Source organism: Trachurus trachurus, assembly GCF_905171665.1.
Source record: "Trachurus trachurus genome assembly, chromosome: 13".
NCBI lineage: Eukaryota > Metazoa > Chordata > Actinopteri > Carangiformes > Carangidae > Trachurus > Trachurus trachurus.
In genome coordinates, this window is record NC_139892.1 from 12354172 (window position 1) to 12492103 (window position 137932).

The window sequence follows — 137932 nt, forward strand, 5'->3', positions numbered from 1 at the left end:
AAAATCACACAGTGTAACTAAACACAGACACACATTTCCAAAATACAATAATACACTAACACAACTCACCAAGCAGTAACAGAAACATGTAGTCAGTCACAGCACAGTGTCATAAAAACACGGACAACTGATGGAACAACACAAACTGAATCATCTTACATGCGTCAGCTCTAATGTTTTACAACAGACAGATTATTGTATTGATCATAAATTGATGTTTGTGCTGTAGTTTATTTTGAACCCCTTTTCATTTTTCATTTGTTGGGCATGAATTTTGTTCCTTTTTTTTGTAACACACAGTATAAAAAGTGAACGACCCATCTCAGAGCAGCTTTGCAGAATGTAAAGTTTATGTAAAAGACAGTAGCTAAATTACAGGATTTGCAATAAACACTTTAGTGTATTACAGTATTTGCAAATGAAAATTACTCATCAGCATTTACAGTAGCTGTCTTGCACTATTCACTAAAAAGAAAAAAAAATCAGCTGTGATGATGTATTTGCATGAGCTCAATCAACTGTTTTTCAAAAGCAATGAAACAAAATGCAGGTCATAAATTTGTTTCAGTCTATAATGTGAACTGCTGTTCACTTTGGCCTTTAGGTTTGAAGAGTTTTGAAAAAGTGTTTTAATTAATGAAAAACGTGTCAAAGCGATTGTAAAAACAAACTGTAACACTACCAGAATAAGGGTCGGACCAAGCCCTACGTGACGTCATCTCTCTCTTCGAGCGTCTAGCCCCGCCCCGTGCGTGCACCTGTTTAAAGCACCTGTACGCTGCCCCTCCCGGGATTCGCCCTGTCTGTGCAGGGCAGATGTGACCTCACCTACACTATACTACACCGTCTGTTTGTCTGTCTGTCTGTGTCTGTGTGTCTGTCTGTGTCTGTGTGTGTGTGTTCGCGCCGGACATGCTGGACTTTCTGGGTTACCTCCATGACTCGGAGCTCGTGGCCCGGTTCCAGAGACGATGCGGACTCTTCCTGGTGGAAGTCAAACCACATGGGCAGTTGAGGGGACGATGGGACCACCAGGACAAGAACTCCAAATATGAATACACGGAGAACGGATGTGTAAGTGCAGGGCTCACTGAAGCCTGAGACATGAATTCAGAGGGAGCACGTGCAATGTTTTTCTATTGGACCTCTATTTTGCTTTTACTGTAAGGTACTGGTATTAAACACATAGAGACATATGTAGTAAGGGTTAAACACACAAAGCTGCTGTAAATCAATTCACTTAAACTAAAACCTTTATCGTTTTATTTGGCGTCTGCACAGCAAAGTGTGACTGGCTTTTCCCGTTTGTCCAGGTGTGTAAGTCAGAGACCAGCCCTCTGCATGTGTGTGTAGGTGGGGGATGTTGACATTTTTGAGTCCTTCTTGTCATGGCCAAACAATTTATTTTTGGGCTGTAAAAGCAAAAATGCAGTTGAGTAACTACAGTATTTAGTTTGTGATATTATCAGTGGAACGCCTATAGATGTGATCAGTGAAGGTCAGGAGCTGCAGACCAGCTGCATTGTGGGGGATGTATAGTGTAGTGGGGTTTTGTTTTGAAGCTGTGACCTATATCGGAGAATAACAGACAGGATATCTGTGTCTCTGCTGCAGAGGCTTTAATCTTGAAATTAAATTTGAGATTAAATCAGTCTGCCTCTTGTCTCTTGTGAGTGGACTAACTTTATTGAAGTGCAGCAGCATCGAGCGGCCTCAGCTCAGTGCTCCTTAAAGTGGAGTCAGAAGACGATAGCACTTGTCTCGATGTTTCCAGCTCATTGAATCTAATGTAAAGTATTGCAAAAATCAAAAGGGTGTGAGGTGAGTTCAAATTGAGGACACACGTAATAATCTCTAATCTCAGTCTGGTTTGGTTCCAGGAGCCGTGTCAGAAGCGTCTGGCGGTGTCATCGTTCAGTGACAGGTGTTTATCTTGTGCAGGGCGCGAGCATCCGGCCGCCGTACGAGGTGAGGAACTGGCTGCTGCACTTCCTCTTCCTGTTCTCGTCGGGCCTGGGCCACGAAGCCTCCTACATCACCTGTCTGCCCTGCATCCACTGGAACCTGGACCCGTTCCTGTGCCGCCGCCTCATCAACATGTGGACCGTAAGCTCTGTGTGTGTGTATGGATGTGTCTGTGTGTGTGTTGTGGTTTTCCTTTGTGGTGCCAAAGCCACGTGAGAGGATGAAAGGCAGGGTTTCGTACAAGAACGAGATGTATCTGCGGTGACCCTGAGGTGCAAATCACAACAGCAAATCAGAAAACACAACAACAAAAGAGAAAACACAAGTAGTAATAGTAATAGTATTAATAGTAGTAATTAGTAATTTGTCATTGTGTTTTCTGATTTGCTGTTGTGATTTGCACCTTAGGGCCACCATATGTATCCGTTTCAAAAACAAAAGTTTACCTAAAGCCCCAGTATATGTAACTTATTTGGCTTTTTATTTGCAAATCAAATATTGCTTTCATAAATACGTATTTCACTGAAGTCGAATCCCGCATACAAATGAAAGTTTTCTCGTACCTTAGAATGAGTTGTTACAAGTCGTTACAAATACATAAGGGGGGGCGCACCGAACCGAGGCTACCATGTTGCATCGCCATTTTTTGCGTTCAGTGGCAGCGTGACCGTAGGTAACCACGGAAACTCAGCGGAGCTGTCGGCTCGGGGAGAAAGTTTTCCAGGTCGCGCCTGTGAAAACTGTCACCACTGTGTAGTGTGAGGAAGGACGGAGGCACTGATGTTGCATTCAGGTGCAGTCAGACACCTGAATGACGCCGTCTGCAAACCAACCAGATGTCATTTTACTCTACGAGAGAAAGACGGTAAAACGTGGGTCAGGTAAACAATACGACATCACCATGACAACATATTGTCACGCCTCTATTGTTTTGCCAGAATAATACTGTAATTAGTTAAAAAAAATATATATATATCTGTAATTTTTTAAAACTCAATTACTAGACATTTCAGGCGACCCCATTTGAATTCCAGGCGATCCCACGTGGGGTCCCGACCCCAAGGTTGAAAATCACTGACATAGATCAAATATACAAACTATGAAATAATGAAATTCAATCTAAATCTCAATCTATTTCTACATCTATAAATTATGGCTCCTACAGTGTGTGTGTGTGTGTGTGTTTTCGTCACAATGCCACCTCTCTTCTTTTCTGCCTTTCAACCTCCCTTTCATCCCCCCCACCTCACCCCCTCCTCCCCTCCTCCCCCCGCTGGCCTGTCTCTGACACCACCATGCCCCTCGTATCCCCAGGCTTACAGGGGCCACTCTAGGGCCAGCCTGACCCGCCGCCCCCCGCCCCAACTCCCCTGACGTTGGTTTTTTTGACGCCACACATGAGACGACGACCAGCATCTCCCCTTTTAGATGTTCATCCCGACACATTACGACATGAGACCCCCCCCCCCCCCCCTCCCCCCTCCCGTAACACGTCGGATGAGCTCCCGGGAGCAGAATATGTGACACTTGTGGAGACAGAGACGGAGACAGACACAGACAGCCATACACCCTCACTCCTGCAGAGTGTGTGTGTTGTTGTGCCCTTTGTGTCCCTGCCCCGAGCACTTGGTGGTGGTGGGTGCCCTGTGTCTGAACCCCCTCGTTTGCCCCCCCACCACCACACCCACCCCCACAGGGAAAGAGATCCCATTCTTCTGCCCCCCCCTGCGTGAACTCCTGTCAAACACACATAAACAGCAACACACATGCTCACACTCCACCACCACCTCGCCCCGCTAAACACTCGTTGCCCTCCCTCTAGTTAGACATTACCAGCTTTACTCTGCCCCCAGCCCCCCGCCCCCCTCCTCCCTCTCCCCGCCCCTGCTCCAGCAGCGGCAGAGTGTTTTATTGGCCTCATCATCAGCGCTCGGAGCTTTCTCTCCTCTCTGGACCGACCATTTGGTCTGTCAGCCCTCGGGGCGCGTCACCCCGCACTCCCAACTTCTAACAGCACCCTGCCATTGTGCTGCAGGAGTTATCTAAGGTTCACAGAGGCACTGAGCGCTCACTCTCTCTTCTTCACTCTGTCACTCTCTCTCTCTCAAGTGCATCCATGCAAATTTAGACTTGGGTGCACGAGCAAACACATTACAGGCCCGTGAACGACACATGCACACGCGCACACATTCCCCCCTTTGTGTCCTCTACTACTCTGTGTTGTCTTTATTGCAGGGTGACTTTGGTTGACTTAGAAAACAATGACTGTCATTAACCATATGGTCATGAATTACATAGCAGTGTTGTATGGTATTATTATTATTACTATAGCGTTGTATTATGCAAATCCAACGCCTACTGCTGTTTGGAATATCAAAAAATCCTCAAGTTGTTGTACTTTTACATAATGACACAAAGGGCACGCTCTGAAGCTGTGAAGTCAGGTTTAGAGGGAGGCATGTAGAGCGTCTGCTGCTATAATGTTGTCTTCATTTGTATGCAGGAGTGACGATACAGAGCGAGGGTCACAGTCAATGACAAAAAGTCACTTTATCCCCAGAGGACAAAACTTTTTTCTGCTGCACAGCCTCCGTCGGGCTGGAGCAGCCATCAGCGATGAAGGCCGGGCGGACATCAGAAAGTTGTAGGGATAAAAGGACGTCTACTCTTTGAGTCTATCACCGTCCTGTCACCATCACAAGGAAACTGTGATCACTGGAGTTTCTACCGGCATAATAACCGCTTTTTCTTTTTACTACTTTAACATCAAACAGTGATTGAAGATACAAATAACTAAAAAATGTCTAATTTTCAACAAATTAAGACCTATATAAAAATATCTACATAAAAACATCAACATACTTTTGTCTGGTGGCTCTAAACATGCAGCTCAGTTTGTCCATTACTTTGCTGCTCACTGAAGTCATGTCACAGTCATGTTCTCCAGAGGATGACTTTACTGATCCCCTCGTTTTACCAGCTCATATTTTTTTGTTTTTAGTTTGGTTTAGTTTTCGAGTAAAATGTCTCATGATACAGACATTTGCGCTCCCCAGAGGAGACTTTGCTGATATTTTTTATTTTTAAACTTTACCACTAATTTGATACAGACATTCATGTTCCCCAGAGGATAAATTGGAGTGACTTTGCTGATCTCCCCTCACTTTACTTACTTACTATGTTTATCAATATCTTTAGATTTGTAGGGAAATGTCTCAACATCTATTGGTTTTGGTCTACTGCTACAGAATTTGATACTGACATTCAAGTTCCCCAGAGGATTCATCCAAATAACTTACTACTGATGCTCTGACTTTACTAGCAGGACAATTAGAAGATATACAAGTGTTTGGCAAAAATGTCTCAACATCTATCAGATGGTTTGCCATGGAATTTGATACTGACATTCATGTTCCCCAGAGGATGACTCTAAATTTACTTGTAGCACAATTAGCAGATTGATATTATTAGTTTTAAAGTGAGTAAAATGTCTCAATATTTATCTAATGACTTGCTATGAGATTTGGTACTGACAGTAATGCTCCCCAGAGGATGAATCCAAGTAACATTACCTGTAGCATAAGAAGCAAATTAATAGTTTTTTAGTGAAATATCTCTACATTGATTGGACTGTTTTCCATTTGAGGTCCCCTTTTCCATTTGAGTTGGTATTGATATTCATGTCATATCCAGGTATTGATGTTCATGAATATGGGTGACTTTACTGATTCCCTCACTTTATCTGTAGCACCACCAGAAGATTAACATTTTTTTTGTTTTTGACTGAAATGTCTTTATCTGTTGGATTGTTTGTCATGAAACTCGATACAGACATAAATGTTCCCCAGAGGATAAATCCCTTTAATTGTTGACAGAATACATTATACATGATACTCTAATATTTACAGTGAGCTGTTTTTCCATTTACTTGATGAAGAAACATTTAAGAGGTTCAGCAGCAAAAACAAACAGCATTCTGGGTAAAAATACAAGTTTATAAAAGAAACACCAGAGCATTGTAACTCAGCGAGCAGGTCAGCATAGTCTGAGCTCAGCTTTTAAAAGTGGACCCAGAAGAACAACAGATTCTGCTGCCTCATTAAGGCTGTCTCTATAATTTGCTGTAACCATGCTGTGGGGATTTGGCATATTGGCTCTGCGGTCGTGTTACAGCGGTACTCCTACCTATCTGCAGAAAACACTTCACGGTTTAAGAGCGAGCGTAGCAGCACTGCTCCCAAAATACCAATTGATCAAATCAAGCTTTGTTATTTGCTGCTAAGGAGTTCTCCGGTTTCTAAAGTGAAACTTCTTATGGCTTTTACTGTTAAAATCTTTATTGTACTAAAATGTACTCTTCTCAGGTATGGTAATTTTGTGTGAATATTTTTTTTTTTTTTTTTTTTTTACATCACTGTAGCCTTACATCAGAGGATCAGTGTTAGAAAGCAGCTTTCCTCATTTCACAGTGTGTTAGTTGGTGGTCACTGGGCTGCAGGGACACTCAGCCAAGATATGACCCAGAAACCAAACCAGCTATTAATCATGTCACTGTAGAACAAAACAAACATCTTGTGTGTTTTCTCCTTCATTCAAACAGTGACCTGTGCCAAAGCCACACACACACACACACACACACACACACACACACACACACACACACACACACACACACACACACACACACACACACAGAGCCGCACACACTTCACTCAGTCTGATCCACATGTTGACAGATCAAGGTCCAAAGCTGCCCCTCGCCTCGATCAATACACTCATTCATGAGAAAACACGCACACTCCGAGTGCTACTATCTGTGTGTGTGTGTGAGTGTGTGTCTTGACCTGTCTTTAACTCTTCCCTTAATGTGACCAGACTGTCCCTGGGTCAGTCCTTTGATGGTTCGTACAAAGGCACCAATGAAACAGTGGTTACTGGAGGCAGTTGAATATGATGTTTGTGTTGACGGGGCATGCAGGGGTAGGGATGGATGGATGGTGTGTGTGTCTGTGTCTGTCTGTGGTGGGGTGGGTTGGGGGAGTGTGTAGCATCATATCATTCAAGCTGGTAGGCAGATTCATTGTGTGAAGGCGGGGCGGTCACAGTGGATGATGAACACACTGTACAGCTTGTTGTATGAAAGCACAGTCATGGTGAATGAATGGGATCAGACATGCTAAATGGGTTTACCATTGTCTGTCCTTTGTTTTTTGTCCACTTCATGGTGCAGATTATTGTGTCTGGGCACGTGTGTGTGTGTCTGTGTGTGTGCACATTGTAGGTAGACGCTAATGTCGGGAAAATAACATTTAGTAGGCTACATTAGGCCATAACCAGAGGAGAGAATGAAAATAAAGATATAGCTTTAGGAAAAGAACAACAAAACATTATTATAGTAAGAGTGGTTTGTCTCTTTATCGCCCTTATTTCTGCTCATATTTCAACCTATACTGGCCAAAAGTATGTTGACAATCATACAGCAGAATCCTAAGCATGCTAACATGGGAGCTAACCTTTTTTTTTTAGTTGCGTGTTTTGCTCCCCCCCAAGACTGGGTGACCATCCGGAAAACGATTTAGGGGTCAGGAATGGCTGGAATTCTCCTTTAAAACATTTCTATTTAAACTCATCATCCCAGTTTTTGGTTTTGCACTAATTAGCAAAGTGGAAAATCACAGCTTTGCCAAACTGTTATTTTGTTTGTGTATAGAAAAAACAATAAAGTAGACATAATGCTATTAGCTAGTAGCGTCCCTTTTTGTTTTCTTGTCTTTTTGCAAGCCTCAGCTAAACATCCTTTGACTCTAAGCGCTGCACTTAGCACAGATATGAGTGTGGTATTGAAATTCTCGGTTAGCAAACAGTGAAATATCTGAAGTGAAATATCTATTTCCTTGAGGGAAATCTGAACGCTAACTCAATAGGAAGGTGAAGGTCCCCTTTTCAACTTGATAATAATAACCCTGCACACACAGAGAGCCAGACTGTTGAGAAATGGATTTGTAAAGCATAAAGTTTATATCTTTTCAATTCCACCAACCACCTCTGAGATGACCTATGAATTTCACCCTTTTTATTAACGCTCTTGTGACTGAATGGGAGAAAATCACTGCAGTCACTTCCCATATTCTCGTCCAAATCTCTGCTTCCACTCTGGAGGGAAATCATCCATATGAATTTAAAATTGATTTTTTTGGGGGGCCGTTTTGTTTGTGCATCTCAATTTCCATCTCTGGCTCCCTCCTCTTTACGCTGTTTCTTAAAAGTTTGCAGCACTTGGCAGCTGCGCGGGTCAGTCAGACGACGTACTACTTTTATATCTCATTTGCCATGGTAACAAACATCTTCTGATTACAGTGTCAGTATAGAGATGGTAATAACAACCTCTCTATTCTCCAGCTTAAACACACACATTAGTGTCGCGCTCCCTCCGTGTGCGCTGCCTTCCCTAGCTCCTCGCTAAGACAGCCATTCATTAAATATACAAGGCAGAGCTTTAAATAAACCTGGCGCTGGAGCAGGCTGCCCCTCCGAGGGCCGCTGGGGAGCTCATGAAAGAGAATAGGCTGCACAATTTGGCAGGACACACTCTCTCCTCTCACACACACACACACAGTTATGAGACACACACCACTACCTACACACACCTTGCACTGACTGTGTCATTGTGTCAGAAGCTCTCCATCTCACTCCCCTCCACCTCTCCTCCCCTCGCCTCGCCTCGCCACCTCTCCTCCAGCTGAAGACACTGTGTCAGCTAAAACCCTGCCGTCTTCTTCCTTTCCCAGTTTCTTACAATAGATTTTGTTACCGTAACGACTGCAGCATCTGCACTTTATCCCAAGGTGGGTGGGTGGGTCTCCATCCCCATCCTTTGTACAGTTTCATCCTCCTCACTTTTTTTTTTCCTTTAGAGTCGGGAGGTGATTACTTATTCATGAGAGAGTGGGGTTGGTTTTAGAGCGTAGCCTAATCAGGATTTTACTTCCTCCTCGCTCTCATTATTTTATCATCATCTTCCTCCAGCTCTAATTTATGCTACTGTTGCCAGCTCACTGCAGCACTTTCCTGTCGTCGTCTTCTCTGGTGTTTAACTGTAATTGCACTGTTGAATAAGGTTCACCTGCACTGGGAGGAAACTTTAATGTCTTCTTTTCTTTCTTTCAATGGTCTTTTTATTATTGACAATTAGGCATGTATAAGACAATCACTGCACAGGAAGATAATTTTAGATTTTTTGTCCAACATCCACCCATGATGACACAACATAACCCCTTGTCCAAACAACTGAACATGGACATACGCATACAGCCACTGAGAAAAAAAAAAAAAAAAAATAGAAATAGAAAAAAAATGTGAATACACAGAATAAAAATTGTAAAAACGAGAGAAACTTAGAAAGAAAGGGTAAAAGAAAGAAAAAACAAAACAAAGAGGGGTGAAATACATAGGGAAGAAAAAAATAAAAAATAAAATAATGTCTCCTTTTAAGCATAACTTGGTGTCCTTTTAAGTAAATTCATGCAAATGTCCATGAAAACTTATAGAAAATAAAAAATAATGGAATAAATAAGATATATAATGTGAACCTCCTTCTTAGAGACATGTCCTTATCTCCTCCCTGAGGTGGTGATGTACATCGGCCAGGTGATGAAGGACGTGCTGAAGCTGCCTCGTCCTCCCTCGCCGCCCGTGGTCAAGTTGGAGACGCGCGTCGCCGCCGAGTACGGGCTGCCCTCCACCCACGCCATGGCCGCCACCGCCATCTCCTTCACCTTTCTGCTCAGCGCCCCCTCGAGGATACAGGTGAGCTCCTCTGACAGCTGTCACACCTCATCACACAAAGAACGAATCCAACAGAGTTTTATTCTGCTGCTCTCTACGGAGCCACGTCGCTGCCATGTCGGATAAAAATAAAAAACCTGCATCATGTTGTAATGTGAAAAGTTTATTCTTGTTGCAGTATGTTTTTGTGTTTTTATGACAACACAAACTCATCATGTTATAACAATGTAAAAAAAAAAGAAGAATCTTTTGACATTTATAACACGAAAAACATATTTAAAAAAAAAACCTTTCCACACCTTTCCTTTGTTTTTTTCTGGCATGGCAATAATGCTTCAGTTCATCTCAACCATGATTTTGACATATATGCTCTTGGATGGATTATAGAGAAAGATCATTCATGTTGACATTGACTTTTTATGTAGTCAGTCGTCTGGTCAAAATGTCTCCTTCTTACTTCAATCCAACTTTCAATACCTTTGTTTTACTGTGGATTTTCTGCTAATTAGCATGCTAACACATACTATTATTATTATGTCAACATTCTACCTTCTAAAGCTGGTGATAATAATTAGAGTAGAATCATTTCTTGATCCGTTTCAACGATATTACCTCCATAAATAACTACAAATGATCTACTTCAGCTGACATCAGCACTTAGCTCAAAGCTCCACAGCGCCTATAATATAGATTCATAATGTAGAGGTGTTGGCATGTCTGCAGACTTCCTCCAAAATATACATTAGTCACATGATAAGTTGTTTTTTTCTCCTACTTGTAAAAATCTAATAAATACATTATCTCTCCTGTGAAATAAAATAATTTGATAACTATTATAATTTTACGCGGAAATAACAATCAGATCAGACATGTAGTAACTTCAACAAGCTCCAGTTTCAGTTTGATCTGTAGAGGTGGCAATGATGGTAATTAAAGTGGAGCCATTTTTTGATTGGTAGCTGTGATGTTCTTAACTGAAACTGCACTAGACTCACTGCTCAGCACTATGAAGAACGATATTACCTCCATAAACGAGTGCAAATGATCTACTTCCACCTCATTAGAGCCGGGAAACGGGGGGCTAAGTGGGCGTCGAACGAACTGTGATGATCCCCAGCTCGAGGACGGTATCTCATTATAGCCACGAATATTATGGATTCCTTTAAGATTAACAAGTGTCGGACGAGTCGCCCTCACTGTGTTGAATGAGGTGAAGTCTGTGGAAGTACTGGAGGAGAGGGGAGGGGGCCAGAGGGGCCGCTGGATGGCAGCTCGCCCCCCTCCGCCCGCTGCCACCGCCGCCGCCGCCAGCAGCTGAAGGGAGTGGCCCCGCTGTCCATCAGTGAGTCTGTTGGACAATGGGCAGGGAGGGGCGGGGCCAGCAGTCACCATCAGTCACCATCAGCCACACCCGTCGAGCTGCTGTTTGGTCTCCTGATGGACTCGACTGAGTCAATGACTGTCAGTCCACGTCTCTGACTGACTGACCCCCCCCCCCTTTGCTCCCCGCTTCTCCTCCTCCTCCTCCTCCTCTTCCCACTCCACTGCCAAGTCAATAAAACACTCAGTGGCTCAATCAACGGCCGTCCTTCTGATCGAGCTGTGAGTTTTAATGAAGAACTCTTTCACTAGTTTACGGCCTCCGCAGCTGTCGGACTGATTTGTGGTCAGATCGGGTCCCTCCCTCTCTCCCTCTCTCTCTATCTCAATCTCTTTCGCGCGTTTTCTTAAACCGCCGTTTCTCAAGGTCAGAGAAATCACCCGTGTACAGTAGAGCGCTTAACTGTGGCCTGAAATTCCTCCAGGGTGCCCCCCTAAACCCTCCTCCCTTGTCCTCTCCTCTCCTGAAAGAACAGAGCATCATGCATGGCTATAAATGAGTAGCGGGCTGTTGCAGAGGCTCCTGAATGGCCCACGAGGCCTCGGGGCAGCTCGCCCTGTTCCCAGAGCAGGTCAGAGGTCATGACAGTCAATCACAGAGTGACCCCCTCCTGTCCCCCGGCATCCTTTGTGGCCATTCATAAAAAAAGAAAGAAAAACCTCTCTTCATGAACTACCAGTGAATAGGCTTCCAGCTGCAAAAGACAGGAAAAGAGAGAGAGAGAGAGGGAGGGGGGGCACAGGAGGAGGAGGAGGAGGAGGAGGTGAATGAATACACAAGGCCTCTCTTCTCACTGTTATTGAAATGGAGGGGGGAACAAAACCTGCCGCCGTAGGTAAAGGAGGGGAGGACGGAGACAGTAGAGGAAGAAAGGAGCGAGGAGTGACTGGGTGACGGGCAGAGCGCCGTCGACCACAAAAGACGGAGAGAGGAGCTGCACGTCAACGCCGAGGAGATTGACAAATGGAGGAGTTGATCACAAACTGAGAGAGGAAGAGGTTTAAAAAAACAAAACAAAACAAAAACAAACATGGAGGACGACAACTGCCTCTGTGCCTCCTCGGAGGAATGTGAGGAATTTCAGACGGCATTCTGCTCTCATAGATTTAGATCTTTTATCATTTTGATCAGGAAGTGTCGTCACATAAATGTGTGTGTGTCTGTTTGTTTGTGTGTGTGTGTGTGTGTGATGGTTTAGTGATACAAGTGTGTGTTTGTCGTTCAGTTCCAGTTCGAGGTGGGTCTGCTGATCGCCGTCACGCTGTCGTCCCTGGTGTCTCTGAGTCGGCTCTACACCGGCATGCATTCAGTTTTGGTGAGCTACAACAACCACACACACGCGCGCGCACACACACACATTCCACAGCATAAAACATTCAAGCTCAACTCAGGATTCATTATTCATACACACGTCTGGTTAAACTGTCTGACTGAGGCTTTGATCCAGTGGCAGCTGCTTCATGTTGTCACAGTTTTATTTAAGTACTTTTAACATCTGTACAGGAGGCAGAGGAGAAATGTCTTTCACTGAAAATACCAAACAAATCATGTAGTTTTAAACCAAGTCCAGCAGCAGGTTAGCTTAGCTTAGCATAAAGACTGGAAACGGGGGGAAACTGCTAGCCTGGATCAGACTAAGCTCCTCTAACGCTCATTATTTAACATGTGTGACCTATAAAAGTGAAACAAGAAGAATGTAAACACACAGAGTGTGGTTTTAACAGCATGGCCACAACACATTTGGAGAGTTACTGCACCTACACCTAGTTTTTGTTTATATTATAATCAAGTTATGAAGGCTATAATGAGTTCAGTCGTGTTGCTGTTACTGTTGTTTTCACTTAAAGGGATAGTTCAACATTTTGGCAAATTGGCCCATTGCCATAGTCATAGCAGTAGGTTTGTTACCTTTAATAGTCGTTGCAAGCTATTTTTAGAACGGCAGAGCAGAGCCGTGAGCTGCTCAGAGCTACGCTACGGAGGCTAATGGGATTTCTTGGTTTCCCTCATCAAACTCATCAAATACACAATCCAACAACTCCAAAACGCTCTGGTGGACAAGTTGTGACCTGCACATTCACCACGCTATGAGATAATAACAGAACGTTAAGAGACAGAGTTGTTTTAGAGGTAAATGCAGAGACTGCTTGCTGAAAAACTGCCCCCGACGGGAACGCAATGGGCCAATTTGCCAAAAGTTTTGAACTATCCCTTTAATGCTAAACTAACTGCTGGTGTTAGCCTCATATTTAATGATGGACAGACATTAATCTTCTGACTTGTGTCAAGAAAACAAACTTTTAAACCAGATTAAATCCCAGTTTAAAGCAGATATCAGTGGAATGTTTTTGTTAATATAAGTCCTAAATAGTCCTATTTTCCGTCAGCAATCACTTACATTAAGTATTTCAGCCTAAACACGAGTCTCTCCGTCACTCTGCTCTGCTGTAACCCGAGGAGAAAATTTTCCTTGTGGGATACAAGTGTTATCCAATGAGGAGAGAGAACGGCATGAAGGGCTGTGTGTGCAGCCAAGGGATGCGCGTGAATGTGGTGACGTAGCACGAGGACCAATTGATGCCTGACAAGGGCGGGGGCTGCTAACTCATGGTGCGTTCAAAGAAACTCGTACTTTGTGTTTTTCCTTCCTGTGAAGTCATACCAGTTCGATCTGGTACGAGTTCACGGGTCGGAAGTTACGAGTGGGCGTTATAGGGAACTTTCACAGACAACAGGATGGTAAAAACACGAGCTACGGGTTACCTGGAACGCTACCAAGTCGTAGTTGTGACTTGAAGCTGTAACTTACGGTTTCAAAAGCCTGCCTTGAACGCAGCATTAGCCGAAACGGCCGTGAAGCTGATATCTGCTTTAAATTGAAATCCTGTTGCACCAATCTAGTTTGAAAATTAGGAGAGAAAGAGATTTTACTTAAAACCACTAGTTTACTTTAACTCAAGGTGATATTTGATTCTGTTGCAGAAAAACATTGAAATCTAAATTGAAACTGTGATCGAGGCTTAATGTTAAACCACCAGTTGAGTAGGATTACCTTTTAGAGTGGCTGAGTGTTTGAGATGAATCAACCAGAACAGAGTTCATCAAAGAAAACCGAGGCTCAACTAAGTTTTATGAAGATTAATTTTTTTCCCCCATGTACTGAGTCAGAGAGGAAACTGTTTTTGGAGCTGAACAGGAGAACTGATTATATAATAGACCTTTTTATGTATTTATTCAGGCAATTCTAATTCTGGTAATCACACTTTTCCCTATCAATTAAACTCAGTATAAATCAATAAACTTGGCTTTACTAAACTAAGTTGCATTTTAAAAGGTACAACAGAGCTTAGTTCAATTTTAAACTGGGATTTACTCACTTTAAGCCTAGTTTAAACTCTAATTCTAATCTTATATTAAATTTAAACTTGTCAGTGCAGTCCAGCCTAAATATTGATTGCTATTTTTCTTCCAGGATGTGATCAGTGGTGTTTTAATCTCCGCCGTCCTCCTCTTCTTCACCTTTCCTTACTGGGAAACCTTCGACCACTTCCAGCTCCACAGTCCCGTCTCCCCCGCGGTGGCGTTGGCGCTGCCCCTCCTCCTCAGCCACACGTACCCAGAGCTGGACCACTACAGCCCCACGCGGGGGGACACCACCGCCATCCTCGCCGTCGGGGCCGGCTGCTCCGTGGGCTACTGGGTCAACCAGCAGCTGGGGCAGACGTTCGAGCCCCGGGGCCCGTTACCCGTGCCTCTGCCCACGCTCACGGCCAACACACTGGCGGTGGGCGTCGTCCGCTTCCTGCTGGGCGCCACAGTGTTGGTGGGAACTCGCCAGATAGTGAAAACGGCGAGTCTGCAGGTGTTATACTCCTGGTACCAGGTGCCAAAAGGTGACACGGGTGCCAGGAAGCGGAGGGAGATCGAGGTGCCGTATAAGTTCGCCACGTACACAGCTGTTGGACTTGTTAACTCAATAGTGGTCAACAGAGTCTTTATCCTACTGGGGCTGTTATGACCTGCTAACGTCAGACTGATGAATAATGAGCTGAATTTTCTACAACAATAACGTAACCCTTATTACGATGTAATAACAGAGCACAGGTAAGTAATAGTCCATGCTAATAGATGGACAGTTGTTGTTGAATACTCAAAAGACACAGGCATCAATGGTTAGAGTTTTTTGTGTGGCCACTTGTTATTATAAACCATTTCATTTCATTAATTTCATTTCATTTATTAAAAGGTACAATATGTAGGAATGACCCCCATCTAGCGGTGCGGTTACATATCAGAACGTATTCTTGATGTTGCATTCACGTGGAATCGGGCAGACGTCAGACAGACAACAGACGCTGCATGTAACAGGATAAACAAGCCTCTATGTAAACAAGTGGTTCGCCAGCACGAGGCAAAACAATACAGGCGTGACAATATGTTGTCATGGTGATGTCATATTGTTTACCTGACCCACGTTTTACCGTCTTTCTCTCGTCCAGTAAAATGCCTGACTGCACCTGAATGCAACATCAGTGCCTCCGTCCTTCCTTACACTACACAGTGGTGACAGTTTTAACAGGCCGAGCCCACAGCTCCGCTGAGTTTCCATGGTTACCTATGGTCACACTGCCACTAGACGTAAAAATGGCGATGCAACATGGCCGCCTCGGTTCGGTGCGTCGCCCACTTATGTATTTGTAACGACTTGTAATAACTCATTCTAAGGTACGAGAAAGCTTTCATAGGTATGCGGGTGTGATTCCACTTTAGCGATATACATATTTTTGAAAGCAATATTTGATTTTTGCTAATAAAAAGCCAAATAAGATACATACTGGGGCTTTAAGGACTGCACAACAAGTCGGCAGAATTTGCTTTCGGCACAGCATAGTGGCACATAGTTCAGTGTGGCACCAAACATCATCAGACTATAGATTTAACATACATAAACAGCATCAACATCAGATATATTACATACAGACTATACATTTAACGCAGACAGAGTTTGGCGATGAGTGGAGTTCAGTAACTTGATGACAGTGGGGAAAAAAGCTGTTTTTGAACCGGGTTGTTTCTGTTGATATGGACCTAAACACCTGCCAGAGGGCAACAGTTGAAACAGGTGGTTGGATCAGAGATGATCTTATGTGCTCTTGTTATTGTACGTTTATGGTAAAGTAAAGTTTATGCTGTGTTTTTTTTTATGTTTTCTCTTTATGTAAAGCACATTGAGTTGCCTTGGTATGAAATGTGCTACAGTATATAAATGCCTTGCCTTGCCTTGAGTCAAGTGATGGGAGGGGGGGTGTTTGTGATTAAAGATGCTTTTTTTTATATGATGCGTTGGAGTTTGCTGCGTGAGAGAGGGTCCAGACTACCGTACCAAACTTTGATGGATGCTGTGAGGATGCTTTCAAGGATGGCTGTGTAGAACTGGAGGAGGAGATTGCGTTTAACTTTGTATTTCTTGAGTTGCCTGAGGTGGAATAGTCTTTGGTTGGCCTTTTTTTTATTATATGGCTTATGTTATTGTCCCATTTGAGTGTGTTTAATGGAAAATAGCAAACTAAAATATTAAAGCCAGCAAAAAAAAAACCTCTGTTCCCAAAGTTAGTGTTGGGGCTCTTTTTTCTTCCGATCCGTGTCAAGTGTATCAGTTTATGTTGTCCTACCACACAGTCCGTGAGGAAGGGGGAATGAAGGAATCCTTCACCACTCTCAAGAGTTCAATGTCAGTAGTTTCGATGCGACTCGCCACCCAGCTCACATGGATCTTGGAATCTGGAAACAATCTCTGGATCTCTGGAAACTTCACACGAACCCAGCCAGAAGCGCTCCAATGGACGATGGGACGTGGCTGGGACCTCATCTAATGATGTCACAGGGAAAAAAAACCCTGACCTATTCACTGATTGGCTATGCTCGTTTTCAATGAATTATATATTTATTTCAAAATAAAATGAATTGCTTTTAGAATTTTTAATGAATTTTTCAATTAATTGTTTTTTTCCTAATTAAAATTAATTATTTTAAAGTGATAGTTTTAACATAAGGATGTCACTTCACAGCCTGGGCTACACCAACGTACCTCATATTTATTTCAGTGTGCATCACATTATGTTTGGTAACACTTATAATAAGTACACACTATTAAGCATTAGTTAAGCATTAAATACTGAATTCATCACTTATAACACATGAATATTCATTATGTAGTTTATAAACACAGTTTAAAATGTTTTACTCATCATTGATCAGCACTAACTGTATTTATAAACTACATACTAATGAGTATTAATGCGTTATAAATGAAGAATTCAGTATTTACCGTATTAATACTTAAAGGGATAGTTTAACATTTTGGCAGATTGACCGAGGCAAATGCAGAGACTGCTTGCCGAAAAACTGCCCCAGACGGTAACGCGCATCAGCAGTTTTGCATGAATTTGCCTCTAAAACAACTCCGTCTCGTAACGTTCTGTTATTATCTCATTTGATGAGTTTGATGAGGGAAACCAAGAAATCCCATTAGCCTCCGTAGCGTAGCTCCGAGCAGCTCGCCGCTCTGCTCCGCCTCCGTCATTCCAAAAATAGCTTGCACCAACAATTAAAGGTAACGAACCTACTGCTATGACTATAGGGATTATTGCAATGGGACAATTTGCCAAAATGTTGAACTATCCCTTTAACTAATGCTTAATAGTGTGTACTTATTATAAAGTGTTACCATATGTTTTTTTTTACTTTTACTTACTTAGACTTCAGATACGAGGGAATGATTCACAGCATCGAGCTCGTGATTGACCTGGGACCTGAGACAAATAAAATGTTTTGCTCACGTCGCAATAAACTTTTTTTTTTTTTTTGACTCAATTCTCAGTTTGATCAGTGTCGAGGCTCAAGTGCAGCAGCGTTTGTGCACTTCAGAGCTTGGACACGTTGCCAGAATAATTTCCACAGCTGAGCTCAGATCAAAATCAGTTCAATCACTGGAACTTGGCAACGACGACGATTCCAAGGACGCCCCGGCTTCGTCTTTTTGTCCTCATGACTTGTTCGGGTTCGAACAGGCGAGCATCTGTTGGCCCCAGCTTTACTGTACGTTTCAGCACTGACTGAGCAGGATTGAAAATGTTAACCTTGATACAGTTTAGTCTGAAGGAATGCCGGAGCACCTGTCAGACTTCATTTGCGTCGAGACGGTGGCTTGTTATCTATCTCGGGAGAGGACCGGGCCGCAGCGACCGGCCTTTTGAAATCGACAGTGACACATCAACAGTGACCTGATAAAAGATTCGAAAAGCAGAAATCAAAAGTAAGAATGGCTTTATTTGATGTTTGAAGGGATGTTTGTACTTGTGTCAAAGGATCAACAACAGTCTTTATAAACGAAGGACCTGAGCGCTGGTTATTGGGTCGTTACACTGGAACAGCTAAATGTGTGTTTTGTTTCTACGACAGCGACTACACCTCTAAAGGTTTGACCAGAAAAACATCAGATGGAGCCACTCTGCGAGTTTTAATCTGTCCGTCCTGGTTCAGATCTTGTTGAACGCCGCCACGTCCACAGACTGGACGTAGTCCTCGAAGGCGGTGATGGCCTCCTCCAGCAGATCCGTTCCCACTTTGTCGTCCTCCACCACGCAGCCGATCTGCAGCTTCTTGATGCCGTAGCCGACCGGCACCAGTTTGGACTGACCCCACAGCAGCCCGTCCATGCCGACGCTGCGGACGCACTCCTCCATCTTGGCCATGTCCGTCTCGTCGTCCCAGGGCTTGACGTCCAGCAGGATGGAGGACTTGGCGACCAGAGCCGGCTTCTTGGACTTCTTGGCGGCGTACTCGGCGAGCCGCTGCTCCTTGATCCGAGCCGCCTCCGCGCTCTCTTCCTCGTCGTCCGAGCCAAACAGGTCGATGTCGTCGTCTTCATCGTCATCTGCGTCGTTTGCGGAGGCGTCAGGAAGGACGAACTGACTCTTGGCGGACGGCAGGTTCGCCCTTTCCCTCTGGAAGGACTGGATGTGCTTGTACCAGCGCAGCAGGTGGCAGAAGGTCGGCGAGGGAGCAGAAGGGATGGCGTCGAACACTGCCGCGTCCGCTTGAGACGCCGCGAAGCCCTCCACGTAGCTTTTATCCGCCAGAAACTCATCGAGCGCTTTGAGACCGGCCGGCGTGCTCACGTCGCCAAACACAGTCTTGGTAGAGGCCGGGCGGCGAGGAGCCTGCGTGGGGAACCTGTGTACGACGACGACCTCCTGCACGGGGACGTCGTGCGTGAGCTGCGTTTCAGCCGTGTGGCCGCTGGAAGAACCAAGGCAACAGGTAATGAGTCACCGAGTGTAATCACCATGCACTAACCCCCCAGGGCACAAGTCAGCTAAATGAAGACCAGGCATGCATGTACAAGCCCACGCACAGCGAACGCCACAAACACAAAGGAGCCTTGTTAATTTTTAATTCTTATGTCTTTAGTAGAAAAAAAAGAAAAGAAACGGCCTCGTTACTGATATATAAAAACACTCTCAGTCCTCACATGCTGCAGCAACACAGATCTGCATCACACCACAGGCAAATTCAAACCTTAGAGGTTATATCATTATTATCATTATTATTATTATTTTTTTTTTATGTTTTTAAAAGTAGATTTAGGTTTAGGGAAAAGTGGAAATCACAGGAAAGGCTCGAGGTCGATCTCCAGGGCGGAGCAGGGCATGGTCAGCTCAAAGCGGGTGATGACGTCCGGGTGGAGGACGCCCAGACGGCCGACACTCTTCCCGTGGACGAAGATCTCAGCGCAGCGGCCGGGAAAGAAGGTCGGATCTAAAACAAGAAGAAGAAAAACAAAGATAAGACTCCTGGCATCGTTTCCACAAACTAATATCAGGCTCATGTTCAAATATGCTTCAGTGTTCTCACTTCTTCCTCAAATTTTTATCACTTCCACATCCTCGTGTGAAATCGGTGTCCTTCTCTCACCTCCACAAACTATTGTGTTACTATCCAACACACCATCTGTCTGATCCGGAGCTTCTTGGAGTTCATTTTTAGTTCTTATATTAGAGAAATCATAACATAAAGAAACACTGAAGTGTTCGGTTTTCTCTTTGCGTCACATGTTGAAGTGTTTTCCTGTAGATTGTGAGTCAGTCGTTGAGTGTGGGAGCGACTCTGAGCCTCCTTCTTCTTCCAATCCATGATTTTCTCTTGGTAATAGTTTGTTCAACCCACATCGCTCGCCAAACAATCAGCTCGGCAACAATTGTTTCCAAAAAACACAACGAAAACAAAACAAAACTCTAAACAAAGGCTTCGCTTCCTGTGATCAGTTCTCAGAGGAGAGCTGGGAATAAATTAAACAAATAAATAAAAAACACTGATGAACTCAATAAACTGAGAGAAAAAGGTAAAAAAAAAAATTAAAAGTTCAGTTCGCAGGTCGTCACTCTGAGGCCTTTTCATCATAATTGGATTTTCCATCTCGGCCACTTTCACACACACAAACACATTTTTCTCCCTCTGATTAAAATCTGATGGCCCAATGTGTGTGCGTGTGTGTGTGTGTGTACGTGTGTTTGAAGAGTAAAGGTCACTTCAATCCAGATGGAAAAAATAAAATAAATAAATAAAAATGACGCCATCATCAACAGTGAAGAGGCGTTTGTTGCACTTTTTCTCAAAACTCTCACACGACAACACAGACAGACAAACTGACTTGTCAGAGATTTAACAAGATACAGCGGTTGCTATGACAACAGCACCACACACACACGAGAGAGAGAGAGAGCGACGTGGCTTTCTCCCATAGTGCACTGCTTCTTCCCACGCTGCCTTGCTAATGGGTTCCAGAGCCCGCTGCTCATCACTATGGATGAAGGCTTACAAAACACATGGACTCTTACTTTGAAAGTGTGTGTGTGTGTTTTACATGTGTGTGTGAGGTGGCAGCGACAGCAGGGGAAACTCTGCCGTTTTTTTTTTTTTGTTTCTCTCCAGCTGCCTGTTCTGTGTCTGTTACTCGTATTAAAAAAATCGCAGGAATTTACTTGCGTCGCTTCACACGTCACCTACTTGCACCATGAGCCCCGATGCCATGGCAACCATATAAATAGCTTCTGGTACGTCGTCTTAAATAACCAGTCAGTCAATGAAAAAATCCTACACTTGAGCCAGGCCACTTTCCGCCCACTGGCCTCCGACTTCGAGAGCAGTCAGAGCCTTTTCAGAGCGGGAGGCGAGAGCTGAGACGCTTGTGTCAGATAATGATAATAATAATAATAATAATAATAATAATAATAATAATAATAATAATAATAATAATAATAATAATAATAATAATAATAATAATAACAACAACAATAAGACTCCGATCACCGGCTGATATTGATTTCTGTTTTGCTGCTGCAGGTTTCTGAGAGTCCACACAGGTTCTGACTGGATCCAAGTGAAGGTAGCACCTGGGCCTGGGGTAAAAGGGGGCAGGTCGTGACATAACAGGGCAATTAGTCTAGACTCCAGTGTTGAAGGATTTAAGATCATAAATTAATCTGCCAATTATTTTCAAGATGATTGGAGAATAAATTAAAAAAATTAAAAAAAAAAGACTTAAAACACACAATGTCATCATAAGATATCTGGTTTTGTTCAGTGATCAATAAAACAATCTAAAGATATCGAGTTTATTATAAGGAGACAAAGAAAAAGTGGCAAATCCTCTCTACTACTACTCTCCTCTCCTACTCTTACTTACTAAAAGATCTGCACTTGCTCCTGCACTCACTTGAAGCTCTTTTATTGTTAAGTCAACGTTTTGGTCTATTGACCTTCATCAGGACCAATATTTTACATCTGTTGTGTGACTTCCTTCTCCCTAAAGGAGAATGTGCATGCCTTCATAAAGTTTTACTCACCAGTAAAGAACTACGCACCAAAGGATGTTAAAGAATAATAAAATAAAAAATGTCCTGAACCAAGCAGGAATCATAGAGTCATAACAGACAGAGTCCAAAACTGTGTGTAGAGATTCTGCTTTTCAAAATAAAAGTCTGACAATAATCTATATTTTTGTAAATGCATCGAATGGAGCAGGTGGATCCACCACGACTGGTCGAGATCATTTACATGTGACATTCCCTCTGCACCAGTTTGTGCAGAAAACCACAACTCATGCAAATCTCGTCTTGCCGAGTCGTTGCATCTGTCGGTGGTGCTCCACATTTGCGTATATTTGACCTAGAAATCATTCAGAGAAACTACACACTTTAATTATTATGTCTTTCTCTTCTCCTTAGATTTGGATCCTGCTCCACTTGTATTTATCACATTTAAAGAATGTGTAGTTTTTTTAAAGACTGAATCACTTCCTAAAGCAGCCGAGCACTCTGGGAGTAAACAGTGTGTTTTAATTATTTACAAGATAAAGATGGGGTTGTATCCCTCTGGCTTAAAAAATAAAACTACAGTGTCCATCTTCACATTCAGTGAAGGTACCGGTGGAGCTCTGATGTGTTATTAATAGTTTTTGGACCAGAGAAGAGCTCAGAGGCATCGAGGGAGCGGATACATCAGACTCTGAGAGCCCACATGATGCATGTTTGTGGGATCTTTTCACTCTAGGTTTTTTTTTTGTTTCAGAAAAGTGGAACATCATCAGATTTATCCTTGGACAATAACAGTTTAGTGAGCCGATCAAAAAACTATGAATCGCTGCTGAAATGTGGGTGATGATGATTCCAGTGCAGGTGAAGGTTGAACAAGGAAGTCGGTCTATCAACTGTTCATAACGGACAGTTTGGCTTGAAATATCACTGATGATTAATGTGTTAAAGGGATAGTTCAACATTTTGGCAAACTAGCCCGATTACCATAATCCCTTTAGTCATAGCAGTAGGTTTGTTACCTTTAACTCATTGAGTGCCAACCACGTAATTTCTCGTTTTTCGTTCCCATGCGTTGAGTGCCGAAAACGTAATTTTACGTTTTTTGCTTTTTTTTTAAATTATGAAAATAGACACTTTAATACACATTATATGTAAATTTGGGGACTCTACGACGAGAAGAACTGAAATAGATGACGATCAAAGTCACATGACAGCTCATGATCTGGAAGTTTTTATCATAACTGGGCTTCTGCAAACGAGTTCTGCATGCAGATGCAGCGCAGCTGCTCTGCTCTCACCCGCGCTGCTGCTCCAGCTGCTGGAGCTGCTCGGAGCTGAACCAGGAAGCTCTCAGCCGACAGTCCGCCCGGTCTTCAGCTGGAGCAACACCGTGTCCTCCCCAAAGTCCTCCCGCGGTAAAATCTGATGGTCTCTGGACCAAAGCAGACCGGCATCACCGACCCGTACCACAGAAGGACCGCGACCACCGGCGGGACCGGTCTTCCCGAGCCGCGGTGGCCGACTGACCCTCACGCTCCGCGGGGAGAAGCTGTGACACGGCACGGTGCGTCTGTGTTATTGTTGTTTAGTGGCGCCCCCCCCGCCCCCGATGGTGGTTTTGTGAATAGAACAACAACTGTTGTATATATTTATCTTATACGAGCCCTTTGATCCAGAAATGCGAGTGTCAGAAGAGCGACAGACACAAACAGCGCACCTTTCATAAAAGACGCTCTATCTCCTTTTCTAGAAAAAAAGGAGGGATTTTGGTGAAACCCAGCCATGTTTAGCTTGACTTTTCTCAGGAACAGAGGCACGTAGAAACAAACGGTTTGTGGCCACTTGAAGCATTAAGGTAAACCTTTCAATTGAGCCACAGTATGTGTTGGTGGCAATAATATAGAATACACTGTGGCTCTACATAAAAAGTCAAAAATGGTCTAAATTGCCGGTACACTTGACTAAAACTTTGGAAAGGAGCGCGGCACTCAATGAGTTAATTGTCAGTGCAAGCTATTTTTAGAACGGCGGAGCAGAGCCGTGAGCTGCTCAGAGCTACGCTACGGAGGCTAATGGGATTTCTTGATTTCCCTCATCAAACTCATCAAATACAAACTCCAAAACGCTCTGGTGGACAAGTTGTGACCTGCACATTCACCACGCTATGAGATAATAACAGAACGTTACGAGACGGAGTTGTTTTAGAGGTAAATTCACGCAAAACCGCTGATGCGCGTTCCTGTCGGGGGCAGTTTTTCAGCAAGCAGTCTCTGCATTTGCCTCGGTTTGTTGCTTCAGTGCAGCGTTGTGGTAAACGCTTGGAAAATAAGTAATAAAAAAAAAAGAAAAGAAAAAAGGTGAAAAACCTCTAATGCGTAATGACACACTTCTTGTTTTCCCAGTGTTGTGTGCGGATCAAAACCTGTAGAAATGAGATAAAACCACAAACTGAATAAACATTATTTTTGTCTAGTTGATCAACCAATGACAGGACGTCGTTTCTACGTTAAACCATATGTTTTATAGTTCACCTGCACAGAAAAAGTCAACACAGACGCTGAAACTGAGACGGCCGACAGAGAGTCAGATCAAATGATTCAATCGGCTGCGTCTGCTCTAATCAGAGTTTTATAATAATAACTTACGATATAAAAAGTGAAAATGTCCTGACGGTGTTAAGGAGGCAGGTTGTAGTGATGAAACCGCAGAGAAATACCCTGTAAATCTGCAGCTGCTCTGGACTTTACAGCTCATTATTTCTGTCGTCTTCTGCTCTTTCCAGCTGTTTACAACTGAAAAATAGACACTATATGAACCCAGTTTCACCCCCTGCTCTTCTCTAAACAGCAGACAACAGAAGCACAAATTAATCATAATAATAAAATAATGTTACTGTTCGCTGCCTACATCATTCAGATCTTCAACCCCCCCCCCTTCTCCCCCTAGTGTTCGCATCAGTTACTGCAGGTTAAAACAAACACACACATCAAAGCTTCAGTCTGTGTGATCACTGCCACTGACCTTCATCACTAACGTCTGAGGCCCAACACTTAAGGTCAATTACAGAGTTTAAAAAAAAAAAAAAAAGACAGACAGCAGCGTCGTCATGTGAACGTGGTTGGTGCTAACGAGCTCTCTCTCGGAGCCCGGAGCTGCATTGGACACAGTTGTTAAGTGAAACACACGCATCTGCCTCTTAAGTGGTTTTTTTCTTCCTCCACGTCTGATCAGCTCCCCCCACCCCCCACTGAGGGGAGGAAACTCAGCTGACATGTTCTCCCTCAGCCCCTGGAGGTGGAGGTGAAGGTTGTGTTGCTTCGCCCTGCTGACGGACACATCCTGACCGTGTGTGTGTCTGTGTGTGTGTGTCAGCAGGTGAGCTCTCAGACTGGGTCGTGACCTTGTAATGGGGTTAAGGACACGCTGACATATGTGGGATGGAGATTAGGTTAATGGTGCAGAGAGGAGAGGAAACAGACTAAGTGTGTGTGTGTGTTAGTGTGTTGCATTAGAGTGCACTCTGTCCATTTCAGCTTCTCCTCTAAGTGTGTGTGTGTGTGTGTGTGTGTGTGTGTGTTGTATGTGGCAGCACTGCAGTGTGTGACGTGCCTCCCCCCCTCTGCAGACTCCACTCTGCTCTCAGACCAGTTTTTCTTGCTTACGCCTCCAGCCGTCGCTCTGTCGCTCTCCTGGCTGTCACCATCCCTCCCTCCTCTTCCTCCTCTTCCTCCCCCCATCCCTCCCTTCTCTTCTCTTCTTTCTGCACTCTCTCCTCATCATCCCTTCTTCCGCTCCTCTGTCTGCCTCCACCTTCTCCTCTCTCTCTCTCTCTCTCTCTCTCTCTCTCTCTCCTCTCTCTTTATCTGATACTTGAAGCCCATTGATTTGCTGCCTGGAGTCGGTGGCGGCGGCGTCCTGCAGTGTGACCTTGGAGCGTGCACGCCAAAAAACTAAAAGAGGAGAAGCTGGATAGGATGGAGCGGAGAGAGAGAGAGAGACGAGAGAGGGAAAGTATGGAAACTCAGAGATGATGTATGTGAGAGTCTCTTTGGGAAAACGCAGCCTGGAATCAAACCTCCCTGATTTTCGACTCTCGCAGGAACGGCCGTCATCAGAAAGACGAAACCCCCCACCTCCCCTCCAGAAAAAAAAAGCAAACTTCACCGACCGACCGATTACCGAGCCAGTCCCATGTCAGCGCTCGTTAGCGTGACCCCGACTGTGAAAAATAAAATTAACCTGCGTGCTCCTCTCCATTAACGAGCCGAGCCTTTCAGAATAAAAGCTCGTCAGGAGCCGCTGACCTCATCGTCGTCTCGGGGAGAGAAACTCTGGCTCGTCATTAGAGACGCGGTGACGTCGTGTCGAAATCTACAGAAACCAGCTGAGCCGAGACGCCGCCGCCGCCTTTCATTTCTATTGATCGCGGCGATGACAGCAACGTTTTCACATCGGCGCTATTAGGTTTCCTCCGTCGTTTGAAGCGGAGAAACAGAGTTATTCCTGCTTTATTAGAAGGAAGAAGAAGAAGAAGGTGATTCAGCTGCCGAGTTTGGCGCCAGAACACGAGTTGCTGTTCAGGAGTGAAAAAAAAATATATATATAAAATTATAAAAGTTTCTTTCAGATGTTTTAAAAGAGTCTGCAAAGTGAAATAACACTTGTTACTGCTCAGCTGCTCGGAGCCAGTTTTCTAATGTGCTTTCCATGTAGAAAAAAAAAAGAAGAAAAAGAAAAAGGGTGGAAAACTAAAATGGATTCACTGTTTACTTTTCTGATTTCCCCTCGGAAATCATCAATTTCTCCATCGTCTACCGTCTGGATTGTAGAAAAAATAATAAAATAAAAGAATCAAACTGATGTTCCCGAGCCGGAGCTGCTCTGTGTTCTCCATCACACGCTCCAGTAGCTTCACCTCACTCCTGAAAACTGAACATCACACGTTCACAGCAGTCGATACTTTTCAACCTTTCAGAGCCTCAACTTCTCCCAAATATTTTCAGTTTGGGTTTTATTCTATAAGTAAAGATGAATAATGTGTAAAATATAAACAATATGTTGTTATTGTACAGGCTGATTTGAGTTTCAGCGTCTGGTGTTGGTCGATAAGAACCGATGTTCAGACTTTTTCTGTGTCCACTTGAGAAAAATAAAGTTTGTGTTGTTTATTCTCATTTCTACAGGTTTGATGCAGTGTGTCATTACTCATTAGAGGATTTTCACCTACTTTATTCACATTTTCCAAGAGTTTACCGCAGAGCTGCACTGAAGACATTTTTCATTATTCAAGTTATTTACTGTTAAACAGTAAAATGTTTAGCCTCCATTACAGATTTGTCACAAAATAGTTTGAACCGTTCAGCTCACTTGGTAGAGCTGCCGCCCCATGTTGAGGCTACAGTCCTCACTGCAGGCGGCCCCAGTTCGATTCCTGCATCGGGCAGTCATTCTAAGGTACAAGAAAGCTTTCATTTGTATGCGGGTGTGATTCGACTTCAGTGAAATACGTATTTATGAAAGCAATATTTGATTTTTGCTAATAAAAAGCCAAATAAGTTACATACTGGGGCTTTAAAAAAAAATAGTTTGAACCATATTTGAGGGATCAATGCAAAAAATACTGCATACAGCTGATGAACCAGGTATTAGACTTTTTTTACACACTAAAATCAGTATCAGCCTCAGAAATCCTTATTTATTGTGGCAGATATTGTGATGAGATTACAAGTCATGATATGAACCGGAGTAGTAATTTTTACATTTTCATTAAAAGAAAATGTAAAAGATGATGTGAATTTTTGTGTTGTTGCTGAGCTTGTACCAAACAAGGACATGATTTGTTGTCTCTGCAGCAACACAACAACAACACACCACAATCCTGTGACACATTTTTCCTGTCATTGTGATATTGCATATTTGATTATTTAGATTCATTCTGCAAACCTTGTCTTGCCAACGAGTGATGCTGTCCCAAGGAAATCTGAGCTTTCACAATTATGTGAGGAGAGGACTATGTTGATTTTTATACCTTTACATTTTTGTACCTTTACAGATTTAGTTTTGATTTGCGGCTCGCCCACTCAGTTCAACCTTCATCAACTTGCTGCAGGAGGAAACGATGACGGACGCAACAGCTGAGAGCAGATGGAGGACGAGTGCTCACGCTACATGGTGTGTTTCATTTAAAGGCCGTCGTAGCTGTAAGTTCAGGTCGTTTATAAAGTTTTGATTAATTGGAAATAAAACCAGAGATGAGGAGGAGAAGATCTGGACGTGTTTTTAGTTTCTACCAGAGCAGGCAGACGAAAAGAGCCCGAACCCTCCACTTCAAATTAAACATTCATTTACCAGCGTTTAGAGCTAAACGTATTTAAACCAATTAGCGATTCCACTCGCTCTTTAATCTGATCAATCCGTCCAACCATTCATTTTCAGCTTCGGCCAGTATCTAATTATAAAAACAACACAAACACTGAACCCATTTGTCTCGACTGCCCACGTCAGAGCTGAGACGACCACGTTTCCTCTCCGGAGATTCAATCACAGCGCTGCAGGTTGGGTTGTTTTTTTTTTTTTAAGTCGAGGGCTGAACTGTGCACGCCACTGCCATGGAAACCGAGCCCCCTCAATTACAACAGGGTACATGACGTCCTGGAAACAAACACAACAATGCTGCTGCTGCTGCTGCTGCTGCTGCTGCTGCTGCTGCTGCTGCTGCTGCACGTCGACACCGGCTGGATTTACATAATCTCAGCTAAATAAATAAATAAAATAAATAAAAATCTGCCTTTTACCCTCACGTGACCCAGATCCATTTGTTCACCAGATCACAGCTGGGATTAACTCCAGTCTTCAGATTAAGATATTTACCACCAAAGCGAAGCTCTTAAGTGCATTCCTATAGTCATGATTATTGGTTTCCATCCTCCCCCCTCCCCAGGAGGACTCTCCTTACCCTCTGCAGCCTGGATGTGGTATCCGTCGCCGCGGGCCGACTTCACCTCCAGCAGCTGCATGGCTCGGTCCAGCAGGCCGTGGATCACCTCGAAGCCCGGGCTCTTGTTGTAGTAGACGGCACAGAAACGCCGGCTGTTCCTCGCCCCGACATCTGGTGGGTGGGTGGAGGGGAGGAGGGGGAGGTGAGAGGGACACTGAGTACAGGCCGATCTATATCTTCTTATCTTTATCAAATGTACATCTGCCAGGAAACGTCACCAGTATAGTGAACCTGAATGTTTGTTTTATATACTGTACCACAGCGGGAAAAATAAGTATTGAACGCATCAACATTTTTCTCAGAAAATATATTTTTAATAGAGCTATTGACATGAAATTTTCACCAGTTGTCGGCAACAACCCAAGTAAAGCACACATACAAAGAAATCCAAATATGTATGTCCATAAATTAAGTAATGTGTAATAAAGTGAAATGAAACAGGGAATAAGTACTGAACACATGAAGAAAAGGAGGTGAGGAAAGGTGAGGAAAGCCAAGAAAGCAGCTGGAGTCTGTCAGTATTTAGAAAGTCATCCTGTCCCCTATCAGTACAAAGTAATATCAGCTGGTTTAGTCCTCATGATGGGTAAAAGCAAAGAGCTTCTCAAGACCTTCAGGAACTGATGTTGGAGAACAAACTGATGGCATCGGTTACAAACGTGTCTGAATGCACCGTTTTATCCGTTAGTGCCGTTATCCTGAACTGAAAAGGACAACATTTTACCATAAACTGGCCACGAACAGGTCCTCACATGATTTCTGACAGAGTCAAAAGAAAACTAAGAGTCATCCAAGAGCCGATGACCACTGACAGAGCTTTAGACAGACCTGCAAATAGCAGGTACAGTATATATATATATATATAAAAAACAATGAGTAATGCATTTAACTGCCATGGCCTCTGTGCATGCTCACCATGCAAGTCTATTGACGTGTTCAATACTTATTTTCCCCACTGTAAAATAGTGATGACTGCACTGGTTGTGTTGTGTGTGATTCATTTGAACCTGAATTGATAAGAATAAGACACAACGGAGAGTTTTAGCATCATAGTATCTAAATATAAACATTTTAACATAAAATCATAATTAATTTGCATTTAAACAGTCATATTGCACTCAGTTTTACAGGTGTGTCAGGCTTAGTTAGTGTGTGTGTGTGTGTGTGTGTGTGTGTGTGTGTGTGTGTGTCCACCTTTGGTCTCATCCTTCAGCACCACGTCAGATATCTCAAACAGTTTGAGGGGAAGAGGCATCTTCCTGTTGGCAGCGATCGTCTTCAGGAGGCCTGGCAGCAGAGTGGTGCGCGCCACCTGGTGGACAAACACACCAATGACATTTTTTCTTTTTCTGTTTTTTCTTTTTAAAAGACTTGTGGTCTATTGAAGAGGAGGAGAGCGCCCCCTACTGAAGAGATAACACCACAACGTACAGGACAGGGAACGTCCATCATTTGGTCTCTTTACAAAGACATCTGTGAGTTTAAGTCACTACCACATGACCTCAGGTCTGCTACAACAGTATCTTCCTTTAAACACATTTTTATTTTTCTGATTCAGTGTTGATGTTTTAATTCTTGTGTGAATGTTATTTACTGCAGGATCAGTTCAACTCCTGTAATCAAAGAACATGCAACATGAACTCTGCTGTTATTTGTCTTCTCCTGCACAACCACACATTCATGTTGGAGCCTCAGTGAGAGCACAGGCCTTCACAATAAGAGCTTTTTTTTATCTTCTCTAAGGAAAATATTTAACTTTAATTGAAAAACCTTTTGGTTCAAAACAAGCTTTTGTTGCACCCACTGTTCTCTCCAAAGAAAAAATGAGTGATTAACTGAAAACTTGACACTAATAACGTTAAGTGAAACTTTAATTTCTTTTTAAGGCTGGAAGATGACTCTAAAAATCTGTTTTCTTTTCTAAAGCAGAGTAAAAGTTTGATTTTATTTCCTCTACACAACCTCTACATGTTTGTCTTTACCTGGAACTCGGTCGTCTTGGGGTTGGAGATGTGAGCAGCCTTGGTTTCTGAGATCTTCTTGCCGAGCTTGTCTGCAATGTCTTCCTGCGAACACTGCAGACACAGAGCAGAGAAATTAATTTAACTGGATTTTTTATTTCACTCACTTAAAACTCAGTGTTTTTGTTTCTGAGTGTCTTTTCTTACCAGAGCAAAGTTGAGCGCCTCCGTGAAGCCGGCGGCCGCCAGGTCCTGTCTCAGCAGCTCCGTCAGTTTGTTCAGGGGAAACTGTGAACACGTGAAGTGAATAAATAAGAACACACAACATGATGTACGACGTGTTACGGTGGTTTTTAGTTTCCTCCAGGTACCTGGTTGGCGACGGTGTAGGTGCGCGGCGTGGTGCGGGGGATGTTGTTGAAGCCGTAGGCGATGGCGGCGTCCTCCATGATGTCACAGGCGTGGATGACGTCCGAGCGCGTGGGCGGGATCTCGACCTCGATCTCGTCGCCGACGCCCGTCGCCTTGGAGAGGAGGCACATCCTGGTCAGGAGCGAAGCGATTTTTTCTGTCGACTCGCTGTCGGAGGAGGAGAAGAAAGGAGAAACACAAAGGTCATAATGCAACGAGTTCCTGAGGACACACTGAACAGTTTGGCGAGTGAAAGTGTTAATAAACTGCAGGATGTGACTAAAAACTGAAGCAAGAGCAAATATTTATAGTTTATTTATTTATTTTTGTGGTATAAACATCAGTATTTAGACGTATAAACAGACCGTTTTGTGTGATTTCTGTCCACACCTCAAAATGTATCCTTTTAAACTACATAAAATCAATTAATAATGATATAATCTATTTTTTTAATGAATCCAATTGCAAAGGAGAGTTTAAGGTTTAATCAATAGGACCTAGTGGATTACATTTTTTATTATTTTTATTATATTATACTAACTGTACTCATGCAAAACTCTTTAATATGAACAGATTCTTTCTCAAGTAGCACGGACATGTGATTGAGAATTTGTGGCATTAAAATGAAAATAAATCAAAATACACAACTAAGGTTATTGTGTGCTTGTTTAATTTTATACTGAAAATACAAAATGACAAGTATACCAAAAAATCTAGAATAAACATGAGGAGCTGTGTGAAAACCTGTGGCTGACTTTAATAACAGAAATGCTGATTCAACATTAATTTTGTTTTAATATAATGTACTCTGACCTGATGCAAAATTTGTTGCAAAAACAAAGTGAAAAGTATTAACTCATTGAGTGCCAACCACGTAATTTCTCGTTTTTCGTTCCCATGCGAGATTTCTCGTTTTTTGCTTTTTTTTTAATTATGAAACTAGACACTTTAACACACCTTATGTGTAAATTTGGGGACTCTACGACGAGTACAACTGAAATAGATGACGATCAAAAACTCATGACAGCTCATGATCTGGAAGTTTTCATCATAACTCAGCTTTTGCAAACGGTGGTGGATTTGTGAATAGAACAACAATTGTTGTATATAGTTATCTTATACGAGCCCTTTGATCCAGAAATGCGAGTGTCAGAAGAGTGACAGGCACAAACAGAGCACCTTTCATAAAAGACGCTGTATCTCCTTTTCTAGAAAAAAAGGAAGGATTTTGGTGAAACCCAGCCATGTTTAGCTTGACTTTTCTCAGGAACAGAGGCACGTAGAAACGGTTTGTGGCCACTTGAAGCATTAAGTTAAACCTTTCAAATGAGCCACAGTATGTGTTGGTGGCTGTTATGTATTTCTGTATTGGAAATAACTGTCCTCCTCCTGTGTGGTGGGGGAGGCGCTGTTTCCCTGGTGCCTTGGTTTTCTTTCCCCATTTTTGCCTTTCAGGTCAGGTCCCATCCAGGTGCACGGGATTGGGTCTGATTGCCTGAGAGGGTATTTAAAGAGGGGATTCCAGGGCCGCCAGTCTCTCCTTCCCTGCCTGCGACAACAACGGCCAACCATTGTTCCTTAGTTGTTTCTTGTTACTTTGCACATTATTCTCTTTAGTTACTTTGTACTTTAGGGCCTTGATTTTAATAAATACACTAAATGGTTTACCTGTGTGGTCTCCCTAATTGTTGTGACCTACCGTGAGCCAGGTGGTCGTAACAAATGGGGGCTCGTCCGGGATATTGGTAAGGTTGTCAGTACCTTACTAATGCCTGGATAGTTCAGTAGTACTTGTGTAGGAGACTCACAGTGTTTGGTTAGTTTGCTTGATTGCTTAATAAGTGGTTGATCTTGGTTTGGTGTAGTATTGGTTATTGATTTGGCCTGTTTGGTTTGCCGTATTAAACCTTGATTTGCTTGGCTTGCAGCAGGGGAGGACTGTGGCCGCTATCCTCCTTTGATTGGTGACCTGGTTACCGGTTATAATCCTCAGCTGGATGGTGAGTAGACGGGGTTACTGTTGTCGCCCACCTTTTGTCTGAAGCGTGTGGTTTAGATACCATGAGCTACGTGAACCCCCGTGGTAGGAGGAGAAGCGCTTAACGCTTGTTTGTTTTTTTTGTTTGTTGTTTTAGTTTGTTGTTTTTGGTGTGCTGTAAGCCGGGGCGCTATTCAGCAGTACCATTAGGGTGCTGTTGGTAGTTAAGCTGCTATGAGTGCACTGAAGACTAGGTTGTGGTTAGTCAGGGATCTTTTGTTGAGTTAGACGCGGGGCAGCTCTTTCGCTTCATTCGCTTGCTAAGTAAAGCTACTCACCGTCCTATGTTGGGGTATTATAGCTGATAACAGGGTCTTTTGTCTATACGTGTTAATATGATAGTGATGGCCTGGTAAATGTTTTGAATTTGGTTTGACGTTGTGGCTTTGGTTGCCTATTGATTACTGGTTATCAGTTACTGGTTGGGCGTTTGTAGCCATAAGAGTTTTGGTGAAATGGATCCTGTGAGGGAATTTTTGGGAGCCCCATCAGTTAAGTTGTTACTGCAGTTAAAGGTTGAGGAGTTGTGGCGAATTATTGAGCATTATGAACTGAGTCTTGATGTTGTGCCTGGTCGGTCGAAGAAGCCGGACGTGGTGGCGGCCATACAGAGAGAGTTGGTGACTCAGGGCATATTGGAAGGCCATGAAAAGTCTCCGCCCATGGTGCCTCTTGGAGGTGCGGTGGGGGGAATCAGTATGGGTACAGGCTTATCATTCGCAGAGCAAAAGGAGCTGTTAGCGATGCAGATACAGCTACAGGAGCTTCAGACGAGAGAGCGCCATGCATGTCTTGAGCTGGAGAGAGTGCGCCAGTCGGGTCCCGCTGTGGATGATGGGTCTGACGGTAGGCGTAGGGACAATTTAGGAGACATGGTTCGACTCTTACCAAAGTTTAATGAAAGAGATCCTGACGTGTTCTTTTCATTATTTGAAAGTCTGGCCGATGAGAGAAGATGGTCCGATGCTGATCGCACAGCACTGATTCAGAGTGTACTGCCACTTAAAGCTCAAGAGGCCTATTTAGCACTTGACCCTGCAGATAGGAAGTCTTATGATAAAGTAAAGGCTGCTATATTTTTGTCTTATGAGCTGTGTGCTGAAGCCTACCGGTTGCGGTTCAGGAACTGGAGGAAAGCTGAGAAGCAGACTTATGTGGAGGTAACAAGAGAGCTGGTAAGTCACTTTAAACGTTGGCGTGAGGCAGCAGGAGTTAAGACTCTGGATGACCTGTGTGAGGTTTTGCTGCTAGAACAGTTTAAGAATATCACTCCTGAACGTATTGTAAATCATCTGAATGAGCGTAAACCTAAAACAGCCCTTGAGGCTGCTAAGTGGGCAGATGAGTTTGTGTTGACTAATAAAGGTCAAGCTAGTGAGGTCCGTGGCCATGGTGGAGGAGGCTATGGCTACAGAACGGAGCAGAGCGGTGGCCTCCAGCCTCCTTACCGTGCTAGGTTCCCCAGTGGGAGTTCTGGATTCTCAGCTCATCGTACAAGGCATGAACATGCTAGTCCAACTAAGGTGGGTTCAGATTCTGCATGCAACTATTGTTTGGGAAAGGGGCATTGGAAGAAAGATTGCCCTGTGCTTAAAGGTAAAAGATATAGTGGTAAGGGGCTATCTACTGTTCGACCTCAAGCCATGTCAGTATATGTCGGTGGGGGACAGGGGGCTGTGGGCCCGGATGACGAGGCGTATAAGGTAAAATCGTCGATGGCGACTGCTCTATCAAATCCTCCTGTGAGCAGTAAACATCCAAGCGCCTCACAGGGCTCTGACTTCCTACATCCAAATAAGGTACCTCCTGATTACAGTCACTTTATCACAACAGGTTTTGTTTCATTGGCGGGTAATCCACAGAAAGTACCTGTGAAGATACTGCGTGACACGGGGGGGTCAGTATCTTTCATTCTTGACTCAGTGTTAAATTTTTCTGAGGGGTCAAGCCTGGGGAGAAGTGTGTTAATCCGAGACATGGGGATGCATACTTGGCCAGTTCCCTTGCACAAGATCGAACTTGACTCTGAATTGGTAAAGGGGGAAGTTGCGGTAGCCCTGAGATCATCCCTGCCAGTGGAGGGTGTATCAGTCATCCTAGGAAATGATCTGGCTGGGGGGAGGGTGTGGGAGGGGGTTCCACCACCACCTCCCATAGTGACGTCTGGGCCGACGGTTTTAGCTGGTCCTGACAGTAGTGAGAAGGAGTTTCCAGAAGTTTTCACTGCTTGTGCGGTGACTCGCTCCATGGGAGGAGCAGGGCCTGAAGAGGGAGGTAAAGAGCCCCCTAAACAGAGTACTGTCCAACTAACTGATCTGCCTCTTTCCCTGTCTAAAAGTGAGTTGGTCGTCGCCCAGCAGGAAGACCCTGAACTGAAGTCCTTGTTCGGTGAGGTCAAGTCCACAGAAGAGATGGAGAGTTTGGCACATGGGTACTTTGTACTGGATGAAGTGCTGGTTCGTAAGTGGCTTCCTTATGATGACTGTTCTGTAAGTGACCCAGTGTTCCAGATAGTCATTCCTACAAAGTTCAGGGACGTGGTTTTGGAGACAGCCCATGGTGATGTAGCAGGACATATGGGGGTTAAGAAGACCTGTGATAGGTTGCTACGGTATTTCTTCTGGCCGGGGTTGAGGAAGGAGGTTACCAGGTTTATTAAGACTTGCCATACCTGCCAGATAACTGGTAAGCCTAACCAGATCATTAAACCTGCACCTCTTTATCCTATTCCCGCAGAGAGCGAGCCATTCCAGCATCTCATCATCGACTGCGTGGGGCCGCTCCCTCCATCTAAGTCGGGGTGCACCTACCTGTTGACGGTAATGTGTCAGACCACTCGTTACCCAGCGGTGTATCCACTACGCTCCATCACCACACGTTGCATTGTGAAAGCTTTGACCCAATTCATATCTATCTTTGGTATTCCCAGGGTCATACAGAGCGACCAGGGGTCCAATTTCACATCGCAGATGTTTGCCCAAGTTCTACGCCAGTTAAGAGTAAAGCACAACAAAGCTAGCGCTTACCATGCTCAGAGCCAGGGAGCTCTTGAAAGATTCCATCAAACTCTTAAGTCGCTGCTGCGTGCTTATTGTACTGAGCTTAAAGGGGACTGGGAGGAGGGGCTACCCTGGCTTATGCTATCCGCTAGAGAAGTGGTGCAGGAGAGCACGGGATTTAGCCCCAGCGAGTTGGTGTTTGGACATAAAGTGAGGGGTCCCCTGGCGGTTTTGCAGGATGGCCTAACGCCTGCAGCGCCACCTGTAAAGCTTATTGATTATGTGAATGGTTTTCACCGTAGGTTACATCTGGCGGTTAAGTTGGCAGGAGAGCATCTGACTGCCGTCCAGAGTAAGATGAAGCGATACTATGACCGCCGAGCAGAGCCTCGAGTGTTCTGTCCTGGAGACCAGGTGCTGGCGTTGCTGCCTATCCCCGCTTCCCCATTCCAGGCCAGGTTCACTGGACCGTACACAGTGGTTCGACAGGTCTCTGAGCAGAACTATCTGATAAGTACTCCTGACCGGAAAAAGTCAACTCAATTGTGTCATGTAAACTTGCTAAAGGCTTACTACGCTCGTGTGTCTAACTCCGGAGCAGGTACAGAACAGGAGGTCAAGCCCGCTATGTTAGTTACCACAGCTCACAAGCTGTCTTCAGCGGTTTCAGTAGCGGCAGAGGAGGAAAAGGAGAAGGAGGATGTGAGTGGGTTTGCAGATGGGGTGCTGCGTCCTCGGCTCAAAAACTCTGAGATGCTAGCTGACCTAGGTGGTCTAGTTGGTCATTTGCCAGAGAACCAAGGCAGGGAGTTGTCAGAGCTCTTAGCTGCTTTCCCCTCCCTGTTTTCTGATACTCCTTCTTGTACCCATTTAGTGCAGCACGATATCGATGTGGGAGAGGCGGAGCCGATTCGCCAGAGGTTCTACCGGGTCCCACTGGAGAAGCGCCGCCGCCTTGATGCTGAGGTTCAGTATATGATTGACAATGGGTTGGCGGTGCCTTCAAACTCCAGCTGGGCCTCTCCATGTGTACTGGTAGGAAAACCAGACAAGACTGACAGATTTTGCACAGATTACCGAAAAGTAAATGCCGTGACCAAACCTGACTCCTTTCCCTTACCTAGGATGGAGGATTGTGTGGATGCAGTGGGATCTGCCAGGTATGTGAGTAAATTTGATCTGCTAAAGGGCTACTGGCAGGTCCCACTAACTCCCCGTGCCCAAGAGATCTCCGCGTTCATCACACCATCCGGCCTTTACTCCTACAAGGTTATGAGTTTTGGGTTACGGAATGCGCCCGCCACTTTTCAGCGCTTGATGAACGGGGTAGTAGCAGGGCTGGAGGGCGTAGCCGTATACCTAGATGATGTCGTGGTTTACAGCGATACTTGGGAGCAGCACATGAATCGTGTACATGCGCTGTTGGTACGACTCCAGGAGGCCAACCTCACGGTTAACTTAGCCAAGTGTGAATTTGCCAGGGCTACAGTAACCTACCTGGGGAAAGTAGTGGGCCAGGGTCAGGTGAAGCCAGTGAGGGCCAAGGTCCAAGCCATCGATCGGTTCCCACCTCCTGTTTCCAAGACTGAGCTTAGACGCTTCTTAGGAATGGTCGGCTATTATAGAAGTTTCTGTCCAAACTTCTCCACGGTGGTTGCCCCACTGACCGGCCTACTGCAGGAGAAGGTTAGGTTTGAGTGGTCTTCTGCCAGCCAGCAGGCTTTTGACCAGGTGAAGATGCTGTTGAGTACAGCTCCTGTCCTGGCAGCGCCTAGACTAGATCAGCCATTCAGGTTACAAGTAGATGCTAGTCAGGTTGGGGCTGGGGGTGTCCTTTTGCAGACTGATGGTGAAGGGGTGGATCGGCCAGTCAGCTATTTTTCAAGGAAGTTTAACCGCCACCAGCTAAACTACTCGACGATAGAGAAGGAAGCGTTAGCGCTGGTGTGGGCTCTGCAGCATTTTGATGTGTATGTGGGAGGGGGAGTCCATCCAGTAGTCGTGTATTCAGACCACAATCCCCTAACCTTCCTTCACTCCTTGCAGAGTCCGAGCCAGCGGCTGATGAGGTGGACGCTCTTTCTACAGCCTTACAACCTGAGCATCCGGCACATACGTGGTGTGGACAACGTCATTGCAGATGCGTTGTCACGTGCGCCAGAGGGGTTGGAGTGAGCCGGTTCCTCCCCTTTCAGTTGCTCCTCACAATGTCCCATCTAACCTTGTCTTTCCTCCTTAAAGATGCTCTCCCGGTACCAGGAGTTGCGGGTGGCTGGGCAGCGGTGGGTGGAGGTGTGTAGGGGTGAATCAGCAGGGAGGAGCCCGACCCCCAATGGCCCATGTGTTCTTGGGTGACATTTATAGTTTTCCTTTTCTAACTTTGTTGTGTACATGGTCGAGCTAGTTGCCACTGGTGCTGGTGGATGGCAATAGTGGGTCATGTTTTTTTTTGTTGGTGTGGGCAGTACCGAGGGCCTTATTTGCAGAGGCCATGGTGTTGGGCCTCTGTTTTAAGGGGGGGGGTGTTATGTATTTCTGTATTGGAAATAACTGTCCTCCTCCTGTGTGGTGGGGGAGGCGCTGTTTCCCTGGTGCCTTGGTTTTCTTTCCCCATTTTTGCCTTTCAGGTCAGGTCCCATCCAGGTGCACGGGATTGGGTCTGATTGCCTGAGAGGGTATTTAAAGAGGGGATTCCAGGGCCGCCAGTCTCTCCTTCCCTGCCTGCGACAACAACGGCCAACCATTGTTCCTTAGTTGTTTCTTGTTACTTTGCACATTATTCTCTTTAGTTACTTTGTACTTTAGGGCCTTGATTTTAATAAATACACTAAATGGTTTACCTGTGTGGTCTCCCTAATTGTTGTGACCTACCGTGAGCCAGGTGGTCGTAACAGTGGCAATAATATAGAATACACTGTGGCTCTACAAAAATCGTCAAAAATGGTCTAAATTGCCGGTACACTTGACTAAAACTTTGGAAAGGACCGCGGCACTCAATGAGTTAATAACTATTTCCAGCAGATATTTTCCAGTATAAATCCAAACTAACTCACTTGATGCCGACTTTGCGGTTGATGAACTCACTGGACAGTTTCTCCTTCCTGTAAGCCAGCTCCTACAGAACAAAGCAGGAAACATCAGCAGAGCCTAAATAAAGCCCAGTAAAATAAATAAGTAAATAAGATGTATTTAAATATGACTGAAGTGAAAACAGTACTGGTAATACGCAGGTCTTCCCATCTGGATACACGACCTCAGCCTCCTCCACCCTGAAAGAGGAGAAACAAGTAAATCTCTTACTATAAAAGACACATGATGAATCCTCCATTTAGATCAATATGTGACAACAAGGTATCATCATTATTTAGAGTTGGACATGTTATGATTATAGAGGGCAGTTTTTCGGCAAGCAGTCTCTGCATTTGCCTCAAAAACAACTCTGTTTCATAACGCTCCATTATTATCTCATAGCGTGGTGAATGTCCAGGTCACAACTTGTCCACCAGAGCGTTTTGGAGTTGTTGGATTGTGTATTTGATGAGTTTGATGAGGGAAATCAAGAAATCCCATGAGCCTCCGTAGCGTAGCTCTGAGCAGCTCGCGGCTCTGCTCTGCCGTTCTAAAAATAGCTTGCACCGACAATTAAAGGTAACGAGCCTACTCCTAAAACTATAGGGATTATGGCAATGGGCCAATTTGCCGAAATGTTGAACTATCCCTTTAAAAAAAAAAGATTTTGATCATCTTCCACCTTGAGGAGCCGACGACACAGACTCCCTGTTAGTGTCTGCAGACAGAGGACTCAGTGTCTGAGAGAGACAGGCGAGTGACTCACGTGAAGGGCTGGGAGCAATACTCGCTGAACATGGTCACCATCATGTCCAGGACGATCTTCGCCTGCAGAGAGAACGAGGTCAAGTTAAGAGTCAGTTTCTCACGACAACGGCGACAAACGGTGATAAAATTGATTTATTTGTAGTGTCCCTCTGTCCTCTGTCTGTACCTTGGTCACATCTGTGGCCGTGCACTCGATGAAGACGTTCTTTGTCTTCAGGGAGATCTTTGAGTGGTCGCCTGCACAAAGCATCTCATTATCTCAACAGTTCATTACCTCCTTTTTTATGTTTTATTTTGGCCAATGTGTCACCTCCTTCTCTAGTTTCATTATCTCTGAATATTATGTCTTTTTTTTATTTCTTATTTCAGCCTTTAAACCAGAACTCTCACCGTTGATGATGGGCGGCATGGACAGGACGACGCCGTTGCTGTCGTAGATGACGGGGTACACCGGCTTGTCTTCGATGATGTGGAGGTAATGCCTCAAGTGGCTGTCTGTCTGTAATCACCACAGCAACAACAAAAACACCGCCAGGTTAAACACTGATCAGAAAGAAAACAACTCCTTGGTCTGTTAAGATAACCAAGACTTTTGTGAGTCTTGAGGCATTACCAGCCTTAATATCTCATTTGTAAATGCTCTATAAGGCATAGATAGTGCCCACTTTAGATGAGCTCACACAAAATACTTAATTAACGAGTAGTAAGTGCTTTGTAACTGCCTGAATTCATGAATTCCTGCATTAATAACTGTTTATAAGTCATCCATTGGAAATGGAATTTGTGAGTTTTTATAAAACATTTACTGACACTCACTAACCATTCATACTGGACGTGTAAGAGCGGCTTGGGAATGCTGAATCCATCATTTATATAGATGAGCTTATTAATGAAGATTATACAACAGTTAGTTCCGACCGGTCCCAACCGAGCAATTTGATTGGACAACGAGACATTCCATAGTGCTGATATACAGTATAACAGCACTGGGACTTTTCACAGACATAATCACTCCGCTGTTCAGCTGGACAGGAGCTAAGTCAGAGCCACACTCCCCATACAGGAGCTGCTCCATCTCTCTGCTGCTGCTGCTGCTGCTGCTGCTGCTACAGTTATAAACGGACCTGAACATTAAAACCTGGACCTGACCTGGTCCGTCTAATTGGAGTTGTGTTGTGTGTTTTGATATTAGCATTAGCTGTTGTTAGCCACGTAGCTCAGCTACTTAGCTTCAACTGTGTTTATATTGATTACATAGATGATAAACAAATGTAATACGGTATCGATAACGTCTCTGTATGTCTTCACGCTGGTCCTGTTGCTGCGGTGCTAATCATACACGGGCTCAGAACCAGAACCAGCACTGGAAGCAGCTCGGTGGAAAAGCTTGTAGCTAGTAGCAAGCTAGTATGAAATGTTTATGTGTTGCCTGGCAACAGCCTTGTCCCTTCCAGTTGCGGAACTATTTCTGTTGGCGGAGCCAAATAAATGATGTGATAAACAAACAAATCATAATCTCTTGTAGTTTATTACTGTTCTAAAAATGCGCTCGTAGCACTGTTGTATAAAAGCAATATCACACTCGAAGTCGTGCTGTTGTACTGTATATCAGCACGGTGTGATTATCTGCGGCACTCGGCCTGCGGCCTCGTGCCTACGACCGAATCACAGCCGTGCTGATATACAGTACAACAGCACTCCCTCTCGTGTGATATTGCTTAAGTAAAACATTTACAACTGTGATTGTAAACCACATACTAATGAGTATTTACGTCAGAAACATGCTTTATAAATGATGAATTCAGTGTTTACTAATCCATAACTACTGTGCTTATCAATGATGAGTAAAACATTTATAACTATGTTTACTAACTACATACTAATGAGTATTCATGTGTTATAAATTATGAATTCAATATTTATTCATGCTTAACTAATGCTTAATAGTGTGTACTCATTATAAAGTTTTACCCATGCTTCAAGTTTATTATAATTTTAAATTTTTCCAAATTGTTTTATTTTTACACACACACACACACACACACACACACACACGCACGCACGCATGCGCACGCACAGAGCTGTGGCGTTTTCTTCCTGCAACTTTATCCATCTCTAAGAAAACTAAAACTAAGTTGGTGTTATCTGACATTCAGTTTTAGTTAGTTTTGCATTGTTCATTGTAGTTATTATTTAGTTATCGTTTTTGAAAAATTTTGGACCGTTTTATTACTAGTGAACTATAATAACCCTGGTCCAGTTAAGCAGCCGTTACCTTGTAGAGGCTCATCAGCTGCGTGGCCGTGTACTCTTTGGTCTGGTTCAGAGGTTTGAAGCTGATTTCTCCTGGAGGTTTGGCCGTGTACATGAAGGGGCCGGAGATGGTGTCCAGGTCGTGGGTCCCGATCGCCACCAGACTCCTCTTCCTACATCAACAACAGATATTACTTCAATACAGTTTTCTTTTTAGTATCTAATAATTTTTCAATACAGATTTGATCAAATTACGGTACAAATTACAGTTTTATTCTTAAATCGCCATCATTGGCTGCTCGGATTTACTGATTCACTCCTTGATCTGACGTTTTTCAATCCTCAATAGTATCAAAACAATTTGGTCCATAAAGGTATCAAAGCTCAATACCCAGCCCTCGTAAATATGATACTGGTGGTTGTCAATATCTCACATAATTACTTTAATTTTACGTCAACCATCCATGGAAACTATGTGACTATAACGATGTGAACTGAAGATATTTGGATATTTGAACAAAAAAAGACATTAAAAGGATGTAAATCCGGACTGTGGGGAAACCTGATGGTCATTTTTCACTGGTTTTATCATCAAACAATTGATTTATTGACTCGAAAAAATCTTCATATCCACACCTATATACTCTTGATATAGAGGCTCCAACATCACTGAGAGGATTTTATATCAAAAGCACTGATTTGTGTGAAAATGAAGAAAGCATAGAAGCACCTGTATAATCATATTTCCTGTAATTACTTTTGAATAACTCTGTCGACAGGGGTCGTTCCAGATGTGCTGCTGTATTTCACCGTGTGGTTTGATCTGATCTCACCTGCAGATGTTTTGGTGGAGTTTCTCCTGCAGCTCGATGAAGCTGTCGTAGCGCTCCTGTGTGAAGCTGATGTTCCTCAGCACCGCGGCCACAGCAAACGGACGCACTGCTGCAGTCTGCACAAAAACAAACAAACAAAAAAAAACGCAAATCAGTGTCATACAACCGCTGTTCAGCCTCTGGGCCACTAACGATGTATTTTGCCATTAAAACCTCAGAGTGAGTCCACCACCCACCTCCTTGGTGATGATGAGTCTCTGAGGCTCCCCGCTGACTGGGCTGACACGTCTGTAGCGAGGCGCCTCCAGCCTGTAACACAAATACATCGCTCTCTAACAACAGTGAAACACGTCTGCAGGCACTACACTACACCCACAGTAGGAAAAAAAAACACATCGTACTCAAGGAAGTCTGACACCAACAAAACAAACCTTCCCCACAACTACTGTATGCAGAACACAGCACAACATTTTACACCTAAACAAACGATCTCCCTTCATTTGGAAAACCTTTAATGATGTTGTCTGCTATTAATATCACCCCCCCGCCTCGCCATGCACGTCACAATCACCCTGAACATCTTAAATAGTAACAAAAACAGCTGGATTTTTGTCCATATTAGGCTGAATAAATATACCGTATATAAAACCTGTTCTACTAAGACCAACATTACTCACTGACTGAAGTATTCAGACAGAAATATAAACTCTTATTTTCACACTTAGACAGGTTGTGTGTTTATCTTCCCACTCACCACATCTTGCACCAAAACATAAGGTTATATCAGTAGATTTTAAGGTGTGAAATAATTATTAATAATAATAAAAGATGAATACATTAAAAATGAATGCATCAATGCACCTTAAAATGTACAACAAAAAGAGGCAGTCTCAGCCACTGCTTTCAGTGTCAGCAGGCAAAACAGACAGTGTGTGTATAATATAGAGAGTCTGCAGGGAGTCCTTTAAAGAAAACTTCATCTTCTCATATCTAATGCAATGCAACCTCTGTGATCCATCTGCTACAGTTGGGAGGAGATGAACTTCCTCTGCATTTCACAGAGAAATAAGGCATTATAGAGCATATTAAATTATAAATAAATTAAGTTAGGGCCTTTGATCAAGATCAAAATTCAAAAAGGAGGTCAAATTTAGAGTCGGGAGATTCACTGTGGGACGTTTGGGGGAATAGTTTCTGCACAGTAGCTGATCTGAATGAAATAAAATGGATATTAATGCAAGACAATTTCAATCTTGTTACAGTAAAGGTCAGTGATGCAGGAAATGCCTCTCTCAGATTTAATGCACAGTATTGCGTCAACACCAAAGGTTTAAATAGTGAAGACAGATGATGACAAAGTGTTAACACATTTGATGTCTTTGTTTTTTGTTGATGTTAGTGACATCCAAGAAGCACCTCGCCAGCACCAGAGCGAGCTCGGTCTACTCACGTATTCTTGAAGACCTGCAGTCCGCGGACCAGCCCCTCCAGACACAGCAGGTCATAGCGGTTCGCAGGTACATCGATCTTGTACAGGATGATGTCAGACGCCCCCGACGCCTTGTTGTCCCCCTGCTCTCGGCTGATGATCTCCTTCTCTGAAGTCTGTGAATTAATGCAAGATAGAAAAGATTGATTTCTGACATGTCACAGTCCAGACATAAATACCTGAGGAGCATTGTGACAAATATAAACAGGGAGCAACAGGTGTAACTGCATTCTTATCATGCCATTCAAAATCTACACCAAAGTCCATTTTAATCACATGTAATTTAACAGAAAACACTGTGGATTGGTTTTATTTACTCACTATTTCATCCAGCTCCAGTCCAAACTCAAAGCACAGCTCATCAAACTCCTCATCGGCTTGAAAAAAAAGAAGAAACAACTGTTAAAAAATGCTGCTGCTGCTGCTGCTGCTGCTGCTCTTGAACAGCGCTTAGTTCAGATTTAAATGACAGGAGTCCTGAGGAAATGATGCAATCACGTTGACATGCGGTTCAAATGTGTCACTATTGCATTTTTTACACAAAATCAGGCAGAAATACGTTGTTATTACATATTGAATTGGCATTTGTGATGAATTCCTATTTAACTTAGTTTTTTCATTCATAAACAGTTAAATTAGCCGCTGCAGCTGCTGCGATGCTAACTCTCATGCAACGAGTTCAGACAGTCCTCTGACTTTATCCGTCTTTTAGGAGACAAAAACACATTTAATAAACACAAAGACGATTTAGTCCATGGTTTAAAGGTGTAGTAAATGTGTCTCACTGTATGTTCTCCCCAGGGCTTTGAAGAGAAGGTCCCTTTTCACTCCGACAGTCGGCATGTTGGCTGCTAATCCTCCTTAGCACAGCGCGAAAGGACCCCGCTAGCCGGTCGCAGCTGTCTAGTCAGTGCCTGATTGAAAAGCATTAGCCATGGATAATTTGTCTAATTACACAAATAAGAATACATTAATCGAATGAAATACAAGTGATTCTATTGTCCCCTAGAGGAAATTAGTTGTGCAGCAGTATAAAAGAACGACATACAAAGATAAGGTGTACAGTTATATAATATTTTTCTAAAGAAGCATTTTATGGAGCTAATTTATTCCCTCTGGGAAAGATGTAGGCTACTGGTGTGGGCGGAGCTGTGTCTTGTTTGTTTTGTGATGTGTTGATTAGAAGATTTTGGTTTAGTGTTTTTTTTATTTGTTTGTTTTTCTAAAATTTTAGTATTGCTTAGCCTGCTTTTATTGATTTGTTGTTTTGTTTTTGTTTTATTCTTGACATGTTCAATAAACTGATAAACAGCATGCGCTCTTTGAAATGTAAATACTTAAGGCCTAATAGCCTACATGAATAGGATTAAAGGCAAGGCATTTGCAAGCTCATTAATTCCAGCCTACTCCTTTTTCAGCATTTGCCATATATGGACTCATAAGTTTGATTGAATATAGTCTGGAAGGAAGATTAATGATGATTGTTTGACTAATTGTTGATTTGTGCATATGACCAACATAAACTACTACCACTAAACTACTACTTCTAACACAACTCATCTTAAAAAGAGAGAGAGATAAGTAATAATCATCAATTTCAACAGATGTCACAATAATGATTAAACAGAAAATCATGTCATTTAAAGTGTTCACACAACCTTCACTAATGAAACCGTTTAGTTTTGAGAATAAAATTGATTGAGAAATAGCTCAGGGGGGGAAAAAGTATAGGTGATATCACATAGTGGAATAAACATGCATTAAAAATTCATTTATGAGCTTAAGGACAACAGCCTCAGTGTTACTGGTAAAGCCAGTTTGTTATTGCAAACCAGCGTGTCTAAAAGTTGCCCCGAAACCAGGGAGAGCACATTTTCAACGATTTTTAGACGAGGGAAAAGATGACGCTCACAAACACAGACACAGAATTGTATGAAAATAATGAAGAGCATAAGAAAGACTGAATGTGTGCTTCAGATAAACTAATGCAGACAGGATCCATGGGCAGTTATTCACATAAACAAGCTTTTATGAATAGCGGCAAAAGGTCTCTGAAAGAACAGATCTGTGCAAAAAGATAACAGGACAACCAAGATTTATTCCATAAAGAGACCAGTTAAAAGACCAACTGATCATCTAATATTTGTACTGTCATTGAAATGTTAAATATTTTCAGTCACGCTCAGATAACTGGGAAATATTTCAGTTATCTCAGCATGAACGAATTACAATATTGTCTTTTAATTTGAAATAATGTGCTTTGAATCATCTGACTCCAGCGTGGTTAAAACTGATTACAGATACATTCCGATCATGATTTGATGAACCGGCCATAATCTCCATATAAATCTGGCGATGATGGAGTGGTGGGAACGGCTAGCAGTGTTATTATGAATCATGTGAGACAGTGGGCAGCAAGCCTCATTTCACCGTTTTCTTTCTTTTTTCAATAATTAGCCTGAGTGTCTGTGGATCTGCCATCTGCCAGTCTCTCTGTAATATATCACACTGACTTGCCTTTGCATGACACTGCAGGAGTGAGTGAGTCATCACGCTGCCACTGGAAACTCACACTTCCACAGCTCCACAGCAGTCAGTGTTATATCATATATAACATCCAGGATGTTATATACATTCAAATCCTGACACTGTCCATGTCCACTTCCTGTAGCATTTCAAAAAGGCATTAGGCGTCATTCACATCTGCATTAAAGCAGATGTGTTATGCACATGGACCAGAGTGTGTAAACAAACTCATAACTGAATTATTTATGAATTGTTTTAACTTTTTTTTTTTTAAAGAGTTGTTACCTGTGGAGCAAGAGAATCACATTATATTGATTCACCATTTGTTTTGATACCGCCTGGATACAGATGACTGTGTGTTCTGTGTGTGTTGTTGCTTTTGTTTTTCCCCTTATGCATATCAAACACAGCAATACATTATACAGTTACAATCAAAGTAAAATAAGAAATGAACTTGAGAAACCTATAGTAAATGCAAAAGCTATATAGAAATAAATAAACAAAACAAAATAGATGAATAATTAGGCTAAATAAAAAACAATAAAGCAAAAACAAACAAGTAAATAGACACAATATTTAAAGACATTAAACGCAGTAAGCTACATGTTTTAACAGCTTTTTTGTTTTGTAGACAGGAGAGAGTTGAGATATAATATTCAAACTCTGATTTAAACACCAAGAAATATGTTTTCCTATTTGAAAATGTCAGTTGTAGCCTACATGTTAAATTTACTATTAGAAAATGTGCATCATTGCTGCGTGTGTTGTTGTGAATGTGTGTGTGTGTGTGTGAGAGAGAGAGAGAGTGGCGTGCGCGTGGCCTCTAGTGGCTCCTCGTGACCGTCAGTAACCCATGCAGTCACCTCGCGCCCTCCTTCCATCTGGCCCGGCCCCTAGCACGCGCCACCTCCACGAGTCCAATCATAACGCAGGGAATGACAACCCCCCCACCAACCCCCCCCCCCTTCTCTCTCTCTCTTCCCAAATCACTTCCGGGCTCCGATGAGCGAGCGCGTTATCGTTGGACAAATGAGGAGCTGATGGATGAACTCATGTAGACGCGCACACACACACACACACGGAGCTGCAACAACACGGTGAATGAAGAGTTATCAAATTATCAATCCTCCCGCCGCCGCTGCTGCTTGTGAACCGGGTTTAAAGTGACTGTCCGGGAGCTGGAAAGGTTCACGCCGGTAAGTTTCTACACGCCGTTCAGGTGGTTCCCGTTTTTGTGATGCGCGTCTGTAGCTATCCAGATGTGGAGGAGGAAGAGGAGGAGGAGGAGGGGATGCTGCGGTCGGGTCAAGCTAACGAAGATAGCTACGCACAGAATAATCTAAAAATGATGCCGTTCATACCTACTCTAAAAAAAAAAGGCTTTATATTAGACCTTTATCGCTCCAATGTTTATTGTAGATTTTATTCCACGCTGTAGCTATAGCCTAGCCTAAGTGAAATTGTTATTAAAGTGACGGTCGCACTATGATGTTTACACTCGTATTTCATGTGTTCTGGTAGTTAAACACCATACTCAGAGCCACAAACATTTTCTTTACTAAATAAAATGACAGTTGCAGTAATCATAATGTAGCCTATATAAGTGTTTTATTTCGAAATCCTTAACCGGAAGTTGGGTCGCCATTGCTGCTACATTGACGAATTTTGGATGTTGCACTGTGAACATCTGTGGCTCACTGCTGAGACCACTGCACTTATAATAACATCTAGTTCATAATATGTGGGCTATAGCCTACGTGTCTTTTTTACTGATTAGGCCTGTTCATCTATAATAATTAGTTATTTATAAGCGTTTTCACGATTCTGCACTTTCATTGACACACTTTTGTTTTTAACATGCTGGTGTAGGCCTACTTTTATAACGTGCATTCATCAGCTGACTTTTCCTTTATTCATTTCTTCTGTTAACCGCATTTATACGATTATAACATATAGACAAAATAGGACATATTTCATAAGATGATGTGTTTTATTAATCAAAGGAACCAGAGCAGAAAATCTGTGTCCAGTCCTTCAGTCATTTTTACAACCTCAAGCTGCTCAGCACTATTTACACAGCTGAAGTGAACCGGCCTGTGGCAATGATTGTCAAATGATGCCGGTCTATCAGAGAGGGCACAACGTGCAAACACACAAAAACACACTCCTCCTCCTTGATTCTCTCTTGATTGTCATGGTGTTATAAAACGTATCTTAAGTAGCCTAAATACTGCAGAATAAATAAGGCGGTTTGTTTTGCTCATTCCACCTTTAACTAAATCAGATGTAAATGACGGGTTTATAGCTGCTATAGCAACAATTTTAAATCCAAATCAGAGACATTAGGAGGAGGAGGAGGAGGAGGAGGAGGAGGAGGAGGAGGAGGAGGAAGACGTTGGTGACTGGCATGTGTGAGTGAATAATTTATGTCGACATACACAACAACACAAAAGCTGAAGGGAAAATCTGCGGTCTGATCCTCATAATCCGGCCAATTAATGTTTTTGTGTTTTCACTCTTGTTGAAATCACCCTTTAAAACCCCTTCAGTTGTTTTGCAAGCTCCCGATTATGTCATTATTTGAGACCGGCAAATACACGACTTCATGTGTGCGAAATTGCTCTGCTGCACCCACACGTACAAACACACCACACATGAGCCTCCTCTTTCTTTCTCCACACAAACTCACACACGCAGTCTGACCCCTTGGGACCGGAGTGTGTGTGTGTGCGTGTGTGTGGGTGTGCGGGTGTGCGGGTGTGTGTTGGTGCGACGTTTCGCCACAATGGCCGTGTTGAAGTTTCTGCAAGACTTCAGCCTGCCTGCTTAGCTGAGTGGGTGAAGGCACGGTGACGTCGGTACACAAAAGACTCCATTCACACAATCTCTTGAGGAAGCAATGATTCCCTCACACACTCACACACACACACACACACACACACACAAACACACAAACACACACACACATGCCTGCTCACCCCACTGCTACGTCGACCATGCCACAATATTACTCAGTTAATCCAGTGAGTGGAGGCTGCCTGCAAAGCGCCTGATTGTTGCATAAAGCCTCCCGTTAAGCAGCTACTAGTTTTTTGTGTCTAAGTGTCTCGAAGGTAAAAGATTAGAGTCGAGTCTGTGTGCGTTTAAATTGGGAACTTCACCTTTGTTGACCTTTTTTAGTGAGACGACACGACGTGTGTGTGTGTGTGTGTGTGTGTGTGTGTGTGTGTGTGTGTGTGTGTGTGTGTGTGTGTGTGTGTGTGTGTGTGTGTGTGTGTGTGTGTGTGTGTGTGTGTGTGTGTGTGTGTGTGTGTGTGTGTGTCTGGACTTGTGTGCATATGAATACAGTGGTTTGGTTTTGCTGTCAGGTGGGTCTTCTGTTTGCCTCCATGTGTTAAACGTCTGTAATGCAAAGTTCAGCAGACGTTCCCTCACAACTCAAACAAGGCCCTGACTCCTCCTCCTCCCCTCTCCCCCCTCTCCTTGACTGCCTCAGCATCTCCTCTTATCTCTCTGCCCTTTGTTGTACTTGGCACTGCACACAACAGCTCTACCTCACTCTCATGTCCTATGTAATCAATGGTGGAGTATTGCTGAAGTGATTAGTTCAATATTTAACAGTGAAGAAGTGATCAACAATTCAGGAGGCGGCTTTTCCAAATGTTCACTCACTGCTTCTCAGATGTGAGAATTTGTTGCTTATTTGAATCATTGTGAGTTTAATATTCAGTTTTGTGACTGCAGCTCACAACGTAAAGACATGTGCAAGTGCATATTGTGTTTGGTAAAATTGCTCTTTTCATTTTATATACAAGAAAATGAAATCTCTGAAAATAATCAGAGGCTTCAAGTAAAGTATGGAAATGCATCAAAATGGCATGACGGTAAAGTTGTTGCAGATGCTGATATCAATACTGCTGAAAATAAGGTCTCAGGTATCTGGGAATTTGCAAGTACACTCACCCATCTGATACCATGTGGTTTATTGATAAACTTTGATAATTTTTTTAAAAATTTTGCAGTGTTAGGACGGTTAGTGTAGGAATTGTCATTTATTCTTTCATGTATTCCTTTTAAATGGCTGACAATCAAATTAGATAATGAAGGTCTGTTTACAGAGAAATTATATTGATGTTTTATAAAGGTTAAATGTCTCACAGCGACAGTACTCGTGACTCATCCAGGGTCAGTAGTAGCCTACACACCTGTTACATTTGTTTTTGATGCTGTGCTCTGTATTGCTTGATATAGAAGTACAGGAATCGGAAAATTTCAAACAATTGGAACTTAATATCTTTATTCTTACATACCATGAACATATTATAGAGCAAATCATCTTGTTACTCCGAGTGTGGAGTTTGAAAGACGTGGGTGTTGAGCAGTGAAGGAGGAAGAATCCCAGTCTCTGAGCTGTTAGACAAGAAAACCTCTTTGTTTTATTTCTTTTAGGCAGGGTTTTTTCTTTCTTTCTTTTTTTATTTTTATGGTTAGCAGAAGATGGTGGAAATTAAAATGGTTGGCTTATTTAAAGCGGTTCCAGCCAAGTCCTTTTTTATGCTAGACCGAAAAGTCTTGTGACAAAACAGCAGTGGAAGAAGTGGAGGTCAGCCAGCTGCAGCAGCAGCAGTAAAGGCTGCAGTAGAAGCAGCAGTAGTAGAAGTAGAAGCTGTGGAAATAGAAGCAACAGTAGAAGTAGAAGTAGAAGCAACAGTAGAAGTAGAAGCAACAGCAGTAGAAGTAGGAAGAAGTGGAGGTCAGCCAGCTGCAGCAGCAGCAGCAGCAGCAGTAAAGGCCACAGTAGAAGCAGCAGTAGAAGTAGAAGCAGTGGAAATAGAAGCAACAGTAGAAGTAGAAGTATAAATAGCAGTAGAAGTAGAAGTAGAAGCAATAGTATAAGTAGAAGCAACAGAAGTAGAAGCAGTAATGGCCGCAGTAGAAGTAGAAGCAACAGTATAAGTAGAAGCAACAGCAGTAGAAGTAGGAAGAAGTGGAGGTCAGCCAGCTGCAGCAGCAGCAGCAGCAGCAGCAGTAAAGGCCACAGTAGAAGCAGCAGTAGAAGTAGAAGTAGAAGCAATAGTAGAAGTAGAAGTAGAAGCAAATAGTATGAGTAGAAGCAACAGCAGTAGAAGCAGTAAAGGCCGCAGTAGAAGTAGAAGCAATAGTAGAAGTAGAAGTAGAAGCAACAGCAGTAGAAGTAGAAGCAATAGTAGAAGTAGAAGCAACAGCAGTAGCAGTAGAAGCAACAGTAGAAGTAGAAGTAGAAGCAACAGCAGTAGAAGCAGTAAAGGCCGCAGTAGAAGCAGCAGTAGAAGTAGAAGCAACAGCAGTAGAAGCAGTAGAAGTAGAAGCAGCAGTAGAAGTAGAAGCAACAGCAGTAGAAGCAGTAGAAGTAGAAGCAACAGCAGTAGAAGCAGTAGAAGTAGAAGCAGCAGTAGAAGTAGAAGCAACAGCAGTAGAAGCAGTAGTAGAAGGAGAAGAAAAAACAGCAGCAGCAGAAGAAGCAGCAGTAGTAGAAGCAGCAGTAGAAGCAGCAGCCTGTTGCTCTCCTCTGACAGTTTGTTTATCACAGTTGAACCTATACAGTCTATGAGTTCAACACACTTCTTCTTCTCCTCCTCTGTAGCCTCTGTTTCATTGACCTTGAGTTTTTGCACATAAATATCTGAAGTACCAGAGACACTGAAACCAACAAGAACAAGTACAACATCTTGCTCCAGCAGCAGCAGCAGCAGCAGCAGTAGTAGTAGTAGAAGCAGCAGCAGCAGCAGCAGCAGGCGCTCCGCTGGGCTGTGATGAAACCTGGGTAACAAGACACGGCCGTCCACACCCCACAGAGAACAGATGCTCGTCTAGTGGCAGAGTGCTGATGGTTCAATCTTTGATTTATTTATGAGTCTCAGAGGAACACTTGAAGAGACTGTGAGGGAGGTGGTGGAGGGTAAAGTGTGTGTGTGTGTGTGTGTGTGTGTGTGTGTGTGTGTGTGTGTGTGTGTGTGTGTGTGTGTGTGTGTGTGTGTGTGTGTGTGTGTGTGTGTGTGTGTGGGGGGGGGGGGGGGGGTTGTGTGTGTGTCAGCTGGGCAGTTTTTGGGAGGGGAAGGATGTGATGCTTCAGGGGAGCAAGATGAGCCTTTGTCTTGCTCATGTGAATAATGAATTACTGTTGCTAAAATAGATTGTGTATGTGTGTGTAGTGTGTGTGTGTGTGTGTGTGTGCAGGCTCACACCGTGTTTCTTTAGCTGCTAAATTACAAAGACAGTTGATGGACTGAACAGAAACGTCAGTGTCCATTAGGAGGATTATTTCTGACACTGGTGGCGTCAAAAGGCAATTTAAAGACCTTGTTACCCAGAAATCACGTCATAGTTAATTGGCCCCTTGTCATGATAAAACACCAGACTTTTTCTATTCATAATAACAATATTAACTCAATAACAATAAATTTAACTCAATAACATTGTCATTGACGTTTTTATTAACTATTTATCAACCCCTGCACTGCTGAGTTCATTTGTGTCTGGTGTTTTAGCAAAACGCTGTTTGTTTTAATGCATGGAAATGCATCAAAATGACATGAAACTAAAGGAACTTTATTTAAACAGCACAAGTTCTTCACAAGAAAAGTAAAAGAATCCAACATGAGCATTATAAAGAAAAGTGCATTATGCAAGAGATTAAACCATCTAAATAAAACATGAATCAGACGTTACCAAAGGTTAAGATAAAAAGAAATGTAGTTTAAAGAGACCCTGAGGAGTTTGCTTTTAGTTATAAAAGAGTCTAATATTAATGTGGATGAACACTGGGTCCATTTTCTATAAATATATCGTTTTGTCTTCATAGGTATTTTGATATTATTATTTAGTGGTCGACTCGCCCAGCATTTCCTATAGTTTCAGTTTCCCGGACGCTGCCCAACCTCTGACTTTCGTTCTTGATTAATGAAAACATTCTTGGCAAATGCTTTCGCTTTCGTCTGTCTTGCACCGGTCCAAGAATTTCACCATGCGCGCAGAGGCTCATGGGAAATGTAGTGTGAAAACACTTCGCTTTCGGAAACTCCTCGTAGTCCCTTTAATATGAGATATGAAGGAAATTAAAGTTTTACAGTGTCTGATCTTGACCATCCATCTGTAGATCTCAACTCTCACTTGGACACATACATTAGAAATGAATCAGAGCTGCAAGTGGGAAGCGCTCAGGCAGTTAAATAATAACATCATGATAAACAGTAATGGTTTTTGTTCTGTCTCTATGGGATGACACACACACACACATTCTCTCTTTTGAGGCTGGAAATGAACGGTGTGTCTTAGAATTACCGACATTATGAAACAACATGAAAACGTGATGAAATGAGTGAATGGGGACAGTGTGGACGGACGGAGCTGCAGCTTGTCTCTGCTCTCTACTTATCTGTTCCTCACTCTGCATCCCTGTGTCTAGTGGTCTAGTGGCCTGTCACACACACACACACACACACACACACACACACACATGCATCCATTAACCTCTCGTACACCCTCTTCCACTTAGCGTCGTTTACATCTGTTAACGACTGTGTTTTTTTTCCATTTCAGTTTCTCCTCTGTGGTCTTCTTTTTCTTTTTTATCCTTTGTTCTTTGTGCTTCTGCTTCTTTGTTTTTTTCGTTTCCTTGACACTAACAATAAGTGACACAGGCAGTTTTTTTCTCTTCATGCTCTGGATGCAGGAGTCTCAGGGCGGGGAAGGAACATTTACAGCAGCACTGAGCCAGTGAGCCCGGCTGTCACACTGGTTTTCCAGTATTTCAATTCTGCTTTTTTTTTTTTTTTTCTTTTTTTTTTGGCATGCATGTGACTCACTGATTGGTTTCGGTTTCAGAATGAGTTGAGAGCCTTGTGTACAAAAAAGCTCAGGAATAATCTAATTTTGAAACTAGTTATAATAATAATAATAATAATGAAAAAAGAGGAATAACATCTGATGCCAGGTTAATGTCATTTATTTTCCAGGGGCAGCCTGGTCCAGTGGGCGCTTTCTGACCACAGAGGATGATTCAAGCTCTATAAAAGCAAGAAGGACGAAAGAGAAGTGGACAGATCGGACAGACTGGACTGACGGGAACCACAGCAGCAGGAACTTTCTCCCACAACTTCTACTTCTTCATCTTCTCTGCTTCTCCGTTGCCGGTGCAGCTTCACCAGGATGAGGCTGAAGGAGGAGCTGAACCCCGTTCTCCTGCTCCTCTTCCACCTGCTGGTGTGGGTCTACACCGTCCTCACCTTCCTGCCCTACCAGCTCCTCAGCTGGGTGTCGGAGCCTGTGGGCGGGGGCCGCGGCTCAGAGGAGGACCGGGCCAAGAGGCCGAAGGCTCGCTCGGTGTTGGGGTGTCCCGAGGGGCCCTACAGAGCCATGAGCGCCACCAAGAGGCTGGTGACGTCCATGCACCCGGGGGTGGACACCCTGGATAAGGTGTTCGAGTACGCAGCCACGAGGTTCCCGGAGAGAGACTGCCTCGGCACCAGGGAGGTGATCAGCGAGGAGGACGAGCAACAGAGCAACGGGAAGGTTTTTAAAAAGGTAAAGAGCAACGAGGAGGAAGGAAGAGAATCAAATAGAAAGAAGTATCAAGTTAAAAGTGCAGTAAACGCAACATTTGAAGTATTTTAAAGGAACAGTTCAGCATTTATGTTGAACGTTAGTTTAAAGAGTGAAGAAAAGTGAAACTACTCCCACATCTATTTATTAAATATTAAAGGTATACTTCAACATTTTTGGCAAATTGAATTGGCATGAATGCAAAAGACCCAATACATATTTGAAGCACCAACAATGAACACGTCATATAAATTGGAAATTATGTCCAGGTAAAAAGAAATTACAAAGACAACATAGTCAGTATTAAGATATACATGTAAATAGCTCTACCTCCACATTTTGATGACGTTTGTCTAACGACGTGGATGGCAGCTCAATGTGCAGACGTGTTTATTAACTGGAGATTAAACCGTATCACAGGCTGCACAGTATGAAGCAACAGGATTGGATAGATTAGTGTTTCTCCATGTTCAACAAATACTCAAAGCAAGAACCTTTCACTTAAATTTATAATTTCCTTATATTTTCATTCAGGTGCAGTTTGGTTTATTAGATTAGTATAAGACTGTTCTAACACTGGGTTTTCTCACTAATATATACAGGTGAGACTAAATGTGGTCTTGTAATAAATAATGTTTTTATTTATGTCAACAAATCAAGAATATATGAATAAAATTATGTATATCCCACCTGCAGCTCCAGCCCTAAACCTAAATACTGAAGAACTAAATACCTACATGTAAAAAACACACCCACCTTTGTTTATGCCAGAAGTTTCCCCATCTGTAGATTATCTGGATTACTAGAATAATACTTATACTTATATATGTGTGTAAAGCATTTAAGAATCATTGGATTATGGTGGATGGTTGTGTAAATACTGTATACAGTAATAAGACATTTCATAGCCAGGTTGGTGTGGTACAGAAAGAAGTTTAAAGATGGGGAAGGGGAACATCTGTATTGAGAAGAGAAAGTTTTGTTGCATTGTTTAAAATCAAAATGAGACCATACAAATTGTCCTGCAACCTGCAAACAAACGACATTCATAATCACAGGTTTCACATCCTTCAGATACTTCCCTGCGACTCTCTCCAGTGAAATCATCGTTAATCGTTTCTCCGAGGGCTCGTTGGTCTCCTCAACGCCCTTTAAATGACATCGACCTGACAAATATTCAGAGAGGATGAAGAAAGAGAAAGAGAGAGAGAGAGATGGGAGTGAAAGAAGAGTATGAGAAAGACACAGATCATGGAAACAGGGAGGAGAAATTGGTTTGAGTTCAAAAGTGTGTTTCGACTTTTAGACCCATAAAGGAAGTAAGAGTGAGAGTTTGAAGCTAACTAGCCTGTTTGCTAATGTTGGTCCATTTGTTTCACACACACACACAGACACACACACACACACACACACACCTGAATTCTTTGCTTTGTCATTCACTGTGAAGTGAACTTTACCCAAGTAAAACACTTGGGGTTGTTGTGTGTGTGTGTTATGCAGGGCACAAAGTGTCTGCACAGTCAGGAGTTGAGTTGGCCAACTGTGTAAATCACCCCACCCCACCACCCACCCCCTCGCGACCCCCCTCCTGCTTTAATCCCCCTCTAATCCGTTTAAACCCCACTGTTGAAACATTGATTGCTGCAACAGAACGCGTCTTAGCCCTTTAGCTGCTATCTATTGTTTCCAGCAGGTGGAAAACAGAAGTAAACTGTGTAATAGTCATCATTAGTGTGTGTGTGTGTGTGTGTATATGCACTACCACCTGTTGGCCACTAGGAGCCACTGTAACCTCAGCAAAGATGCTGCAGCAGACTGCAGAGTGTGTTGAAGAGTGAATCCAGACCAGAAGCCTGTGTTTATCTTCTCCACAGGCCCATAATGAAAAGAAGAAGTAGTTTAATGAATACTGTGTTTTTATTTATATTCAGACTCGGAGCTTGTGTCTGTTTTTTCTTCTGTAACCCACTGCTTTGTGTCTTGTATCCTTCCTCCTCCTTCCTCTCCACCCTGCTGCAGGTAGTTCTGGGTGAGTACTGCTGGCGCTCCTATGAAGACGTCCTCACGGCGGCGTCCCGGCTCGGCAGCGGTCTGGCGTCACTGGGTCAGCAGCCCAAACACAACATCGCCATCTTCTGTGAGACGAGAGCCGAGTGGATCGTCGCTGCTCAGGCCTGCTTCATGTACAACTTCCCATGTAAGTCCACGTCAGTCAGTGAGTGAGCACACACATAGAAACTCCTCATTAACTCTGATATTACCACACTATTACAAATACTCATTCTACTTTCCATTTAAATATTACAGTTTTGGGGCGATACTGGTATTAAGTCTAATGCACAAAGGTTAATTTATTGCAGATGAGATTGTACTGTACAATTGATAGTGTCCACCAGGTTATCAGACTTAATTTTCAAAGGATAGCCCCTTGAGATGTGCCATCTAATTTTCGAGGGGGTCCTTACAAGTAGGCTAATACCAACAAAAATTTCAATCATCAGTAATACAGAATCATAATTAAGAGTAAAGGCAAAACATGATACCAGACTTTTAGACACAGAGACACACACACTGGCAAGTATTACACAATAAAAACCCTCTGCAGTGATACTTTATGCACTGCAGTGGTGGGCCTTTGTACACATATGCGCACATACACACAAATATACATGTACTTATACATGCACATACACATATAAATATACAAATACGTGCACACATGGTGTATGCAAAGTCAGTGCATGAGATACAGTACAGTACATACATTTAAATGTGAAGTACATGAGCGTGAGCAAGAGAAGAGGAGGTTTAAATAGACTAGAAAATAAAGGAAGGAAACTCAGATACAAGTGCAAGTTGTTCGGAAAGCTTGGAGAGGTTTATTCCTTCTTTTTTTTTATCTCAGTGGGTTTGATGCATTACAGTTGTAATTTTCAAACCAATGCAAACATTTAGAGACTGTTCTGCAGCAGACAGTTCTGCTGAGACTGTAGCAAATGCATTTAGAGTAGTTCACTGTTCATGGACGACAGAATGAACTCTGCTTTTAAACGTATTTAAATCTGTACTTTCAGTTTAGTTTTAGTTTTACTGTACAGCAACTTTTGTTTTCTTCTTTCCCACCAAGCCTCTTCCAAATATGTCTGAATTAGGCTAATTTATAGCTTTTATACATGTGTGTGTGTGTGTGTGTGTGGTTGTCAAAAGATCAGAGCACCATAGTAAACTAGCTCAATGTCATCCTCCTTCATTTGGGGGGAGGGGGGGGGGGGGGGGGGGCATACAGTAGGAAGAAAAAGAAAAGAGGATGGAAATGAAAAAAGAGGATGGAAAAGAAATGTGACATAGTGGAAACAACAGAGAGAAAGAAGGAGAGTAGAGAGTGAACATCCCTCCATCGTACACCGATGGAGACACAGGAGTTTATGGGACAGGGCTTAGTGACATCTCCTTTCTGCGTCATGGATCCAGAACACTTCCTGTTCTGCTGCTGCTGTGTGAGTGTGTGTGAACGAGGGCCATGACACCTCCAGCCGTGAGATCTAAACACAGATTGGACACACGCACACACACACACACACACACACACACACACACACACGCACACACACACACACACACACACACATATATATATATACACACAAAGAGAAAGCTCCACAAGCATCCAGGCTCCACTCAGTAGAAGCAGATGAAGAGTTTGGGGTAACACTTTATAATAAGTACACACTATTAAGCATTAGTTAAGCATTAAATACTGAATTCATCATTTATAACACATGAATACTCATTAGTATGTAGTTTATAAACACATTAAAATGTTTTACTCGTCATTGATAGCTGTAATTGTATTTATAAACTACATACTAATGAGTATTAATGCATTATAAATGAATAATTCAGTGTTTATTAATGCTTAACTAATCCTTAATAGTGTGTACTTATTATAAAGTGTTACCGAGTTCTGCAGTTTCGTGTCACTTTGAATCCAAGATCCTGAAATTCAAACTCAATTCCTCCATGTTGGAACATCTAAACCTTTGATTGACGTTAAAACACAACAAGCAGCGAATCTGGAAACGTGAAACAACGGCAACAACAACAAAGCTCATGAGTGTCGACTGCTGCTGTAACATTCACTCACATTTTAGTGACAAATGCTGCAAAACTCAGGATGACAACAAGTGATGATGAGCACATTTTGCCTTCTGACAGTGAGCCAGTATACAGTGAATATACAATGTCCACAAACACAGAAACACACACACACACACACCGAGTGTCCGAGTTCACTGGGGGCCTTTGGCTGACTCCTTGATGCCTCTGTCAACATCAGATGCTCACGTAGACTCTCTCACCCCTCCTCTGACGCCATCGCCCCTCACTCCTCTCCCTCTCGCTCCTCCTCCTCCATCACTCTCTCCAACCTTTAAACTCCTCTCTGCACCCCCCCACTACTACCCCCCACCCCCTACCCATCCTCTCCGTTATCCACTGCTCCCCGGGCTGTCCGCTGTCCCTCGGTTATAGTGCCTGCAAGAAAGAAGAAAGATGCTTTAATGGCCTGTGCTTTTTTTTTTTTTTTTTTTTCAAAGCGATGACAGTTTAATGGAGCATAAACTAAAGCACACAGAGAAAATAAAGGGTCCTTCAAGGACAATCAAAAAGATTTAATGAACTTAAAAGTACCGCTGTGGGTGCTCACAGCACAGACAGGAACATAACATATTAAAGAGTAAATCAGCGTAGAATCCCTCGGGGTGGGAGGGGGGCCGCGGTCGCCGACCGATCCTTCAACATTAACATCACAAACATGAAAAACGCACAAAAAAAGGTCTTTTCCTCAGCCGAACGTTTAGGATTATATTTTAATTTTGATGATGCTGTTCCAAATATAAACCTTTTAAGCTGATATTTAGTTAATTTATATGAACCTGTTCAACTGACAGCTTCCAGCGTTTCACACTTCATGATCATCAGATAAACGACGGCCACTGTGAGACAAGCTGAAAGACTCTTATTCTGAAAGGTACAGTATTATATAAAGTGTTGCTGCAGATGAATAAAATAAAAGTGGGAGTGTGTGTTTCCATCACAACTAAATGAAACAGATGGAAGGAGGGAAAAATGGAGTGAATGAGGAGAAGTGGGACACTTACATAACAGCAGAAGGGACAAATTGACCTTCTTCTGTCTCAGCTGGGCCCTGTGTTACACTAGTTGTGCACTGCAGCCATTAACATGTGCGCACACACTGACACACACACACACACACACACACACATTCACAAACAGTGTGTGACATGATGCATTCCCGAGCCCCTCAGCCTAACCTTAACCATCACTGATACATGCCTGACCCGAGCCAAAACCGAATTCTCACCAGAACAAAATGAGTCCACAACTAAAGAAGGACATGCACACACACACACACACACACACACACACACACACACACACACACACACACACACACACACACACACACACACACACACACACACACACACATAATTCAGAAAGCAAAAGGCCAAAAAAAGTCTCCACTCCAAAATTGGTTTTGCTTTTTGTCAGTAGCTTTTAGCTTCTACTGTCATTATATTAAGGGTCAGACAATTATAATGAAATTTAGGCAGCACTCCTGTTGTCCTCCTGGGTCAAGGAAGGAAGGATGAAGGGAAAGAAGGAAGGAAGGAAGGCCGGAAGGACAAAGGGAAAGATGGAAGGAAAGAAGGAAGGGAAAAGGGAAGGAAAGATAGAAAGAGAGAGGGAACAGATTGGGTCAATTGGGTCAAAAAGGAAGGAAGAAGTAAGGACGAAGGGAAAGATAGAAGGAAGGAAGGGAGGGAGGGAGGGAACAGTTTCGTTCAAGGAAGGAAGAAGAATTAAGGAGGAAGGGAAGGAAGGAATGGAGGAAGGGAGGGGAAAGGATTGTGGAAAGAGGGAAGAGAAAAGGGAAGGAAAGAAAGATGGAGGGAGGGAGAGAGGAAACAGATCAGGTCAACTGGATCAATATAGGAAGGAAGAAGAATTAAGGACAAAGGGAAGGAAGGGAAAAAGGATTGTGGAATGAAGGAAGGGTGAAAGGAAGGAAAAAAGGATGGAGGAAGGGAACAGATTGGGTTAATTTGACCGAGAAGGACAACAGGAGGGTTAAGACAATTAAAAACTATTGAAGACATAAAAGCAATATTAGATTAGTGCAAAATGCAAAATAAAAAGTGTTCTGTAGTTGTGCAGAATGATGTTTGTGCACAGGATTATGTCTGTGTTGAAGTTTGGCGCCCACCATGTTGCGGCATGTAAGGAATGCGTGCTGTGGAAACTTGAAGCTTTTCAGTGACGTAAATTTGAACAATTTATTGAAATATTATCAAAATCACAATACAGACAGAAAGTGTCATGTCCAAATGACCAATAATGTGTAATTCTTTTGATAAAAGATGAAATGCGGCACAAGAACAGACCATAAATGAAGCGTCGATGTTGCTCCGCAGAGATTAAATCGCGTCTGGTTTGGTACATAACTCTGGAAATAATCACATCATCAATTTTCACTGAAACTGAATTTTTTTTTAAAAAGACCTGTCTGACAGAAACTGTGACTCATATCTGCCAAAATATGATTTTGTTTAAATAACATTCAGTCCTAGAAAAGAGTAATATTTACATATTCATAGAGTGTTGAGAAGCTTTTAAACCTCAGACATAATAACTGGATGTTCTGTCTGATGGCGGCTTTTATGTAACAAGTCGACTGACTGACACTGATTGATCTCATTGTTGGTTTGTTTTGCATTAATTAAAACAGAAATGTCAGAGGAAAGTTAAAATCTTTTGAATTTTAACAAATGTGAAAAAGTCAAGAGTAATTCAGACTGATGTCACAGCTTGATACAGGGCATTGTCTGTACTCTTAGCATGGTTTTCAGTTTTACATTTATCCATATTAATACTAATTTCATCATTTAGCAAACTATAAAACACTGTTATCCAGTGACTGTCTGCTCTGATTCATACAAATCCAGGTACTGTATTTGAAAAGTCTAATAAATCTGAATCAGCTCCACCAGCAGATGAGGAAGACACCAACAGGTCAATGTCCGAGGTTAGAAAAAAAAGAAATAAAACACAAACTCATATAGCTTTAACTCTTTAGTGGACGCCTGTACGCGGCGAGCAGCACATACCAGCGGCACATTCAGACATTTCAGACATATGCACTCAGTCCTAACACACACACACGCCCCCACACACCCCCTCACATACCAGTACTGTTTATATCCCCAGAAGAGCGCTTGTGAGTGCAGTGAGAGCTTTGTGTCCCATCTGCTCGGAGGCTGAGCTCAGAGTCAGGACGGCCTCTGGAGGAGCCCAGTGATGTCATCGCGGTGGGAGGGGCCAAGCCAGAAATGCTGAGCAATACAGACTAGAGTGCACGTACATTGTCCATCGTCACACGTGTCCATATGATGACTCGAGATATTTAAATTGCACTATGTACGAGTGAACACACAAAACAGTTTTTGCATTTTTACGACATGTTGGTTTACTGTGTCACTTTAAATTAAATCTTCTCTCTACTGGACATGCACCTACACACTGCACTTTACATTTACATTTGATAATGTTTTTATGTTTATTTTATTTAGGTTTTAGTCTTTTTATGAGTATTTAATAAAATGCTGCTATGATGAGCATTTACGGTAATCTAATCTTCTAATCAAGGCTACGTTTTACTCTAGAAGTTGGCTTCGCTCATGAGTACTGATCTTACCGTTGAGGCTTCGTTCAAAAACACTTCCACTGAATTTGGCACAGCTGTCTGGCTGATATTTTGGGAAAAGGCTGAGTTTTTTTGTCAAAAAAAACAAGCCCATGACCGATCACACACTTGACAAGTCTGTGTATTCCAAGAAGCATGAGTTACAGTATTACGACCAATGAGGCTTCTCAGGAAAGGGTTTGTGTCCATTGGTCAGGTTTGATTTACTGCAAGCGCGAGACACATGTTTATGTGTCCTTTTGAAATTGTAAAGTTGCAGTATCACAGCAGATTTATAATCAAGTCAAGAGATGGTCAGACTTTGTATGAAGACAACACAGCTTATACCTCACTTACAAAATCCTTCAAGAACAAGTCTGAGAGAGAAAACCTTTTTAATTTTACTCAATAAGAATCAATAAATAACAATAGTGGTTCTTTTTTTCATGTGTTTGTTGCAGTGGCCACACTTTACTCCACACTGGGAGGTCCAGCCATCGCTCATGGGCTGAATGAAACTCAGGTCACCCACATCATCACCAGCAGAGAGCTCCTGGAGACCAGACTCAAGGTCAGAACATGCACAAAACAAATCAATCAATCAATAAATCAGAGTTTATTTGTATTGAACTTTTCATGCAAACACATATAGAAATAAGATAATACTAAGAGGAACTGAGGAATTGCACTGAGGAAACTAAGATCAATTAAGATAAATAAAATATTGACATAGAGGACTTGTAATAAAAAGAGAAAAAACTGAAATAAAAGGAAGTATTGTAAATGTGTAGGTGTTGTATGTGGGTAATCGAAGGTTCAGCTGGTTCAACTGTTTTTATTGTCCTCCCTCAGATTTACAACGTGCAGCTGCGTATGCTTAGTTCACTTGTTTTTCTGTGGAAAAATGGGCAATAAAAAAAAAAGACAAACAGTATCAGGCAGTGATTGATGGTATTTACTGTATTTGTGTGTCTGAACATCATGTATCTCAATAACAGAAACTGTTTCTGACCCAAAAGGGAACGGCCTCCCTCCATGGAGGAACAAAGTTGACTTTAAAGTTGAACTTAATGGTTAAACGATGCAGTTCATTCATTTTGTTACAGAGAAAGGACCGTCCATTAATCGTTCATGGTTCATGAGTTTTTCTTTGAGAGCAGTTAATATCATCCATTTTATCAAAAAAATAATACATACTGCAACCTAATCGGTGATATAGTTACCTCTAAGAATGTAAAGATACACAACATTAACTGAGCTGTTCATATTTCTTTTCTTTTATCTTTTCCATTGATAATTACTTGAGAATTCATTTTCATTTTCATTTGTTCCATGCAAGGACATTTTCAAATCGTACATTACTGACAAAATGAGATTATAATTTACACATTCCATGCCTGGAAAGGAGCAGGATGAAGAAAACTTATTTTCCCTGCCCCTCAATCATTTCCTTTCGAAATTAAACTAGATGGTCTTCGAAATTACTTGTAAATAATAATGACAGAAAAGAAAAAAAGAAAACACAAGCAACTCAATTATGGCCAATGATTTCCTAATATACAGTATATATCAAATACTTTCACCTTTGATATCTGAGATGTATTGTATTTTAAAGACCTGACTGTCAATACCTCAGTCTATAAATGTTGACGGACTCACTCCACCCTGCAAATAAAAAAGCAAAGTTAACAAAGTTAAGCAGTTTTCACCATGACGTCGGTGATCCACTGTCTGCCAGTCGTTTCCAGACTGTGAAACATCTCTTGTCTTCCAACATTTTTTTAAGGCAGCTGCTGCTTTCATGCACCTCTGTTATCCATCAGGGAGAATCTAAAAACACTGGAGCAGAGCTGATTAAGGAGGAGGAGGAGGTGAGGAGCAGCGTGTCACCGTAGAGATGGAAAAAAAATAAAGAGGAATGCACGTGCCGTGTGTTAAAGGCTGTTTTGGACAGATTCAATCCCCACCACCCCCTGCTCTGGCATCTCATCTCCCCTTTTTATCAAAGTGGAATAAACACAGATCCTCTGCTCACTCTCACACATCCTGTCGTAGACCAAATACTGACGAACAAGATGATGATGATGATGATGATGAGGATGATGATGATGTGTCTGGGATTCCTGGTCGCTTGACAAAAGAAGGAACCTGGTTTTCATCTAGTGTTAATGTATACACAACACTTACATTTATGTGTGTGTGTTTTTGTGTGTGTGTGTGTGTGTGTGTGTGTGTGTGTGTGTGTGTGTGTGTGTGTGTGTGTGTGTGTGTGTGTGTGTGTGTGTGTGTGTGTGTGTGTGTGTGTCAGGATATCCTAATTGAAGTCCCAAGGCTGCAGCATATCATTGTAGTGGATGACACTCCGACCTCATGGCCCGGCTATCCACGTGGCATCAGCGTCCACAACATGGCCACCGTCCAAAAACTGGGGGCCAAGCCTGAGAACGGTAAGCATGTGTTTGTTTGTGTTGAGTTGTACTGATTTTGATTTTTGATTTCAGAACATTTAGCGTCTAATGAAGTGCAGAAATATTGAAGCTAGTTTATACCATTTACTAAAAATGCATTTGTCACATGGGGTGATGCAAGGTCAAGTTCAGTTTACTCATTGTGAAGTTTCTCTGCGGATATGAAGGTGCTTCCTTAAGGCTGGGAAAATAACCCTGATGATGTCACCAGAGCTACTGGCTCACGTCCATGATTATAATTTTATTTCAGCCGTGGCATGAGTTTCAATTACAGAGGATTTGGCGGATATGAAGAGCTGGACATCGCTAATGGAAAAAGGAGACGTGACGAAGGGAGGGCAAATGTAGAGAGAGTGAACAGGAGAGGACCAAACAGTGAACCCTGGGGGACGCCGTGGAACAGGGGAGGAGGTGTGGATGTGGGAGATCAGTGATCAGTTATTGATGCAGGGGTGTAGGGTGTGACTTCAGCCAGGAGAGGGCAGTGCAGGCAGGTGGGAATTTAAAGGAGACATATTATGCCCCCTTTCCACAAATTACAATAGTTCCCAGGTGTCTTAAAGACATGTCTGTGACATGCTTCGGTCAAAAAACCCCAAGGATCAAACATCACAGCTCTTTTCAGCTGTTCAAAACAACCGTGCCTGTCCCTTCTACTAGTAACAGGTAGGGGTGGTGTTATGCAAATTCGAAAACTATTTACATCACTGGAAGATAACTGAGGGAACAGCTCGTAAAACCACATGGATTTCAACCTAGGGAGCCTGCACATTACAGATTTTCTTTGTCAATTCTCACATTTTGGAGGCCGGAAGGCAAGACAAACACCCAAATATATCAGGGTTTCCTCTACATGTAATTGATCGGCAAAATAAAAGCCGCCACACCTTCAAAATGATGATTTTTTAAATTTTTTTTATGTTAAAACAATGTAAAGCAGGGTTTCCACAATAAGTTACCATTTCCTACTTTGCACCCCTTTCCACTACACAGTTACAACTTTCAACTCATGCTTTTCAATCACAGCTGAGTTCTTTATTTCCTCCTCATTAAAAACGAAACTTATCAACGAGCGCATCCAGCGTTATATCATTAATTAACGACTCTGTGGCGGCCAGGGGACAAGCGCTTCGCCCCTCAGCTGTGTGTGTGTGTTCATCTCTCGCGCTCTGTTTCGATTAATAAACACAAATAGGCTACAAACGTACACACATTGGCCTCACGTGTTTGTCATTCCCGGTGTTTTATTTTGAAAATTGACCGGATTCTCTCGTGTTTCTTTGTGTGACTTCCTACCGAGATTGACGCGATGGCTCGCGACTTGTGCACAAAATAGACCAAACGCCGAAACGATCGCTGCAGGGCGCGAGGCGGCCGCGGAGGATTGTTTTTATTGTTTTTATGTTCTGGGACTCCGGACGGAAATTAGCATCGATGCTACAATCCGGCACATTTACATGTTTTTATATGTACATTGATGTGCATTGTCCCAGTCAAATAAACAAATAAAGTACAGTTAAAGCAGAAGTGAGTGGTCCGGTCGTTTTCGCTAATGCTGCGTTCCAGGCAGGCTTTTGAAATCGTAAATTACAGCTTCAAGTCACAACTTACGACTTTGTAGCGTTCCAGGCAACCAACTCATGTTTTTCCGACCTGTTTTACCGGTGAAAGTCACTATAACGGCCACTCGTAACTTCCGACCGGTGAACTCGTACCAGATCGAACTGGTACGACTTCACGGTCGGAAAAATACGAGTTTCCTTGAACGCACCATAACAGTCCTCGTCGCTACGTCACCACATTCACGGCGTCAAAGACGGTTTATAAACCAAGACCTTTCATGACGAGTCAGCTTCCTGTATGCATGTCACGTGGGCTTCTGCACGGCCACGCCCCTTTAGAGAGACCAGAGGCAACTTGGAGTGTATTGATTCCTATGGGACAATTTAATGTGAACACCGATTATGGTCGGGTCTTTCTCCCCACGGTCACTGAAGCAAATTTTGGACTCATTTTTCACAAGCCACATCTCTTCTGAACAGTTTGACACCAAAATGGTAATTTTCAGACGGAGAGATCCGGAGAAAATCCACTTTGTTCCAGTCCTGTCTCTGTCTCTACGACACACTCTCGCGAGATTTGGCACCGATCTCCTAGGCAACGTCAAACAAACGGCCGCGAACTCCCGTGAAAATGATTTAAATTATTTTTGGCATGCTAAATATTACTGTTAGTAGTGTAAATATTTAATGTTATCATAAGAAAATATAAATATCTCACTTTCATCTACCTAAAAATTGTATAAATCCACACACACGTTCACAGACGAGGTGGTGACGGTTGGCCACGCCCATTTAGAGAGACAGGAAGTGTATACCATTTCATATCATTGGAGCAGCCGCTCATGGAGTATCTTTCCATTTATTGAATATCTTTGACGGCGTTCCTTGGCTGCACACACAGCCCTGCATGCCGTTCTCTCTCCTCATTGGATAAAAACTGTAGGATACGATAAATGTTTTCTCTTCGGCTCAGAGCAGAGCAGAGGGACTGAGAGACCCGTGTTTCAGTCCAAACACTCTATGTAAGTGATTGCTGTCGGAAGATATAACTATTTAAGACTTATATTAACACAAATATATCACTCACTGCTTTAAGTAAAGTAAAGATTGGATGCCGAAATGAAAATGCCCCCGCTTCTCGGCGCTGACATTTCCATAATATGTCCCCTTTAAGGTGGAACAGGTTGATGTTGTCAAACGCAGCAGTGAGACTGAGATTGAGATCGGTCATGGTGACCAGATCAAGGGTCCTTAAAAAGTCTTGAATATAAATTTAGTAATAAAAAGCCTTAAAAAGTATCACATTGTCTTAAGTTCAGATTGTTTAAGTCTTAACAAGCTTAACGTGCTGAACAACACTATTTTGAATTTTTTCATTTTACCTTACTGTCCATTTTGAACTGACATCAATGCATCTAATTGGAAATGGTATATTGTTACTTTTGGTCTGTGTTTCCATCGCAGGTTTGGTCTTGAATTATGTTAAAAGTAGTACTCAAAAAGTCTTAAAGTGTCTTATATTTAACTTGTTCGTACCTGTAGTCATCCTGAAAGGTGAGAGGAGCAGGTCGTTTATGGTCGTTTCTGTGCTGCATGCTGTGACCAAAACCAAACTGGCTCTTCTATCTGATACTGCACTGCACGATTCTCTACTGTAACAAACCACAATGAACGACTTTAACGCAGATGAAGATTGAAATCAAGTTAATAAGATGAAATAAAATAAGATTTAATATGTCCCTCGGAGGGGAAAAATTGACAGCATTACAGCGGCAAAGTGGAAAGAGCAGGAAAACAGAAGAACTCAGTACCAAAATGCTTTTGACGATAAAAGAAAACATAATTAAGTGGAGACAAAATGTAAATAAGTAGGTACAATGTATAAATAAAGACAATAAAACAATATATATCGTTAATAGTTGTGATCTTAAATATATTTTTCTTGCTCAATTGAAAATTACACTTGAGTATATATGAGAGTTACCAGACCAATCCAAACAAGAGAAGCTCTAAATGAATGAAACACTATCTGGCTATTTCAAACCTCTCCTGGGCTTCATGGTGCATCTCCCGTCTGGTTTTTGTGGCATTGTTTTCAAACTTAGTAACACACAGTCCCACCACTCTGTATGGGATGGTCGTGCTGGGGTTTCTCTGGGGGTCAGTGGTAGGGTGGGGGCAGATTGGTATCGATGCCATTAGGTCATGTGAATGAGGAAGTGCTGACATCTGTGTTAGATTAAAGGTTGATGCGACGCTTATTCACTTAGCGCAGTGGATGGATCCACTCTAACCCCCCCCCCTGTCTTTTTCGCCTTTTTTATTGTGGCCCCTTTGAACCGATTGACCCCAAAAACGAGAGAAGTTGGCAGTGTCCTGTGCAGATAAAGTGGAGAAGGAAGTAGGTTTAGGAAAGGAAAGGGAGGACGGAGCGCTGGGATATCGGGGAGGGTCATGTTTACACATTATACTGTTAACTTCGCATGACATCAGCTCCCAGAGAACACACTCCTACACGCCTCGCATCCGAGTGACAGGAAAGAGAAAGAGGAGACTCTGATGATGTGCTGTATATTGACTCCCTTCCTCTTCTTCTTCATCATCATCATCATCATGGCTCCCTTCATCCTCTTGTTTGGTTTTTTTTTTTTTCGGTGCCTGCTGTGCTCAGACGTCCGAGTTCTGCTTTTGCTCCACATGATGCTAAACAGAGTGGAAAAAACAAGAGCGGCCTCTCATGAAGAGTTCACTGCAGCTCCACCAGCGAACCTCCAACTGGTTTTGTTTCTCCACTTTTAGCTGATTTGGACTTTACTTATTTATTCAGACTGTAGGAGTCCTGGATCAGAGAGGAGGGGGGGGTGCATCACTCTGCTCTCATGTCTTTTAAACTCTCGCCTAGTCAAGTCAAGCGCCCTTTGATTTCAAGGAACGTGCAGCAGATGAGATACTTCGTGCAACAGCTCCAGGAATCATGGGAAAAAAAGGGGGAGTCATCTGAATGCAGCGTAAAGACCGACATTAGAGCTGCATGAAAATGTATCAGTCCAGTTCTACCTCCTAGGTTTTGGTGCATTTAACACAGGACAAACAAACAGCATGTGCACAATGCAAATAAAAAGAGATACATTTCCAAATTAAACATCGCTTTTATGCAGTGTTACTACATACTACTTATTCATATGAGTGATGGCTGCTGGAGAAAAAAAAACCCTATTATTGTTTTGTTTTGCACGTTCACAGTATGAACCTTCATCCAGAAGGAGAAAACTGAGTCATCTCCTAAAATTGACAGTTTAATCACCAATTGACCTAGTTTCAAGTTACTTTATTTCTACTCTTGGGCAGATTTGGTTTGCAGTTTGAAAGTACATGACATCCATTGACACAGAATAAAACATGACAATAATAATGATGAAACTTGCTCCAGTGCAAATCAAAATGATAATGATAATTGTCTATACAAATAGAAATAAAAACAGCTAAACTACACAACTAAACATTAAAACAAAACTGTGAATGAAAAAGTAATTAACACAGGAGGAGGAGCTTTTATATAAGTTTTTCTACACCTTGTTTTTTTTCCAGTGAGTGAGATGGCAGCTGGGGTGAAGCTGTGCTTGGTAATAAAAAAAAAACAGGTGCAGGTTGTCATTTAAAAAAAACCTTTTGTAACCTTCACACCCACTCCAGGTCGGAGGAGGTGAGAAACCTCTGTCACACTCACTCACTGCTTCACTTTAGACTCTGGTTTTATAACATGTAGAGATTCAGACACACAACATCCCTGTGCTCAGTGCAGCATGCAGCATCGATGAGTCATGAACCAGTAAAATACAATCCAGACAGTCACATATTATTTATATGTTAAAGAATCAAAAAACTCTTCACACTGCACAGTTTTACAATAGAGCGGGAATGATTCAATCTTTTGTCACAATGACTGTGAGGTTAACAGTATGAACACAGAGGTAATCCACCTAAAAGTTGGTAAAAGCTTAAAGTTATGACTGTTTCCATTCAGATTTAACGAGAAGGCTGCAGGAGATTTATTCCTACAAGGTGACTGAGGACATTCACACACACTGAGATGACACCACCCAGGGCTGGATAGAGTGAAAGTCCTGATAAGAGAAAGAAATAAAGATTAAAGAGGCAGGACTGAGGAGAGCAAGAGATTAAAGAGGGTGAGAGAAAGATGAGACGAGGAGAGGAAAGTAAAGGAGTGGAGATGGTGTTTTGTTTTGTTTTTGGCTCGAGCAGTCAGACATAAACTCTTCTTCACTGAGCCGAGACGGGTCTGATTGTTTAATATCACAGCTGAATATTTTTTCCATTTGCGTGTTTGAACGTCTACAAAACTTTTATCGAATTACAGACTCTTTAAAACATTTCCTCGGGCTCCGACACTGGCACGTTCATCCTGTTTCTTCCACGTGGAAGAAAAAGAAAACAGAGGTTATTACTTTTATTCCCAGAACGAGTCTGTGTGACCCGTGTGTAAACAATCACGGAGGCATTTTTAGGTTAATTCAATCTATGTTTTGTGTGTGTGTGTGTTTGTTCACGTCACATGTGTGTTTCCTCTGTTCCACATTACAGCAGCACGTGAGCGTAAGCAGCCGCTGCCCTCGGACATCGCCGTCATCATGTACACCAGCGGCTCCACGGGCATACCAAAGGGCGTCATGATCTCCCATAGCAACATCATTGCCGGCATCACAGGGATGGCTGAGCGGATACCTAATCTCTGGTACGCAAAACCACAACCTCACGTGTGAACACGCTGAGCCACACACACACACACACCACCGGGGGATGTGAGATGTGTAGGAGGAAAGGTGTTAACGACACATGCAGCGCATTTCCAACCAGACCTGGTGTTTTCATTTTCTTTGTTCTGATCTGATCTAAAAAATCAAAAATCACATTTTCTTTATTCACAAAATGTCCAATGCACACTCTGTTTTTTGTCCTGATTAATTTAACAACATAAATCATGTTAACTTGTGAGCAGAGATGGACAGAGTACTCAACCCCAGTACTTGAGTAAGAGTACAAATACTACTGGTAAAAATTTACTCCTTTACATGTAAAAGTAGCTCAGTCGACATGTTACTCGAGTAAGAGTAAAAAAGTACTTGCTTTTAAAGGTACTTAAGTATCCAAAAGTACATGCTTATAAATTTACTTTAAAGGGATAGTTCACCCTAGAATGATATTTCGCTCATTATCTACTCACCCTCATGTTGACTAAGGGCTGGAAGAATTTTCAGAGTCCACCGTCCCTTCTCTGAGTTACAGGGGGTCTTGGCGTAGCAGTGCATTTCAATGCAACGGTTGCAAAGGGACACCAGAGCTCTTCGTAAAAAAACACACACAAAAAAACATCCAAATACCTCCATGATGCTCGTATGTAATGTCCGTCGCGTGATTTGCAGTAACCGCACTGACGCCGGCGCAAATCACGCGAGATTTGGACGGACCAGGAAGAGGAGCTTCGAGAAGCTTCCGCTACAAACAAGCTTAAAATATAGACTTATTTAATTTTTTTCGGGACAATTACGCAATTTGGGGCTTCAGCACAAGACGGACATTACATACGAGCATCATGGAGGTATTTGGATGTTTTTTTGTGTGTGTTTTTTTACGAAGAGCTCTGGTGTCCCTTTGCAACCGTTGCATTGAAATGCACTGCTACGCCAAGACCCCCTGTAACTCAGAGAAGGGACGGTGGACTCTGAAAATTCTTCCAGCCCTTAGTCAACATGAGGGTGAGTAGATAATGAGCGAAATATCATTCTAGGGTGAACTATCCCTTTAAGTAAAAGTAAGAGTAAGAGTAAATTTCTTATTTTTCACATCAATGAATTACTATATTTTTTTCCAAATGAATTTAAGGACCATTTAACTCTTGTTTCTGAGAATTAACTCTTTGAAACCACCTGCACTGATGTGCTGCGTTTAGGGGTTAGGGTTTCCTTCTTTGACAAACAGAGCTTGTGTTCAATAGTATTTTAGAAAAAAAAAAAGAGCAGACCTGAAAGTAACGAGTACTTTTCAGCCTTCCTAGAAATTAACTTGAGTAAAAGTAAAAATATTTGTCTGAAATGTATTCAAGTAAGAGTAATAAGTACCAAAGAAATCTAATACTCAAGTAAATTTACTCCGTTACTGTCCACCACTGCTTGTGAGCTACTTTATAGAGGTGTTTGTAGTCCTCCTCTAATGATCACGTCAGTCCTCATAGACTCCCATGTTAAAATGCATAACTTTACAGCATAAAGAAACAAACAAGTTTACAGACTTACAACTCTGCATGATTTAGGGTTTGACAGGTGGGTGAGTGCAGATATCTCAGCTCCACAGTTGCCCCCCTTCCTTTTTTGCAAAATTTTAGATTAACTTGGAGTTAGAATAGAATAGCTACTTTATTGTCATTCAAAAATACACAGTGTGCATAGAACGAAATTTCGTTTCACTGACTCTTGATATATGTGTATATAAATAAAATTAAAATAAAAAAAACAAAACAAGTGAGGTTGATCGATCAATAAAGTGCTCTATGTGCATATGTGCAAAAAGAATACTATTTTATATTTAAAGCAGAAGTGAGTGATCCGGTCGTTTTGGCTAATGCTGCGTTCCAGGCAGGCTTTTGAAATCATAAATTACAGCTTCAAGTCACAACTTACGACTTTGTAGCGTTCCAGGCAACCCACTCGTGTTTTTCCGACCTGTTTTACCGGTGAAAGTCACTATAACGGCCACTCGTAACTTCCGACCCGTGAAATCGTACCAGTACGTCTTTTTGTACAGTCTATGTACCAGATCGAACTGGTACGACGTCACAGGTCGGAAAAAAACGAGTTTCCTTGAACGCACCATAACAGTCCTCGTCCCTACGTCGCCACATTCACGGCGTTCCTTGGCTGCACACACAGCCCTGCATGCCGTTCTCTCTCCTCATTGGATAAAAACTGTAGGATACGATAAATGTTTTCTCCTCGACTCAGAGCAGAGCAGAGTGACTGACAGACCCGTGATTCAGACCAAACACTCTATGTAAGTGATTGCTGTCGGAAGATATAACTATTTAAGACTTATATTAACACAAATATATCACTCACTTCTGCTTTAAAAGGATCACAATTAGGGGGCAGAGTCAGGCGCTGCCAAGATGGCTACAGCAAAGCAGATACAGAAAAACTTTATTAATCCCCAGAGGGAAACTGAAATGTCATAGCAGTCACAGAAACAACTGAACAAAAACTGGTTAACAAGAGCAGTGCAAAAAATAAATAAATAGAGAACATAGAAATATAAAATATAAGTACAAAAAGGACACATTAACACATTAACATTAAGACTCATTTGATAATAACTTAATTTGTGAATTAGTTATTATCATGTAGAAAGGTGCCGTGTGTTCATGAGTGTAAAAAAGTGTCAGGGTGCTCACTCTTCTTAACCTTCAAAACTGCTCTTTAGAAACCTGTGCGCTCTTAACAATCGATGATTTTGTTTCCTCTGGTCTTTGTTCCCCTCAGACTTTGTGCTAAGTTAAGCGAAACTAACCTGAGCTAACTTGTTACAAGCCCTGGATATGCAAAAGACTCTCGTTTCTGCTGATGTCTCTGTTTGACCTACAACAGTAAACGAGGCCATCGGTGGGAAGATAAGCTGTTTCTAAATCGTGTACTGTAGCTCTATACCCTCAGGAGGCAGTGGTCAGGTCGGTCCACCAGGCGTAACAATTTACGACACTAGATAAGCCAGATAAGCGTCTGTACGACAATATATGCTAGAGCTCATGGGAAATGCAGTCTTGCAAAACACTTCTGCTTTTGTTTACAAAATGAAAGTTCTTTGTAGATGCTTTAAAGAGGAACTATGCAAGATTTGTATCTTAACTATGCTACATGTTTACCTTAATTAAACAGCTTTGAAGTAATTGTGATGGTTTAATAAATTACATGAAACTTGTTATGAGGGAGACTGGAGGCTCTCTGCCTTCCACCTAGCATCTCTTGGCTGGAAACCAACTTTGTAAGATCAGAGCCTCTGACCCAGTTTCCCAGCTCTCATCTCTGCGGCACCCCGGCACAAACGCGCCCCGTAACCCATAATCTCTTGTTTAAAGTGGATTAGACCATGCAGATACACACGTCGTAACATTGTATATGATATATATCAGTGGCTTCATTGTAAACAAATGCACATGGCTGGGAGAAGGGTTAGCAACACAGAGGAAAAGCGATCAGACTTACAGTACATAGTTCCCCTTTAACTTTCACCCAGTTCTCAGCAACTCAGTGAATACATACCTGTATATCCCAAAATGTAGATAACTTAACCAATTAGTTTCATTTGACTGGTGAAGCTTTCCAGTATAGGCTGGTTAGGAGATTGTGGTGTTTCTGTGGCTCTTGTTTATAGTGTTGTGAGAAGAGTTATGCATCAGTGAGTTTTATTTCCATAAAAGCAGAGCGCGGCGCTGTATGAGCCGAAATCCATTTATGTCCAAGAGCATCTCCAGTCCTTACTGTATCTCAACAAGAGACAAGATGTTTAAATTGCATTATATCAGCACAGTGAGGACATTAATTTCATCTTATCTGTTGTTTTCCAACCTAACCCTCCCCTCCGCCACCCCCTCCCCTCATCTCCACATCTCCACTGTCACTGGTTTCATTCTGTTGGCTTTATGATTCTCCGATAGCACAATGTTTAAGTTTTCGTGCTAACGTCTCTCGTGTCTCTCACTGAGCACGTGCACAAGCATTAGTCAGCCTGCTAGTGCCACCACGCAGCTCGAGTATTTACATTAAAACAAAAACAGGCCCTTTTCTCTGGGGTGTTGAGACAGGGGTGAGAGGAAATGCAGAAGAGAGGGAAGAAAAAAACTGCGAGGAAGGGAGGCAGCGTGAGGAGGACGGAGGTCAGAGAGGGTCACGAATGTTACCAACATAATCAGACTTGTAACAACCGTGTAAACCGCCTCATCACGTACTCCCCTGATTCTCCAAACCAGTGAAACGTGATACTCTAGAAAATGAGTACACAGACTTTTAGATGCACATGCACAGTGTTTATCTTCTAAAGATCACTATCATGAGATTTATGACTGCAGAGATCATAATAGTTTGTGTTAAAACTCATTATATAGCAGTTTTTTAATATTTAAATTACATTTATTTAATATAACTTGAGCTAATGTTTAAATTTGAGCTGGTTCCTGTGTGTCTTCACAGTGAGGAGGACACCTACATCGGCTACCTGCCTCTCGCCCACGTGCTGGAGCTCAGTGCGGAGCTCGTATGTGTTTCCCACGGCTGTCGGATCGGCTACTCCTCACCTCAGACTCTGGCTGACCAGGTAAAGTTGCACAAAAACAGAAGAGTTCAGGTTCATGTCATGGTACACTATGTACTTTCTTCTTTGTTGTCCTTAAAGGAATAGTTCAACATTTTGGCAAATTGGCCCATTGCCATAATCTCTATAATCATAGCAGTAGGTTTGTTACCTTTAATTGTCGCTAACTATTTTTAGAACAGCGGAACAGAGCCGTGAGCTGCTCAGAGCTGCGCTATGGAGGCTAATGGGATTTCTTGGTTTCCTTCATCAAACTCATCAAATACACAATCCAACAACTCCAAAACGCTCTGGTGGACAAGTTGTGACCTGCACATTCACCACGCTATGAGATAATAACAGAACGTTACGAGACAGAGTTGTTTTCGAGGCAAATGCAGAGACTGCTTGATGAAAAACTGCTCCCGACGGGAACGCACATCAGCAGTTTTGCATGTATTTACCTATGAAAAAACTCTGTTTCGTAACGTTCTGTTATTATCTCATAGCGTGGTGAATGTGCAGGTCACAACTTGTCCACCAGAGCGTTTTAGAGTTTTTGGATTGTGTATTTGATGAGTTTGATGAGGGAAACCAAGAAATCCCATTAGCCTCCGTAGCATAGCTCTGAGCAGCTCACGGCTCTGCTCCGCCGTTCTAAAAATAGCTTGTACCGACAATTAAAGGTAACAAACCTACTGCTATGACTATAGGGATTATGGCAATGGGCCAATTTGCCAAAAATGTTGAACTATCCCTTTAAAATATTGTATAGCAATGATAAGGTATGGGAAATGTGCAGTATTCAATTTTGCACCAGAACTTAACTTTACACATTTTGACTGTGAGGTTGTTTGGTTTAAACAAATAGTTTTGAGAATTAAACTTATTCTCATGTCTGTATCTGTATCTAAGGTAGCTACCAGTTTATCTTTAACCCTGGAAACTGAGGGAAACATCCAGCCTGCATAATAAAATACTGCGGATAACATACAGTATGATACATAGAGAACATTTAATACACAGCCAAATCCCACACACTCAACAAATTCAATTATTCTATCAAATGATAAATAAATGTGTCATTCTTTTGTTGCGTCAGAACCAGTGGGAAGCAGATTTCACATTAAAAATCTGACTTGTGCAACCTCCATTATTGTGACATTTTTTCTTTTTTCCCACCCGCAGTCGACCAAGATAAAGAAAGGAAGCAAAGGAGACACCAGCGTCCTGCAGCCCACCCTGATGGCAGCTGTTCCGGTACGACACGACTAATCACTGTCCACGACGACAGTATCATCATGAGTGAGAAATCCTGAGATTCACAGCATCTCTCACTGACTCACTTTCTCATGAGGATTGTTTCAGACAATACTCAGTAATCCAGCTGTGTGAGGGAGGGGAGGGGGCTGACAGAGTCCAGCAGACCTGTATCTAATGGACTCACTGTGACGTAAATGCTCTCTATACCTCCCTTCCCTGGTATTACAGTGGCATATTTGAGGTTGGCTGCTCCTGCTCATCTCCCCCCCCCCCCCCCCCGAGGTGCATTTTTATAGATTAATCCATCTCAGCGGCGATGACGTCAGAATGGGCTTAACGTAGCATGGCAGTATTTATTTTGTCAATGCAAGGAGCTGAGTGAGTGTTCCACCCAGTTTAAAACGCTTTATTAGTTTTAGAGGGAGTTTACAGTCGGAGGAGGAAACGAAAAGTAGGGCAGAAAAGTGGAAGTCTGCAAGTCTTAGGGTGTTACCGAGAATTTGATCTAATCCTGTATCCACACAGTCATGGATCACTGCACCCTCAAATATTAGGGTTAAGGCTGCTGTGATTGATGTTTTATAATATGAATAATTCATAAAAGAATGGTGCTTCAAGTGATGAACCAGCAGAGAATTACCATCAGACTGCTCTGCTCTGCATTTATCATCTTTCAGCTCATTGTTTTGGATTTACACCACTCAACATTTGTCTCAGTCTAATTTTTCTGGTCATTTCCAGCAGCAGGAAACTGTTGAAGTTGACAAAGGCCTTAAAAAGCCATTGTACAAACAGGCCAAGCACCTAACAGCAGACTGGGAAAGTTAGCAACTAGCTAGTTGTCCTCACTAGAGCTACAACAATTAATTGATTAAATTAAATTAAATTAATCGTCAACTATTTTGATAATCGAATAATCGGTTTGAGTCGTTTTTAAACAAAAAAAAGTCAAAATTCTTTGATTTCAGCTTCTTAAATGCAATATTTCTTGTTTTGTTTTTTTTTCCTTTATGACCATAAACTGAGTATCTATTTGGTTTGGGGACAAAACAAGACATTTGAGGACGTCACCTTGTGGTTTGAGAAACACTGATTGATATTTTTCAACATTTTCTAACATTCTATTGACCAAACAACCAATCGATTAATTGTTTAAAAAATCGACAGATTAATCGATCATGAAAATAATCGTTAGTTGCAGTCCTAGTCCTCACCGCCATCACCATTAGCTTCTTGTAACAATACTGGACATCAAAGCTGAGACTGACGCTAATCTTATCCACAGAGTCGTCCTTTTGTCTATAATTGACACTCAAGGGGATCAATACGGATACAAACACAGTTAAAAACCTTTGATTTATTGACATAGCTCAGCAGACACAGGACTTCAGGAAGAAACTAGTCGCTTTGTTTTCTAATATTTACTATAAATTAAGATCCAGATGTGCAGGGACTAAAATCCTTCATCTGGTTAAAATACATAGTTGTAAATCAAACCCTGTCTTTTATACAGTATGTGACTTAAAACTGGATTATAATCTATCATCTAGCCATTTTTAGACATGTTATTGTGGAAAATTTCCATAAAAGAGAATAAGTATTGGACTGGCCAGAAACACGAATTTAACAGCAGGTCACTGTGTTAACTTTAAGGTTCTGGTTCTGGTTTGAATGTAGTTTACTGTAACTGTGATGAGTAATTTATTCTATACACTTGATATCACAGTTACATAGTCACCGTCTTTTCCACTTTACCAGTATTTTTATTTATTTTTTATTTCTTTAAACTTTATTAGCTCTAAGTTTCAGGCTGGATTCCTAGAAAATTGTGAAACTTCAACGACATTCCCCATGAAGACGAATGAGTAAACCCTGGATAACAGGACATTATAATACCATTACTCACGTTGGTCAGATTATACAGACAATGCTCCCTCACTGCTGTACTCTCTCTCCCTCTCTGTCTCTCACACCATCGGCACAGTCCCACCCTCCATATACTCCACCCTACCCCCCCACATCTCCCAGTGGTCGTAGTGTAAAGGTCGGAGGGCCCCAGTGTCTGGAACCATTCACAGCTGTAAACAGAACGTGAGAAAGCCCCATGTGGTTATCCCCACGACACGCACACACACACACATGCACACCAACACGCATACAAATTGTTTGCTGTGATATGACAACGGGCTGCTGCATGAATCCTGTGTCCACTTCCTCTCTCACTGCATTAGCTTCACACACACACACACACACACACACACACACACACACACACACACACACACACACACACACACACACACACACACACACACACACAGGGAGCAGCTGGTTTTTATTGTTTTTTGCTCTTCTTGCCCTTTTCCCCAATTCACCACGACTCACAACTTTTGACACTCAACTGATTTGGACAATGATGATGATGATGGTGGTGATGAAGAGTTCTTGATGCGCGGGTTTTCGGTCGTCTTCTCTGTTCTCCGGCTTTTTGACAAGAGGGGAGACTCATAAAACCAAAGTGAAGTCAAGCATGCGACTGGGAACAGAATAAAATAATACCAAATTGCTGGGAGCTGGAGTTTACATTCCTGCTCCCATTTCAGAGACACCAGTTTATCACTGAGTGAGAGAAACAAGCTGAATAAACAGATTTCAGCTTTACTGAATTTTTTTTTTTGTTGCATCTTTGAGGTCACTGTTCATGACACTGACCATGAATTTTAAGTAAAAAAGAAAAAAGAAAAAGAAGCTCACTGTATCACATGCCAACATAAACCAGAGCCAGAGTGGCTGGTTAAAAATGTCAAGAATCCAGCTACAAAAAAGAAAAAAAAACAGATCTTTGTTAGAATTTGATAAATAAAAGCTTAAATAGGAGTTTATATCAAATTTTATTTAATCCTATCACTACTCTGTGCTTGGTACTTCATTAGCAGGTGATAATATAGCCTATTGATACACAGCTGATTGAGTTTATATCTGTGGCCTGTTTCCTTTCTAATCATTAAATTTGTGTTTATCTTCTAAAGATCAATGTCATGTGATCCATGACTGCAGAGATCATAGTAGTTTGTGTTAAAACTCATTATACAGCAGGTTTTTTTATATTTAAATGACATTTATTCAAGCTTAACTTGAGCTAATGTTGTTTCCTTTGTGTAGCAAATTCATTTGAAACTTTATTTGTAGTTTCAATTGTTTCTATACAGTACGCACAGATCAGTCACAACATTAAAACTAGTCCACTGTTTTAATGTTATGGTTCATGAGACTATAATTATTATGAGCTTTTTCTAATTAATTTATGTTCCCTTTGGGTTACAGTACTTTCCTGCACTAAATGAATTTCATCACTCCTTTCATCTTCTTTCCCAACTCATTATCTTTTCCCTCACATTGTTGTATTTCTTCCTTCAGGTTGAAGAAGTCGACATCAGTTCTGTTTTTCTGTTGTGGTTTTTTTTTTCTCTAACTCACGAGATGCCATTCGTTTCCCTCTGGTTTTGTAGGTCACTCATTGTGAGTAATCCATTGGGGGAGCGCTGCCGTTATGCAACCAAACTTAGGAACACATATGTGTTCCACACTGTACTGGACTGGACTTGTTGTATGGACTCGTTGGACTGGTTGTATCCAGAAACAGCTGGTCTGTTCTGTAAACGTCCTGTGTTTTCATCTGCTCTGGCCCACTCAAATTTGACATTTTCTGATTTTATAACAATTTTTTTTTACTTTCCATTTAAAAAAAGTCATTATAGGCATTATAGCATTGTAGTAAATATTTGCAGAGCTGGAACCACAGGCCTAATTTTAGTTTGAAGTAATTTTCTTCAAAGTTTGACCATCCCCATAAAAATATCCAAACAACAAACAAGGCCGAAATATAAAAGAACCAAATATTTTTTGCTTCACATTCGCTCAGTGTCACAGCTCCTGCCTGGGCCTTGTATAACAATCTCTCAAATTTGTATCTTTTCACTTTGCAGATACAAAACATCAACTTATTGTCCAGATCTAATCACGGTTTCCTGCCATGGTGTCTGGCCGTAACTCTCTTTTCTAGTTTATCTCTGATTCATCCCTCTTCTTTATCTTATCTCCGACTTTTGACTTCCTCTGCTTCAGTCTAAACTTTTCTCTCTACAGTTTCCTCTTATTTATTCCTTTTTAATCCCATCATGTACAGTATGTATCTCATCACCAGCCTCTCTTTCTCTCCCTCTGTTCTCCTGTTCTTTCTCTCTGGCTGCAGGAGATCATGGATCGCATCTATAAGAACGTGATGACCAAAGTGGAGGAGATGAACTGCTTCCAGCGAACTCTCTTCACTCTGGCTTACAACTACAAGCTGGAGCAGCTCAGCAAAGGACACAGCACGCCTCTATGTGACAAGTACGTAGGGAGTAGAAAAGGTGCATTTCACTCAGAGAGTTGTATAATCCCCTAAACCTGCGGAGAAGCATGTGTTTTTTTAAATGCATATGCCTCCTCTATCCATCCACACCTATACAGGCTGGTGTTCAGGAAGGTTCGCTCTCTGCTCGGAGGTCGGACGCGGGTGCTGTTGTCGGGAGGAGCGCCGCTCTCTGCCGCCACACAGCGCTTCATGAACGTGTGTTTCTGCTGCCCTGTGGGTCAGGGGTACGGCCTGACGGAGACCTGTGGGGCTGGAACCATCAGCGAGTGTAAGGGAGTGTTAAAGGAGACGTATTATGCCCCCTTTCCACAAATTAAAATAGTTCCCAGGTCTCTTAAAGACATATCCGTGACATGCTCCGGTCAAAATACCCCAAGGATCAAACATCACAGCTCTTTTCATCCTCTCAAAACAGCCCTGTTCAGAACGGCTGGTTTCAGTGTCTGTCCCTTTAAATGCAAATGAACCACTGCCACCACCACTACCAACCCCTTCTGCTGGTACCAGGTAGGGGTGGTATTATGCAAATTTGAATCCTAGTTACATGACTGGAAGACAACTGAGGGAACAGCTCGTTAAACCGTGTGGATTTCAACCAAAGTAGTCTGAATATTACAGATTTTTTTGTCAATTCTCACATTTTGGGGGCCGGAAGGCAAGACAGACACCCAAATATATGCTAAAGAGCCTTTAAAAAGTTATATTTCCATCATATGTCCCCTTAAACATCCAACAAAATAATCAGCCTCCGATCTGACACTGCAGCGATTATCAGCTCATTGTCAGCATGTTACAGTAAATGTACGAGGATGTGACCTCCGAACCGGATGCTGGCTCACACTGTATCACAAGATAAGGTCACTGGTAATTCCTGATAGTTGCAGACTTGATTTTCCTTGGAAAAAAAATCGCCCCTGCAGACTGGGACCAAAGCAAAGTAATTAAATAGTATTTTTAAAAAAGGGGGAAAATCTGAGTCAGCTCAACCATAGAAGAAACTGATAATGTCGTTAATATTGTTGAATCTCACGATCAGATACTAATATTTCAGAAACCGCTGTTAGTTTGTGACAGACCTTCATGGTCTCCTAGGATGAACCCAAACTAGATGATTTCCCAGTTTGTTTGTTTTTTGTTTTTTGCTGTAGCTCCACCGTGAGTTAAACAGGAGCTGTGCACGATTTTTACCTAGGAGGAGTTCTGTAGAGGAAAAAAAAACAACCAAAACAGAGAAAAAGCGTTGCATAGTTACCCTTTACATATTTGTGACTTTAAAGGGGTCCAGTCGTTTTTCTGCTGTTTTGCTAACCCTCCTCTCAGCCATGTGCATTTGTTTACAATGAAGCCAGCCGTAGTGGATCATGTTATTTATCATATACCATGTTACCATGTGTATATTTGTGTAGTCTTATCTGTCATAAACAAGAGATTACAGGTTACGGGGCGGGTTACGTTTGTGTCATGGTACCGCAGAGACGAGAGCTGGGACACCGGGTCGGAGGCTCTGATCTTACAAGCAAGAAACGCTAGTAGGTGGAAGAGCCTCCATTCTCCCTGGAACAAGTTAAAAATCATTGATTTAACCATCACTGTTACTCTGAAGGTGGTTAATTAAGGCAAAAATGTAGCATAGTTAAGCTAAAAAATCTTTCATAGTTCCTCTTTAAGTGAAATTTTTCAACAAGTATTGGACACATGCTCTTGTCCCTCTCAGGAGCCAAACCCCTGCAAAACACAAGACCTTGTGTTTGTGTGCAAATTACAAAACGTTGGCCTGGCGTGACAATGATGAACATTAAGTGGTAGCATGTTAGCAGCACTGTAAACATATTGGCATACTGTTGTTAGCACGTAGCTTCGATATGACACAGCTGCCAGTTTGGCCTGAGTCATGTCTATCTGCAGTAACTCAGCTGAACCCAGTTCATTTTGAACTCAGTTACTAAATCATGTAGTGCGTGCCCAGGGCTTTACCGGAAAGGTTGCCCAACATTGAGTAACTGTGGGAAGTTTCCAGAACCTGTACGAGAGTGATGGAGTTTCCACAACCTGTGAGCAGGGCTAAAAAAAGACAAACAGTGGGAGGACATGAGGAGAGACGAAGAGGAGGAGGAGGAGGAGGGGGGGGGGGGGGGGGGGGTTTACAGCAGCGATGGGAAAATGGATGGTTGGGGGGTAAATAATAAGAAAAAATAAAGTGCGTGGGTTGTAGTAAACAGAGCAAGAAAAAAACAACAACACGCAACAAGTCATCTTGCTCGCTCTGAGAACAGAAACCTCATCCTCATCTGTTTGCATCTGCCATGCACCAGTCATCTGTTTTGAACTTCACGATGTGTCGGCTCGATCGCTGCCAACAACACAACACATTTTGTCAGATAATGGAAACGGGCCCTCGCGAGGTTTTCTTTCCCAGGCAGAAAGCAGAACCGACCACCGAGTGGCCCGGTGCCCGGCTCTCTGCGCCGCTGCGGTCACTTCTTCACTCACTTATGACCAGAGGGGGAAAAAAAGAAAAAAAAAACGCTTTGTTTTGGTGGATATTCCCTCTCTGGGGGATGGGGTTTCCATGGCGAGGGAACAAGTGAGGTCATGTTGCCATGGTAACGAATGTCATGCCTTGATGCTGGTGGTGTTCTTCTTCCTCATGATCATGTGTGTGTGTGTGTTGTCTGTTCCAGTGTGGGATTACAGCACTGGGAGAGTGGGAGGACCGCTGGTTTGCTGTGAGATAAAGCTCAAAGACTGGGTGGAGGGTGAGTGATGACACACTCACACACACACACACACAGACACACACATGCACGCACACACACACACACACACATGCACGCACACTATGAAATACACAATGTCAGATGGATTCACAGGAACATGCATCAGTCCGACTCTGACTCATCTCATCTCTAGGGCGGCTGCAAACAGCTTTATAGGAAGTAGCGCGGCAGCAGGTCGGCGGTTTGATTCCCACTGTAGGAGCCAAAATGTATAGATGTAGAAAGAGATCGAGATTTATGTATTTTTGATCTATATGTTGTGTATCTATAGTGCAGCGTTTGAGGGAGATTACGTCACCGACGGCCTCAGTTTGGAGTGGTGAGAGTGGTGATAGGGAGCACATAATTTTTCTACGGAGTGAAGGAGTGATGGATGTAAATTGTTTTTTCCTTAAGTAAACTTTAGTTTTTGAAACGGATACATCTCGTCATTCATTCTTGTATGAAACCCTGCCCACTCATCCTCTCACGTGGCTGGCTTTGACACCCACCTCCTCCAGATGTTAGCATCCTTTAGGGCAGAGCACTGAATCCCCAAACGACCCCTGAGTAGTAGCCTATGTATGGCTGTGATATATGAAATATATGAATGGGTAAACGTGACGTGTATTATACTCTTAAGTGCAGCCATATCTCACACACACACACACACACACACACACACACACACACACACACACACACACATAAACATAAACACTTTCTGGAGTTTACTTGTCCATCGTTTCCACATTTTCCAGGCCACATGTTCTGTCAGAGATCACTGGTGGTTCACAGCCTTGTAAGGAAGGCTCGCCGCTTTCCTTCATGCTCCTGCACAACTTCTGTCTTTTTTTTTTTTTTTTTTAATGTAAGGCGTTATAACTCATTTTTATTACGCCCTGTTAAATCTTGATACTTATCAAGTTGACTTTATTGCCTGCTTGGCTGGCGGAGCAGAAATAGAAGTTAGAGTAAACACGCTGTCAGGTTTTTTATCTGCAAAAAAAATATTATGCTGCGGGAGAATTGAATGTTCGTTTGTTTGTTTGTTTGGACTTTTCTCATTCGCTTGATGTCGTAAAACTTTTCTTTCTGCTTTCAGGCGTCTACCGCAGCACAGACAAGCCGCATCCTCGGGGAGAGATTCTGGTCGGCGGACCGAACGTGACCATGGGATACTACAAGATGGAGGCTAAAAACCAAGACGACTTCTTTGTGGATGAGAACGGCCAGAGGTGGTTCTGCACGGGAGACATCGGGGAGTTTCACGGAGATGGGTGCCTGAAGATAATCGGTGAGGAAAAGACTATAAACCCAGGCTTTTGGTGAGGGTGGGGGGGTAGATAACTGCCCTGATTCAGATGCTCCAACATTAAATAGTCCACATCATCCACTCTCTGCCCCACATTCCTGTGTTTCTTCCAGCTGACCTCTGTGCTGCACTTCCATGCATCAGTTTGACAGGAAACCGTCGCATGAATCAGATTTTACCTCATTTCTGGAAATCACTCCCTGGTCCTGTTTACTCCACTCCGGAGCCAGAGCCCCCAACTCTTCTGTTTTATCTACTGTAGATGGCACTGGTCAGATAGACGCAGTTCACTGACAAATGGGTTTTTCCCCCAACTTCCTCCATTTTCCTTCTTCTTTTTTACTGTATATACACACTGTGCTTAAAAGTTTACATACCCTGGCAGAATTTGTGAAATACTGACTACATTTAAGAAAATATAATTGATAATGCAACAAAACTTTCTTTATTCAGAGTTAGTGGCTGGACGAAGCCATTTATTATCACACAATTGTGTTTGATCTTTTTGAATCCTAATGATAAGTGCAAACACCAAAATGGCCCTGATCAAAAGTTTACATACCCTCAACCCTGATAATATACACACAGAATGACACAGACAGGTTTAAATGGCAACTTTAGTGTCAATGAGATTCTGGGCTCTTGACAAACACCTGCACATTTCATCCATTGCTGCACTGACTTTGCTGGATTCTGAGCCGTGGGGAAAGCAAAATAACTGTCAAAAGTCCTGAGAGAGAAGGTTGTTCAACTTTATAAAACAAAAAAAGGATGTAAAAAGAGATCCAAAGACTTGAGAATGCCAATCAGCAGAGTTCAAGCTCTCATAAAAGTGGAAATTTAGGGGTTTTGTTGATACAAAGCCACCAAGGTCTGGTACCATCAAAGTTTCAAACCTCAACAGTTTAATTTGAATCCCATTAAAAATAAGAGAAATCTGTTTTGTCTGATCACTCATGTTTTCCTTAATGAATGGCACACAGTTACAAAATCTTCCAGGGTATGTACTGTAAACTTTTGAGCACAACTGTATCCTCACTCATAGATGAACATACACATGTCGTCACAACTTAGCAGCTTCCTCTGTTGTGTTTCCAGATCGTAAAAAAGACCTGGTGAAGCTGCAGGCTGGGGAGTACGTCTCCCTGGGGAAGGTGGAGGCCATGTTGAAGAACTGCTCACTGATCGACAACATCTGTGCCTATGCCAACAGGTGTGTGTGTGTATTTCACTGTCATCATTACAGACTATGCTGCTCAGGCTTGTTTACGTCTCCACTTGGCTGTAATAAGAGAATCCACTGAAGTAGCTGTTTATCTTCTTCTTAGCTAATCATGTTTAGCCTCTATTTGCCAGTTTTCTTGTTGTTGTTTTTTTACAGTTTGCAAATTTATTTAGACCCTGAATTTGTCAGCAGCCTGTGGCCATTTACAGCAGAAGCATTAAAGAACATATTCTTCTTCTGTCCTCGGTGACAGTGTGAGGGAAACGCTCAGTGTCAAGGCTGCTGCTTGACAACAACTGTTACATAACTGCGGTGCTTCCAGTGAAGTGTCAGTGTAAATGGTGATAAAGTGCTGTAGAAGCAGTGCAGCAGCAGCCCTGAGATGTTTTCTGGTGTCACTGAATTTGACGGATGTCTCATGAGGCACCGCGGCTCCGTGCCCACATCGAAAAGAGTGAAATAAAACAGAAAACAATTACGCGGCAGCTCGATATATAACCAAAGACATCAAAACTCCAGCGACACAGTAAATTAATAAAGTTCTTCTGTTTTACAAGTGTTGCAGGAGTTTCAGACTCTTTGGACATTTTTCTTTCTTAGTGCACTTAATATATAACATCAGTCTTTTGTGTGACAAGACCTAAACACATTAAAGGCATGTTTCTTCCAGTGGTATCAACAGGTGGCAGTATTGAGCCCGAAATGTTTCTCACTGTCCTTTTCAGCTTCAATGCGCTAATGTTGAAGAATGAGAGGGTGCAGGATGATTTCATGCACTCGTCAGTGACTCAAAACACGTCACAGATAACGTCAGGTGTTGTTGTTCTCACACTGCACGAGTAAAATCATCTGTAATCCCTTAGTATTAATGAGAGAGTGTGATTTTTTTCAGCAGTGCTCATAATCTAACGTCCTTTTTCAGCCTGTTGTTGTGTCTGATGGAGGTTTGGGTTGGTACAATGGTTGGGGAAACAAAGCAACTAGAGAGTCCCATTTTTATTGCTGCATCCCATATATAGTGTACTTAAAGTATCCCACAATGCATTATGAAAAGTAGTGTACAACTGATGGTCTCAACATAGATCATCATGAATAACATTCCTGCTGAAAAATAGAAAAAAAAAACAATGCTGAGGAAATGATTTGAGGAAGGTGTGGAAATGTTTTTATGTTATGTCGTCTACACTTAACTCCCTGAAGAGTGAGTGAGTGAGTGAGTGAGTGAGTGAGTGAGTGAGTGAGTGAGTGAGTGAGTGAGTGAGTGAGTGAGTGAGTGAGTGAGTGAGTGAGTGAGTGAGTTCAAACATAATCTATGTCTCTCTCACGGGTCGCTAACACTTTAACCATGTCAAGTAGGTGTTAATGTATGCATCGGTTCTGCTGCTATTCAATCATCCACCCTATTCAAATGTCATAGATATTTTCAAGCATAAAAAATAAATTGTACCATAATGAGACAAAACCTATAGATAGATTCAACCTTAAAGGGATAGTTCAACATTTTGGCAAATTGACCCATTGCCATAATCCCTATAGTCATAGCAGTAGGTTTGTTACCTTTAATTGTCGGTGCAAGCTATTTTTAGAATGGTGGAGCGGAGCCGCGAGCTGCTCTGAGCTACGCTACGGAGGCTCATGGGATTTCTTGGTTTCCTTCATCAAACTAATCAAATACACAATCCAACAACTCCAAAACGCTCTGGTGGATAAGTTGTGACCTGCACATTCACCACGCTATGAGATGATAACGGAACGTTACGAGACAGAGTTGTTTTAGAGGTAAATACATGCAAAACCACTGTTGCGCATTCCCGGCGGGGGCATTGGAGTTGTTGGATTGTGTACAGTATTTGATGAGTTTGATGAGGGAAACCAAGAAATCCCATGAGCCTCCGTAGCGTAGCTCTGAGCAGCTCGCGGCTCTGCTCCGCCATTCTAAAAATAGCTTGCACCGACAATTAATTAAAGGTAATGAACCTACTGCTATGACTATATGGATTATGGCAATTTGCCAAAATGTTGAACTATCCCTTTAATGTTTGACAACACTACATCACACACTCATGTTTATGCTTTATCAGGTTTTAAAGGTGACGGTGCCTCCTGCTCCATTTAACAGTGGAAAACAAACAGGTTTGGCCGTTTGACCAAATTTATTCCCTCAGCTCACTGTGCTGGGCTGTGATCCGTTCACTCTCTGTTTCCTTTTAAGGCCGAATATCTCACTTGGCGAAGGGTTGACAGTCGTTCCTGTTTGTGCTCCGTCACTCCACTGGGGCTGAACGTTCACTTTGTGACGACTTCTTTCTTTTCTTTCGCTCCCTCCTCCCCCTTCCCTACTGTTCCTGCAGCGATGAGACGTACGTGATCAGCTTCGTGGTGCCCAATCAGAAGCAGCTTCTTTCTCTGGCCGCCCAGTACAGCATCCGCGGCTCGTTGGAGGAGCTGTGCAACAGCAAGGCCATCGAGGAGTTGGTGCTCAAGGTCATCACCGAGGCCGCGCTGGCAGGTGAGAGCGGCTCAAAGGGCTGAACAGTGACGCGTTGGAAAGATAAAAAAAAAAAAAACACACACCTTGAGTTTCCTTTCCTAACAACCCCTCCCATGCTTTCACGTCTGTTGCAGCCCAGCTGGAGCGCTTTGAGATCCCTCGCAAGATCCGTCTGAGCCCGGACCCCTGGACCCCGGAGACGGGATTAGTGACTGATGCATTCAAGCTCAAACGGAAGGAGCTGAAAACACATTACCAGGACGACATTGAGAGAATGTACGGAGGAAAATAACCACGAGGAGCTTCGTCGCCATCGTCATTGTTCGTTCTCAAAGCACAGACCAACACTTGACTCAGAAACAACCCCCCCTCCTCCTCCTCCCTTCCCATCTCCATCTCCTCTGTTTTCTACTCCGTCCATAAAGATCCACAGTGACATGAATCTGTGGTGAAACATTAATGTTTGTATCATCTCAAAGAAAAGATGCTGCACCTTCCCTCCTTTTACTGTGGAAGCCTTTTTCTTACTAAAGTCAAGCTAAAAACAAAAACATATATATTTATGAATATGAATATTACCTCCTTGTCCACTGCTGCATTCCCCTGCCCCTTCTTTTTTTTTTTGTCCATCCAGGTGTTGTGACCTCTGTGTGGAGATCTTACTGATCCAGATGTGAGTTATGAAACAGATGTGTGTGTGTATGTGTGTCATCTGTTGAACTCTTAGAGCACCTTGTCGCCTTGTTGCTTTATGCTCGACCACGAGACGCTCGAGTCGTCGTCGTGTTGCTCCCACAATCCTCTCTGTCGTTTATTTTTTTATTCTCTGGTTTCACTCCTCACACTCCTTCTCCTGCAGGCCAGGAGACGGTTAAGTGTGTTTTCTCTTTTTTTCTTTCTTCTTCTTCTTCTTCTTCTTCTTCTTAATATGTTTTGAGTTCTGTCACTGGTTTATTTTTCCTACCACCCACAGTCAGACTTTGAGGCCCAGCGCTCGCGGGACGTCTCCTCCATCAGCACATCATGAAACCAAAAAACACAAAGAAGTCATTTGAGGGCAAAAGAGAAGCAGATTAGTGAAAAAAAAAAGAAAATGCAAAGAAGACCACATCTGCCCTCATGAATTTTAACAATGATGCTCTTGCTTCTTTTTCTTTTTAGGAAAATGACAAATAAAAATGCAGCGAACAGGCTCATGTAAAGAGAAAAGAAACAAAGATGTGCTGTTGTTTAGTCTAGTTGTATACATACTGCACAGAGCGCGCAGGAATGCACATTTGCTCGCTTGTATTACAGACCAAATGACTGTTGTAATCACTGTCACATTTGAAAAATCATAGTGCAATATGAACGGCAGTTGATTTACACACACAGGGCTTATTATTATTATTAGATAGAAACCTCTCTGTGTGCATGGGTGGAAAATCTTGCACATTTCTTTTTCTTTTTACAAGTGAAACCTCTGCACTTGTTGCAGTTCGAAGCCTTGGTACATTTTTCTTTGTCGTGTGCAGGAGTGTGACAGAGTGTGCGACTCGGCGGCCTCCCCCTTCCCCCTCCCCCTTCCCGCTCCTCACAGTGCAGCACCTGTGGCCTTCTCTGTTTGCGTCACCGCCTTTCTAACTCCTGACTGATGTGTCAACGTCGTGTTTCAAACAAACAGACGTATGCTTGTGCACGTGGGGCTGTGATCAGTGGAGGAAGCTCTCGTCCGGCTTCTTCACTTTAACTTTTAGGAGCTCCACTCCCTCTCTTGTGGCGAGAGCCTGCCTTGTAACATACTGTAAGTGCATCCAACTATTTATTTGTAATTTTTTGCCTTTTGGAAAATACTCAAATGACGTAAATAAAGATTGTGTTTGGTCTACATAAATGCTGTATTTTATTATTCAATATTTCTACCTTGTATTAATTAAATTGAGCACTTTTAATTATTTTATATTCATCATAACGTCCTCACGGGATGCAGACGGATCATGACGTGTTTTTACGTCTGCTCATGAGTTAAAGAGTGAAATCAGCCTGCACTGATTCAATAATGTAAATGACTGATTGGAGTCTAATGTAATTAAACCACTGATGCTCACCAGTCATTAGCGTGGAGGTGTCAATCCTCCTTGTCTGCGTCTGCTGAGCGCTTCAGTCACACTATATTGAATTAAACCAGTCATTTGGAAATCATATTATTACAAGACGGAGAACGTGCCACCCATATCACTGAGGAAATGTTAATAATAACTGTAAAACAATCTCACATGTCTTTGATGACTCTGTTTTCACAGGTTTCGTTGAGTCGGAGTTGCACACAGCCAATTAGCTTCATTAGCTTAATGGTGGGAAAGACGGACGGATGCACTTAGTGATTGGCTGGTGCTGGTGGATATAATGGAGCATTTAGCAGCCCAACAGGGCCTCACAGAGATAGTTGAATCTATCAGCCTTTGTTTGTAAATGTTATATTTAATTTCCTCCATTTGCTTCAGAAATTAAACATTATCCTAATAAAAGCAAAATTAGGAAACTGAATCTCTTATCTTTGTCGCTAGGTAGGAAAAAGCTGACTCATTGGTTAGGATGACATGACCAGGATAGAAGATGATGAACCCCCTACAATTTTATGTGTTTGTTAAGAAAAGTCACAGGTGAAATAAGTTTGCTTTGTTCTGATTCACGGGCTAGAACAAACGATGTATTGCATTTTTCTTTTGGGTTGTTTGTGTTGCGCCAAACACAAGCAGTTGTTTCCTGTTTCGGAAACTAACTGTTCCAAATGAGCCACGTCTGAATCCACCTTTTGAGACTGCTCTTGAAACATTGCTCTTGGCATTTTGAAATCTCAAGGCCAGAAGCTTTGACCTGAGGGAAAGTTGTTACCAGCTGTTTGAATCAGTGCACTCGCTGGCTTTACTCGACCCTGTCAAGAGGTGAAAACTCAACAGAATACTTTGTTTTATGTGTACTTTAGTGAGCAGTGAGCTAGCGAACACAAGCATACCCGCCCCCCCCAAAAAAAATCTAGCTGGAATAATGAAAAAGTTGTTTTCATGTTGGAAGAAGTAAACAAGAGTAAAGAAGTTTATCCGATTTTACCTGACAATAACCTACCGTACAACACTTGTGTGAAAAACCTTTTTAAAGCTTTTGGCTGTAATATTCATACACAGCTCTTCGTACATTGAGGAGTTGGTGGAGAACAAACCTGGAGCTAAAGGAGGCTGATAGGTTACAAACAGGTGACAACTGGATGAACATCTGTTTAATGACAAGGTCGCCTCATCACATCCTCTTAAAAGTTGGTAGTAGCAGCTCCACTAGTGCAATGCTATGTAAATCATGTAATGTTTGATAATATTTCAATAACAGGAGAATTAGGACTTAAATTTAATTCATTTGCGCAAGTATCTTTTCCTAAAATACAGATTATTTGAATGCACAACCTTTAACATTGTTGTGTTAGGATTTCTGTTGCAGATAAAAGTACATGTTCCCTTATATTTTGTAGTATATAATACACAATTAGTGGTTTGTAGAATTCGAATTTCTAATACAGATAAAGTGTCCTTCTCAGTGTGTTTCTCTGCATCACTCTGTCGTAGCCGCTGTGCCTTTCAAAAACATGCTGCACGGTTTTATTCATGAGCTTCAGGTTCATTTGCAAGGAAATTGGAAAAATCTCATGCATTGAGATGAAAAGACTGGATGGAGTTATTGTTTGTTTGTGTCCACAGAGGTTTGGTGCAAAATGCACAGACGAGTTCCTACATTGTTATCTTTTCACTTTTCATCACCAATTTTTTTTTAACCCTAATCCTTTTCCTAACTGTATTTTTCCATCACATCCCCTCAGGACTTTCTGTTGGACTCTAGAGATGATGTAATGTTTCTGAGTAAGTCTAATATTCTCATGGGCATTTGATGCGTTCAGAAGAATCCCCCTGAGGTTTCAGTCATGTCAAATGATAGAGGCATCTTGAAGTTTTTATCTCTTCCGTCTTTTTCTTCTTTTTTTTCTTTCTTTATTAAAACGTCCCTCCTGGGCTTCCATAGCTGCAGGGCTCATCTTACAATCAGGCCCCGGCCGTCACGTGACTCATGATGAAGCATCCAGAGTCTCTGTATAAATAACTTGATCCGTGTAGTGGAGCAGCCAAAAGTCCAGAAGAGCTGAAAGGAAACACAAGCTGCAAAGATTCACATGAGACTTAGCTCTTCACTTTGGTAAGTGAACGCATGACCGCACTGACACTGGAGTTTACAAACTGTTAACACTGACTTATATCATACAGTATAAGTCAGTGTAATAGTCTAATATAAGTTAATTTATAGGAACTTTTCTAAACAGTTGGTAAAGGTTTTTCTTTAGAATAAAAAGTTCAGAAATGAAAACACAAGATAAAACTTGTATCTAAAAACTTTGCCTAACCCTAATTAATCCAAGGAAATGATCTTGTAAAAAAGGAACAGGAAGTTGTTTATTTAAGTGAATTTGTTGATTTAATTTCATTTAAGGTTTTTGAAATAGTGCAACAAACCATTAAATGAAGGCACTGGATGCCATTTGCAGAACATTTTGGCAGCACTGATTGATGCTACTTTGTTTTACTTTTGCATTGGGCTTTATGTGTGTTTTGCTTATTTAAATTAAGCTTGTGATGGAGTTTCGTCATCGGTCACACATGGACACTGCGTATGTGTGGGATGTCATGACTCTTCATGGTGTCTCATCACTTTGTAATTACTTTGTACAACAACACTTGTACAACAACAGGTCATCATATTTATGTTTTTGCACTTCCTTTCTTTTCCAGCGCACCTTTAACAGAAAATGGAGCATCCGGAAAACTCCACAGCTTCATCCCAACGCCTCTTCGTGGACGCGCAGAGCAGCGTGAACAACCAGGTGGACGGGAGAAGCGACGGGAGAAGCGACGGGAACGCGTACCTGTACATCCTGATAGTCATGTCTTTCTACGGAATCTTCCTCTGTGGTATAATGCTCGGCTACTTCCGCTCCAAGAGGAGGGAGAAGAGGAGGGTCAACATCTTCACGCGCCTCGTGCACGAGGAGGAGCAGCGGGAGTGGGGCGCGCTGCCCAAGAAGCACAGCCTCACCTTCCCGGTCTCCGTCACCGGACTGCGCTCGGTGGAGGTGTCCCTGCCTTTCTGCGGTAGCCACGGCAACCACTTCGGACACCTGCACTACGAGGGCGCGCTGCCGTCACCGCTGGCGTGCGCGCTGTGCACGGAGCAGAGCAGCATCAGCTCCCTGTGCTCCTCCGCGGACACGCGCTTCGCCATAGAGGAGGAGTCGGACAGCGGCACCGCGGAGGGACCGGACGAGACCGGGAAGCCGGGGTCCGAGAACAGCGGAGACGACTCGGGCTGAGCCCCGCCCAGAGGACCGGGGTGTCAACCTGAGGAGGAGGAGGAGGAGGAGGACCATCACCAGGCCAATCAGACCCACCCCCACCCAATTATCCATCAATATCATGACGTGATCTCCTGGAGAAACTCAAACAGGACTGTGAGGCCAAAGTGAAACATTTTAGCCACATCTGATAGTTACCTGATTGAAACTTTTTTTTTTCTCTCTTTTTTTTAAAGTCTTATAAGACAACAGTGGTCAGATTGAAACATCTGCAACACACTGGTCTTTATTTTTTTTTATTCCCTAAATATGTTGGGGTAACATAACTTATAGATCAACCAATACATAGTGAATGTAATAGTTCAGATCAGTTCAGTACAACTTTATTCATCCCTGCAGGAACAAGGCTGTGCAGCTATGTCAACACACACACACACACACACACACACACACACACACACACACACACACACACACACACACACACACACACACACACACACACACACACACACACACACACACACACACATTAATCACAGAGACAAAACGACCAAAATCAATCTAAATAACTGAAACGACACATTAAAATGCACATTTGTTATATTATATAGCCTAATTATTATAGTGCATTATTGTCATTTTATTGTACAACTGTATGACTTTGGCTCATCCGTGCTGGAGCTGGAGCCCCCACCCCTCCTGGACCACCTCTCTCTGGGTTGATGACTCACCCTGCAGGGGACTGACTGAATGACGGAGAGAGAAAGAGGAAGAGAGAGAAAGATAGACTGGCTGTTTTGCTGTTTGGACTGAACTTGACTTGCTCTTGCCAATAAACGAAAACGGCCTTGAGTATTGAAATGTACCTGGAACCCACTTGAAAGAAACTCAAATGTATTTGTTGTAGCTTTCTAATAATGGACACAACTGTTCATACACAGTTGATGATGATGATAATAATGACGATGATGATGTAGTAGGTTTACTTGAAGAAAGCGATGCACTGTACATATGGTTTGTATTTGTCACTCTGTAAGGACTAATTTAAGATGGAATCTTTGTATAAAAAATGAATTGAGACAATATTGATTACCTCCTTTTTTGTTGTTGTTTTTGTTTTAATGTTGCACTATGATGAAGCACCAGTGGGGGGCAGTGTTATTGTACTTACTTGCCATCAATAAGGAAGATAAAAAGAGAGATTAAATAAGGGAAAGGGCAGGTCTATTATTATCACATTATGGTTAGAGATAGCCTACACGAGATCATTATGATAATGCAGAATAACACAGATAATAACTCGTACCATCAGTACCATGAACGCCCCATAGCTCATAAACCTGGTTCTATAAACCCAGCAGGCCATGTCCCAATTATCCCAATCATGTCCCTATGCTTAGATCTGACTATAGGTAAACCTTTAGAGGTGATATAAAATTAAAATAAAAGCCTTAAGAAGGTTGTTTTTTTTAATTTCCTGCTCACATCAGAGTGGATTATCACTTGGCTTTCTCTAAAAACAAAGGACACCAGGTGGCAGCGTCAGGTTTTCTGCTCCTCTAAGACAAAGCTCTCTCTCTCTCTCTCACTGCTGTGTCATTTAACCCTGCCTCTCTCTTTCTCTTTCTTTCACACACACTTTCTCTCACAAACACACACACACACACACACACACACACACACAAGCGTCAACAGCCTGCGGGCTCTCATTTTCCACAAGTCCACTGCAATGACAGCTCACCACACCAGCCTGAGCAGCGGCCTGGAGAGAATACACACATAGATTTTATGACGTACTTGTATTGACAGGGTAAACGGCTCTGATAGGCTCAAAGGTGTCTGCAAGGGTCTGGGGTTGCCTGTGTGTCTCTGTGGGGATTGAACAGACTCTAACAAACAAACAGCCACTTTCTATTGGATGTACCCATGAGTTTCACATTTTTAAGGTGAATTCAAGCAACATTGTGCATTGTATAAAAAAAACTGAATCAAAGAAGCTTGGATGTGTTTTTATGGATCAACATAAACTGACCCTAAAATAAGATTTTTTAAAAATTATTATTTGTCTACATAATTCGTGGTTAAGGCTGCATTTGGGACTTTGAGTGAAGAGTCCAGCCGCAAATTCTCAGTAGGTCTGGACTCTGACTCTGCCTCTCCGGGATACGATGATTGTTGATTTGAAACATTCCTGTGGAGCTTTTCTGGAGTCTAAACATGGTGTTTAGACTGATGGTCTCATCAGATGATAAAACCTTCCTGACAGCTGACCAAGTCTCTTGAGATATTTTTCGTTTTTGCCATAAAATTTTTAGCCACGCTAGCCTGAGATATGTCATTATCTATGGTACAAGCCATGGGTCACCGTGAAAGAGCACCATGATTGACCTTTTTGGCTTTCAGTGAAATGTCCTTCCAGCTACAGACCAGAGGATGAACTTAAACGACTTCAGTAATAATCCCATGACTTTTCATCTAGCACCCCCTACAGGTGAAACTCTTCACTTACCATTTGAAATGTCCAAACATCTGGAAGATGGATCTGCACAAAATTTGCTCCACATATTCATAATTCCCTGAAGATGAACCCTGACGACTTTGGCGATGCGCTGTCTTTTCCTGTCTTCATTTGATTTTTGTCTCTAGAGAAACATTTCAACAAATTGTTTATTGGCAGATACAAAATATGAAATATTTCCTCCTTTAGTGACATCAGTGCTTTGGATTATGACCAAACACCTGCAAAACTAACATGCACAAGTCTATTTAGCGACAATGTGACTTGTCAGCTCCTTTTAAGAGTTACTCGGAGCGTTACTCTATTTTTATTGTGGAGGATCTGCCATGATACTTCCTCCCTAAAATTCTGTTGTCTCTATTCATTCATTCATTCATTCATTTTCTTTACCGCTTATCCTGCACTAGGGTCACGGGTGAGCTGGAGCCTATCTCAGCTGACTTCAGGCAAGAGCAGGGGTACACCCTGGATAGGTCGCCAATCTATCGCAGGGCTTGCTGTCTCTATTACGTCACAAATATCGTAACACTTTGCAGTGCTAAAATACATTTTGTCACTCTGACATCCTACAACGGTCCGTGTACGTTTCGTTAGTTTGATTTTTCCTTTAAACCGAACTGTCAGAAAACGAAAGTCAGCTGGTAATTTGGTTTTCCGTTTCAAACCAAAATCCAAAAAACCAAAATTCAGGCTGGTTTTTTGGTTTTTTGGTTTTTGGTTTTAAAACGAAAAAACGAGGAAACCAAAATCAAATTACGGTAAAATTTTGATTGTCTTTTTGTTTTTGATGACAGACCGGAAGTGTCGGAACTTCAAAGTAAAAGCCCAGTGAATTGCGTTATAGCCACAGACTGTAGATGAATGGCCTATAAAATCTTTTTTTTTCTTTGTAAATGTTGTGTTTTGAGCACATGGATACATTTTCACAGCTGTGCTTATTTTTACACATAGCGAAGCTGATCGTTAACTCATCTTCCTCATGTACTGTTCTCCTCGCTGCGCTGGGTCTCTGTCTCCATTGCGCACGCTGTAGCGCTTCGCTTCCACTCAGTCAGATCATTTTCACAGCGGACTTCTGTGTAGGCTCCACCATGTCATGAGACAAACATGCAAGAAGTAGCGCAGTTTATTGTGTTTCACCGGCGAGGAGCTGTCATTACGCGCGACCATTACGCACGGCGATTCCCCTCATCTAAGCTGCCAATTAGAGTGCCCTGTGCCGGGAAGGGAGCCTGATGAAATCCCGGACTGTAGCCGTGGTCTGGGACTGGATCTCATGTGACTGAAAAGAGTAGAAAAAAACCATAAAGGGGCCGCTGCCACCTGCCAAATATGCCCGGGGTTGGAGATCTCAGGGTCGGGTTGAGTCTCTGAGAAGAGCTGGTCTATCACCCAGCCCCATGCAGCATTATTCCATAAGGTGGCGAACGTTACTGCAGCAGATCGTAATATAGCTATATTCCTCAAATAACAAAACAATCAGCCGGTATTCAATTAATAGCCGGGTCTCATATAATGGCGTTCAAGCCATAAAAAAATAAAAATAAAAACTATCTGCCGCCGCCTGGGACAAACTGAGGAGGAAATGTTCAGAAACTCTTAGTGGACTGTCTGTGAAGACTGACTGGAGTGAAGCTGACCTCATGTGAAAATGCTCTGACTGACCTGGGAGCGAAGCGCTGCAGCGTGCGCAACGGACAGACCGAGGCAGTGAGGAAGATGAACTATGAGCTTGGCCGCTAATGTGTAAAAAATAAACACAGTTGTGAAAATGTATCCATATGCTCAAAACACAACATTTACAAAGAAAAAAAAGATTTCATAGGCTATTTATAGGCTACAGTACAGTGGCTATAACTCAATTCACTGGGCTTTTATTTTGAAGTTCAGACACTTCCAGGCTGTCATCGGCGTTACTGCAGGAGTGAAGCTGACCACCTCACCCTCTGCTTCAGAGAGGGACAGCCTCCGGAGCCCGGTTGGGACCGGAGACGGGCCGCAGAACACGTTGTGAAAATGATCTGACTGAATGGAAGAAAAGCGAAGCGCTACAGCGCAACGGAGAGAGACCCAGCGCAGCGAGGAGAGCAGTACATGAGGAAGATGAACTATTTAACGATCAGCTTGTCACTCATGTGTAAAAATAAACACAGCTGTGAAAATGTATCCATGTGCTCAAAACACAACATTTACAAAGAAAAAAAAAAGATTTTATAGGCCATTCATCTACAGTCTGTGGCTATAACGCAATTCACTGGGCTTTTATTTTGAAGTTCCGACACTTCCGGTCTGTCATCGGCGTTAATGTGTTGTTTAAGATCAAAAACAAAAAGACAATCAAAATTTTACCGTAATTTGATTTTGGTTTCCTCGTTTTTTCGTTTTAAAAACAAAAAAACAAAAAACAAAAAACCAGCCTGAATTTTGGTTTTTGGGTTTTTGGTTTGAAACGGAAAACCAAATTACCAGCTGACTTTCGTTTTCTGACAGTTCAGTTTAAAGGTGTACAGAAATGGCCGTTTGTCCTGTTTGTCGCGCCGAGTTGTCACGAGCTGCAACACGAGTTTACCCGAGTGAGGAAAACGAATTTGATTGGTCGTTATCGAGCGGGCGGGATATTCAAAGCTTGGGGCGAGCCCGAGCTCCGTGTGTGTGTGCGTGTCTCAGACGTTGAATGACGGATGACGGATCCAATATCAGTGGCTGGTGAATCGTGTACAGGCTGACGTATAATCCGTGCGCCTGCATTATCCAATGCGAAAAAAAAAATACACACTTTCATCCCGGATTTACTCAAAAATAGAATTTTGCACAAAGTTTGGCCTACAACGTCTGAAAGATGAGTTATCACATTAATTTTATGACCCAAAGTGGGCTCAAATTCAATTTTCTTTTCTGTACACCTTTAAAGGAAAAATCAAACTAACGAAACGTACACGGACCTACAACCCCCCCATTATTTTATTCTAGTATTCACATATTTCTGAAACAGCACAGGCTCTTTAAGACCCCCCTCCTTCTGAAGCTGACTGGAGCTGACCAATCAGAGCAGCGTTCCGCCAAACACAAGCTCCGCCCACACGTCGCTTCCTCACGCACCTGTACCATATGGTACCAACGGTCGAGTCTCTCAAAATGGCGTTCGTTCATCACGGAAGTTGTTTGCTTAACCGCCAAGTTTCAAAAAGGTGGAGGAGGAAAAAAAAGGAAGGTGGTGAAGATGGAAAATGCAGTCGGTTTTGCATTACCTTGAACCAGAGTCCAGCATCGAACAAGTAGCCTAGGCTAGATGATAAACTTGATGATAAACAGATCCATGTTTTTGCTGGGGTTGCTGGATAAGATTAACAAGCCTTCCCTCCCTGCAAGCCTGAAGGAGGGAAAAGGCAAAGGCAGAACTGTGGGAAGAAGTTTTCGCAAATTATGTCGCTGAACAGTTGACAACAGACTCCATGACAATATTTGTGACTTGGAATAGTTTTATGAATAATCCCTTTTGAGTTGTGGACACTTGTTGTGGACTAAAGGAAAATAAGACAAGGAGCAAATGGATGATATGACTTACAACCTGAAGTCTGCCAGAGGGTGCCGCCATCTTGCTTTTTAAGGCTAACTGGTAAGTTTAAATGAACTGTAGTTTTATGCTCAATACAAAAACATAAAAAGCATGATCAAATGCAGTAGACCAATGTTAATGACAACACTCAAATGTAACATAATGAATCATACCTTGAGCTACTGAGGTAGGCTACATACTGCCAATTTTCACAAACATGTAAGCATTTATGTATTTGTGGGTGTTGGTATTTTGGTTTGATCTGATTTGATGAGGTGACGAACAACCTGGTAACCATCATTTATTCACAGTAATAATATATCTGGACAGAGGAGTGGTCTTTGAGGTTCTGATCCAGGTTCTCCGTTTTCTGGACTTGTTGTTAATGCTTTCATTTTTTGGTAAGTTTAGGCCTTTGGGGCCTTTGGGGCCTTTATGCCTTTTGTTTTATGGAGTCAAAATGGAGATATTGAAGAGTGTTGGATTTGAACCTGATGTCTGAAGACTAAAGCCTTTAATGGCAGTGAGGCACCCAGCAATGTAGTTAGCCTACTGTATGGCTGAATATATTTCTGTGGTCATTACTTAGTTTATTAAGTATACTCTCGTATTAATTGCCCTCTACAGATACTTTTTTTTTTACTGCACAGTGTTATTTAACAGTATTTGAATATGACAAAGTGAATGTATAGTCCTTGTGGTCTCCAGACAATGGTCAGTGGATGATCTGCCATTTTGGATACAACCAATAGCCTACCAGTTGTTACTTCCTGCTATCTGAACTGTAGCTACTGGTCTGATACTAATGCATTTAATAAAACCACAGGTTATATGATTTCCTTTTGTTATATGACCTTTGAGAGACAAATGCAGAGAATGAATGCCAGTGAACATATTTTAATTATCTTTGTGTCAACTTTCATAACTGAAAAAGAACATAGCCTACATCTTGGAATAAACAAGCAGCAACATCTATATCACAGACTGTAGGAGAGGGAAAAATAAAACAGGTCCCTTTTGTTACAAGACGTTGCTTAGTATAAAAAAAAGCACATTAAATCCCCTTTGATTGGGTGTAATTTTAGATGTGGTTTTTAGATACAGTAAGTGGAGCAGATTAATGTGCCCAATATTCTCAATGAAAGAAAAAAAAACATCCAGGCAACCAACTGTAAAGACTGTGAAGTCGGTCTCTGCAGCATTACCGTGCCCTGAGATCAAATGAGTGGAAAATGCTGTGAAAAGACAGAAGCATCTATCTCTGTATCTCTGTCTTCCTGTCCTCAGGATATCTTGACACAGATACAGACTTGCTGAAGCATTGTAATTCTCATTTCCTACAGAACATAAACACCCCACTGAATAATTTATGTTCAACAAACACACACTTACGCACACACAGCTCCGTACAGTGAACCATTCATTTATTATCAACCAGGAAGTCGAGGGATGCATGCACCGCTGTGTCTCCAGCAACAAGCAGGGACAACATGTGCAAAACTGCCTCGTCCTCTGTTTTGGCGCAACAGCAGATGTGTGTGTTTGCGTGTGTGAGATGGTGGGACTGAAAGTGAAGTGAAGTTTTTTCTCAGGAGAAAGAGTGAGTAAGCAGGGTGAGAATAAGAAGCAGATGTGATGCATGGAGCATCTACTGCACCGTGAAGCAGGATGTTTGTCATTAGTGTCCTCCTGTGGGAGTCAATAGTGGGGCCTGTGTCCTGCCTCAGGCCTCACACACACTCTCTCTCTCTCTCACTCACTCACACACACACACACACACACACACACACACACACACACACACACACACACACACACACACACACACACACACACACAAATGCATATGCATACACACCATTAATGAGTCTGGAAATGAGTCATTTCAAAACCCACCATCTCTCTCCCAGCTTCCATTCTTAACTCGGCCCCTCCTTCTCGGTGCCATCTTCCTCATTAAACTTCTTTTCATTAAGTGAAGATTTCGTCAGGGAGGGAGGGTCTGTGTAATCATCTGTACACACTGCTCTGGTTGTCAATGGGGATTATTTCATGGGTAAACCTCTTCTGATTGCCATTGATCCAGTTTTTGATGTAGGGGGTGTGGAAAGGGGGGTCGCACAGGGTGATGGCTGCTGCACCTCATCACTTTGTTCTTGGTTCAGCCTCAGCTCTTATTACTAACCCACTGTACATTACCGTAATGTGTAGCTGCCCAAAACCAAACAGAGAGTCACCGTTACCAACCTGCAAACTGAAAACCCTTAGGGATGCACTGATCCCCCTTTTTCAGTCCCAGTGCCGACACCTGGGCTCAGCATATTGGCCAAAACCCTGATACTAATCTGTCACAAAGATGATCAGCGTCATGGATCAGCCCAATTATACGATGCCCAATCTAGCTATTTAGTTTACATCTCGGTGCATCCTGAAAGACCCGACTGTATTGTCAGCAGTAAGTGGAGATCAACGCAGAGCTAAAAGGGAAGTGAATATAACTTCATAAAATTGTCAGGGCACCAAAGGCAGAACACTAACTAGTGTTAATGTTATTCTGTTTCAACTTTAAGAAGCCGTTACATGTCGGAACAATGTGATTTTCAGCTTGTTGCTCAATTCTGCAATAAGAAAAAATACAGCAGACATGAAATTAAACTTGTGAAATGAAGACCCAACTCTTTCTGCAACTTTTGGACTATTAAGTTCATTGCTCATTGCAAGTTGTAAGGAAAATGGGACAGTATTGAAGCAATTAGAGTAAAAAAAAAGTGGATTGGTCGGTGCATCTCTAATAATATGTGGATATTCAAATGATGAGCGACCAAAGCGGCTAAAAATATTTGCCGCTTTGGAAGCTGTCTTGTTTGAAGCTCATCCTCGAGCGTTTTTGACGCTTTGGAAGCTTTCGGTGTGAACGTACATGTATAATTGACATGCTTCAGGCAAAACATTTTGTGTTCAAACCTATTCTGTTAAATACTATTGCCTTGCTTTAAAAACCTGCTGCTTCTGGCAGTCCACCTGATGACAGTCAGTTTATTTTAGGTTGATGTTAAGAGGCTTCACGTGCTCTGATAATTTAGCTGACTTTTTTTCTAGGTCATGGTGATTGAGCAAAGTATGGAACAAAAGTTATGGTTATTACGGGGACGCAGGCATCTACCAGGGCTGACAGTTATATTATGAGGGGAACAATCTGAAAATCTATGTAAGAAATAACTTCATTTGTTCAGGCCACAGTCGGCCTGCCTGACAGACTCAAGATTTCCGATAGCTTAATGATGCTCTAATTATGTTTGAGTTTTGCTAAATGAAGGATAATACGGCATAAATTCATATTTTAAGGTCTTAAATCATTTTAATTGTCTTATCATGCTATTTTTGGAACTCTAATCTAATGCTAGTTTGCATTTTTGACTCATCGTCCCCTTTCACCTGATTGGGATGTGGAGCATGCAGTAGCTCAGGGCATCTTTTGCTAGTTAAAAAACCTTTTGAAGCAGAAGTACCACAGTGATGGAAATGCACTCAGCGATACAAAGAGTTGCTGATGAGCTTATTTTACAAGCATGACAACTTTCCCCAGACTTCTAGTAACAGCTTTGACCCTTTTTGATCCTCATGTCAGAGACCATCAGTGCCTGAACCCAGAGAGCTTCTCATTACGTGGTGTTTGTCACTGGCTGCCGAGACATTTAATTTGCAACCGAGTTAATGAGATTCTGGCTTCGAAACGAGAGGTGTTCAGCCTGTAACACGCTCATTGTTGTGTTGTGTGCTGACCTTGTGCTCTTTTTGTAAACGGTTCCTTATCCAGAAACACACTCCCACACTCATCTGTCAACACCAACAAAAGAAAAACAAAGACGACAGGCTTGAATGTTTGCCTGTCCACAAATTCAGACTGTGGGTAGCCGTGATTTCCTGTCCGTAAACAGCAGTCAAGAGTTCAACCTTTTACTAATGATTGTTACTATAGAAACGTAGGACGAGGGGCTAATTTCCATCTGCTTCTCTGGAGGGATCACTGCTCCAAGTCAAGACAGAGGGGAGTCTCCAAAATACTGAATATATTGGAAACAAAAATCAATCGCTTACTGCAGATAATCAAAATGAGGCTGTAGGAGGACATGTGGCTCATTTCATCCATTTCCTGATGGTAATTTGAGCTGGAGGAAGTTCAGTCGGAATAAAGTCAGTGGCTCCATCAGCTGAATTGTTATTTGAAAATTTCTATAATCCAGTCAGTGACGAACATTAAACACTAGATCCATGATTCTTCACTTCCCTTCAGTTCTTTGAAGCATTTTAGCCTTTTTCAGCTCATTGTTTGGCTGACTGACCCACAACAAAATTAGTTTGGTTCTCAAATCACTTTTCATCCAAAAAGGCAAACATATTGTACAGAAATTCACTGCGTTGGAGGAAGCCAAAATGGAGTGTACGGAAAGGTTTATTGGCAAAATCTGAATATACTATGCATGAATATATTTGTACTTGTGTATTCACTATAAAATAAAATTTGTTTGGTTGCCTTATAATTCTTCTTTTATATATACAGCAAGGGTCTTGCTTTAGAGAGTGTTGTCATCTTGCGCTGCCATGTTTGTACAGCAACCCGAATGGAAAATCCAGCCAGCCAGAGAGCACGCTTTGCGAGTTTCGCGTTCATAAATAAAATGGTTTACATCTTCACCTGATCGCTCCATGCTCCTGAAATACTCCCAGTCGTGGTAAACACGTTTTTTTAGTCCTCGGAGGTCTCACTTTGTGAGCGTGGCAACGCTAGATATCACCCCCCCCCCCCCCCCCCCCCCCCCCCCCTCTTTTGTGTCAAGACTTAGATGAGAGGATAAAAAAGTGTAGGGCCTATAAGTCTGACTGATAGAAAACTACAATTGGTAACTAGTTACATGTAGGGTCTTGAACTAGAAATAGAGAAAGACAGAAGCTAATGAAAGTCCACCTACTGTAGCAGCAGCTTTTAACTCACAGCATGAAGGGAAATTAGAGTAATTGTGATATTCTTTTATTGTAAACTCCTCTGCACACTCTCTTCTCAGATGTCTCCCTGCAGTATAACATATAATGACACCAACTACATGAGCTGGTCCTGCTGTAACAGACACTGTGACTAATGTGGAGCTGTGGGTGTGTGGACGTGGTCGCACATGTGACACTGAGTCGGTTCTCGTCACAGAGTCTCACCCCGGTCCGAGGAACCGTGGTCACGGCTTTGTTATTGCTCTGTGTGCGAAGCTTCATTAAGTCTGTGGTGGGAATCGTCGTACTTCCTTCTGCCACATCCATTTGCTTGGATCACTACTAATGAGCACAGTCACAGTCCAGAGAGTGTGAAAAAAGAAAAAAGAAAGAAAAAAAAACCGCTCGCCGGACCAACATGAGGGCCCACGTGAAAAAGTCCCCACAGTTTCACCACTCGCCACGCTGCCGTCTCTTTTAACAGCCGTGGCTTTGCTGCTATATACAACACACCTGTCTAATGAATGGCATATTGAGCCACACCGCTTAATTACACACTCGACGAGCAGCTCCCTATAGGCCGGTTACCGTGGCAACCATACCCGCCCCAATGCAGGGTTGCTTCAAGTATAAGACAAAACACAGTTTTATCTTTAATCCTCCTGCAACTGAACTGAGATCAGTCAGTCAGTCAGTCAGTCACCGCGCTGCCATCGGACTGGTGCGATTCATCTCACTTCACAGTACTGTAGTGTACAGTACAATAGTAGTACACAGTGGTACACAGTGTACTTGCAACCATTCAGTCTCCGAACCACAGCTCGTCTCTGTTTTAAGGTTGGTTGTTCTGTAACCACCGTACGCCGTGAGGAAAATTATTATAAGATACGGTTTCAATCTGCTTGTGTTGAGGATCTAATAAAATCCAGTTTAATGTGGAGTGATACACACAGTAACGCCACATGGCTGACATTAGCATTTAATTTGCCGAGAACACGTTCCACCGCTGCCAACCAGTTTACTGAGAGTTTTACTACATGTTTGAGGAGGTATTGAATTATCAGGTGGTTACTGCATCATTAGGTTTCACAAAGAACTCTCCCTGTGTGTGGTTTAATTGACTAAAATGCTCTGTTTAATGTACTATACTTTATCTCTCTCTCTTTTTTTCCTACCTGCTCTAAAGTAGGTGTTTATGGTGAATTTTAAACAGGAAATGTAGGGAAAAGGGCTGTTGATCATTGGTAAAGAGTCAATTGAAAAGTACACACCTTCAAAATAAAAGTAATGGAGATGGATATGGATATGTCAACATGAAAGCCCAGCTGTTCATCTGTTGCTCTTTTGGGACTCATGTTGGTTTATGAGATTAGCATCATATGTAATCTTTTAAAGAGTGTGTGATGTGGGGGGTCTCAGACAAAAGCTTGAGACTGGTTTTGATCTCTGTAGAAAGATCTACTTGTTGATTTTTTTCTTCTTTTTTTTTCTTTCTACCACTTGTTTCATTAGCAGATTTTACTTCATGCTGCAGTTTTCCTTTATGTTTGTCCAATTATCCAATCATTGTAAGAGGCTGCCTAACTCCATAGTTAACACCTGATTAATTCCATGTATTAATCACTACTGCAGATTTCAAAGTAGTCCTCTTACACTCAGAGCAAGAGAGAAATTTTAATTTAAAATTAACAAAACTGAAACGTGAATTAACTTAACTTGAAATAGATTAATTTAGTCAATCTTGACAGAATCTTATAAATAAAACAGTTTTCAGATTAAATTGTACTTTCAGGTGAAGTAACAGGCAAATCTATTGCAGATTAAATAAAGTAGGTAATAAGAACTTGAACATTTGGAATTTTATAATTGTATATAATAGTCATAATATACTGAAGATATAGTATAACATGATAAATGTAGCTTTAATTCTTTTATTTTCAAACACATAATCAGTCTCCTTGTTTCTCACTTGTTTGCATCAGACCAAGTTCAAACTCAAGGATTCTATTCTCTGACTGTTTCTAATTAACACCAAGTTGGTGTAACATTATCTTCTGTCTAATTAGCACAAGGCAGAAAGCAGCGGCGGCGGCAGCCTTCAACAGCGAGCGGCTGTTTGGAGACTGACTACAACAGTATAGTATATTATGTATAGTGACTGGGTGGAGGCATGGACTGATCTGCAGAGCTGTTATTTAAAGGGATAGTTCACCCAAATATCGCGTGATTCGCAGTAACCGCAATGACGCCGGCGCAAATCACGCGATATTTGGACGGACCAGGAATAGGAGAAGAAGAAGAAGACGAGAAGCTTCCGCTACAAACAAGCTTAAAATATAGACTTATTTAATTTTTTTTTCGGGACAATTACGCAATTTGGGGCTTCAGCACAAGACGGACATTACATACGAGCCTCATGGAGGTATTTGGATGTTTTTTTGTGTGTGTTTTTTTACGAAGAGCTCCGGTGTCCCTTTGCAACCGTTGTATTGAAATTCACTGCTACGCCGAGACCCCCTGTAACTAAGAGAAGGGACGGTGGACTCTGATAATTCTTCCAGCCCTTAGTCAACATGAGGGTGAGTAGATAATGAGCGAAATATCATTCTAGGGTGAACTATCCCTTTAACCAGTGAACAAGAGCTGTGCAGAGATGTGTATGTATTTTTGTGCGTGTTGTGGGTAAAAAACAAAGCATAGAAAGATGAGTACAGTCCAGCCCTTTTATTTCACCTCTGCCACACACAAAGATTAATTCAGCTGGACTGAGAGTTGCTATTAAATTACACTGAACCTGAAACACATTAACTTGAGTTTCCTACTGTATATTTAAATAGATGTTGATGCTCTCTTCATGTCCACTGTTTCCATGAAAACACACAGATTTGCTGCACCTATATTATTTTTATACACATTAACAAAGGATCAAATTCTTATGCAAGTGTCATGTTATGTAAATATCTCTCAGTGACAACTTTACAGTGCAATAATATATAAGATGTTGTGTTTTTAACTTATTTCCTTGATTTAAATTGGCTTGAAAAAACAGCAAAAAACAATTAGTTTCAATTCTGAGTTATTGCGCAGACTTCATATTAACTTTGTATTCAAACTTGCAGGCAGATGCATGAAGTGTTTTGTCCAGGTTAAACTCCACATCCTCATTTTCTACTTTTTTGAACCACAAAATAAGAAATCGCCCCTTTTTTAAAATTCTGGACATTATTCCCATGATCCCCTGGTGTTATTCAGAGTAACCAGGACATTGTTTCTGAAAAGAAATGTTCCCGCCTCTTAAGTCGTTTTCTATTGCTGAGAACCGTAAATAAAGTTTCTATTCACCTCCATTGTACTGAGGTGGCGGCAGAAGTCTCAGAAGTGGCGTTATCAGCTAGATAAGGAAAAAATAATTTACCCAGGGTGAAATGAAGCTTTAAAGCAGTTTTTGAAGTCGTCTAGAAGTAACTGTTTGGGACTCAAAAGATAAATTTCGGATGGAGAATCGCTTTGACACCGTGAAACGTGCAGGTATAGTGAACAGCGGCACGTACGACACACTTGCTCCTTCAAAGTAAAGCTCAGGATAGCCTGTCCAATCCTGTGGTGTTGCTTTTGAAAAACCAAACAGGTTTTTTTTTTTTGAGAATTGGAGAACAAATGTAATCCACCTCCTCCATCGACTTTTCCCCTTTTTTGGAGTCTGCAGCAAACTCAACCACCAACACGAGACGGCGCTGACTCTGAATCTTCTCCAACTCCACTTCCTGAGCAGTTCAGGTGCAGCTCAGACTTATTTCTGCAGGGAGCCTTCAACCTTCACCTCCTCACTTACAGAGCAGACGTCAGTCAGCAGCTTTAGTCTTGGAGCCAAGGCCTCGAGGCTGTGATATAATTCGGTCAGGATCTCTGCATTAATAGCTTACGAAACTACGACTGCCCTCGACATGTTTCTGTTTGATTCTCTCTAAAGAAGAAGAATCATCTCTGTCCTCGCAGCAAAAAGCTTCTTCTTGATAAAAGGCAAGTGTCAAGGTTACTGCTTGACATCAGTTATCACCGCCGCGCTCCCAGTGAAGTGTCGGCCTAAAAGGATGCAGCGCAGAAGTAATAAAGACGCCCGGCGAGGTTTTTCTTTTCTCTGCATGTTACTACATTTCGAGGGGATGAGTCAGTGCTCCTGAAAAATCCACATTTGAAACACTTGAATTAGTTGAAAAGCTGGAACAGATTAAGTATCAGCTGAAATACAGAGGCTGAACCAGGGTGAAGTGCGGCAGGGTCGGTGGAAATTAAAGTCCTGCAAGAAACCGGTGCCTCTTCAAGTGCGTAAACTGAATCAGTGGAAGTGTTTGGATTGGAGGGAGTTGAAGTAAACTGTGTAGGAACTTTGGACATTGTGATGAATTGAACTGAAGTAGTTTTGTTCTTAAGGTGAAAGTGGTGGAGACATGAGCATGAAAGGATTTGAAGTGTCGGCACTAAAAGGAGTTGAAGAAAGATTTGAAAGAACATCGGGCATCGTGCCAAGTTAGAGGAATCGAAGGAATGAGTGTTATTTTGTTCAACAGGCAAAGGTTGTGGAGAACAACTGAGGATTTGAAGTGAGGATTTGAAGTGTCAAAGAGTAAAAACTGAGAGTAGTAACCTGTGAAAGTATTGTGTAAAGATAGAGGAATTGAGAGATTTTTGTTTTTTTCAAAAGCTGAAAATGGTACAAACCTGAGATGTGAAAGGTTATGAAGTGTCAGCACTGAAAGGAGTTGAGGCTGATTGTGTAAAACCATCGGACATTGTGTTGAGTTAGAAAAACTGAAGGTTTTTCAGGCGAAGGTTGAGGAGAACTGAGATGTTAAAGGATATGAAGTGTGAAAGCCTGAACACTGAAAGGAGTTAAAACAAACTGTGTAAGAACATTGGACATTGTGTTGAGTTGGAAGAATTGAAGGAGTTCTTGTTGTTTTGTTCAAAAGTTAAAGGGATACTTCACCCAAAATCAATAATTCACCAATCATCTACTCACCGTCATGCCAAGGAAGGGTTTGGAGACTTGGCTACTGCTACTACAAGACTAAAAACAGAGATCAAATTATTTTTTTCCGAACAACTTTTTCATGTGGCGGCTTCAGGACACTTGGGTCAGTACAGACGAGCAGTATGGAGGTATTTGGATGTTTCATAGAGTGTGTTTTGGACGATTCAAAAGTGAGCGCCATTCGCCGCTATTATATGAAAATCCGTTGCCAGCCGGAACCCCCCCCCCCCCCCCCCCACCCAGAACTCGCGTTTTGATGACTCCGAACGTTCTCCAAACCCTTCCTTGGCATGACGGTGAGTAGAAAATTGATTTTGGATGAAGTATCCCTTTAAAGATATTGAAGACCTGAGAGAATGAAGGGATATGAAGTGTCAAAGTGTAAGCACTGAAAGAAATGAAGGACATTGATTAAGAACTGTTGACACTGTGTTTAATTGAAGGAATAATAGGAGTTTTGTTGTTTTGTGTCGGTGTCAAAGCAGTGTGAAGACATCTTGTCCAGTGTGTATGTGTGTGTGCGTTGCAGCCAAACCCCTGACATTAGATATCAGAGATTAGCTGCTTATCAGGAGGAGGACGTCCATCTATAGAAACACCATCTTTGGTCTCCGTGGATACCAGCTGTGCACCTCGGCGGAGAGGGATCCTTTACTGGACGAGAGCCTGTGTGTGTGTGTGTGTGCGTGCTTAAATGGGTTTAACATGACTATGTCAAACAGAGCGTAATATTCAAAAGAACAAGCTCCTATGGAGACACGAACCCCTCTCCTCCTCCTCCTCCTCCTCCTCCTCCTCTTCCCCCTCCCTCCCTCTCTCTCTCTCTCTCTCTCTCTCTGTCTCTCCGTCCAGTGACTCAGTATAATTGCAGTCATTTTTCTCCCTCTGTGATCGAACTCTGTGTGTGTGGGCATCAGCGGCGGCGACATGACACGAAAAAGACTGGTTCTCCGGTGCCGAGGGAGATAATTGAATCCACACAGTAAACCTCTGTTGTCAACACACCTCAGATAATTCAGTGGGTCTGACAACTTCCCACGGCGAATCCCCTCCACCACCAAAACGTGTGGGTGTGTGTGTGTGCATATATGTGTGTGTGGAGCTGTTTGGAGCGAGGGGAGACACAAAATGAAAAGATGAGGCGGCTAATGAAGAGAGATATCGGCTGAGTGTTGGAACAGTTCGTGCCCCTGCTGCCGTCTGATGTGTGACCAGGGACAGGAAGTGGATGTTCCTACAGATTCTGACAGTCAGGTCTGCCCGACCCGTTTGTGAGATAAATGATTTCCTGACGACAGTTCACATATCCTGAGGAGGATTAGATCAGCCTGCGTTTTTCTTTTCTTTTTTTTTTTTTTTAGATTTTCAGTAATTTGCCTAAGTAACTTTTATTTAAGACTCTCTAGATCTGGTTATATCCATCTCTCAGCTGGTTTTAAGTGCTCAAGTCTTTACAGCTCTCGCAGCAGATTAACAGCCTGTTGAGTCTGTGTGTGTGTGTGTGTGTGTGCGTGCGTGTGTGTGTGTGTGTGTTTATCAGGCTGCAAATCCACCCTGCTAACTGACAAAGCAGTCAATGAGTCGTGACGTAGTTCAGACACCGTGCTCAGACTTCCCGTGCGATTCTCTCTCAGCGCTGCAGAGCCTCACTTCATTCAGATGTGTGTTTCATTCACCAGTCGACTGAGAAATGACATTTATATGTGACTGAATTGAACAGAATAATACATTTTTCGGGACGTGGAAGGTGCCTGTATGTCTATAAGAATTCCACATTAATGACTTAAATGTAATTTAGTTGCAGTTATGTTTTCTACATAATGCATTTCCCATTGCAGTTTAGTTTAATTTAATTAGTAGGAGACATGGTTGATTAGAGCGGCACTGTGATGCAGCAGAAAGACTCAGCTTCAAACCGCTGGGTTTGTACCACATCAGGTTCATTACTGCAGGTTAATTTGCACATTAGGAACGGAAGTATGATTGATTGATGATTGATTAACTGTGTACGGACATCCATGCTCCTCAGAGGATGAACTGTGAAAACTCTTCCTCAAAACATTCATTTGTTCAAATGCCTGAAAAGCTAACACCATTCCCATCAGCCTCAGCTGTTCTTTGGGTTTAGTGCTAATCGGCATGCTAACGTGCTAATGGCCCTTTTCCACTAGCGCTACTCGGCTCGACTTGACTTGACTCAACTCAGTTTTTTTGCTTTTCTATCTGGGGCCTTATACTTTTTTGGTATCGCCACGGAGAGGTTTCAAGCGAGAATCAAACCCACAATTTTTTTTTTTTTTTTTTTTTTAAACATGGGTTTATTGTTTTTTCACAAAAGGGTAAACAAACATTTACAGCAGGGTAAACATTCATACAGCTGGCCCTGTAATTTGTAGTTCAAATAAAGTTATTTGACCAACCATATTCATACTTAAAGGGATAGTTCAACATTTTGGCAAATTGGCCCATTGCCATAATCCCTATAGTCATAGCAGTAGGTTCATTACCTTAAATTGTCGGTGCAAGCTATTTTTAGAACAGCGGAGCAGAGCCGTGAGCTGCTCAGAGCTACGCTATGAAGGCTCATGGGATTTCTTGGTTTCCCTCATCAAACTCATCAAATACACAATCCAACAACTCCAAAACGCTCTGGTGGACAAGTTGTGACCTGCACATTCACCACGCTATGAGATAATAACACAACGTTACGAGACAGAGTTGTTTTAAAGGTAAATTCATGCAAAACTGCTGATAAGCGTTCCTGTCGGAGGCAGTTTTTCGGCAAGCAGTCTCTGTATTTACCTTGAAAACAACTCTGTCTTGTAGCGTAAATAGCTTGCGCTGACAATTAAAGGTAACAAACCTACTCTATAGGGATTATGGCAGTGGGCTAATTTGCCAAAATGTTGAACTACCCCTTTAACTGACAACACAACTGTTGGCTAAATTAAACAGAAATTGTGCTTGCAGAATAACCTTGATACAGATGCATGTACTGTAAATCAAAATATTCACTCTCCTTCTGACCCTGGTTTTAGTCTCTCCACTATTTAACTATTATTTAAAAAAAAAATGATTACAGGAGCTGTAAGGAAGCTGAAAGTACATGGCTAATTTTGGGAACACAGAGTCCACATGAGGTCAAAGGAATAAGGTCCTGGTATCACTCGGCACATGGAGACCTGGAGCTGCTGCTGCTGCTGTCCGAACCTTTACCACTGGACTCGTGTCCGACGGAGAGCAGCAGCATTAATGCAGGGTAACGAGGGCACGAGTTTCATAAGCATAAGCTCTCCTCCAAATAGCAGCACGTCTTGCTAAAAAACCTCCCCGAGCACAATAGCGATGCCTGCTGCTCTTCTGAGTAAATAAAGCAAAATATCACTTTGATGTATTTTTATAATCAGCAGTGGTGAAAATGCATTAAGTGAATGGATCCCAGACAAAGGGAGACAAAGAGCGGAGCTGGACGCTTCCTGCCGTCCCCTCGCAAACAAATTAACACACAGACACAACTTTGCATGATGTGCAAATGCAGAGATGTGATTTCACATGCACACACACATACACACACATACACACTCATTCACTCACGCAAACCTGACCTATGAGTCATTCTGGCTCTACTTCCAGACGCCCCTCCCCTCCCCTCCCTCCCCCTCCCTCCCCCTCCCTCTCTAACCCACTGGATGTCAGAGAATCATGCAGCAGACAGCCGCCGCAGTCTCCACGCTGCTTCCTGTCTCTTCTCTCTGGGCACTTAGCAACCGCTAGGCTCAGGCCGAGTTTAACCAGCAATTAAAGGAGCAATTCGTCATCACTCACCACCATCACTGAGAGGGCGTGGGGGAAAAAAACGTATCTACAAACACCGGATGTAAAAATAAAAAAATAAAAAAGTGGATTTCCATTAATTGTTATTTTCGTTACGGTGAAACTAATCTGACGAAACAAATCTGTGAAATCAGCTGCAAAAAGACTGTTTAATGAGAATCTGCTCACTGAGTCAGGATGACTCATGGCTTTATGGGAAATTGAAAGTGTTTGCTCTGTTTCCTGAATCAATCATCTGCAGTCAGGTTATGGTTGACTGCTAGTAGAAAGGAAATTTATAGAAGGTGCAAAGTGCCCAAATTAAAACTTTCAAAAAGTAGAAATTAAATAGGCTAAGGCTACATATTGTGTTATTTAAATGGAAAACATGTATTAAGGGGACAGTTATTAAAGTGTTTACATATCTGTCTACCTCACAGTCATCTATTAGCATTAGTCCACCTTCCTCCATTAAACCAATCACTGTTTAATACTAGCTACATGTCAACACTGAGTTGAGTTTAACTTTTGCTCTCTTTTTTTTGGATATTTTTTGGGGATATTTAGTTTTAACTTTTTTTTTATTATTTAGACAAGAGCCTCCTAACCTAGATTAGTTCATTGATGTGTCAGAGATAAGATGCTTTGCACAAGATTAAAGCGTGTTGCTATTTTCCCGGGGTTTCTAATGTGATGGGAATTTGCATTACTATATTTTAACACATTTTTCACATGCTTCTTAAAAGGCAAGTCGGATCTAAAATGACCTATTTAAAATGATTATTTTTTAAATAATTTCCCAGGTGTTTATCATTCCCATATGACATCAGAGTGCAGCATTTTTAGATGGCAACTTCCAAACAGGAAGTGTCACAGCTGTGAACGTGATGTGTCGAGGCAGGTTGTTGGTCCCAGTCAGACCTCAGGGTGTGTTACAAAAGGAGGAGCGCTGCTGCTGCTGCTGCTGCTACTGCTGCAGACAGATGAGTCAAACATAATCAAAGAATATCCTCTGCCAGAATCAAATGGAGATTTTTGGGATCAGACACTACGCACTTTAGACACAAGGACGCCCTGCAGACGTTTAGTGGAGATGTCATCCTTCTTTTGAATAAGTCTCAACATGGAATCTACAGCAACAAATCATCCAACTTTACAATCATACAGTACAGGTCTTTTCTCTCTGACCTCCAGTATGATCATCTTCAGGCATACTGGTCCTTCGTTATTTTAACAACAATATGGCCTCTAAACCTGCCATATTTCAACAATGCAAAGTTTGTGAACCTAGAAAAATAGCCTAATTTCTAGATCAATGTATTTCACACTCTGGCCATTTGTATTGGTTGTTTGAAAAGTGACAGAAATGTTATGAAGAAACACTCGGTTTTACAGAATCACCAGATTTGAACATATGGAGTATCTTCTTTTATAATCTAAGAATATTTTTATGCATGTTTTGAATAGTAAATTATATGAGGGCTATATTACAGTTCTGCTTTTGCTTTATGTTCCTTAGTATTACTGGTATAGGTATCTTATTAATGATCCCAAGAGGTGCCTGGATCAAAATGAGCTTTAGACTTAAAAAAAAAAAACGTAATAGTGTATTATATGAAACAACATCAAAAGAAGACCAAGAAGCATCTTGGACAATATTCATCCACTGATATTTTGGTCTAATAAACCCTCTTTCAACATCTTCCTGCCTCAACTGAACAACAAGATGAAGTAGCTACTTCTTCTCTGATTCACTGAAAACACAGTTCTTGAGAGCACTTGTTGCAGAAATATTTTGTTGGACAGTGTGCCACAATATCACTGAATATTATTGTGGGTGTTGTTTGGGGGGGTCATGTTGAAGCTGACATTGAGACACCAGACATCCATCATCAGTCTGAGAGCAGCAGAGGTGAGGTCACAGACGGTGTTGTTAACCACCACTCTCTCCGAGGAACCTGTGATCTTTCTGGATATTGTCGAGCAATTTGTCGACCGCTCGCTCTGCCTCTGGAGGTGTTGAGGGTGCAGGGGAAAAAAGCACCAGCTAAAGAGAAAATATTGACAAAAGATATTTGAGTCTTTGTGTTTGTGTGTGGGGGGGGAACACACCTGTCAGCCAGAGGGGTAAACAGTAGTGGCTGTGTTTACTGGAAGTGGCGTTCTGACCTTTATGACGTGAGCGGTGTTACAGCGGGGAGGTCCCAGACTGAGGCTTTATTTATTACCAGTTACGACAGCATGGCTGGTGTTGTTTTCACTTTGTGCGTCTGTGTGTGTTTGTGTGTCGTCATCATGAAAAAAATGTGGTCCAGTTTTGAGTAATTTTCCTGGTGTTCATATTATGTCCATGGATAGCGGAAGCATCACAACTGTGTAAGATATAGTCACACAATTTTTACTTTGACAAGTGTGTAGTTGAGGTAATAAAGCAACAAGAATGTGATCCATCAAAATGTCAGTGTGTTGACAGGCAACCAGATCCCATTACAAGCTGAAGTTTTAGCAACAGGTTGTTCCAGAGACGACCATGAACTGGGCATCAATACTGTATAAGGACTCGATAGCTCAGTTTGTAAAGTAGAGGGTTATGCAGGAAAAAAAAGTCTGTATTCAAAATTATACATCTGGTCCTGGATGCCACTATAGTTAGCTTAGCATTAGCAACTCCCTCTGCTTTTCATAATATCAATAGGCTATTGTAGTTGAACATTGACCTCTTTGTGTCAATCATCGGTGCTGCCAATAGAAACAATGCATTCAACCAGGTATGGATCTGGAACCAGTTGCTGTGGAGACGGCTGGAAACCATTTAAAAAAAGAAAAAAGGAAAATAATAAGATAGAGCTAACAGGGCTAGCTCACCCGTTAGCCTGCAGCATAATCTGCCATTGACCGTCGACATCCACAGATTGAAGAGTTGTTGCATAAGCGGCAACCTAATGGTAACATACCGAAACCAGAGAAGGAAATGAATTGTGTAATTATGAGTAGCCTATAAGTTAAAGAAAATAATATAAATGCACTTGCGGGGTATATTTGAAGTAAAATGTGTTGGGGTTCCTGTTTTAGAGACTAGCCTATTTATCAGATAGGCAGAGTTAAAGGACAGGGCCTCATGAGGTGAGTCTGGCTTTCATGGAACAAACGTATCAGATACCTGCAGATGTGCCAAGCTTCAGAGAAGGTACCTACATGAAACCAGAGGCTGGGAGGGGTGGAAGGGCAGGGTGTCTGTGCTCTCATTAGGCCTTTGGTGATCAGACACAAAGGTCAGACTTTGATCTCTACAACCCTGACTGTAATTGCTAACTAGTTCTGCATATACCACAGTCAGCTTGACTTGACTTTGCTGCTGCGGCTTGTCCAAGATGTGTCAAGCGTTCAAGTGTTTTATCAGTAGGTGAGCCGTAGGGCAGCGCGACATAAGAAGATGACTGCGCTCTGCTCTTGTATTCGGTACATTTATTGCATCAGTACATCACATTAGTGTTTCTTCATGGATTAGACATATCTGTGCAGTGGGAGCTCTGGGATTAAGGAGAGAATCAATAGCTAGAAGCGACAGAAAACAGATCCAAGGCAGATTTATAAAGTGGGATGAGAAAAGGAGGTTTAGCTCCTTGTCAAAAAAGCTGAAGTGGGAAGGTTTAACCCAAGAATACAATCGAGATACAGATTCATCTTAGGCTACTACGACCCATATTTACAATTCACTGTGATGGCAACATTTTAAAAGTTTGGTGATGTAGTTTTTAAAGTGATTAACTTGGTCAAAATGCAGGACTTTCTGATTGTTGTTTCTTTTATCCACGACAATTTAACATTTTCACTATTTTCACACAACCACGATGACGTCCTCTAACCCTAAGGAACCCCAAACCACAATCCTTTCCTAAATCTTATCACATAGTTTCTGTGGTTAAACCTGAGGACATTAATCCAATTTGCTACACTTATTTAAAGCGTTATAAGTTTCGCTATTGCTACAAAGCTAGCATTAGCATTAGCAGCTATTTATGTACCAATCTGAAAGAAACGTAGCAAAATTTAGCTTCAAACTTCCTTTGTGTTCTCATCAGGAAAGATGCTGTTTACGCTTGAAAACTCTGACTCTAGAAACTTTAACCTTAAATGCTGTTGTGGGGACCCTATTACAGGAGAGTACAGTAACAACTAATCTGTTTGATTGTTCTGCTTTGAAGACTTGTTGTTATTTTGCCAAATTAACTATATTTTTCTCAACATCCGCTCCAACAAGTTCAGCTATTTCTTCCATGCCTGCTGCACATGTTAATTTATCCCTGTGCTCCAAGACAGATGGATCATAGACGGAGTGAGAGTCAGAGATTAATCAATTTGAGGAGAAGATGAAGTTTTTGGTCTCCATTGAAAAAATCTGGAAAAAAAAGGCCAGTGAACGAGATGAGATAACTGACCTGACAAGCTGGAGGTCTATTCCTTATTGGCTGAACTGACCATTGGATATAACCTCAACAACCGGCTCAATGATACAGTTTGTACCATCTTGTTGAGCATAGCAGCTGTCAACCCTTTTTGGATTCAATAAGGTGAATATTTCCTCTAAAGCTCCAGGAAATCTAAGTGGATATCACCTCTTCTGTACTTCACAATATAAAAGCAAAAGCAGATAAAAAACCAACAAACACAGCCAGTGGTTTCCTACGACGACAAAACCTCTTCTCACAGAAAGTGTGAAAGGCTTTATTGTTTGAATATGGGAGCACATTTTCTTGCATTGTGACAGCCTCTCCTCTGAGACATTCATAGTGCTGCACTTGGTTGTTCATGCAAAAAATTACATAAGGTGTGTGCGGAAGAAAAAAAGTTAAAACTCAAGTTACTTTCTTAGCCGGTGAAGTGGGTGTGAATGTCAGAAAGTTACAGACATTGTTGGATGCAGTCCCCAAGAAAGAAGCACCTCGATGGTGCCTTAAAGTGAAGGTTGTGGTGATTTGATGTGTGTGTCTGTGTGTGAGGAAGTTATCTGTATTCGGTGTTTTACCCGCAGTAGATTCAGATTGACCGACGTGCTGTCAGTTTGGAGAAGCAGCCGGGAGCTCGGCACCGACGCTGAGTGATGAGCTGCTGTGGACGAGGCCATCCACAAAAAACCCTGCACCAACCACTTAAAGAAAATGCCCACAGAAAAAAGTCAATATCAGTTTAGGAGTTCACTTTATTTGAAATGTTTCACCACTTTATCTTGTAATGAAACTGCCCTTTCCTTTGGAGCTACACAGAAATACAGTAGTTCAATGGTAGAGATGGGCATTTCCTTACCTTATATTACAAATAAGTACAGTAAAACATATGTGGGATTGGTCGCGTTAACCGGATATTTTCCGTCATTGACCGTTTTTTTAAAACTGTGACGGAAAGATTTTGAGGCCATCCGTCATTTTGACAGATTGCAATTCACAGCCATGGCTGTCTGGCCATGTGCATTTGTTTACAATGAAGCCGGCGGATAATCAATAAATGGAGCGGTGGATAACGATATAAAACATATACAATGTCACAAAGTCACTACGGTGAGAATTAGATTTAAAAAAAAAAAAAAAACCTCACAGCTGGCTGGTGCGCTCAGTAGAAAACGCTGTAGTACATCCTCTAGGCCTGTGTGGAGCGTGTGTGGCGCTGTAGCGCTGCCACACATAAACACTAACAACAGAGAAGAAGACAGAAAGCTTCCCCGCAGTATTCAAACTCCTTCAAGTGGATTAAATGTTGACTGCGAGTCGTGTCAGTGCAAATATGACGGTCGATAATGATTTAACGGGGATGTTTTGGTATAACACATGGGTTAGCATGTTGATTGTTGACAGAAAACTGATGTCATCTAACGTTGTATTTAGATGTTGAGTGGCAGAAAGTGACCCCGCATTCACTGACTGACCCACGGTTAGATGTGCTCTGACGCCGACTCTGCTCCGGAGCATTCTCTGTTCAATTTGTTTGGACTTGATATGAATTAAACATAAATTAAAATTGAATGCTATTGAATATGGCATTAATATCATTTTAAAAAAATTAAAGTGACCGGTAAAAATAGACTAGAAACAGCATTTCCTAACGGAACATGCGTGTGAATGCTGAAACCCAATGCTGAACCATGCTGAATTAGCAGAATAAATTGACAAAGACATGCGGAATGGCATACAAGAAACATGTCCAAGGAAGGACTTGAACCCACAACTCCATGAGTGGTAACCAAACACACTAACCATATGGCCACAGAGGACCTGAGTTACAATGAGCTTTATACTATGAGGAATCAAAGACTGTCCAATGACAGCTGAATAATTGGAATCAAAGGTTAAAGCAGAAGTAAGTGATATATTTGTGTTAATATAAGTCTTAAATAGTTATATCTTCCGACAGCAATCACTTGGCCGTGGCCGTTATAGTGCACTTTCACCGGTAAAACAGGTCGGAAAAACACGAGTGGGTTGCCTGGAACGCTACAAAATCGTAAGTTGTGACTTGAAGCTGTAATTTACGGTTTCAAAAGCCTGCCTGGAACGCAGCATTAGCCGAAACGACCGGATCGCTTACTTCTGCTTTAAGCAATGATGTGAAATGACTGAGGCAGGAATCGAACCCATGACCTTATGATCACTAAACCTTCACTCTGCCACTCGGCTGCAGAGAGCACACTGCTTTCAAGACTGTTGTCATTGATTGCAATGTGATGATGTGCTGCAAACTGGTATGAGTAATCAAAGAGATAACAAACACCTGTAACCAATTGAAGGCAGGGGAGGAGAGCAGAATTCAACATAACATAACAGGAGTTCTTCCTTTGGATTTGAACCAGTGACCTTAGGGTTGGCAAGCGGCCACCCTACCCCCTACACTACAGTGGAGTTGTGGGGAAGAGGTTGAGACTGTGATCAATGTGAGATTTTTCAATGATGCTTAAAAAAAAAAGTAGAGAAAGTGCAGAAATTAGCCACACCAAGCAAGAAGAGGACTTTTTTGTGACCTGTGACTATTTTTTGGTGAATTAAAATGAATTAAAAAGCACTTAACAGCAAGTTACAAAGTTGAGCTCCTTCTCCTGCTGCTGTGAAAAAAATGCATTGGGCTGAATGAGAGCAGAGAGCTCCCTGGCTGCATTTAAAAAATATTTTAAATTATTATCTAAGTCTCTTTGCATTTTTGACCAGAATTTTAGCCAGAAGACAAGTGTGGCTACAAAACTGGAGAAAATACTTTGTCTAGAGTTTAATTTGCAGAAAAAGTTAAATATTTTAAAAAGTATAAATAGTTAAAAAGAGAAAAGTAATGCCGATAAAGTTCAAAAAAAGCTGCACGTTTTGATATATGAATTGTTGAAATAGCACAAAGTATGAAGGACTAGAAGAAGACCGTAAAAAGGCGGAAGAAAATGGCCGAACAGAAGAACAATAGTTTGAATGCTTTCAGCATTCACACTAATTATGACGGAATTTTTATGACCCCGTCAGTCAAAATGACCGGCGACGAAAAAGTCTAGCGCAACCTCTGTGTGGGAAGTCTGTGTCCAACTGGAAACACAAGTGGAACCAATGTTAAACTCATGTTTCTGGTCGGACATAGACCTCCGAAACATAGCCAACAATGGAAACAATGGAAATTTCAAATGCGTTAAATCTAAGGACAACTGTTGAGTTTTTCTACTCACTGTCCATCAAATCTGATCAAACCGCACCCACTTTAGGTATATTTATCAAGCCTGTTGATCAATTATCAGATTTTTTTTTTTTATATAGGCTATATGATTATATACTATGCCGCCCATTGATAGGATGCGAGACTCCGGTCCTTGTTACTGATGTTTATTGACGCCACACCGACATCACCTTTACACCGTAGAACTGAATGTTCACATAAACAAAATAAAGACAACATTACTATTGTAATCATTACAGAAATAGCATTGCTTAGCATTGTAGCTAGTAACGATAAATAATACTCAGAGTAATACTGACCACTTTGGCCTGCTCCTCAATCAACGGCAGAATCATTCCCAGTGGCAGTCTTTTCCGGTCAAAAAATACGATTCTTCAGCTTACACTTCTCATAACATCACATTCACACAGTTGCAGCAAACACCACGAAGCATGGAGTGATAAAAAAGGAAAACAAACTAGCAGGTAACATCACCGCTACAGGTGCTCCTCCGTCTCTGAGTGAAGCTCTCGGAGCTAACCGGCGCTACTTCCTGTTCTTTACTCGTTTCAAAATAAAGGCACGTATTTCAAAATAAACTCAAAAACTGCTGCATTTACATATACAATTCCACAAGTTTCAAATGCGTTAATTGAAAACCTGTAACAGGCACTTCCGAAACATTGGTGTAACATTTCCATTGTCGACTGCAGCAATAGTGACAGTATGGACTCTGTGTCACCTAACGCTCAACAGCCTAAACCATGAAGTCAAAGTTAAAGCAGATATCAGTGGAATGTTTTTGTTAATATAAGTCCTAAATAGTCCTATTTTCCGTCAGCAATCACTTACATGAAGTATTTCAGCCTAAACACGAGTCTCTCCGTCACTCTGCTCTGCTGTAACCCGAGGAGAAAATTTTCCTTGTGGGATACAAGTGTTATCCAATGAGGAGAGAGAACGGCATGAAGGGCTGTGTGTGCAGCCAAGGGATGCGCGTGAATGTGGTGACGTAGCACGAGGACCAATTGATGCCTGACAAGGGCGGGGGCTGCTAACTCATGGTGCGTTCAAAGAAACTCGTACTTTGTGTTTTTCCTTCCTGTGAAGTCATACCAGTTCGATCTGGTACGAGTTCACGGGTCGGAAGTTACGAGTGGCCGTTATAGGGAACTTTCACAGACAACAGGATGGTAAAAACACGAGCTACGGGTTACCTGGAACGCTACCAAGTCGTAGTTGTGACTTGAAGCTGTAACTTACGGTTTCAAAAGCCTGCCTTGAACGCAGCATTAGCCGAAACGGCCGTGAAGCTGATATCTGCTTTAAAATAAATATGTTTTCTTGAACATAAACGGCTGCCATGGTGCCGAATAGAAAGAAACAAGATAAGAAACACAACTCAAACAATTACGTCAACAGCAAGTACTGTATTGTATGTGTCTTTGTATTGTCTCCTTTTATTTATAATGGACCTGAGTCCGTAATAAAGATGATCTATCTATCTATCTATCTATCTATCTATCTATCTATCTATCTATCTACTCAATACTTGTACCCATCCCTGTTCAATGGTCAGGTTTTTGCAGAGCTTTTATGGGGATGGCTCAGTCCATATCAGTGTGGCGATGTCAGATATTGTCAAGATGGCGACATCTGACCACCCCACTTCTTTGATCTTTAAAACTACTCCCACAAAATATTTTGGCTAATGTGGGTAGCTAATGTCACTGAGGCTACGTCAATATAGTCTCTACTAACACCCTGACTAAATGCTAACATGCCACTAAAGCTAAACTTCAGGTTATACAATCTGTTACGTTGACCATGTTAACCACCATATTAGCATGCTAACATTTGATTGAATTGTTAATTTGATGACAACCATGAGTTTCACTTCTTAGTCAGTATTTCCTGATATTTTATTGTGGACACAGTCAGCGTTGCTGTCGTCACGATTTTTACTGTCGCTGCAAATCCATTTGATGATGTGTTTATGTTGTAGAAGCAGAAGTCTGAGACGCTATTACTCATCTGCTGTTTGAATTGCTGCGCTTGAATTACACTTTAGAGAAGTGCAGCAACAAATCCTCGACATGACATGGCTTTTGTAGCTTCTGAGCTGGAGCATTTGTTTGTGTCACAGCTTCATCGGTGTGTGTCACAGTTTCACTGATGTTTTTCCAACTGGTGCTCCGTTTACTGAGGGTTTCCCCTGGTGTCTCTCTCTAATTGGTATCCACTCTGTCCCCAGTGGGCAGAGGGGTAAGGGTGGGGGTGGGGGTGGTGGGGGGGGTTTGAATTCCCTGCAAACAGACCATGAAGACAGGGAGCTCAAACTGTATAGCTTTGGCTTTATCCTTTCACATCCACCAAACAGTCAAACAGTCACAAATCCTCTGTGATGCCAGGGCTCATCCTCCCCAGCCTCTGTCTCCTCTCTTTCCTTCTGTATAAATGTTAAATAGTTATGCAATGCCAGTTTATTTTAGAACCCCCCCCCCGTCCTCTAATGTGTGGCAGCAGAAAGAGGCTGTTTCTCAGTAATGCTGGTGGGGTATATCACAGGAGGGAGGGGTCGGTTTATTTTTGTCTCTTCAACAAGGAGGTATAAACAACAAATATTCCCTCATGTGGAGACAACAACACAACATCTGCTCTGTGGCTTTAAGATGCAGGAATGAGGCAGAGGCAGCAACACATCAAAGTCCCAGGACCTGGAAGAGACACGCAACATACTTGGATTTCACACGCAACCGAGGGTGGATGTTTACGTTGCTTTAGACAAAAAGTCAGTGAACCCAACAGTGTAACTCAGCAGAACAGACACTAACGCCTCAAACAGAGGACAGCGGATGTGCCCAGCGTGCTCTCCTTTTATTAATCTCTTCAGACAACTTCTCTTTATCCGTTTCTACAAAAAAAAAAAAAAAAAAACGTTCCTCTTTTTTTCTGGGTCTCGTCTGCTGCCCAAGGCAAGAGACAAAATGAGATGTGGAATAAATCAGAGAGGGAAGATCAGGCCGTTTCTGCTACTAATGTGATAAAAACCATGTTTCTCCATGTATCGTGACGTCCATGATAAAGCTGTCGAGCAGATAGGTGGAGAGAATGGTCTCTTAGAAACCATAAGACATTTTTTTCTTATATAAATGTTTAGACAAGTTTCACACAAAGTCATCTACAGTTACAGCATGGAAGTGAAATAATAGTAATAGCTACAGTCAGGTATTGAAACACAACAATATTATTATGTAACCATAAGATAATAAGAATGAAGTCAAATATATAGTAAATGTATTTATTAACAAACGTATGATTTTAAGTTTGATGTCTATAGCTTATTAACTATTATTTTTGAAAGTTTGTTATTGCAGTTTTCAATTTATTTTGAGTTACCTGATCTTTCCTGCTGGTAAACATAGCCACTGGTTTTCCTCCTTTAGCATCATCAACTACCAAATAAAAAGTGTTGCTTCTACAGCAACAAAAATGTGATTTTAAATCAACCAACTACAGGCTGGTGTCTTGAATTAACACAATCACCTGTTTGTTTATATTAAACGACACGCTAGGTGGGAGCTAGCTAACACTGTTAATCATTCAACATTATATCCTTTTAAACTTAACAAGCAGCAGAGTCCATGTTGGACTTTAAAGGGGACCTATGATGGAAATATCACTTAAATATCATAAGGCTCTTTAACATATATGTGGGTGTTTGTCTTGCCTTTCGGCCCCCAAAATGTGAGAATTGACAAAAAAATCTGTAATTTTCAGGCTCCCTGGGTTGAAATCCACGTTGTTTTACGAGATGTTCAGTTGTCTTCCAGTGATGTAACTAGGTTTCGAATTTGCATAAGACCACCCCTACCTGGTACCAGTAGAAGGGGCGGGGCAAGCAGTGGTTAATTTGCATTTAAAGGGACAGGCACTGAAACCAGCCTTTCTCAACAGGGCTGTTTTGAGAGGATGAAAAGAGCTGTGATGTTTGATCCTTGGGGTATTTTGACCAAAGCATGTCACAGATATGTCCCTGGGAACTATTTTAATTTGTGGAAAGGGGGCATATGTCTCCTTTAATTTTTGAGTCTGAGATGTTGGGAATCCGTGTTACTGATGATATTTTCCACTTGGTCGAAATAATTAAGAACTGGAGATTGGCAAATGCCCCTTAGCTTTGTGTTATAAATAGCCTATGTGTAGGCCAAAAGGAAATCCAGTAACAACAGATTCAGATTAGTTAAAACTGCAGTGACAACATTTTTTAAGATATCTAATATAGGCTACTAACTTTTTCATGAGGAAATAAATCAGGTGAAGTGAATACTTCATCACAGCACCTGTTGGTGGGTGGGATATATTAGGCAGTGAAGTTGTGTAGTTAATGTAGCCTATTAGAAGCAGGAAAAATGGAGAAGCGTAAGAATTTGAGTGACCGAGCAAATGAAAAGCTGCAGTTTTTGTGGGGTGTTTTCGGTCTGTAGTGGTCAAGATCTATCAAAAGGTGGTCCAAGGAAGGAACAGTGGTGAATTGGCCACAGGGTCATGGGTCAAGGCCAAGGCTCATTGATACACATTTGGTCCAATCCAACAGACGAGCTAAGAAGTTAATGCTAATTCTGATAGAAAGGTGTCAGATTACACAGTGCATCACAGTTTGTTGTGTATTTAGCTGCGAAAAGGACCAACACAATATGAGTATTCATGTCATTATATGTGTTTTTTGTTTGTTTTTTTGTTGTAGAATTCAAATTAGACAGCGGGGGTTCATCGAGGTTTGTTAAAATTCACCCTCCCCTGAGCTTTAAACACTGCTGTTATCTGTGTATAATGATGCACATCTCAGTCACACCTCTGAAACTATCTGTCGGAGAGGGGGGAAAAAAAGCTGCTCTCCTCCTGTATCGTCCGCTTCCTGTTTATGAATTTTCCAGACGTGCTAAATATCCTGCCAGTTTCATTTTGGTTTTCATAAACAGCCAAAGTGGTCTGATTGTTTCTGCTGTATTCTCCTCACAAAGCATCAGTAAACCGGATGACTCATCCCACTGCTGTGGATACGCTAATCAGAAGCAGTGGGTGGTGGGTGGGTGGGGGGCACAACAGGAGAATGGACCGGAGCAAGCACGGTTAGCTGTATATAAATGGTCACATATCAAAATTAGCACCCGGGAGTCTTTTAACGGCTGCCTCACAAAAACATATGATAAACATCAGGCTCTTTGTGCTTCTACCTTTGATCCCTTTCTTTCTCTTTCAGTGGTGGTGAACATCTCCCGTCTCCTGTGTAAACCTGCCAGACAGGTGTGAGGGCTGCGAACACACACACACACACACACACAGTTTTCAGAAATGAATGACTTCATTGTTTTCATCATTTCAGGGAAAAAAGGTGGTAAATGTGGTGGTGGGGGAGTTTTTCTATATCTGCCCTGGTGTGCTATAAATGTCATAGGGAGAGGCTACGACCCAATCTGGTGCCACATCTCACATTTCACAAAAGAGGTTAAAAAAAATGATGCATCACACCTATTTCCAGACGCACACACACACACACACACATACACACACACACACACACAGAAACACGCACAGACACATAATCGACCAGAGGAGAGAGAAACGAGGCTGACGTCAAACCCATTCACAACCTCTCCCTCCATCCTTCCCTCTCTCTCTCTCTCTCTCTCTCTACATTGTCCCTGCCAAGCCTCTGACAACCTGAGTTAAGGAGCTGAATTACGGGATGTCAGGCCGGCTGTAATGAATGGGGAGCAGCCGCTCAGTCACCAGGGGACAAACGCAGAGAGAAGAGGAGGTAACGAGACGATGCCCTCGACCAGGAGAGGTGAGTGTTTGTCTGTAACCAGCTCTGATACTTACAGACTCCCATGTGGTTTAATGAGACACACACACACAATGAGACACACACGCACACCATCTTAAATATTTTAACATCCTTAAATAAAGTCCCACGCAGACATAAAGATTTTCTCTGAGCTCTGCTCAATGGTTTAAAGTGGGCGGGGCTCAGCTCGAATGAAAAGGTGATGTCACCTATTTCTCTGAGCCAATCAGGATCGAGCAACATCTGAGGACAGATGTTGAGATTTTCAGTCCAGTCTGATCAAACCACACCCACTATTGGTATATTTTTATATACTGAAATAAAGTGATAATAATATTTGAATTGTAAAAGATGTACTTTGTCAATCATGAACAGTATTTTCATGGTTATTATTTACAGTGAACTTTGAACTTTGATTTGTTATTGGATTATTTCACATAGTGGTAAACAAATATTGCATACAGTAGATAGAAAATATGTTCGGGGATCAATCAGTTCACATTAAAATATTTAATCAGGATTAATCGCTTCTTGGGTGTTTGTACGTAGTTCATTGCAATAAATCTCAAATTATTTGTTCAAGATGTAAAGGGATATTTTTCAAGTGTTTAAAAATGGACAAATCTGCTGCTTCATGCAAATGTAACTTTATTCTATCTTCTTTAACAAAACCTCAAAGGCCTCACTGCATCTGCGTCACTCAATGACGGCGTCATCAGAGTAGAAACTCTGACGGTTTAGCAGCTGATTCATTCATCCAGGCTGAAATCATCAGTCAGATGGTTGAGGAGAACCACGTAGCAGAAACACTGAGCATCTACAATCCTCTCACATTAACACAACTGTTGCTCCTCTCAGCATTGTTAGCATCGCCGCAGATGACATCATCAACCATGGTCTGAGACAAACAAACAATCAATCAAACAGGACGGAGACAGTTCCTCCAGAATCAGCTCAGTTTTCATCTCCAACCACCAGATAGTCGAGGAGTTTACACGCAGTTTAACGTCCACTTGCTCTTCTTCTTCTGGCTTCACTGTCGACCAATCTAGTCTAGTCTGGTTTTAATGTTTACCCATTTGGCTGAAACTTTTATTCAAATTGATTTCCAAGTAAAAGGGACGTCGTCATGTCACTCCAGCTGCAGTGCTGCAGGAGGAGGCTTCGGTGTCAACACTCAGCAGCGCTACATCTATTCAGTGATGAAGTGCAGGAAGAGGAGGTGAAGGAGTGAACTGAGAGTGTGCAGTAAGTGCCAGTGAGGCATGTTGGGGTGTGAAGAGGAGGTGAGTCCTCGAGAGGTTGTTGAAGACAGACGAAGAAGAAGAAGGCGTCAACAGATGAGACGAAAACAAGATGAAGACTTTTCTATACTGTACAAGAGATTGAAACACAAAAGGTACAACACTCACTTCATTATTTCCTTTAGTTTCTCATCACCTGTATGCACCTGTATGAAACATAACAATCTCATTAAATACGAATAGACACTCGAAATCAGGAAACAAAGACCAAACAAAGAAGATCGAACAGCTGCTATAACATTGCACAATATAAAATAGAGGTTTGACATTTCCATCTAAGTTTTAAGTGTGATTTCCAAACTTTTAATTCCTTCCTGTAATTTATAATCCAAGATCTCCCTGATGACATCATCACCGGGTATTTATCAGAGTTTAGAAATCTCTCTCCGGAGTCACGGACAAATGGTTTTATAACTCTTCATGATCCCTGAACTTCACATAATAATCATGTGTAAAACTAATTGAATGTGAAACCAGAGGAGACATATTATTATATATAACACATAGCTCCATCCTGACTCACCTGTGGAGCCAACACCGATGTTCAGGCTCTAGATCCAGACAAATCACACGTCTGCTCCCTCGAGTCATACGGAGCAGATTACTGATTGTGTAATGGCTCTGGGTTATTATTACAGCATTTTATTGCAGCCTGTTGCCCATTAACAGCAACAAAAAAAATCACACTGAACTGTCACAGTTGCACATCAAGATAAACCAACAGGGATTTTAATCCAACCATTACCGGGAATTCACCAAAAAATAATAATAATGATACAACTGAGGAGACAAGAGAGACAAATAAATATTCATTTTAAAGTCAGTTCTCTGTATCAGTGAAGAACCAAAGGCTCTCAACTTTATTATTGAACTTTGCTTTAAAAGAAAAAAAGTTTTAAACAATCCTTATAATAAAACTGTGACCTAAAGTGAAAGCAAACGTGGCGTAGACCGACCATGCTGCAAATAACTGCACATCCAGAGGGGAAAATGAGTAATTGCCAGTAAGAAACTTCTCATATGACCTGAGGAAAACCTTGTGTGTGTGTGTGTTTTTTTGTTTTAGAGTGGTGGACAGGCAGTGGAAGTGGAAGTGGGGGTGGAACTGAGCTGTAATTGGTTTCTGTTTACCAGGAATCCTGCCACAGACACAACCACAAGCAATTAGCCAGACAGCTCAGGCTTCATCAGTACAAAACTGGGACTGTGTGTGTGGGTGTAGATGTGGATGTGGATGTGGATGTATGGATGGATGTGTGTGTGTGTTATTCAGGAGGGAGGGAGGGTGTAATTAGGTTGAAGGAGACGTGAGATTAAAATCAGCTCTTTTGTCCTGGTTTTCTTTTTTGGTCTCCAGGATCACAGCATCAGAGAGGCCGACTTTGTTCTAACGAACGTCGCTCTCATAATGTCCTTCAGGAATAATTATAATGATAATGATGATAAAAAGGGGATCAATATGAATTATTTTATGTAGTTTGATATCTATAAATTGTAGATTAAAGTCCCTTAATGACACTGAAGGGGTTTTTAAAGGATGTTTTCTACTTTAATGTGTCAGAACCTGATCAACCTGCTGGTTTTATGTTTCTAAATTAGAAATATTGACAGAAATATTACAATCAGGGTTCCCACTCATCACCTGAAATCTTTTCCCAGGACTTTTCCAGTGATTGACTAAATGTCATTAGATTACGTCATGCGCTAATTCACTATAGTTTTCTTCATTCTGTGCTCACATACACAGCTGAACTCCTAATAATACATTTTCTGTTTCTGTTGTCAGGCAGTGGAATGAGAATTAGATCCTGATCTTCTTAAAACCATGAAATCATGTCAAGCTTTTCTAGGACATTATGCTTTTTCCTTTTATTTTCCTTGACTGGAAAAATTGGTGAAGAGTTGTCCAGGTTTTCCAGGTCGTGTGTGAAGAATCCCCCTCTTTCTGTTTCCCCTTTTTTTTCTATTCCACTGTGACGAAGCTGAAAATAAGAAAACTCCTCCTGAATACCAGACAAGCAGGTCAGTGGAGGATAGACTGAGTCCACGTCGGATGCAGCAACAGAGGGAGGGGGTTTATGAATGGAACTGCAAGTAAACACACACACACATACACACACACACACACGCTGATCCATACTACACAAGATTTGACAGGCAGCCAAAAATAGAGACCACAGTGGGCCAGGCTGACGAAAGAGCTCTCTCTCTATCACATACACACACACACACACACACACACACACACACTCCTCTGCAGTCCCTCTGTCACCCCGCCCGTCTCAGGCTCTGGCGGAGTCCATATGTGAGTCATCGGTGGACTTTTAACTGTCTCTGTCCCTCAGTGCTGCAGCACCGAGACACACACAACAACAGTCACACTACATTACACTACACTACACTACAACACTGCCATATGTGTGTGTGTGTTTGGATGCTGCTGGTAACAAAATGCACCACAAACACTCCATCTATCCTTAATGAAGCTTTTTACCAGCGTTAGAGTTTAATCTGCTGTGTTTGCTTCACTCACCTGCTCACATTCAGACTTATATATGATCAACGATAATAATAATAATAATAAACTCCATCCCATAGACTAAACCAACCATATATCTCCAACATCCAACAGTGTCTCAGTGGAGACACATCAGTCTTTCAGTCACTGCTGCTAAATATAGATCCATTATGAATGTATTCATTACACCACGAGCTGCGACAAAAGCGGTGAGATGTGCTGGCTCCAAACTATTTCAGCTCACATTCAAAGAGCCAAGCAGGTTTTTTTTTTTTTTTGGTTTGGCTGACTCAAATTACTTGCGCTGTGTGTGTGTGTGTGTGTGTGTGTGTGTGTGTGTGTGTGTGTGTGTGTGTGTGTGTGTGTGTGTGTGTGTGTGTGTGTGTGTGTCCTCGCTCTGTGACGCACGAGTCAGGTGCTCCCTCTAATAGCACGAGGAGCTGTCCGCGGTGCTGAAAGCAGAGAGATGCTCAGCTCACTCACGACGCTCCGCACAAACTAAACACTAAGGTAAGAAAACCCCGCTTCTTGTTGTTGTTTTTGTTGTTTACTCGCACATTATTTACTATAGTGTGTGTTTCCACCAGGCTGCATCTGAATATACAGCTTCCTCTTTCTTTCTTTCTTTTTCTTTTTAGTTTTTCCTCGATCCCACAGCAGCTGTTTACCAACCTGATGCACCGCCACAGATGTGGAGGCGCAGAGGTTGCAGCGCTGTGCAGACCGACGTGTCCCTTTGTTCTCGTGCTGCTTTGTGTTTGTTTGTTTTTTACCCGCACGCGCTTTGTAGCTTTTTTACGTTTTTATTCAACAAACATCAAGTAGCCTACGTAAAAGTTTAAAAATCGATTTAAAATCCAGTGTGGAAAAACGTAAAAAGGAAAGTAAACACGACAAAATGACATAAATGATGCTCCTTCTTATGTTATTCATTCATATTTATTTTAGAAGTTCTTATCTTAAATATGAATATACAACTAAATAGGATGTATATTATAGTAATGTTTATATAGCCTGTATATATATCTATAGATATCTATATATAGATCACTATTAATGATCTATAAAGTAGGCTATAATATGAAAACCTTGAGTTTTGCGTTAAAAAAACATGTAAATCAATTTTACGCACGTTTCAGTCAATCTCAGTTATAAAGCGCGAGGTCGAAGCGGGAATAATTATAGGGGTCTGGAGGTTTTCCGCGCGGATAAAGCAGGAGAGGCTTCCGTGTGAACATCAGCCTTACCGGGTTACCTTGACAACGGGGCGGCCGTGACTCACGGAGAACATCAATTTGTGGCGACTAATGAGATTTGGACGAGAGCCGCCGAATACCGCTGCTGGTAAACAGGCAGCAGCCTCCCACTGTTGTTGTTGTTGTTATCTGTAATAGTAGATAATGATATAGTAGTAACCTGTTACTGTAGTATTATTATTAGAAAGGTCGTGGTCTGGGTTGTAGAGCAGGTTGGTGGTTCGATTCCCGGTTCCCTTGAACCCAGAAGGGCATTCTTTGTAAAAAAAAAAATAATTTGTGCAAAGTCCAGTGTGCAGAGTTGTGATTGTTATTATTTGCATTGGCAGTAATTGTCTATAAGTCTCTAATAGTAATATTAATAGATCTGAAAATGATTTATAGATCAATACATTTAGTTGTTTATGTAGGAGCAGAGATTGATGGATCAGATTTTCAGCCCTCAGATCAATACCGACGCCTCTTGAGGTCTGTGATGTCATCAGATCAGACATTTAAAGTGCTGATAAGAGCGGGAGAGACGTGAGAGAAATGCCAGAGCGCAAACCGTTGCGAACCTGTTAAGCTTAATGTGTAAAAGGTCAGCGCTGACATGTGCATCCTCCTCCCTCTGCAGGCAGCCACCATGCCCTCGCTCCCTGAGACCTGCACCACGAGCAAACTCTTCCTGGTCTGTTTGCCCAACCGAGCGCTCCTCCTCCTCCTCCTCCCGCTCCTCCTCCTCTCCGGTGTCGATGGGGCGACGCTCAGACAGCACAGGCTGCAGGGGAGTGAATCAGACGCCCAGAGAGGAAATGTCCACCAGGCTCCTAACGTCGACATGCTCAAAGCCCTGGAGTACATCGAGAGCCTCCGACAGAGAACCAACGCTGACTCCCAGCAGCCCCTCGCCGCGGCGTACGACGTGGACGACGCCGAGAAGCTGCGCACGATGCTGAGACTGGCTTCCTCTACTAACCCCGCGCTGAGTAGAGATGAGGACGAGGAGGAGGAGGAGGAGGGGAGGGAGGACAAGAGCGAGGAGCTGCTCCAGGCCGTGCTCAGCACCCTCCAGCAGACGGAGAAGGCGTCGAAGCCAGAGTCACTTCGCCCCGGCGCCGACGGAGAGGGAACGCTGTATCCCAGGGTGCAGCAGCAGCAGCAGCAGCAGCAGCAGAAGCAACACGGCATCCGGCTCCACAAGAAGCTGCCGCTGCTGTTCGAGGATGATGATGATGATGATGAGGAGGAGGAGGGGGAGGGGGGCGAGGAAGAGGAGGACGATCAGGAGCGAGCCAGCCACTTCAAACGCACCAACGAGAACGTGGAAGAGAAGTACACGCCGCAGAATCTGGCGACGCTGCAGTCCGTGTTCGACGAGCTGGACAAGCTGACCAGCCCGACCAGCCCGAAGAAGAGCGTGCACAAACGCCAAGACGAGGAGGAAGATGTAGAGGATGATGATGATGGGGAGGAGGAAGAAGATGACGACATGTTCAACGTGAGGAACGTGGCGTACGACGACGTGGGCGGAGATCTGGGACTCGACTGGGGTCCGCTGCAAGAACGGGAAGAGGAGGAAGAGGAAGAGGAGGACGACGACAATAACAAGCACATGGCAGACCGAGCGCTGGACTTCATTGATGGCGACGACGATGATGATGATGATGAGGAGGAAGAAGATGATGATGTGGGTGATGAAGGTGAAGAGGAAGATGATGAAAGCTACCCAGTCAAGCGGTCAAAGGATCCGGACGACGACGTGGCCAACCTGGTGGACTACTACCTCCTGAAGGTGCTGGAGAAAACCGAAGAGGAGGAGCAGAAGAGAGCGATGGAAGAAGAGGAAGAGGAAGAGGAGGAGGAGGAGAAGAAGAGGACTGAGAGGAGAGCGTCTCAGAGTCCGACGTACAGAGACGATTTAATCCCACGAAACATCTACGAGTTCATTCAGATCTCCCAGAAGTACCAGATTCCACCGGAGGACCTGATGGACATGCTGCGGACCGGAGAACTCGCCAGGAACCTGGAAAGGTCACGGAAGATCAGCAGATTGAGCGGCCGAGCGCAGAACAAACTCTCGCAGATTCCCTCCATCAAGAAGATCCACAACAAGTTCCCCGAAGCCGCCGGTTTCTACAGCAGACGCCTCCCCGAGCGCCAGAAAACGCCCGAGGAGCTGAGGACGGAGGAGATCCTCAACATCCTGGGGCTGGGGCCCGCCGCCGCCGCCGCCGAGGACCGAGCAGCTCCCGCCGCCAGGAAGCAGAAACAGTTCAACAACAAGAGCTCGCCGCCAGTGCCGTCACGACTCCACGCTCGTTTGAGAGAGTCCACCCCGACTCAGCGGCGCTACTTCACACTAGCGAGGAACGACTACGACAACACGGCGGCGGACGAGGACGAGCTGGCAGCGTACCTGGCGGCTCGGATGCCGGCGCAGTACTATCTGAACCGCAAGGCGTCGTCGTCGGGACAGAAGCGGGACGAGGCCGGGCAGAGCGCCGGCGCCACGGCGGGCTCGTTCGAACAGGCCATTCAGGACTATTTCGGTCACATCGTGGACTCGGACAAAAGCCCGAAAGACGAAAAGAGACAGTCGGAGACGGACGGAGAGAGCAGCTTCGAAAACGACGCAGTGATGAAACTGCTGAGCTACCTGAACCCAGAAACTGAAGACAGTGACGCTGACGGCAAAACTGTCTAAAGAATATATAAGGCTACATATATATATTTATATACAAAAAAAACACAGTATAAATATATATATATGTATATGTACGTGTGTGTTTTGGTGGAGGGAGAGGGTGACAAAGTATTTTAAAGAATAAAACATGTCGACTTTAGTTCTTCTGTAGGTTTACAAAGTTGTTATTTATTGGACATTCATTTGATGCTTTTGGTTTTTGTTTTTTTTATATGTTGCTTAACAGCATTTAACAACCAGTAGCCTACATGTGGACTCACCAGCCTTATATTTCAACACACACACACACACACACACACACACACACACACACACACACACACACACACACACACACACACACACACACGACCAAAATCAGTGTTGGATCCCTTAGATTCACTTGTGTTTTTTGGTAATTCTTTCTTAAATGTGGTCATATGTGACATACCTGAGGTTAATAAAGCATTGACTTTATTTTTTCCTTACTGTGTCGTGTTTCCTCATTTACTCAACCAACAAACACACAGTGCATTATAGTTTCGATATACAGTACAAGTAGTGAGGTTGGAAACAAAAATCATATTTAAAACCTACATTCTGATATGAAACATGTCATAAACCCTGAGATGTCAATAAATATGAGGCACTTCCATAATTACAACTCTTAAAAACCGTAGTAAAAAAAAATCAACAGGATTGTGGCCGTCGGTGTACGACCACGTCTTAAACCTCTTTGGCTCACGTCTTGAACTCCCCCTCGTCCTCCTGGCTCAGTAGGCAGGTTTGCTCATGTACTCCTCCATCGTCTGCCAAAGGAGAAGAGAGGAGAGGAGGCAC

At 42.4% G+C, this 137932-nt stretch overlaps 6 protein-coding genes across 7 annotated transcripts in view; 4 read left to right on the forward strand and 2 right to left on the reverse strand.

Moving 5' to 3' along the window:
• Nucleotides 1-912: 912 nt before the first annotated feature.
• sgpp2 (sphingosine-1-phosphate phosphatase 2) lies at nucleotides 913-15149 on the forward strand (the record flags this gene model as incomplete). The annotated part of the gene is made up of 5 exons (XM_083984690.1): nucleotides 913-1074; nucleotides 1942-2106; nucleotides 9592-9771; nucleotides 12357-12446; nucleotides 14604-15149. The coding sequence occupies 5 exons, from the start codon at nucleotides 913-915 to the stop codon at nucleotides 15147-15149; spliced, it is 1143 nt and encodes a 380-aa protein (XP_083840816.1).
• Nucleotides 15150-18440: 3291 nt separating this feature from the next.
• Nucleotides 18441-45715, reverse strand: farsb (phenylalanyl-tRNA synthetase subunit beta). Its single transcript, XM_083985816.1, has 18 exons — nucleotides 45612-45715; nucleotides 45148-45203; nucleotides 44788-44942; nucleotides 43574-43646; nucleotides 43338-43453; nucleotides 42527-42677; nucleotides 40642-40750; nucleotides 40418-40488; nucleotides 40250-40311; nucleotides 39632-39683; nucleotides 39468-39529; nucleotides 31338-31545; nucleotides 31174-31254; nucleotides 30988-31080; nucleotides 30200-30317; nucleotides 28964-29116; nucleotides 19804-19951; nucleotides 18441-19432 (listed from the first exon to the last, which is right to left on the reverse strand). The coding sequence occupies exons 1-18, from the start codon at nucleotides 45667-45669 to the stop codon at nucleotides 18670-18672; spliced, it is 2529 nt and encodes an 842-aa protein (XP_083841942.1). The 5' UTR covers nucleotides 45670-45715; the 3' UTR covers nucleotides 18441-18669.
• A 2647-nt stretch (nucleotides 45716-48362) lies between these two features.
• On the forward strand, nucleotides 48363-92433 carry acsl3a (acyl-CoA synthetase long chain family member 3a). Of its 2 annotated transcripts, XM_083984368.1 has the most exons (15): nucleotides 48363-48548; nucleotides 55347-55914; nucleotides 57952-58129; nucleotides 64159-64268; nucleotides 66006-66144; nucleotides 72330-72480; nucleotides 76982-77105; nucleotides 78270-78341; nucleotides 82597-82736; nucleotides 82857-83029; nucleotides 85443-85517; nucleotides 86623-86814; nucleotides 87931-88045; nucleotides 90409-90566; nucleotides 90683-92433. In XM_083984368.1, the coding sequence occupies exons 2-15, from the start codon at nucleotides 55540-55542 to the stop codon at nucleotides 90838-90840; spliced, it is 2160 nt and encodes a 719-aa protein (XP_083840494.1). In that variant the 5' UTR covers nucleotides 48363-48548; nucleotides 55347-55539; the 3' UTR covers nucleotides 90841-92433. The 2 variants fall into 2 exon arrangements, with proteins under 2 accessions (XP_083840494.1, XP_083840495.1); XM_083984369.1 differs by lacking the exons at nucleotides 87931-88045; nucleotides 90409-90566; nucleotides 90683-92433 and adding an exon at nucleotides 86946-87895.
• A 2208-nt stretch (nucleotides 92434-94641) lies between these two features.
• kcne4 (potassium voltage-gated channel, Isk-related family, member 4) lies at nucleotides 94642-95934 on the forward strand (the record flags this gene model as incomplete). The annotated part of the gene is made up of 2 exons (XM_083984471.1): nucleotides 94642-94766; nucleotides 95357-95934. The coding sequence occupies exon 2, from the start codon at nucleotides 95374-95376 to the stop codon at nucleotides 95932-95934; it is 561 nt and encodes a 186-aa protein (XP_083840597.1). The 5' UTR covers nucleotides 94642-94766; nucleotides 95357-95373.
• A 39118-nt stretch (nucleotides 95935-135052) lies between these two features.
• scg2a (secretogranin II a) lies at nucleotides 135053-137113 on the forward strand (the record flags this gene model as incomplete). Its single annotated transcript, XM_083984897.1, has 1 exon — nucleotides 135053-137113. One exon carries the CDS (start codon nucleotides 135053-135055, stop codon nucleotides 137111-137113), a length of 2061 nt encoding a protein of 686 aa, XP_083841023.1.
• Nucleotides 137114-137865: 752 nt separating this feature from the next.
• The window catches only part of ap1s3a (adaptor related protein complex 1 subunit sigma 3a), a gene marked incomplete at both ends in the record, with an annotated part of 2294 nt that continues 2227 nt past the window's right edge, over nucleotides 137866-137932 (reverse strand). The window contains one exon of the mRNA XM_083985834.1: nucleotides 137866-137901. Coding sequence (XP_083841960.1) covers nucleotides 137866-137901 — 36 coding nt within the window. The remainder of the gene's footprint in view (nucleotides 137902-137932) is intronic.

Excerpts from the sequence above, each read along its gene's own strand:
- acsl3a (XM_083984368.1), top strand. The coding sequence starts at position 55,540 with ATGAGGCTGAAGGAGGAGCTGAACCCCGTTCTCCTGCTCCTCTTCCAC. Across the intron at positions 55,915-57,951 it reads ACGGGAAGGTTTTTAAAAAG|GTAGTTCTGGGTGAGTACTG; the intron begins GTAAAGAGCAAC and ends ACCCTGCTGCAG. Across the intron at positions 72,481-76,981 it reads GAGCGGATACCTAATCTCTG|TGAGGAGGACACCTACATCG; the intron begins GTACGCAAAACC and ends GTGTCTTCACAG.
- farsb (XM_083985816.1), bottom strand. The coding sequence starts at position 45,669 with ATGCCGACTGTCGGAGTGAAAAGGGACCTTCTCTTCAAAGCCCTGGGG. Across the intron at positions 45,204-45,611 it reads AGCCCTGGGGAGAACATACA|CCGATGAGGAGTTTGATGAG; the intron begins GTGAGACACATT and ends TTTTTTTTCAAG. Across the intron at positions 31,255-31,337 it reads CCTACACCGTCGCCAACCAG|TTTCCCCTGAACAAACTGAC; the intron begins GTACCTGGAGGA and ends ACGTGTTCACAG.